This window comes from Elephas maximus, chromosome 9 (assembly GCF_024166365.1).
Source record: "Elephas maximus indicus isolate mEleMax1 chromosome 9, mEleMax1 primary haplotype, whole genome shotgun sequence".
Classification (NCBI taxonomy): Eukaryota; Metazoa; Chordata; class Mammalia; order Proboscidea; family Elephantidae; genus Elephas; species Elephas maximus.
The window spans coordinates 80,541,281-80,681,602 of NC_064827.1; the positions used below are offsets into that span (position 1 = coordinate 80,541,281).

Genomic DNA, 140,322 nt, shown 5'->3' on the forward strand with positions numbered 1-140,322 from the left:
TCCCCCTGCCTTGTCAACAGCCCTCCTGTGTCCCTTGCCTCCCACTGGCCCAGGCTTAGATACTGCTAGACCTGAGAGGCTGACCTCGTTGCAGGGACTGAGGCAGCTGCCTCCCTTCCTGCACTTCCCCTTCTCTGTCCAGTCCTGACCACACCTCTACTTCACTGACCTCAGGTGGCCCAGGTATCCACCCCACAGCCCTGCACAGCTGGTTGGGTGCCTTCTCTGTGCTCCTAAAGTCCTGGGGCTCCCCTCAGCCCCTATTATCATGTCCTGGAATTGCCCATTTGAGTCCACGCCCCCTCTGGGCTGTATAATCCCGAGGGCAGGGCTAGTCATTCTAGTGTCCGCTGTGTGCCCAGGGGGAACATGCATGAGCCCATGGGGGCAGTTCATGTCCCTCAAGCCCCACTTGGGCTGGCTTCACTTGGGCTCCACATCCTTCTGTGGCTTCCCATCGCTGTCCGGAGTCAGCATCGCCTTTACCATTCCCCACAGATCCAGCCTTCCCCACCCTGCCCCATCCAGGAAAGCCCTGAGGCTTCCTGCCCAGACCCTTGGCTTCTTCTGTTCCACTTGCCCCCCTCCCAAATTCCCCCTTCTCCAAATAAATTCTTTCTCCCTGATCTTGCCCTGATTCTCCCTGCCTCCAAGGTGCCCCATGTGTGGGAAAATGGACCCCTTAGGGCAGGAAGGGTCCCCCAGACCACCCCACTCACCCTGGGGCCAGGGAGCCTCACCCAGCACTGCTTTCCTGGAGACGGGGCTCCTCCTGCTCAGAGGCACAATTGTACCTTGATGTCTGGCTTTGATGAGTTTGAATCCTGAATCCATCACTTAATAACTGTGTGACCTTGAGAAAGAGTTTAACCTCTCTGGGCCTCAGTGTTCCCAGTAGTTGTTCTGAGAGTGGCTTATGAGAGTACACCTGTGTGCACAGCTGATGGCTGGGTGCTAGCACAGTCCCAGCTCCAGCTTTACCTGGTCAGCAAGGCCTGAACAAGACCCCCAATCTCCCTGGGCCTCAGTTTATCTGTAAATGGGTGGAGAGGCCCCAGTGAGGTCAGGAACCCTCAGGAAAAAAGGAACAGTGATTTTTCTGCCTCTCCCAACTCAGCCTTCTGCCCTGGGGCAGGGTTCATTCCTCTCTCTCTGCCATCCTCAGCCCAGCTCCCACTGCCCCTTCCCCTGGCTTGGCACAGGGTCTGGCCATGGCAGAGGGTGAAGTGGGGTTGGATTGGGGTAGGCAGTGAGTGCTCAGGGTACACTCCCAGAGCTGGGGATTGAGGGGCAGGAGAAGGGAAAATTACATCTGTCTTGCCCCCTCCAGGGGCTCTGGTAGGTCTGGGATTGAGGGGAGCAGGAACCAGGATGTGGGCCCCCAGCTGTGGCCACCTTCCCAGCCTTCCAGCCACGCTGCTCCATGGAGCTCAGAAGAGCTTGGCTGCCTGCCAGTCCCAGTGGGAATGTACCAGCGAAAAGGGCCCTTTCTGAAACCCTTGTGGGAGACCTGGGGTCCTGGCCAGGGCGGGGTGAGACTGAGGACCCAGAAACAGCTGGAAAAGCCTCCACCCCCTCACTGCAGTACATCCTCCCACTCCTGGCCTCTCCTTGGTCACCCCAAGTTCAGGCTCTGCCCACAGGAGGAGGCTCATGTTGGACTAATGGGGGGCAAACAGGCTGGGGGATTCTGTGTCCTCCAGGTCAGCAGGAGGACCCCAGAATACAGGGGCTGGAAACCCTAACCGTGGGTGAGTATGTGCGTGATGTCTGTGAGTGTGTGGTGTTTCCACATGTGTGTGCTGAGGTGGGGGTGTCTGTGTGTCCAAATGTGGTGTTTACCTATCTGTGTGGTGTGTTTCTCTGGTATCTCTGTGCCTGTCTTTCAAATACGTGCGTGTGTGTCTGTGTGTGTGGTGTCTCCGGGTGCATCTGTGGTGTGTACGTTTATGTGGTGTGTGTGTGTCCATGTGTGCTGTTTACCTATCTGTGTGGTGTGTTTCTCTGGTATCTCTATGCCTCTGTCTTTGAGATGCGCGCGCATGTGGGTGAGTTTGTGTGTGTGTGTAGTGTCTCTGGGTGCATTTGTGATGTGTGTTTATGTGGTGTGTGTGTGTCCATGTGTAGTCTTTATCTGTGAAGTCTGTGTTTCTCTGGGTTCTGCTTGTGCCTGCCTTTGAAGTGTCTTTGTGGTGTGTGTGTGTGTGTGTGGTGCGTGTCTGTGAGGTCTGTGTTTCTCTGGTGTCCGCCTGTGCTCGTGCTGTATGTGGCTGTGGGCAGTGTCTATGGGTGTCAGTGTGTGTCTGTGTGTGTGCTGTGAGCCAGTGGCAGGATCCAAGCTGACGCTCAAGGTCTTCATGACACAGAATCCGTGTTTGTCGAGGAGGGAAAGAGAAAAGAGAGAGGGAAAAATAACTGGGAAAGGAAAAGAATAGACGAATAAATAAATAAGGGAAGGGGGCGAGGAGGAGCCAGGGAGCAGGGACGGTGGGCGCAGGGGAGAAGAGGGCAGGGGGCTACAGAAGAAGCAGGGACGAGGAGAGCAAGGCGGCGGCTCCGCACGCCCGCGGGCTCAGGCCGCACTCTGGGGCGCTGGACGGCCAGGGCTGCCCGGACCGGGGCGCCAGGCCAGAGGCTCCGCGGGAGGGGCTGGGGTGGACATTCCTGCCCCTCCCCTCCCGCAGGTCCAGCCGCGACCCCCGCCCCCGCCGAGGCCGCCCCGCTGAGAAAGCGCTCTGAGATCGTGGGGGGCCGCTCCCACCCGGCCTGGCTCTGGGGGGCCCCCCCCGAAACGCCACCAAGGATTTTTCCAGACGTCTCCCCGCCTCACCCCCCGTGCTCCACGCGGGACTCAATTTCCAGTGCTCGTTGCTGACAGCGCTGTTGCAAGCTTAGCAGTTTTTGGTTGAACAGCAAAAAAGAAAAACAGAGAAGTTGGGGGGCTGGGGGCGGGGCCTCCAGCTCCGACTGCGAACTCCGGGCAAGTGGAGAGTCGGCAGCACCGCAGGAGGGGCTGGCCTGGCGGCCCTCAGCGCAGCGCGAAGGCAGGCGGCGGCGGGAGCACGGGGTCGGTGGCGGGAAGACGCGAGCTGCGCACGCGGGGGAAAAGTTTCCAACCTTCAGCAAGAGGCTGAGAAGTTTCGGCCGCATCGGGCAGTGCCAAAGACAGGCCAACACTGCCCCCGCGTGGACGCGGTGCGGCGTTGCAGCGGGCGGCGGTACGCGGGCAAGCAGCGGCCCTTCGTGGAAAACTGAGGCTCAGAGAGGGCGGGGCAGGCTGTGCAAGTCACGGGAAGGAGGTGGTAGACTCAGGTCTTCTCAGAGACCCACAGGCTCGCCAGGGAACAGAAATAATGGGGTGGGGTGGGGGACGTGAGAGTCCAGAAGGGGAGGGGTTGCCATCCCAGGGACTGAAATCTCCTTCCAGCCCCCACAGAAGGGGGCTTGTAGCACCGCTCCCCGCCCGGTTTCATCCCCCTACAGGGTTTGTCCATACTGTGCCTAAATCTGTCGTCTTTCTTCCGGAGCCCCTTTAAAAAGGCCTCCTCCCATCCACTACCAATGGGGTCCCAAGATCACCCACCACCATCCAGGCCAACCCCCACCACTAGCACCCGTTCCTTTCCTGTTAAGGTTGTGCCTTGGTGTGGGCTCCATGGCTGTTTCCTCACTGGCCAGAAGGTGGCGATAAAGACCTGGCTATTGTGGGGGGCGGGGGGCGTGCTGGGTCAAAGGGCTGCTCGGAGGTGAGAGGAGGAGGGAGCTGGAGCTATGTTCCAAACCAAACCCAAGCCCGTTGCCTTCAAGTGGATTCTGACTCAGTGACCCTACAGGACACAGTAGAACTGCCGCACAGGGTTTCCAAGGCTGTATAATCTTTATGGACAAAAACTGCCACATCTTTCTCTTTTGGGGAGGCTGGTGTTCAAGCCGCCGATCTTTCTGTTAGCAGCCGAACGCTTAACCACTGCGCCACCAGGGTTTCTTCAAACTATGTCCAGGGGGTTGGAACTCAGGTGTGGGAGGGCCAAACCTTGCAGAGGGTTATGGGGGTGGCACTGGGGATACTGGGTGAGGGCAGGGGTCAGAGGAAATTCTAGCAGTGCCTGCCACCTGGTCCTCCACCACCTCCTGATGTGGCTTTGAACACTACCCCTCCCACCCACACAGAACAAGGAGAGAAACATCTGGCACTGGCCCACCCAGATGCTTGCCCTCCGGGGACCAGATGGTGTGAACCCAGTTGGGGAACACAGAAGACAAACGTTAATCCACACCCAGGCCTCTGCCCTTATCTGGAGTCGGGGTGCCCTCACTCCACAGGGGTCAAAGATGGAGGCTGGGAGTCTCCATCCCCAGGCTCCTGGTCACGACTGGTGCCTGCCACACATATGGACAGACCTAGGCCTACAGAAATTTGGGTCCAGGTTCAAGGTACAAGGCAGGGTCTCTCACTTTCCAGAAGAGGGGGTCACTTGGGTCAAGCCCTGAGCCTTGAGGAGTGACTTGCCCCCTCCCCTCAGCCTTGTCCCAGCTGTGAGTCCCCCTGGCCCAGGGACCCTGGACTCCAGCAATTAGGCACTTGGAACGGCTCCTACCGTGAGACCTGGCAGCGGGTTCCAGCCGCCTAGGGTGTGCGTTTATTTGCGGGGCAGGGGAGGCCTCTCCTCATCCTCTGACATGGTGGGCGTGGGCTTGGGCTCCAGAGGGCATTCACCTCTGAGTGCGAGGCCGTGTTTTCAAGGGCAGGAGGAGCTGGTAACCCTTAGGGTGGCCTCGCTTCAGGACTGACTGCAGCACCAAGTTGGGCAGGAAGGATTCCTAGAGGGAGGAGAGGACCAGCTGGGCACCATGGGGGCCTTGACGCAGGAGATGGGGCTCTCTGGGATCAGGGGCATTTTACACCACAGGCCCATGGACATCACTGTTGTCATCCCCATTTCACAGCTGAGGATACCAGGATGCAGAGAGGGGAAGCCACTTACTCTACGCCTCCCAGCCTGTAAGAAGTGGGATCTGAACCCAGACAGCTGAGCTCCAGAGCCCACCCTGTTGACGGCTGAACTTTGAGAGGGATGCAGGGACCCAGGGCCAAGTCATTACAAGTGTTCGTGGTACCTGAGAACCCAGGGAGGCTTGAACCCATGCCCCGGCCACCCTGCCCAGACAGGGGTCTCTGGGTGCCTGGCCACCAGCAGGTGCTCACCAACTTCTGGCTCCACGAGCGGGGCAGTTTGCCCATTTGCTCCAGGATGTTGTGAGTGTCCAGGTGGGTTCTGAGGTGCCCCCGCTGCTTATGAGTAGTTGCCCTGCTGATGCGGGGCAGGCTGCTGCTCATGGAGGCATTGTCAAAGAGACTGCCCTGTGGCTCCTGGCTGGGTCTGAGGGAAACAGGAGGCTTTGAGCTGATGTACTCGGGCTGGCAGGGCCCAGCCCAGAGGTCTGTGGGGCGAGGAGGGGCGCCTCACAGGCTGGGGCAGTCCCAGCTCCACGAGGAGCTGGCCGTGGCCTTCTCCTGCCTGGCCCCAGGGCACAGGGCTCTGGGCAAACTCTCCAGCCATCTTGAGACACTCCTGAACACCTGCTCTGACACCACGGGCTGAGTGGCTGTCTCGCTCTCGAGGAGGTTCTGCTGGACTGTGGGAGAGAGGGCACTGGTCAGGCCCTAACTGGGTGCACCGTGTCCCTGCCTTCCTCTTCCTCCTCTGGCAGGGAAGGCCAGGCAGAGCCCTGTCTCCATGGCAACCCAAGGCTCCCCAGTCCCTTCTGGCTATCTCCAGAGCAGACTTGGGTTTTCAAACTATTTTGTGTGACTGTTTCTGCCATTATTACTAGGCTGTGCCACCTCCCCTAACAATCCTGTTCCAGCTCAAAATGGGTCCCTTTTCCCACAGTGGGAAGGTCCATCCCCCCACCATGGAACTCCAAGAGACAATGGATGGCTGGAGGGGGTATCTCGGGGCAGAGAGGCTTTCCTGCCAGCAGCTGCCCTTCTGGCTGGTCAAGGACCCCGAATTCCCCAAGGGCTGCCTCAGGATGGAAATGACTGGGCAGCAGTAGGCCAAGCCCTCCTTTTCTCCTGTGTACCCTGGTGCCCTGAAGTGTGGACCACAGCTCCTCCTGGCCAGGGGCAACAAGGAAGTGTTTCCCATGCCAGCACTGCCACTGGCATCAGATCACGTCTTCTGGGCTTCCTCCCTCCTTTCCTCGGATTCCGAAGAGTGGCCCTGGGGCACTCTGGCTTCTGTTCCTGGCTGCTGCGTGACCTTCAGAAGCCCATTCTGCTTTAAGGGCTTCAGTTCCCCATCCAACAGCCAGAGGATGGGCTAGCCGAAGCTCTAAAGAGGCTGGGTGGGGCTCCTTGGGAATCCAAGAAGGTCCTGGATTTCTAAAGCTGCACCCACAGCTAGGCTTTGGGGCTGCTGTTTCTTCAAACTGCACATAGTAGGTGCTCAACGAACAGATGCAGGATGTTGGCTGCTGGAGTCCCTGAGGGCTGCTGGTCATGCCACACTCAGGGCTGAGAAGAAAAAAGGTGGGCAGGTGGAGAAGAGTTTGTAAAGGTCATGGCAGAACAAGGACACTACCTTTTCACACCTGCCTGGTGCCACCCCTTCAAAACACTCACTGTAAGCGGTGTCATGGACACTATGACATCCGTTCCTAGAGAGCAGAGGGCAAACTTCTGCTGGGAGCCTGGACCTGGCGGCTCCAGCTCGGAGCTGGTGGAGTTTAGCTTCTTTGCCCAGCCAGGTGGTGCTACCTCCCTGGGAGATGGACGAGGTCTGTCTTCATGAAGATGGGAGATGATGCTTTGGGTGGTCTCTGGACCTTCTCCAGCTGCTTTAGGCTACACGGTCGGGAGGCTGTGGGTGCTGGCTCCAAGACAGGCAGATACGGTCTGTGAGGGCCCCTTGGCAGTGAAAGTCCTGCTGTGGTGGCCAGGCCTGGGTGGCCATTGCCTCCTGAGGTACCACTGCAGCTGCTCCCTGGCAGTACTTACCTTGGGACCTCTCTCCTGGACCGCAGACCCTCAATGAAGGTCATCCTGACATCTTCCAAAAAGGCCAGTTCAGGTGCCTATGGCCCTGGCAAATAGCCCTTCACTGCAGGGTCCAGTGTCACAGCCTCTGCCCTCCAGCTCCAAGCTGGACCTCTCCTAAAGTACCGCCCCCTGCCCTCATCTTGTCTACTTACATGCACAGCTGCGCTCCCAGTAGCGGAGTGCTGTGTCCCGGAGGGTCTCGTCAGCGAATCGCACCCGGAAAGGGCAACACCGCTTGCGGGGCCCCAGTCTTTCCCCCGAGGAGCTGTGAGTGAGCACAGCCTTGAGCTTGGAGGACTGTGCACTGTGGAGCCTGCTAAGAGAGGTGATGCAGCAGCTGAACCCGAAGCCCCCCCTCACCCCACCCCTGGCAAGACACATCCACCAACATTAGACTCTCCTCAACACATCTATCTGTAAGACCAAGCCGTGAGTTAATCACAGTCAGGGCAGCCGGCACCTACTGAGCACTTCCTACCTGCTAGGCCCAAGATGGAACAGGCCTCATCCTCCCAAGCCTACACAATCCTGTGAAACACCATTATCATTCCCATTTTACAGATGAGGAAACTGAGACACAGAGATTTTTCTTTTTTTTTTTTGATTTTTCCAAGGTCAGATAGCAGCTAAGGGGTGGAGTCAAGATCTGAATCCTGGTTTCAGACCCGGCACTCTTATGTTGTTGTTGTTAGGTGCCATCGAGTCAGCTTCGACTCATAGCGGACCCTATGTACAACAGAATAAAACACTGCCTGGTCCTGCACCATCCTCACAATTGTTGTCATGCTTGAGCCATTGCTGTAGCCACTGTGTCAATCCATCTTGTTGAGGGTCTTCCTATATTTCACTGGCCCTCCACTTTACCAAGCATGATGTCCTTCTCAGGCACTCTTAGGTATCAAGCATTTTAGCAAAGGGAATAAGTGTATGAACTCAGGAATGAGGTACCATTGAGTTCCATCCTGACTCTTTGAGCCTCAGTTTCCTTATCTGTAAAATGGAGATGATTAGTGTGTCGGCTCTACAGAGCTGTGAAGAGATGAAATGGGTTAATCCCTGCAAAGTGCCCAGCTCAGGGTCTGCAGGGCTCAGAGTAAACATCTCTAACTGGGAGCTGTTCTTACTATAATAATTGTTATTTGTTTGCATTTACTAATTATTATTGTCACCGGTCTCAGTTATGCCACTTCCTAGTCACGTAACCTAGGTCAGGGGACTCAATCTCCCTCAAGTCTCCAGTTTGTACTTTTCTCCTTTAAATGGTATATCTTATACCGAAACCCCAAACCCATGGCCATCGAGTCAATTCCGACCCAGCACAATCATATCATTCTCATGAAAAGTTTGGTGAATATCAAATAACTTATGTGATGCATCTAGTACAGGGCCTGGCTCAAGGCTTGTGCTCAACAAAGGGTACCTGTTATTGTTACATTTCTTGTTAATTAATTTTGGCCTAAAGGACAAAGCTACAGAAGGGCCTGCTCGATCCACGAGGCTCTGTATTCAGAAATGCCGTGTTCGACCTTAAATGTGTGTATATTTATACATCTGCATCCATTTAACTGACCACATCTGTATGTCTGGATAGCTCTTGAGGGGCTGATTTCCATCAGTCCACTCAAGAGCGAATCAGCCTAGAGGTGTCTAGGACAGTGCCTGGGATCTAGTTATCCCACAGTTGTCTGCTTATGAGCTCCTATTCTGGGCTGGGCTCAGTGCCAGACAAAGGTGTGAGAGGTGCCCCAAGTCTACCAGCAAGTCCAAAGTCTCAGCCTGTCCATGCAAGGGCTGCTGGGGCCTATTCTAATGCATGTCAATGTCACCTGCAGGCCTCCCAGGAAATCTCACACATGGTAAGGAGCTCAAGTATTGTCTCTTGACTATGAAATCTATAAATATGTTAGCACCTACTTTTACACACATTTGAGATAAGTTCCATTTTTCCATGTATTATATCTCACCAGATATAGTGTATTTATTTGGCTTGATTGGTTTAAAGTCCTAGGTTGGCAAATACATTTCTTTCTTGTGCCTACTCTGATCCATCAATAGTATCTGCCTGGAGCACTGTGCCAGGAAGGGTTCTGAGACTCAGTGGGGAAATGTGCTGTGATCAGTTAGGACTGTCTGCCATAGGTACAGGATGAGGAAGAGTGGTATGGGGGCTAGGTATTTGCCCTCTCTGGTCTTTAAATTCATGAGCAGTCTCTTCACCCTTCACCCGTAAAGCCTGTTTAAACTGGAGGAATTTTTCCTACTTTCTTTTCTGCCTCCACCAGGGCTATGACAGGTAGGTTCAGGTGAGCTGTAATACTCAGGCTCTTCTCCTACCTCCAGCCCTTATTTCATTTCCCCTGATATTTGACATATAGTAAACACCTAACAAAAGTTAGAGGAAGAAATGGATGAATGAATGGTGGGATGGGTAAAAGAATGGAAAAATGGCCGGGTGGGTTATGGATGGATGGATGGACTGATGAATGAATTAATTAAATGATCTGAATAGAAGGATTGAATCATGGCAGATGGGTGGATGGATGATTATGTAGATAAGTATGGATTATGGATGGCTTCATGGCTAGATTAGGGATGAATAGTGTCCTGGATTTACAAGTGGATGGAAGGATTGGCAGATAGTTGATCACTGGATTCATGGGTGGCTATGTAGAATCATGAGATTTTATGGATGGATGGATGGATGGATGGATGGGTGGGTGGGTGGGTGGGTGGGTGGGTGGGTGGGTGGATGGATGGATGGATGGATGGATGGATGGATGGATGGATGGATGGATGGATGGATGGATGGATGGATAAGTTCGTGAATAGGTTGGTAAAAGACCTGGTTCTCAGATAAGATGCATTCGAGGATGGATGAGTGAATGGGAGAATGAATACATAAATGAATTCATGAATGAACCATAAATATGTTATCAGAAGACCTGATTAATAAATGGTTGGATGGATAATTCAAGTAAAAGACCGATTCACAGATAGATCTACGTAACGATAGATGAGTGGATGGAAGGTTGGATTCATGGATGGATTATGAATGCTTTGGCAGAAGACCTGGTTCTTGGATGGACAGATGGACGGATGAATAGATAGTAGATGGATAGATTCATGGATGGGTGAGTAAAAGACAGAGGAAAGAATGGAAGGAAAGAAATATCTTTTCTTCCCACCCCCGTATCTCCTATAACTCACTGTTTGGTCTTCCTGACCGTGGTGAATTGTGAGCAATCACTCCTCAGGGACCCCAGGTCAGGTGTCTGATGGCGCAAAATCTTAAGACTGTCTGTGGACACAGGCAGCTCCTGGAAGAACGATGGCTGGCCCCTTGAAGACAAATAGGCCACATCTGGCATGAGTAATCAGGGTTCCCTATCTCTGGAGCAACTGTGGGAACCGTCTCCCCACCAAAGAGGTGGCCAACACTTACCGCAGGTCTGGGAGGAATGAGACCTTGGGACACTGAGAATCGCGGCAGCGCTTTGACACACCCACTTGATGTTGCGATGCTGAGGATGCTGGGAGCCAGAAGAAGGTGGAAATAGTTATGATTCGTCCAGCTGCCCGACAGCTCTTACTAGGCTCTTCCTAGTTACAAAGCGTTGGCCTCAGTTTCCTTATCCGTAAAATGGGGGCAATAGTAGTCCTCCCCTCAAGAAGTAGTTGTGAGGACTCTATGAGGTTATCAACTAACATTAGCATCATTCTCAGCTTGGGGTGGGGCAGCTGCGGGACCGTGGGACCAAGCCCCACCGGAAATAATTAAGCCCCGCCCTTACTCCGCCCCGCCCCTCCCCCTCCGGCCCAGGCCTGGCCTCACTCTGTCGCTTCGGCGGCTGCTTACCGCTCTTGGATTTGAGACGGCACAGGAACTCACGGAACCTGTTGGGGAGGAACTCTCGTAGCAAGGCCCCCAGGGGGTTCGGGGCCTCCCTGGCCAAGCCCCTCCGGTGGTCCTCCTCTCCAGGCGTTGGACACCGGGACACCGGTAGCCCCCGGGGCGCGCTGGCTGAGAGCAGGGGCGGCAGCAGCAGGGAACCCAGCACAGCCGGCTTCTGCGCCACCCGCTGGACCACTGTGGGCAGGGCGGGCAAGCGTGGCGCGGGGCTCCCAACGTTCACCCCAGGATCTGTAGCGTGGTGCACCAGTATGTCCGGGAGCCCACACCTAGGGACCTGCCACCACGGGGCGCCGACCTCGGGGTCCCCTGGGCCCACTGAGCCCCTCGCGCCAGCCTGCAGAGGGGCTGCTCGGAGCTCGGGCAGGGTCAGCCAGGGCAGCAGCGGGTCTCTCCTCGTTCGGAGATCTCCATCACTGGGAAACCCCTTAGGCCCCACCTCCTGGGCCCCAGTCTTGAGGTGATGCTGGAGCATGGCTGGCCCTGTACTCTGCTCAGGGCATCCTCACGCGAGCAAGGGGTGCGGAGTGCCGTGTGAGGTGTGGGGAGGGCATAGATAGAGCAGCCCCCAGGCCATAGTGCCTAGATGGGGGCAGCGCGGTTTGGGGGTTAACATCACTGGCTCTGCAGACAGTGGCCTCAGGCTAGAGCTCACAAGCTTCTGTTTCCTCATTTGAAAAGTGATGACGGTAGGAGCGCCCACCTTTCGGGTTGCTATGACGTTTAAATGAGGGAATACATGGGAATTGCTCAGAAAAGTACGAGGCACATTATAAGTGCTCAACAAAGACTAGCTGCTATTCTCAATATTTTAAAATTACTATTTCTGATTTAGTCTCAGCTCCACTACTTATTAGCCGTGTCACCTTGGGCAAGCTAGCTAATTGACTTCTCTCAGCCTTTTCTCTCAGTGTCCTCATCTGTAGAATGGGGACAAGAGAACTACCTGCCTCTTTGTGAGAGTGAAATAGCATCATGCTGGTGGGGAGTACTCAACACGTGTTGGAGTGTTCAAATGTGGAGGCTAGTACCGTTATTAGCACTCACTCTCCTGGGAGCTAGGAAACCTGGCACCAGGAGGCAAAGGAGGGGAATGTAATTTGACCAGCAGTTCACCAGTCCTGGTGGTGCCTCAGAGACCCTGGGGGTGGAGATTGTTGAAAATACAGACGACTGTCCCCACTTCCCACTCCAGATTTTGATTCAGAAGATCCGGGGTGGGGCCAAGACACGTATTTTTAACAAACTGCCTCCTTTGGGAGCCAGAGCCTCAGCCCTGACCCCAGCTCTCACACTGGGGATGTCCAAGCCTGCTTCCTCCTCACCACATCCCATCCCAAGATTGTTTCAGCTTGGAGCTGGCTCCTGGTGTCACACTCACCCTGGTGGGACTTCTGAGTGGGGCCCGAGAAGGTCCCGAGAGCTTAGAGCCCCCTAACAGGTGGGCTGGTCCCTGGGTGAGCCCATCTTCCCAGGCTGGTCCCACTGTGGGCCCCTCCCTGCTGCCTCCAGGACCTCTTCAGGCCATTGTGATCCACCCCTCACACACGGCCACCTGAAGAGCAGTGGGCACTGAGGCCTGGGGGCAGAGGGTGGGGCTGTCATTTCCAGGGGACTGAAGGGGTGGGGAGCAGGTGGGATTCCTGGCCAGGGAGGGTGGCAGGAGGCCCAGGTGGGTCATATTTGGGCAGAAGATTGGCTGGGTAGCTCTTGAAGCAGAACGTGCGCTGCAAGGCTAGGCAGTGAGGAATGCAGTGGGCCTGGAAACTAAGATCCAATTTCAAGTGCATGTCTGTGTGACACTGGACATGTTCCTCCCTTCTCCGAGCTCCATTGTAAAATGAACTGATGGACTCTCAGCTAGGGGGGAGGGGAAGGAGGCACATATTGTGACACTTGGGTGGGGGTCAAGGGTAGTCTGAGCAAGTAATTTCATTGTCATAGCATAGTTTTACAGTTTGAAAATGGAAACATGACTTTGTAATCCAAATTACAGGGCATCTGCCTGGAGGAGGCATCACAAAAGATGTTTTCCATTTTCTGCAAATGCTCCTTAACTAGGGATGTAGGGGCATACCTCCTTGGGGAGTTAGAATATTGAGTGGGGAGGTGAGAAATCTTTATATTTATCCAAAGGGTGTAGGAATTTTTAAAACTTAGATGAGGAACTACAGACTAATTAGACAATGTCTAAGAAGCCTCCCAGCCCTTGCACTCTGCAAATATTTATTGAGTAGCTATTATGTGCTAGGCTTGGGAATTCAAAGAGGTTTTGAGGTCAGGGAACTAGGCAGACCTGGAAAGACCTTGGAGGTCTGGGTGTGGGGAAGGAGCTTTCTCTTTCATTGGCAGGAAATAAAGGTGAGGGTAGATTTTTAGGAAGATGCCCTGGTGGTGAAAATGGTTAAGTGATCAGCTACTAATGTAAGAACCTAGCCGCTCTGCAAGAGAAAGACCTGGTGATCTGCTTCCATAAAAATTATAGTCAAGAAAACACTACGGGGCAGTTCTACTCTGTCACATAGGGTCGCTATGAGTTGAAATCGACTCCGTGACACCTAACAACAACAACAGATTTTTAGGCATGTGAAGAGCTGTGATCAGAGTTCTCCCACAAAAGAGAATTCTAGGCACTCCCAGAAGTAGGAATTTCCCAGGATCTATCTTTTTCCTGTCACCAAGACCAAACCCACTGCCGCTGAGTCCCACTCATAGTGACCCCACAGGGTTTTCAAGGCTGTAAATCTTTATGGAGGCTGCAGAGCAGCTGGTGAGTTTGAACCTCTGACCTTTCTATTAGCAGCCGAGTGCTTTCATCACTGCACTACCCAGGCTTCCTCTTCTCTTAAAAACATGGAAAATAAAGCTAGGAAGAGGGGCCCAGTTCAGGGCAACCAAGTAGGCTGGAGAAGATACCAAATAATTTGTACATAAACAGATATGGGGGGCTCAACTGCAGCCAGGACTTTTCAGTGCCCCCACCCCCAGAGCTTGCACTTCATTAGAGCAAACACACTTCGATCACGTCCTCTGTGCAACACCGAACTGAAGGCACTGTAAATTTAAGGCCCGGATGTCAACCTAGGGAAAACGAACTTACTAATGATGAATAAGGAGCCCTGATGGTGCAGTCGTTAAATGCTGGGCTGCTAAAAAGTTCAGTGAGTTGAACCCACCAGCAGCTTCTGTGGAGGAAGATGTATTAATTTGCTTCCTCCTCCTGGATTCTGACTCATAGTGACCCTATAGGACAGGGCAGAACTGCCTCCAAGGAGTGGCTGGTGGATTCAAACTGCTGACCTTTTGGTTGGCAGCAGAATGCTTAACGATGCCAGGGCTCCCCATCAAGATTACAGCCTTGGAAATCCTATGGGGCAGTTCTGCTCTGTCCTGTAGAGTTGCTCTGTGTCGGAATCAACTCATCGGCAGTGGGTCATGTTTGCTGTAATGGCGAATATTGTCATTATAACAGCTTCCATTTCCTGAGAACCCACACTGCAAGTGTGTGGCTGAAGGCCTGACATGCAATATTCCACTAATGTAACCCTCAGAGCATCAGGTGGTGAGCAATTACCTCTGACTGGCAGAAAAGGTGACTAGAGCTTGGAGAGGCTGTCAGAGCGTACCTACCTGCAAGCCCACATTCCCATCACGGCTCCTTCAGGGGCCCACTCCAGAATTTCTGTGCTGTATAGAAACGACCTAGGGGAGGGCAACCTATTTGGACCAGAAACTTCATGGGCTTGTTCTGCTTACTTGGGGTGGCAATTCCTTAGCCTTGCCAAGGGTATTTCTTTTTCTTTATTTTTGGGGCGGTATAATCTAAGATGCTAATGGAGATGGGTGGGAATTGAGGAGTAAAGGCTTTTTTACCCAGTGGAAAACACTAGTTTTTAAAAGCCCAGCCTCGCGGCCTCCAGATGAGCGGGTGCACGTGCCGGAGGCTAGGCGGGAGTCTGGTGCTGCGGGTCTCTCAAGCCGGGGAGGTCCTTCCGGGTACGGAAAACGCCAGCTAGGTCCGCAACCACGGGGCAGGGCCAACAGGCCCCGGGGCGGAGCCAATTGTGGCCCCGCCCCCGGGCGCCCGGAAGTGACGTGCCCTGAGCGGACAAAGGCATCGTGCGCCGGGAGCAGTTGCGGCCCGTCGTGGTTTGGTTTAGCAGGCTGTGGACCTGTGGGGTCTCTGCTACCCTCCTTTCCTCTCCGTCCTCTTCTCCCGGGTTCCGGGAGTCCCCGCCCGGGGTGAGTAGCGTGAGGCGGGGCGGAGGGCAACGGCCTCTGGGAGACGGGAGACGGGAGAGGGGAGGCCCCGACCCCCAACCGCCTCAGCGCCCTGAAGACCCGGCTGGCCTCGTGACCCCGGCGCTGCGTTGGTGCCAGCCGAGGCCCCTCATGCATACCCCCAGAGGTCCGCGGGCTGGACCTGGCTAGGAACTCCGGGAGTCCGCAAGGCGGGGGGACAGGAGGAAAGCCAAGGCACCCCAAGCCTGGGCCGGGCACTCCCGCGCGTCTCACTCAGCCTCAGTTTCCCCGCTGAGAAACAGAGATAAGGGTTGCACCCACCTCGGAGAGCAGGTGTGAGGATTTCTTAAAATGTTCAGTTCAGAGCCAGGCACAGTTAAGTTCCCGTTTCATAGGAGCTGGTATCACATTTAACCTTGGGCTCAGCCCCAGCTCTGGCCGGACACATGTGCGGCTCATAAGACAGCTCGCCGCCAAGAGTCCTTGGAGCCAAGGTCAGCCCTTTTGTAGGGAGACTGCCATATCGAAAAGGCTTTGCTGCCCACCAAACGTGTGATCTTTTTCCTCCCTGGACCTGGGTTTCTCGGTTTGAAACGGCTGATGTCAGAGGCCCTGAAGTTGGGGTGGGGCACTGTAGCAGATGGTTGTGATGTATAGAACCATTGTCTAGTGAGATGGGGTGGGTTCCTGGGAGGGACCAGGGCCTTGACTAGGGTAAGAAGCCTGGACTCCCTCCTTAATTCTGTTTCAGGTTTTCTCTGTTTTAAGGCACATTACTTTTCTTTAGTGTATTGTTTTTTCTGTCTGTAAACTGGGGACTTCTAGAGGGTTGGAGGTACACGTGGAATGCTTTCCTGGAGGTCAGAAGTCATAGAGCCAGAAGGGTAGTGTCAGAAAATCTCCTCTGCAGTGGCTCTGTGCTTATGCTGGAGGGAAGCTCCCTCCCTCCCTTGCAGATTTGCAGAGCTGCTGGGTCTACTAGATTGACTGACTGCCCAGCATAACAGTAATGGTCCCTGAGGTGTGTCTAACGCTCCATAGGCTATACATTTCAACCCATTTTTCACATTTCATCATCACAATTGGGAGAGTTGATGAGAATCTTATTTGACATAGATTAGCCAGGCACTGTGTGGAGCACTTTATGCTTTTCATATACACACTTAACCCTCACCGGCTTTCTGTAAAGTTGGTATTACTGTTCTCATTTTATAAAGAAAGAAACTGAGGATCAGGGAAGTGTCTTATCTGAGCTTACACAGCCAGAAAAGCAGAGCCAAGATTCAGACCTGGTTTACCTGACTGCACCAGAGCCTGTTTTTGTTTTTAATCTTTTTTTTTTTTCTAAATCTTTTTCTTTCTCTTGTCTTATTCATGGAGCAGGCTGCCATTCTCATATGTTGAACTGCTGTCCACACAGATCCAGGGAGGTACGGGCCCTGTCCATGAGGCTGCAAGAGGGAGGAGGTAACTTCAGCAGGCTTTGCTTCCTGTTGCCTTCAGGAGTTTTCTTGAAGGCAGTTAAATGAAGAGGTTGATTATGGTGACAGCTTCAGCACCATCTTCTCCCATGGGTGCTGGGAAAAGAATTAGACACTGGGGTGGCTGCCCAGGTGTCTCCTTAAGCACCTTGGAGGAGGAGGAGGAGGGGAAGGCCAGTTGACTATGAAGGATGCACAGATAACGCTCTGTGTGCTGAGGAGCAGAAGTTAACAGTGAGCAAATGGCTTCCCTTCACCTCCAACGTAACCTAGAGTGCACACAAAGCCAGTTGGTGCTGTGGCCCCCTCCCAGGGGCAGCAGAGTGTAGAGGACTTCCTTTGGTTTGACTGCCCAACCCTGCAGTCCTTGCTGACTCCTAGAGACTGCCTGCCCTGCTCCAGTCTGGACACTGGTGCCTAAGTGTAGACAGGACCCCAGGAATCACGTTTACTGGTGCCATTTCCCAGCCTAGATGTGCCTCCCCTGGCCTATTCGTAGAATCTGTGTGTAAGTGGAATTCTTGTAAATTAGATTCTTCAGGGGACCTTGACATTTAAAGGAATCACGTAAAGCTTTTGGTAAAGCAAAAAATTATATTGTCAGTAACAGCTCTCAATGTTATCAGTTTTGAATGGTTAGATTTTTGTCTGTAGGATTTCCTTATAAGTGGAAAGTGGCCGTAGCCGCAAAAAGCTCATTCATTGTTCATTCAACACTAGTAACACTCGCCTTGTATTAGGTGCTGTGCTAATGGTATACAAGATAATGTCCCTGCTCTCAAAGGGGCTTACAGTGTGGTGGGGGAGGCCAGCAAACAGGCAGCATGGAAGCTGCTGGCTCCAAATAGATTCTGTTCATTTGATCAGAAGTGAATGTTGAGTGCCTTTGTGCTGTATGGGATGCGCAAAGAATAGAGTGATAAATTTCAGGGTGCTGACTGCTCTCTAAGAGCTCCCCATCCAGTGGGGAAGATAAATTTGAATACAAAGCCTGAAGTTTACCAAGACAGTGGGCGGTAGGAGGGGGATAGGGCTGATCTCTGAGCTCCAGTCTGAATTGGAGCACTGCTGGTGTGAGGGTTGTTTTGAGTGCCGTCCTCACTGGGTGACTGAGGTTCTGGAGAGGCTGTGACATGATTGCTGTGGTACCTGTTGGCAGGGGGTGGACAGCCCACTTGGCCTGGACCTTACCCCCTTTAGACTCCAACCACACAAGCAGCCCCCAAACCCAGCTACATGGTGTCACTCAGGCTGGTGGCCCCTTTTCCTGTTAACTCGCAGGGAGCCACACTGATGTGTACCCTGCCATGGCCAGCATTCGTGGGTATTGGCAGATCTCTACATTCTTTTGCTTGCCATGTACCTCAAGATTGAAGCGAGAGTTCATTCATCCAAGCAGCGGGCCACTTTCTCTTTCTGGGAGGTGCGGCTTCAAGTGCTGGGGCAGTGGTGGGGGAGCATTGCAATGAGTCAAGGGGGGTGCAATATTTAGAACCAAGGTCTTCCTTAACCTGTTACCTCTGAAGCTACATGATTGGTGCAGTAACTGAAGCTTGTCATCATGGCCCCAAAACTTGAACAGCGAAGTGAGGGTATCAGTCTGAGTAGACTCAGGAATCTGAAGAGAAATTTGAGGAGAATTCTCTCTGGGCACAGCTAAAGGGTTCTATTACGGGTGGAAACAGTGCCCAAGTTACAGATCTAAGGAGGACTGTACCCTGGTGGAGCATATGGATGTTATCAGCTCTCGTCTGGCCCCTGAGAGCCCAGTGTATGACTGTGTTGATGAAGAGGACCCGGATCCGCTGAAGGAGCCAAGTCCAAGGATGGAGAGCAGGCCCTTTTCCGTTTGCTCTCAATAGCCGTGGTGGGCCCTTCCTTGTTGCTCCCACTGACTGGCTGGGTCCTCTAGAAAGAGCTGACTGACCAGTGACAGAAACAGAATTGCATCCCACCTTGGCTTGGTGTGGTTAAGAGCATTTTGAGCTTTTTGGCTGGGTGGGCCTGCTGCTTCTGGAGGGCATGTTTTCTTTCAGGACAAGCTCAGACAAGCTGTGCCTTGGGTGCTACTAACAAATGTGACCAATGGACATTCTTTAGCTTCTCTTGTGTTTTGTTCCCCTTTCTCTCCTAATTGTCTCTAAATTGTGTCTTGAAGGCCTTGTGTGTGTCCTCAGGCTACTTTTTATCTGATTATGTCTCTCGAAGCATTCCTTGATTTTATATTTTTTTTTCATTGAGGATTATACTTGGGTTCTACCTGTTGACTCTTCCTGTGTTGATCCTATAGTTCCAGGGGTCAGTGGTGTCCTCTTGGACTTAGGACAACCAGTGGAGTAGTGTAAAGGTGCACGGGGTACCAAAGCTGGAGCACAGAAGCCAGAAGCTTTCCTGAAGGAGTAGAGAGGTTTCCTCACTGCCCCCAGGGCTCCTCCCCTAGGCACCTGCACACAATCCTTCCCTCCGGGAGCTTCTCGGCCAGTGTTGGGGGGATCATTCTTCTGTCAGATACTGCAGTGAGGGATGCCTGGGGGCTAGGTGCTGGGATGCAGTGAAGAACTGGCAGGGGCCTGCCTTCTGGAGCTTACATTCTAGCGGGGGCTAAAAGACAGTAAGTGAATAATGTTATTTCTGATAGGAATACACAATGGAAGGCAGCAAAACATAGTGAATGGATAAGGGTGCTGGAGGAAGCCAGTTAGATTTGCTGGTCAGGGAGGGCCTCTTTGAGGAGGTAACACCTAAGCCAAGACCCAGATGATGAGAATAAACTGACCATGTGGGAAGAGCAATCAAGGCCTAGGGCTTGTGCACGGACCGCTTGACCCTTGGTAGTTTACCTCAATTCCATGTGCATCAGATCCCTTATCTACAAAGTGGGGGTGATTGTAGTACCCGACTCACAAGGTAATTTGTGGGAAAGATTCAGTGGTAAATGAAAAGTGCCTACCGAGCATATGTCCAGCAACAGGTAAGCGGCTGCTGCTGCTATTGCCACTACTTCCGATGCTGCTTGTTCGCTGTACTACTCTGCCTCAGATTAGGTCACAGTGTAGCCCTGACCCTTCAGAAACTCTCAGTTGATTGGTTTCTCCTATTGACAAGTAGACCCACAGCCCCTAGCATGTACCCGGTCTGCCTTTCGAGGCTCCTTTCCCACAGTATTCTCCTCTCTGCACGTGTCAGCCAGCCCGGCCCGTCACCAGTCCTCATGCACCATCATGCTGTGCTGCCTCTGGCTTATCCCGAGCACTCCTTGTCCTTCAACGCCCAGCTTAGCAGCTGTCTCCTCTGGGCTCCTGTCCCCACCTGCCATTCAGAAAGGATTCCTCCATCCTTTGCATTCCCACAGCACTTTATGGCTCAGAGTCCTCAGTTTTTCTGCCTAGTATTTAGTTGATTCCATGTTTTTCAGGTCGTGCTTGCTGTAAGCTCTCTGAGAAGATGGTATTTTATTTTGATAAGCCTCGTAGCAAGGAGCTTTGTTTAAGTGGTTAAGAGCCCAGCTGCTAACCGAAAGGCCGGCAGTTTGAACCCACCAGCCGCTAGCACAGAAGAAAGATGTGGCAGTCTGCTTCCGTAAAGATTACAGCCTCGGAAACCCTACGAGGCAGTGTCTTAGGCTGGGTTCTCTAGAGAATCACGACCAGTGAAGCATATATATAGAGAGAGATTGATCTCAAGGAAATGGCGCATGCAGTTGTGCAGGCTGGCAAGTCCCAAGTTTGTGGGTCAAGCATCGTGTGTCATGCTGGAGTCTTCTTCTGACTCACGTAGCTGCAGAAGCTAAGGAACGCAAGATCCCACAAGTTAGGTGGCAGGCTGCTGGCCCAAGTCCCAAGAACTGGGGGTCAGATGCTGACAAGCTGAATATAGGATCCAGAGCATAGCAAAACCCAGTGAGCTTTACCAAAAAATCCACATATGTTGGATGCTGGCCGCGCCCCTAAGGAAAATCCCTTTCAACTGATTGGCTGCTCACAGCAGATCCCATCATGGAGGTGATCACATTGTATCAGATTTCATCATGAACGTGATTACATCGTTATATGACTGCCAAACTATATGACTGACAGACTACATCATAACTGCCAAACCGCTGAGAATCATGGCCCAGCCAAGTTGACACACAGCCTGAATGATCACAGGCAGTTCTGCTCTGTCCTCTAGGGTAGCTATGAGTCGGAATTGACTCGAAGGCGATGAGTTTTTTTTTTTTTAAGCTTCACAGAAACTAGAACAGTGCTTTATGTGTGGTGAATGTTGACTAGTGCCAGTGCCTCAGGTAGAGGTGTGGTCCATTCACCCCTTCCAGGCATGATGTGGCCCTGCTGGCTGAGTGCGCAGCTGCCAGGTCACCTCACTCTCCTGGAGGTTGTGGCCCTTCGCTCTGCTGCAAGGGCATTGTCTGCTGTTTTGTGATTCCCTCCCCACCAACATAGTCTCCTAATCTGTGTCTGCGTGTACTCTTGCCCCCTGCAGTCCACATAGCTGCCAACACAGTCTTCCAGAAACAGATCTTCTCATGCCGGTTAACCTTAGAACGGTTCAAATTCATACTCTTTAGGGTAAAGTCCAGACTACTAAATGTGACCCATAGACTTGAGTTTCCAGTTGCAAAGGTTTTTTGCACTCTCCTTGCTTCCTGGAGCAGTATTCTTGCCCTCTGTTTTTTTGAGTAACTCTGCCTCATTCTTCAGCTGCAGTTTCTGTGTCCCTTCCTAGTGGATGCCCTCCCTCATCTCCCCCAACTGAGCTGGGTTCCTCTGGTGTATGCTCTTATAGTTCTTCTTTGCAGCCCTCACTACTGTTGTAATTGCAAGTATCGACGCCTAATTTTTACTGTCTGGCTATATCCCTGGTTCGCAGCACAGTACCTGGCACAGAGTGTCCTCGCTCATTGTTAGTAAAAGAATGGACCCCACGATGAGTTTGCTTCTGTGCTCATAGGTGAGAGGGGAAAGGGGGGCATAGGGACACCTCAGGCCCCTCCCGGCATCAGCTAGAATGGTTCCTCGTTTTGCTGTCCTTTCTCCTAAATGTAGATTGGGATTATCTGTCTGCTGGGGTCAGAAGCCACTAAGTCAGGTGTCACTAAAGAACTAGAGGCCAGGATTTTTTATTTTTTTGCTTTGATACGATGACAGTTTTGCAGAATGATTTGAATGCAAGAGCAGGAGCAGATTTGACATAGTCAAATGTTTCTCTACATCAGGCAGGATTGTGTGACTAGCAAAGCCTGGGGTGAGATTGGCCCTTTACCTGAGGGAGCCTTTCTTCTGGGTACCTGGACTGAGCTGATTTTCTCCTCTTTTTCTTGCATAGGAGAGGCACTGTTGCTGAGCACTTGAGCAGACACGTGGTTGGTGACAGTATGACAAGTGAGGTGATAGAAGACGAGAAACAATTCTACTCAAAGGCCAAGATGTACTGGAAAGAAGTCCCACCCACAGTGGACGGCATGCTCGGGGGGTATGGCCACATCTCCAGCATCGACATCAACAGCTCCCGGAAGTTCCTGCAGAGGTTTTTGAGGGTAGGCAGGTCTGGTGTGCTCTCCAGGAGGAGAGGCTGTGGCTCTGGTGGCACCGCCTGGTCTGCATGGGGTGCCACCTTTGACATGTAGTACCACAGGGACCTCAGTTAACTGTATTGGATAGCAAGGCCTGTGTGTAGGGGTGAGACCTCGGGCTCTGGCCTTTGCTTTAAGGTTACCAGACAGAAGCTGGCTGTTTTGCTGGGGAACATGGGTGCTGGAATATAGAAGTCTGTTCAGTTTTGCCAGGAATGAGCCATGTTTGTGGGCATCTGGCTATTCTGCCATACGCAGACTCCTACCAGCGCCTTGCTGTGGTTTTAGCCCAATGCCTTTTACCCCTCCCCTCCTCTGTACAGGCTGGGATCTCCGTAGTGGAGCCTCCCTGGGCCCTGCTCCTTTCTTGTCTCTCCCCTGGCAAGCCCTGGAGGCTGCTGCTTGCTCTCCTGCTCTGTCCGGTGTCCTCCACCACCCACGAATTTGTCGAACTCCCTTGTTGACTGATTGTCTTGCTTCCATGCTTTTTGCTGTTTAACTCTTTATTCCCTGTGCTGTCATTTTAATGGGGTTTCAGGAGGGAGAGGAGATTAATGCACACACTCAAGCTACCACCTTTAAGTGGGAGTCAGCTTTCGTTTTAAAAACATGTGGCCCAGATGAAAGAGAATGTCCTATGCATATATCCGTTGATGGTCCCCACCAGCACTAGCTAATAGCTTGTACTGAGTCCTGATTGGAATCTTTCCTGGGGGTAATAGGGACCTGCCCCTTTGCAGTGACAGGGCCTCTGTGTTTCCCACCCTTCCCTATGGATTATACCTTTCTCTGCTTTTTAGGAAGGCCCAAACAAGACAGGAACTTCCTATGCCCTGGACTGTGGAGCTGGCATTGGAAGGATCACTAAGCGGCTGCTCTTGCCATTGTTCAAAGTGGTGGATATGGTTGATGTGACGGAGGACTTTCTGGTTAAAGCTAAGACCTACCTGGGTGAGGAGGGCAAGAGAGTGAGGAACTATTTCTGTTGTGGTCTCCAGGACTTCAGCCCAGAGCCTAGCTCTTACGACGTTATCTGGATCCAGTGGGTGATAGGTGAGGATTCAGCTTCCCTTCTACACCTTCCTCTGTCTCCTGCCACTGAGGTTCCCCCAGGGCCTTCGGAGCCGTGCCCCGTGCTCCTGCAGCACGCGGGCCAGCGAGGAGTCCTCGTGTCCTCCACGCGTCTCAGGACCGTCCTAGAGACTCAGTGTAAAAGCGGGGCTCCTCAGGATCTCCCTTCAGTGTTTCATTGAAACTCAGTACCTGCTGCAGTCCATTTGGGGGCAGTTTTTGTTGAAAAGTTAAATGGCCAATTACTGCATTCAAAGAATGTGAAGATGAGTTTTTATAAATGAGGGTTTTTTAATAACAATATGAAAAGCTTAAGCGTCGGCTGTTCCTGCTGTTCGCAGTGAGCAAGCCCAGCTTCGATGTCTTGCACCTGCTTATCTTAGCAGCACACTTGGGGCTGACCTAGGGTCCTCCTCCCGTGGCTGCTGATTTGGTGGCAGGCCAGTGTGCTGGCAGTCAGCCACCACCTCCAAGGCCGGCCATGGGCAGCATGGCCCTGCTGTGAACGCTCTGGGCCTGTATCTTGTGGACCCAAGAAGCCTTTGGCTGGAACTTGAATGTAGGGAAGGGAGTCTGTTTGGGAGCCCCTGCAGTGTTGAAACTGAGACCAGGTACACTCAGGTAGGCTGCATTATGTGTGGATTAAGGCCAGGGCATGGAAGTCTGATGATCAGGGTTCAATCTCAGCCTCACACCCACTGCTTTTGCCCTTGGGTAGGTGTCTTCTGAGCCAGTTTCCTTAAATAAAATGGAATTTAGTAGAACCTCCCAGGACTGCTGAGAGCCAGTGAGGCATCCTGTGTTAAGCACCTAACAAAATGCTGGGCACAAATGAAGTGCTCAGTAAGCAGTGGCTGTAAAGCACCAGTGGCACGTCCGTGCTGGCACTGCTCCCGTGGTAACCAGGGCTTCTACCTTCCCCAGGCCACCTGACTGATCAGCACCTGGCCGAGTTCCTGCGGCGCTGCAAGCGGGGTCTGCGCCCCAATGGCATCATTGTCATCAAAGACAACATGGCACAGGAGGGCGTGATCCTGGACGACGTGGACAGCAGCGTGTGTCGGGACCTCGAGGTGGTGCGCAGGATCATCCGCAGTGCAGACCTCAGCCTTCTGGCAGAGGAGAGGCAGGAGAACCTCCCTGACGAGATTTACCACGTCTACAGCTTTGCCCTCAGATGAGCCCCAGCTGGGTGGCAGAGAAACTGAGGGACCAGTGTGGGGGTGGGAAGGGAGCTGGCAGCTATGAGAGAACCAGCGGCTCATGTTGACGGTTCAGGGGTATTGAGAGACCACTAAATATACCTGTTTGCCATCTACTCACTATACAGACTCTTTTTATAGAGGCAAAAGGGGACCCAGTGGGTCATGCAAGGAGCCTGGCTCTGGCTGCCTTGAAAGGCAGGGAGCAGAGCCTGTGTGGCTCTAGGTGCTCCCTATATGGGAAGACAGTGATCACATCAGACGCTGAAGTCCTCTGGGTCTTGGCTAACACCATCTGGCCTTTCAACCATAGATCTGGCTGCCTTAAGAGGAAGAAAATATCCCTGTTGCTGTGGACTTGAAGAACTGGGGTCTTTACCTAGGGGGGAGAGAGGCATGGCCTCCTGGAGAGAGATAAGCCAGGCCGTGGAGCCTGTGGGTGCCTGCACACTCCTGGCTGGGAGGCCTACCCTGGAGTCAGCCACGTTGTGCAGCTTGTGGGAATCTCCATGGTTCTGAGTCCTATTTGGTGATGGCGCCCTGGTGTCTATAATGAATGTGACAGTCACAGCATCCTGCAGCAAGGGGAGACACCTGTGGCTCCTCCTGGGCAGGCATTTTCAGTTGAAAATAAAAAGGGATGAATCCCTGGACTGTTAAAGCCCTAGCCAGGCTGGAGTGGTGCTTTCTGTATTTGGACAATAGTGTCGCTTTATTTGGAAGCTCTCCCTCAAGTGCGTATCTCCTTATGCCTACCACCTCTTCTTACTGGCTGCCATGGATCCTTTATCCTGAATCGAGAGGGGAGGGCGCACACAAGAATGTTATACAAGTAACTTTAAGATCAAAAGAAATCAGTTTCTAAATCAGTTTATAAATACATAGTTGCCTTAACTTATACCCAAAGGCATGTAGTTCTGCACAATTCATAATGACCAGTGTGACTTTGGAATGATTTTGTGGAGGGTTCAGCTTTCAGTCTGGTAGCTTTCTCCATCAGGTGAGCCCTTCACAATACGAGATGCTTGGGGAAGGGCTGTCCCTGGTCATGCACACAATTACTTTTTAGCAGAAGGCACGGCCCCCAACCCTGGGTTTGGCGTAAGCAGAGCTGCCACCAGAGCACACCCTTGGTGCTTTGGTGGACGAGGCTGCAGGTGATCTGGCCCCAGCCCTGCAGAAGCTGGCAGGGGTCAGCTCAGCTTATACCACCTGGAAGAAGAACCTCTCGTGGCCTCTTTGTGTCTTCTTCCCCAGCTCACCAAGAGCACTTGTATGAGTGGCAGAATCTGAAGTGAAGAGGCAGGGGGCAAGGGCCTTGGCTTGGCTTCACCCCATAGGGCCTTCCCCAGCTTCTTTCTAGCTTCAGCTATGGCTGTGCAGGAAGGAGCCATTTCCTGCAGCTCTAGGAGTGCCTAGACTTAGTGCTTCCCTACTTCTCTAAATGCCCTGGTTTCCCCTCCAATTAAGAGGGAATAAGGTTTTCCCAAACCTAAACCCTGTTCCCTTTTTCCAATGTGGGTTGAGACTTGGGGGTGCTGCTGGAAGGGAGGCAGTCTCCCTGGAAGACAACCACACCTTTTACCCCTGGAATGACCACAGATACTGGGCTCTACCTGGCTTGCTTTGTACTCATTAAAGACCAGATCTCATTTCCAACTTGTACCACTTGATAAACCTAAAAAAACAAAAAACCCATTGCCGTCAAGTTGATTCTGACTCATAGCGACCCTATAGGACAGAGTAGAACTGTCCCCCATAGAGTTTCCAAGGAGTGCCTGGTGGATTTGGACTGCTGACCTTTTGGTTAGCAGCCGTAGCACTTACCCGCTATGCCACCAGGGTCTCTTGATAGATGGGACCAGAGATTCCCAGGATCAAAGACCACTAAGGTTGTCGTGGACCCACTGACGTTGAGTTGATTCTGACTTAGTGACCCTATAGGACAGAGCAGAGCTGCTCCATAGGGTTTCCAAGGCGGGATCTTTATGGGAGCAGACTGCAACATCTCTCTCCCGTGGTGTGGCTGGTGGGTTCAAACCACAGACCCTTCAGTTAGCAGCTGAGCAATTTAACCACCATACCACCAGGGCTCTTTAAGGTTGTCATAGGTACTTAAATCCATCAACAAGCTGAATTTAGCTGCCTAGACCACTGTTTCCTTTAGTCTGGGGACTTGAAAGCTAGAGGGCTGTCTGGGACCTGTCAGATGTCATCCTGAAGGGTGCCACTGTGCTCGCTGAGGAGGTACCACTTGAGCCTGTCAGGCAGAGGTAGGGCCTTGACCTTGACATCCACGGGCCATGGCTGAAGGTAGAGCCGGATGTAAACGCGACACAGGTGCTTAAGGGGTGGGGGGTAGTTCTCCAGCTGCCTCAAGGAGAAGTGCAGGGCCTGGATCTTTCCTGCCAGGCTCCCCACAGGGTGGATGTCAAAGTTTTCAGGCAGTTGGAGTTTCTGGGAGTTAGTCACCATGAGATCCAGGACGGTCTCAGCTTTGCGCAGAAGGTCCATGTGGCTCTCATCTTCAGCGCAGCCTGGGTGGGAACAGAGCCTCTCAAAGATGATGTGAAAGCCAGACCAGCAGGACGCCCCATGAAGGGAACAGTTGTAGGCAGCTCCAGACTCCAGCAGGAAGCGCAGAAGAGGAAAATGCAGTTTAAAGCTCTTGAGGCAGATATGGGTGAGGGACTCATGGGCTGGGCACTCACTGGGGTCTGCCCCGTGAGCCAGCAGCAGCTGCGTCACTTGGAAACAGAAGCGGTTGATGAGCTGGGCCTCCTCTTTGTCCCCTCCCACTGTTTCACCGAGAAGAAAGATGATGCAGGTGAACACGGTGTCCCCGTCTTTGGTGGTAGCCTTGACGTCTGCCCCTAGAGGAGGCATTAGGAGACCAGAAGGTGGGAGAAGGCCTTAAACCCTTGCAAGTCAACACTTCACATTTAAAGGGGGTGGGAGTGCCATGTGAAAGGACAAGCCTCACCTCCTTCCAGCAAAAGCCGGATGTTCTCAGTATTGTGGATCTGCACCCCGTCACTGCTGGCCAAAGCATGTAGCAGAGCAGTCTTCCCTGGTGGGGGAAGGAGAGAATAAAGTGAGTGGGAGGCCAGGAAGCTGGGGTCAGGGCAGTCTCAAAGGTGGAGGTGGAAACACAAACACCTAGAGGACCAAAAATTGAACCTGAAAAAGGCCTGACCTCAGCTAGGCTGAGCATGACAGATTCTGGCCATTCTTTCTACCTGCACAAGATGGGAGCAGAAAGCCCAGGAGATGTAGGGTTTTTCTGGACACTGAGATGCTAACCTGAGACCTGTGCTAGGTCTCTCCCAAGAGGAAGCCTTCATTCCCTCAGAAGCCACATTTCCACCTACCCAGACAACCCTCGAGGGGCCTGGATGGGAACAACGAGGGCACGGCCTCTCTCAAGCTTCTGAACTCTGGAACTCAGGGAAGTCGGCAAAATCCACCTGTGTGCCCAGCCGTGCTGTGCAGTTCAGTGGGGGCCAGCATCCAGCCTACCAACCTAACCATCAGACCCTGGGTTACCCCAGGCTTTCTCTCTTCACAAAGTGCTGAGGCCCAGGGCTGTTCTGTTTCTCTGCAAGAGAACCCACCATGCTTGTCAGCCGCGTTGACATCTGCTCCAAGGTCCAAGAGGCGCTGCAGGCAGGGCAGGCGCTCTGGCTCCTCGCTGGCCAGGTCCAAGGGGCTGCTCTCGTGAATCTGAGCCAAGAGAACACAAGCCAGGTTGGCCTAGGGGCCTGTGACACTGCTCAGGGGTTCGTTCCCACCACAGGTGACCCCTCAGGGTAGGCTGGACCTGGCTGCTTACCCGGTCCCTCCGATTAATGTCGGCCCCGTGGCGTACCAGTAGCTCCACCATGTTGGGCTGGTTTCGCAGGACAGCGATGTGCAGGGCAGTGTAGTAGGTGACGGGGTCTGAAGGCACAGACACAGCTCATGGATGGTCTTGCCTATTGGGACATCTTGCAGGGTTCCAGGATCTGACCTCAGAGCCCAGCCCCAGCACTCCTACCTTAGATCCCCAGAAGCGGCAGGCCCAAGCTCCTATCACCAAGAGGGGTCAGGACACAGCTGTCCTCACCAGACACTAGCATCAGACTTCAGGTCCTGGGGCATTCTAGTGGGCACATTACTTAACCTGTTTGGACTTTAGCTTCTTCTTCTGTAAAATGGGGCCATAAAATGGGGCATCTCACAGGGCACTGGGAGGAACATGGAATGGCAGCACTGTGGCTGCTTTGTTCCTTAAGCCTGGTAATAATAGCTAAATTATCAAAGGTCAGATTTTGAACCAGTCCTCCCTCCTCAGTTCCTTGACCCTCCAGAAGCCCAGCAGCCTCTGAGCCTCTCCTCAGATGGGGAGGGAGGGCATGCTCAGGCACATCCTGTATCAGCACAGAGACCCGCTGTCTCCAGGCCAGCCCTGCCCTCCTGGGTGAAAGCCGGAGAGAGGCTCTGTCACCACTCCCACATTTACAGGCCAGAGACCAACACGGTCCCACCAGGATCTATGCCCAACGTTGTTTATCTGTTTTTTACTCTCCTTGTGGCAGGAACAAAAAACTCAAGATGGCTCAGAAAGTGGCAGAAAATTACCTTTCCTTAGCCCTGGGCACAGTGCCAGCAGCCATATTTTCACGTAAATGGAAGGAGGGATTTATCTGGGAGCTGGGGAAAGTTGGCTAAATCAATCACACGGTAGAAGGAGCAATAAACTTGCTCCTGGAACAGAGGTGGCAAGAGCCATTTGAAAGTCAGCAGCGGGTGGGAGGCCACCCAATGTGGGCCTCCTTAGTTGTCACACCATCAAAAACATAAGAGCTCCCAAGAGAATGGTAAAAGCAGGCCCTAAGGCCTGGCCGCTCATCTGGGGCAGGGCCACACTTAAGTCAACTGCCCACCCCTAGCCCCTCTAGGTGTCAGCTGACCTTCAAAGTTGAGGTTGGCCCCGTTCCGTAGGAGAACATCCGCGGCCCGTGTCAGCCCCAGCTCAGCCATCTTCAGCAGGGCGTTGCTCACGCCTTCCTGATAAAAAGGGGAGTGGGCCTTCCTCTCCAGCAGCTCAGTGAGAACAAGGATTCGGCTCTCTTCACTGGCGACATAACTAGGCCTGGGGCAGGAGAGGCAGACAAGTTGAGGGTGGGAACAGCTGTGGGACCAGCTGGCATAGGCTCCCTGTGGCAAAGAGCCCCACCACCCAGCTGGTGGCCATTACCCTCATGCTGTCATCACTCACAGAGGGTGGAGGCCCAGGCTCTGTGAAGCAGAAAGCCTCTCTCTGGAAGTTGATGGTCAAGAGAGCGCCAAGCTAGATCTTTAAATTGGAGCCAAGTCCTCGGGTTTGTTGACAAAGGACTGGGTCTGTCTCCAGTCTCCTCCCAACCTGGTCCCCAGCTTGCCCAGAGAATCTGGTCCCTGGCTTGGGTACAAATGCTCACATACTTGAGCTGTTAGGACTGAAGGGAATCCTCGAGGCCAGAAGCCAGAACCAGACCCTGAAGTTCCTTCCTCAGAAAGCCCTTCTCACTCAAACACAGACTGTCCCTGAGCTGCAGAGGATGTCAGACCAGCCAGGGCAGCTCTCGCGACCAAGACAGCAGCAGCCTTCCTGCCTTTCCCTCTCGCACGTAGACACTTAGCCTCCCAGTCTTCCGAAGGTTGTGTGTACACAAGGACCTCCACACCCCAGCCACTACTCGCCTACTTCCCCAGTCTCGCCTCGCCTAAGCCCTCTTCTCCCCTCCCTGGCCAGCATTACCAAGACCTGCCTGGGCTTTCCCCAAAAGCTCAGGCCCGTGGACAGCTCCATGCCTTTGCACCAGGGCTTCCAAACGGTTGCCATTTTAACAAGTTCCCAGACAATGCTAATACTGCTGGTTAGGGACTAATTCTGAAGACCATTAGTAGAGCAGTGGTTCTTAAAATTTGATACGGGTAAGAATCACCTGGGGATCTTGTTAAAGTGTAGATTCTGATTCAGTATATCTGGGGGTGGAAATGCAAATTCTTAGCAGCGGTTCAAACCAGAACAAACTGGTTGGAAGCCCTGCTTTGCACTAAGCTCTGACAACATCCCAGGCTCCTTCACAGACTGGGGCCTCCTCTTGGTGAGGCTTTCCTTCGCCACCAGTGCTCCTTTTGCCCCCTCTCAGCCTCACCCATCTGCATCCCTTCAATTGGCTGGTTCAAGGTTTGATCCTTACTACCTGGACAGGATTACCTCTCATCTCCCTGCACCCACCCCAACCCTGGAGAGGCCCAGACCACCAGGGATGCAAAGCAAACATTCTGGAACAGAGTTCCTGCATGATCTCTGGGGCTACCGAAAAGCCCATGCAGCCCCTTTAGCTGCCCTACTCCACCCAAAAGGACCGCAGAGTCAAGGAAGAACCTTGTGCTGCATTTTCACAGCAAAGCCTCAACATTGGCAGAGCTGATGCAGTGATGAAGAAAGCCTACATTTCCACCAAAGCCCCTTGAGACTCATCATAACCATGGTGGTTGAAATGCCAACTGATCCCCCTTCCCTCTGCTCTCTTGACTCCACTACACCTAATACACTATACAATTTATGCAGGGTTGTTGTCAGTCTTTCTCCTCTGGAACATAAGGACCAGAAAGGCTGTCGTTTTTTAGTTCACTGATGTACTCCAAGCACATAGTACAGTGGGCAGTGAATACTGACTGACGAAAAGATTCACTTTTTAATGTCTTTCCCATAAGTTCATGGATAGACTTGCTCTTGTGTACATAAGGGACTCTGGTGGCACAGTGATTAAGAGCTCAGGCTGCTAACTAAAAAGTCTGCAGTTCGAATCCACCAGGTGCTCCTTGGAAACCCCGTGGGGCAGTTCTTCTCCGTCCTGTAGAGTCGCCAGGAGTCGGAATCGACTCGATGGCAAAGGGCCTGGGTATATAAAATGCAAAGTCAGCTACAAAAATTTCATCCTCACACTGCTTTTGGGTCAAAATGAGGCCCTCGCGGATTCCATTCTGGTCCTCTGCAACTCCAGGTGCAGGGCACAGGGCACAGGGCAGGAGTGCAAAGGGTGTGGCCCTGAGGCAGAGGCCCTGCTGACACCCTACCCTCGGGTCCTCCCCCCCTCCTTTATTCACCAGCGCTGGCCGGGAGCACCCACCACCCTCAAGAGGCAGGATATGGGTCAGCGCGCAGGAGCTCCCGCTGGAAGCCACCCAATTCCAGCCTCCCGGCTCCACCAACCTTGCAGTGACAAAGAGGAAAGCAGGGCTGGGTCAGAGCGTCCCCTGCCCGCCTGCAGGAAGGAAGCACATTACCCGTCCAGGGGTTCCTGCGGCTCGGGGTCCTGGATCCCCAGGGAGCCCAGAATCGCGTCCACCAGCGGCTGGTACTCGAAGATGATCCTTCGGAAGCCATGCAGGAATGGCATTGCGGCGGCCCCTGAGCACTGCAGGAGCCTCGCTTTCCGCCGAGGCCGAGACGCCGACTGAACGTGTTCCGGTGGCTGCAGGTCTAGCCTGGCCTCTGCTGTGCCGGTCTCTGCTGGTCCAGCCCCCGAAACCTGCGCCTGATCCACCGCCCAACCCGCTACTCAGAGCCGGAAGTGACCTCGCACTTCCGGCTGCGCGGGCCCAGGAAAGAGAGATGGGTGCCGACAGCGCCCCTTGCAGATCGGAGGACCGCGGCGTGTCCTGGAGCTCAACCCCGGGGCAGCCTGGGGGGACCGCCCCTGGCGAGAGAAACCGCGCGAACTAGCCGCCGAATCCGAGCCCGAGGGAGGCCCGCCTCTTCCTGCTCCAGCCCGGCCCTGCGATCCCGCCCGCAGCCGCTGGGCGCCATCAGAGTCTCGCCCATTGCGCGCCCAGACCCGGGCACTGCCCAGCTCTCCGGGGGCGGGTGTGGTGACTCCCGCCCTGTGCAGCTTGAATCAGACCACGTCTAGTTCCGTCTTGGCCTTGCTCACTGCTCCCGGCGACCCCCAGGAGAGGCTATGACCACACCTCTGTCCCCGCGGGCACGCCGAATGTGGAATGAAGATCACACTCTCCACACTCCCAACCACCCTACGGGCAGTGGGGACGATTCCTTATTTACTATCCCCATTTTCTGCCTTGATGAACTTTCATTTCTTCATCTGTAAAATGGGGATAGTTGCACCCACCTAAGATCCTGGAACGAGAGAGCTCTGTAAATGCAGGTTGAAGTCGAGTCTGGAAGGAAGGAGCGAAAGCCAAGGACCATGTTGTAGGGTCTTGGTATCGTATTGGAGCCACTACATTCTCTGTCCTACAGCCTAGCCCTGATGCCTTATAATTCTGGAAAGTTGGTTATGAAGAGGTGTTTTGGTCCCAGCGGTTCACATTTCAGCCTTGGTCACCTGTCGTTCAGGGTGGGAAGTCTCTCTGGCATCTGCATCTGCCAGACGGCAAGAGTTGTTTAGCCAAAGAAAAAAATGTTTACAGGCACATTTAAAGACAACCCGATGTATCTTATGATTAGGCACTTAGAAATGGGCAGAACAAGGCCTCCGTCATGACCAAAACAGATTTTACAAGAAAAACGAATCCAAGTCCACCTATGGGGACCCAGCAGGGTCAAGTACGCAGTAGGGGCTGGGTAATTGCTGGCCATTATTAATAAGTCTCCAAGGTTTATTGTGCAGATCAAAAGCCATTGAAATGCCATGGCTTGCCTCTCCCTCCCTTACCTAAAGGAGCAGTGATGGGAGGTGGGGAGCAGGCAACTGGGTTTAAGCCCCTTTAGGCTTGGGCTTCCCAGAAGGAACTCCAGACTGCAGGGTCCACAGCTCCCAGCACACTTCTGTCTTGGCCCTTGCCACAGCAGAGAAGTATCTCCTTGAGTGAAATAGGGGAATTTTGCTCACATAGAAATGGGAATTTCCAGCTTGTCTTGTAAAATCAGATTGGGCATCTGGGTCTGAATTCCCACCTGGAAACAATGAGGTGCTTGTTCCCTGTGTGCCTTGGTCTACAGAGGCATTACCCTAGAGGGGGTTGGAAATGTCTGTCATGATTTAAGGGTTCATTTCCACCCCCTGAAAACTCTTGCCCCTACAAATTGATCCCAAGGCCCTGCGGCAGAAGCCCATGACCAATCCAGGGACTTCACAAGTCTTCTCTCATTTGATCCAGAGATGCTTGCTCCATCACACAGGTGAGGAGACTGAGGCTTCAGGAGGCGCTAACTGCCCAAGGACACACAGTGAGTGACCAGAAGAGGCTTGTCTAGAATGGTGTCCAGATCAGAACAGCATCCTAGGCAGAGCTGGGTGGGATGACTTGAGTCTGAGGCCAGCTTCTGCCCTGGCTCAATGGATGGCCCCAAGTATGGTCCTTGCCATATCTGGGCCTCAGCTTCCTCACCCGTGCCCTGAAGGCCCTTCCAGCCCTGACAGTCTTGGATCCCATGGAGAGCTCCCTGATGCTGTGATGGGCTGTGCCGTTGGAGAGGGAGTGAGGCTCAGTGATTATAATAAGAGTAAACTTATTCACTGAGCCCTTTCTACATGCTGGAAACCCTGGTGGCATAGTGGTTAAGAGTTTGCTAACCAAAAGGTCACAGTTGCAGTCTACTAGATGCTCCTTGGAAAACCTATGGGGCAGCTCTACTCCGTGCTATAGAGTTGCTATGAGTTGAAATTGACTGGACAGCAATAGGTTTTTTTTTTTTCCCAATGTGCTGATGCCTGGGTGGCTCAAATGGTTCTTGATCAGTTGCTAACCTAAAGGTTGGTGGTTTGAACTCACTCAACGGCTCTGCAGAAGGAAGGCCTGGTGAACAACTTTGTAACACATGGAGAAATCAGGAATCAGAATCGGCTTGATGGCAATAGGCTTGGTTTTGGTTTCCTATGTGCTAGATGCTTGACATACTGACCTTGTTAAATCCTACTAAGTAGGTGATATTAGTACAGGTTGTCCCTGACTCGCAAAGTATTCAAGTTACAATGAACGGCACTTAACGATCGTCCTTTTTTTAATACATTTTATCGTTAGTAATATGAATATGTACTACATCCAGCACTGCAGCACACAATTTACTGATTTCATCATTCTCATGCCCACCCCGAAGACAAAGATCAGATTTATAAAGATCCTGATAATAAAAGGCAATCGTGGAAAAAAAAAAAAAAAAAAGGGATTTGACTTACGTCAGAACCGACTTATGACGGAGTCATCTGAACAGAACCCTGTTGTAAGTCAGGAAATACCTATAGTCCGAGGAGCCCTGGTGGTGCGAATGGTTAAACACTCAGATGCTAACTGAGAGTTGGAGGGTCGACCCCACCCAGCATCTCTGTGGGAGAAAGACCTGGAGATCTGCTTCCATGACGATTACAGCCAAGGAAACTCGATAGGGCAGCTCTGCTCTTGTCACATGGTGTCACTATGAGTCGGGAGTTGGAATCGGTGGCACCCAACAACAACGGCATTAGTACTCCATTTAAAAAAACTAGGAAACTGAGGCTCAGAGAGGGTTGAGGGTTTATCCAAGGTTTCACAGCTAGGTTGAGACTCCAGCCCAGGTCTGTGGGGCTCTTCCGTGCTTCCAGCCTCTGGGAGTTGCGTGTCCTTGCACTCCATCAGCTCTGAGCCTGAGAGGGTCTTGGGCAGGCAGGAGGGAGGCGCTGACCCCTGCCCTCCCATAGTCCTTGAGCACCACACTATGGAGCCGCCTGCCCGTTGCCCAGGCTCCTATCTTTAGAGAGCTCTGTGCCCCCTGACCTCCCTTCTGTCAGCAAGGGCAACCTTGTTTCCTCCATCTGCCTCCCATTAAGGCTCTGCCACTAAGAGCCTTTTATTTCAGTTCTGGCCCTTCTCTCTTCTCTCCTGGCCACTGTTCCTCATTGCCCAGCTCACCTAGCCCCTTCCTGCTGCCCAACACTAGGGTTCCTCTGCAGAATGGGGGCCTTGGGGCCAAGCATCCAGTGCCCATTGAGTCTCTGGCAGAATTCGTTCCTGCCTCTTACTCTCTGGAGAGTTTGGGAGTTGCTCTGACTATCCAATGGGCAGAAGGGAATAACCTTAATATATAAACGACCGTTAAAGACCAATAAGAAGAAGGCAAAAATATTATTAGAGAAGTAGGCAAAGTCAAGTTACGAAAAAAAAAAAAAACCATAAACAAACCTAAGGAGAGATGGTGAGTTTCCCTAGCTGTCCAAGAAATGCAAAACTAAAACAAAAGGAAGTATTAAGTTCTCCCTCTCTGAATAATAAAAATTAAAAAAGAATAACGGGACTCAGTGTAGGTGAAGGGACACTATACATACCTGGTTAGACCTTTCTGGAGAGCAATTTGGCAATATGTACCAAAAGTCTCAAAAAACCACTTTGACCTAACAATTTACCTTCAAGGAACTGACCCAAAGGAATAATCATGGACATTTACAATGGCAAAAAAAGCTGAAAATGCCCCAAATGTCTATCACAAGGGAGGTGTAAATTGGGGGACATCCATACAGGGAACTACAGCCCAACAGTATTAGTTTTCTACCGCTGCCATAACAAAATACCAAAAATTGAGTGGCTTGAAACAACAAACATTTATTCTCACAGTTCTGTAGGTCAGAAGTCTGGGTGGGCTCAACCAGTTTCCCTGACCCAGGCTTCACAAGGCTGAAATCAAGGTGTTGGCCAACTGGGCTCTGATCAGGAGGCTCTGGGAAGAATTCACGTCCAAGCTCATTCATGTTGTTGGCAGAACCCAGTTCTAGGGCTGTAGGGCTGTGGTCCCTGTTTCCTTACTGGCTTTCAGCTAGGGGCCTGTCTCAGCTTCTGGAGCCTTCTGTCTTGCCTTTCATGTGAGCCCCTGCATCTCTGTTATGGATTGAATTATGTCCCCCAAAGATATGTTTTGAATTCCTGGCCCTTGTCTCAGTGGATGTGATCCTGTTCTGGACATAGAGTTTTTCTTTTGTTGTGTTAATGAGGTTGTCATGGATTGAATTGTGTCCCCTGAAAATATCTGTCAACTTGGCTAGATCATGATTCCTAGTATTGTGTGATTCTCTACCATTTTGTCATCCGATGTGATTTTCCTATGTGTTGTAAATCCTATCTCTATGATGTTAACGAGGTGGGAATAGCAGCAGTTGTGTAGATTCAATCTACAAGATTAACCTACAATTTAAACCAATCTCTTTTGAGCTATAAAAAGAGAGCGGCAAGCAGGGAGACCTCATATCACCAAGAAACAAGAGCCAGGAGAATAGCTCATCCTTTGGACCTGGGGTTCCTGCACTGAGAAGGAGAAGATTGATGACAATGACCTTCCTCCAGAGCCAACATGGAGCGAAAGCCTTCCCCTGGAGCTGAAGCCATGAGTTTGGACTTGTAACCTAACTAGACTGTGGAAGAATAAATTTCTGTTTGTTATAAGCCATCCACTTGTGGTATTTCTGTTATAGCAGCACTAGATGATTAAGACAGAGGTTACAGCAGTGTAGGTTGAATCCTAAACCTAATCATTTCTGAGTTATAGAAAGACCAGACTAGACACAGAGACACACACGAGGGAGGATAGATGCCAAGAAACATCAAGGATAACTAGTGGACACCAGAAACCGAGAGGCTCTGTGTTAGGCTGGGTTGTCTAGAAAAGCAAAACCAGTAAAGCATATAAATATATATGTAAAGAGATTTATATCAAGGAAATGGCTCACATGGTTATAGAGGCTGGACAGTGGGTCAGGCTGTAGGTTTCTCCTGATTCATGTAGGGGCTGGTGAACCCAAGATTGGCAGATCAGACAGGAGGGCTCTTGCTTACAGGCGCCAAAGACCAACAAATCCCAAGATCAGTAGGCAAGATAGCAGGTAAGCTGCTAGCTCAAGTCCCAAGAACCGGAGGTCAGATGAACAGGAGCCAGCTGCAGGATCCAGAGCCATGAGTCTTGCCAGAAAGTCCACTTATATTTGATGCTGGCCATACCCCCAAGGAAACTCCGTTTCAACTGATTAGCTACTCACAGCAGATCCTATCATGGAGGTGATCACATTATATCAAATCTCATCATGGCTGTGATCACATCATCATATGACTGCCAAACTATGTCATAACTGCCAAACCACTGAGAATCATGGCCCTGCCAAGTTGTTATACAACCTTAACTATCATAGGCTAACAGAAAGAACTAATTACAGCTGAGACCCTGATTTAGACTTTTAGCCTCCAGAATGGTGAGAAAATAAATTTCTGTTCTTTAAAGTCACTGGCTTGTGATACTTCTGTTATGGCAGCACTAGGAAACTAAGGCAGCCTCCGAGCCAGCCACAGCATGTCAAGTCCTCCGCGTGCTTGGAACTTCTCTGACTTCTCCTTCTGCTGCACCTCTCCTACTTCTAGCCAGAGAAAGTCCTCTGCTTTTAAGAGCTTGTGTGATTAGATGGGACCTTCCAGAATCATCTCCCTGTCTTAAGGTAGGTAGCCTCAATTCCATCTTCAAAGTCCCATTTGTCATGTAACGTAACATATTCACAGGTTCCAGGGATCAGAGTGTGGACATCTCTGGGTCATGACAGATATAAATAGATAATGATATAGGTCCATATCTAGGATGGCCAACCATCCTGGTTTGCCCAAGACTGTTCTGGTTTGCCACTGAAAGTCCTGAGTCCCAGAAAACCCTTCAATCTTTAACAAACTAGGATGATTGGTTCCTGATAATGGGAAGTTGTACTTAACAATAATAACAATAATAGCAAACACATAGGGGCTTACTGCATGCTGGGCTCTGTTCTATAGCAATTCAAAAAAGCAAATTACAGAACAGTAGGTATATGATCCCATTTTAGTAAAATACGTGTGTGTGCACTCATGCATGCACAGGAATGATCCTGGATGGCCCCACGCTGACTCCTAGGGCAGGGCCCAGGTCTGTCCACAAGGCCTTTTCTCCCTCTCCCAACCCCTTCTAGTGACATCCTTCCCAGTACACAGATCACTGCACCCCCACCCCCTCCACCCCACCAAGGCCATCCTTAATCCCCCTCCCTGGGCCCTCACAGTCCAGGTTAGTGCATTGCTCACGTCCTTCCGCAGCAGCAGTGAGTTCTTCTGGGTACCTGTCATGGATTGAATTAGGTCCCTGCAAAAATGTGTGTATCAATTTGGCTGGGCCGTGATTCCCCGTATTGTGTCACTTTCTCATATGTTGTAAATCCTACCTCTTTGATGTTACTGAGGGAGAATGGGGGCAGTTGTGTTAGTGAGGCAGGACTTAACCTACAGGATTAGATTGTGTCTTGAAACAATCTCTTGAGGTATAAAAGATAGAAGCAAGCAGAGAGACAGGGGAACCCCATACCACCAAGAAAGCAGCACCAGGAGCAGAGCACGTCCTTTGGACCCAGGGTCCCTATGCCTGAGAAGCTCCTTGACCATGGGAAGATTGTGGACAAGGACCTTCCTCCAGAGCTGACAAAGAGAAAAAGCCTTCCCCTGGAGTTGACACCTTGAATTTGGACTTTTAGCCTACTTTACTGTGAGGAAATAAACTCTTTGTTAAAGCCATCCACTTGTGGTATTTCTGTTATAGCAGCACTAGGTGATTAAGACAGTACCACAAGGCCAGCCTGAATGATGAAATTGATCATAACAGCAGCCATTTGTTGTGTGCATCCTGCATCCTATGAGTTAGCTTAGTTAGAAGCTCATTGACTTCATCTCACTGACTTATCATAAGACCCAGAACTCCCATATTACAGCTGGGAAGACTGCAGCTCAGAGAGGTAACTAACCAACTCAAGGTCAGGAAGCTAGTAAGGGACTGAGCTGGGATCCAAACTCAGTCTGGCTTTTAGTCTCTTCTTGTAGCCCCAGTCCAGGAGACACATCACTCCCCCAGGTACTGCTCTCTAACACTCTTTCTATCATGCTCACACATGCGTACATGCTCACACACATACACACACTCTCACCTGTGCTCACACACATTCTCACTCCCACACACATTTTCTCTCTCACACACACACATTCTCTCACACACAAGCACTCTCACATACTGTTTCACACACACTGTCAAACACACTCTTGCATACACACTCACACGCTCAAATACACTCTTTTCTGTCTCATAAACACACATTCTCTCCAACACATTCTCTTTCACACTCCCGCTCACATACACTCTCTCACACACATTTTCTCATACACACCCTCAAACATGCTCTCTCACACTCACACACACTCACACTCACATGCTCTCACACACACACACTCTCTCACAGATGGTCTCACACACACTCTCACATTCTTACACACATACTCTCTCTCACATACATACGCTCTTATATCCACTCTCTTTCTCTCTCTCTCTCACACACACACACGCACACGCACACACTCACACACACCCACCCAGGGTGGACGGCTCCAGGAGGGGCAGTGTCCCTGGCCCCATCCCAGCATCTTCATCCTCCCCATGCCCACACTCCCCAGGAGGGGCTGTCAGCAGCCAGGTCTGTCCCTTATAAGGCTCTTGAAGGGGAGAATAGGGGAGAGGCCCCCTTTCTTTTTTTTTTTTTTTTAATTTGGCGGAGTTTCCATAAAGTGAGATATTTGGAAAACTTAGCAATCCACTAAGAGGAATATTGCTTTCTCTTCTTCATGCAGAGCTTCCAGCTTCAGCCCATGGGCAGGTCCCAGGGGCACCGAGGCGAAGAGACAGAGGGGCGGGCATATTTGTGAAGTGCGGTCATGGAACCACTGCCCTCCGGCTTCCCTCCTGTCTGGCCCCAGCTCCTCCTTTCTTTCCTTTCCTCCTCCCCCAGCCATATCTGACCCCACCCTGACCCCTGACCCTCATGACCTGAGAGTGCCACTGACCAGGATGCCCAGACTTGGTCCTGACAGGGCCTCAGTTTTCAGGCTCTCAGAGGCCTAGCCCCTGGGGTGGGGGTTGGGGGGGTGGAGGTGGTGCTGAGATACCAGGAGGCCAGGAGCAGGAGCTGGGAGGCAGGACACAGGCTGGGCCAGGGGATGACTTTCCTGCAGCCTCTTTTATTCAATTTGCTCTCCTGAGAAACGCAAGCACCCTAATGCTGAGGGAAGACATCCCTCTGGGGCCTCTGTGCTCCCAGAGGCCTGCCACTCTAGGAAACCTGTCCCTGCTGACCAGAGCCCCTCCTGCCAAAGGGAGCCTCAGGATGCCAGGCCTCCTCCCCAATCCAGCTGCATCCCCCTGCTCCTCACCCAGAAATGGCGGTGGTCCGGATGCCCATTCAGGGTCTGGGGACAATGAAAGCCAGTTATGGGCTGGGCCAGGGCTTGGTGAAGCCCCTGCAGGTGGGCAGCCCAAAGCCTTGGAGGGAATGCTGAGGGCCCTTTCTCTGCCACCCCTGTGTGCCTACATCAAAGGCCTCACCTGGCCCCCAGACTTTCCTGTGTGAGGTGAAGCTTCAGAAGCCCAGGAGAACAGGTAAGAAGGTGCTTGGAGCTCCTCAGACCCCTTGCCCTAAAACAGAGGTAGCCTGGGCCCCAGGCTCTGGCCCTGCCCTCTTTGAGCCTTACCACCTCAACTCTCAAGAAACGGCTGGCCTCTGGGCTCATCTAGATTCCTTCCTGCTCCAGAAGTCAGGGACCCCACTGAGAATCCTAACAGGCAAGGATTCTGCCTGTGACCCTTGGTCTCACTCAGGGAAAGGTCCTGAGAAATATCGCCCCTGCTTTTCCCTGGCAGATCCTGGCCTCTGAAATGCTGGTCATCCTGCCTCTGCCTCTCCCTTCCCTGTCAGCACAGAGTTATGTGATCTTGGCTCTGGCTTTGCCCTCTCTGAGCCTCAGTCTTTCTGGCTGCCAAATGGGAGGGGGTGCCCAGGAGATCTGAGGCTGCTCTGTATCTGGCTGGTCTATGAGCTCAGGGTCCTGACCCCAGAGATTCCCCTCTCCAGCCCACACTGACGCCCACTTGGCACCAGTCCCTGGCAAGTCAGTCCCAGGGACAGAGCTCAGGGGAGGGGACGGCTGGGCCCCCTCCAACTGCCATGGCTAGGCCCAGCCAGGCTCTGCCAAGGGAGGGCTCAGGAGGACTGGGATCTCTGAGGGAAGGAGGGATAAAGAGGGATGTAGAGGTGGGGGAAGGCAGGGCCCTTTGTGTTCCCTGGAACCCCCGCTCCCCGCGCCACCCCCTACTGGCCCTGCTTGGTGAAGCTGACAGACAGCAGGAAGAATCCCATAGGCCATCAGTCAGGGAGACAGAGTGGGCCCGAAGGAGGGCCATTCGAGGAGGGAGCCGGGGAAATTTGATCATTAAGAAACCCTCCTGGCTGTCTGGGGGAATTTAATTAAATTGCTGGAGAGGGCTGTGAGAGAGGGCCACATCTGGAACCAATATGTGGGCTTTGATTTTTTTTTTCCCTCCTCTCTCTCTTTTCCCATCTCACTGCTGTAAAAGGGAATCTAGTGGGGCCTTGGAGGACTGGTTCCTCTGGGACAGAATTCCTGGTGGGTAGATGAGGAGACAGACCAGAAAGACAGAGAGAAAACCAGGGCAGAGTGAAACCATGAAGGACACACAGGCAGTCAGAGGCAGGAGAACAGAGATAGAGACTGAGAGGGGGCAGAGACACCCAGAGAGACAGAGATGAAAGGGAGGGGAAAAGCAGGACACAGCAAGAAGGGGGAGGGGTCTGACCAGGCTGGGCACTGGGATTTGGTTTCTGAGGCATCAGCAGTGACAAGAGGTAAAGGTCCCAGCCATTTTATAGATGGGAAGAGAAAGTTCCAGAAGATTCCAGAAATCAACATGCCTGGCCTAGAGGTCCTTTGGGTAGCCAGCATTTATCAAGCCCCTGCCCTGCTTGATACACACATTGTGGGGTGAATCCTCCCAACACCATATGGTATAGATACTGTTATCCCTGATTACAAATGAGAGGTGAAGGTCACAGGGCTAGTAAGTGGCAGTCTCAGGATTTGACCCCAAGCCTGTCTGGCTACCATCTAGACATACTGCCTGGGTCACATTGATCGCAATTATTTCGTTCATTGGCAACTCTTTGTTTCGTGCTTGCTGTCTGCCAGGCCCTGGGCTGGCCACTAGGAAGGCAGCAGTGTGGAAGGCAGGCGGGCAGCTCCCAGTAGGCCGGGGTGTGCTGAGTGCTGGCAGGAGCTGGAACTGCCTCCTCAGGTGGTGGTGGTTGAACTCAGTCCCAAGTCTGGGCATGAGCTGGCCAAGAGATGTGGTGGGGACAGAGGCATTTGGGGTCTCTCTCTCTGCCACTATGGAGCAGGGACCCCGTAGGCCCCAGTCCCTAGCCCTGGGCTGGGCCAGGCTGGGTGCTCACGGGCATGGTGATGGATTGGTAGTTCCCCAGCCTTGAGCCCCACAGCTGAGTGGCCCGATCCTGGCCTAATCCCCCCTTTCAGTCAGTTTCCTACACATTAACCACCCTGCTCCTAGTCTCCAAGCTTACCACTACCACCATCCTCAGGGCCCAGGCCCAAACGGGGCTTCCAAGCTCTTACCAGCCAGGGCCACAGCAGAAGAACGTGGTTTCTGCCCTGGGCTGGAACTTCTTGGGTAATTTCCTTCCTCTCCCTGAAGTCAATGCCTGCCCTCCACGGCTGCTCCCTGTCTTGAAGCTGGCAGAGCTGGTCTCTGCCACCTGTAGAGACCTCACTCAGGAGGGATCCTCATCCTCCCCAGCCCCTGAGCAGCCCGGATGCCCTTGCCTGACCCCCACCTTTCCCAGGATGGCCAAAGTCCAGCCCTGCATCAACCTCAGCACTCGCATTCTCCTTTCCTGCCCAAATACAACATCCGCTCCACTCTTCCTCTCTAGGCTGTGATCCTGAGGGCAGGGGCAGCCTGGTCCCCATTGCAGCCCAGGCCCAGCATAGGGCCAACACAGGTAGGAACTCCTACTTGCTTGTCGAATGGATATCACAAGACCTTGGTGTATTAAAAAAAAAAAAAAGCCATCTAGCGGACCTCGACTTAGGGCAGCCCCACGTGTACAGAGTAGAACAGCTTCACAGAGTTTTCGAGGCTGTGACGTTCAGAAGCAGATCACCAGGGCTTTCTTCCAAGGCACCTCTGGGTGGGTCTGAATTGCCAACTTTGCATACAGAGCAGTTTAAAAATGTAATTCAAGCTCTCTGGTATAGAGGGGAAAGTGAGTCACAGTGGGACCAAAAATGATGATGCTAAGACCCCGCCAGCCCTGGGAACAGGTAATGCTGGGTGCTCTGTGGATCCTTTGTGCATGCTGGGCCTTCTGTCTCGATCCCCTTCTCCAGATCCTGTCCATTTTTACCTGCTAAATCCAGCTGGGCTTAATGCCACTTCCTCTGGGAAGCCCTCCCGGATTCCTCCCCACTCCCCCACGGCCCCTGCTCTTGTTCTAGCACTTCACTTCACTATTTACTTATTTATCAGTATTGGTGGTTTATTGACTTCTCTGCAGGACTGAGCTGCCTGGGTCACTGCTCTATCCCCAGTGTCCCAGCCGTGCCTGGCTCTGTGAAGGTATTCCATAAACACACGTTGATGGAGTGGTTAACCACTGGACTTAGGCGTGGGGGAAGAAGAAGGAGGAACAGGACAGGCCCTGCCCTCAGGCTGCTCAAGGTCTACTGGAACAATCACGGCGATGATGGTGATCGTGGGCAGGGACCACCACAGCCCTAGGAACACACAGCCTTGTCACAGCCTCGCAGTCACCCCAGGAAAGGTACTGTACTTATTCTCATTTGGCAGTTGAAGAGCTGAAGGTTTGGGGAAGCTGGGTAGCTGGCTCATGGTCACAGGGCTAGTGTGTAACTGAGCTGGGATTTGAACTCGTATCTCTCTGGGACAGAGCCCATGGGTGTAATCACTGAGCCATATTTCCTCCACGGGCCAGGAAGGAATCATCCAGGAATGTAAGAAGCCAGAGCTGAAATCCCAGAGGCATGATGGGAGGGTGGAGGCCTGGGGCTGGAGGAGTTGAACCGACATATGGGGTGACCAGATGGGGCAGGGGATGGCAGGGGCACAAAATGCAATCGCCAAAGGCTGCACTAAGGTCACTGGGAGGGAGAGGGAAAACCAGTGGCAGGGAGAGCCAGCCAGACGGCAGGGCCGTCCACACATCCTGCTAATCCGAAACAAATGAAGAGGGAAACCTGGGGTCCGCAAGGAGGCCCTGACAGGTCGATGATATACAGATTTTTAAATAAATGTATCTCATTAGAGACGCGTTGTCTGGTGGGAGAAAAATGGTGCCCTTCCCCATCCTGCCTCCTGTTTCCAAAGAAAAAAAAAAGGAAGAAAAAAAAAAATCCAACGCTACAGCTAAAAAGGAAATTGCATTAATACAGATTGTTTTATTTAAAAAACCTTGACCTCAACTTCAAAAAAAGTCATTAGACATTCTCCTTCTCAAAGGCCGCCAGAGCGATTACGGAGAGGCCTGTTCATTTCTCAGTGACTTACTGTTCCTGCGCTGCTGCTCCAGGGAAACGTGTGAGAAATCAGGCAGTAATTTAGGGCTCCCTGCAGAAAGGTGTGTAAATCTTTGCATGTCTAAAGAAACTTTAGCAGACCACTAAGTCCAAGGAAAAGAAAGCTGGAAGAGCCTACCACCGCCCTCCCCTTTTTTTCCGTTCCTTTCCTTTGGAACTCTGATCTCTTTGATCGTAAAAATGGTCATATTTCACCCCCAAAATATCAGCAATCAGCGAACTAAGGAAGTGGAAGCCCAGGGGGAGTTTCGCCACCGATTAGGTCCTTGGTTTAATTATTTAACGCCTGCCTGGATCATGCAGGCTGTGAACACACCCTCCTGGCAAGGGTTCAAGAGTTAGTTATAAATAATAATAACGATTATATCCTCAATTAAGTCTGTGAGCTGAGAGCCTGGTCCCAGTCCTTGGGCCCCGCCTCAGCCTCTGCCACTGCACCCGCCATCATTGCACATGAAACCCTCCACCCCCACGCTGTGTGCAATGAAGAGCCTGGCATAGCTCCTCCACTTCACCGCAGAGTAATCACAGCAAGATGTTGCAGGGCCCAGGGAGTGAGCAAGCGCAGGGCCCAAAGGCTCCGGAAGCCTTTGTGAAGGCTCTGAGCTCCTCTAGGCCTCAGCCTGTGCCCTTTGCCTAGGGCCATCCTTCCCTCAACTCCTGGGGAAGGAAGGGCAGAAAGGGGGTGGGGCACACTGCCAAAAGAGAGCTGCGGTATAGGGTGGACCCAGGTTTTATGCACCTGTGTGCCCTTGGACTGGTACTTTGCTCTCTGAGTCTTCATTTCTCTACCTGTAATAGGAGGAGGTTCCCGAGTAAGGGTCGTCCCGGGAGTCATGTCTATTCCAGGAACCCAAATTGCAGCTTGGGAGACGTCTTTGTTTTAACGGGGTGGCCCAGCCCCATCAGAGTACAGACAATGGTGCTCAGGCTGGACTGCAGCTTCTCTGCTGAGTCCTGCCGGTGTTCACAGCCTTGTACTCACCCAGGATGCCTTAGTATACAGTAGGTGCCCAATAAATCCCTGTGGAATGAATCGTTCAGGACCGTTTCCCACTGGTCTGTCTTCCCATGAAGCCTGCGGGCCCCCGAGGGTCTAGAATGCAGGGTGGGCACCAATCTCTGCCATCCAGAGCCCTGCCCAGAGTGGGTATTCAACTCATCACCCCAAACCAGGACCCAGGCCTGTCCCAGCTCTGGCTAGCTCAGGACCTCAGGCCTGCCCTGATGCTGGCCCAGTGCCTGCCCAGGCACAGTCCCCTGCACTGACCAGGCGTTTCCTGCCAGTTTGGACAACAAGGATTTTGATCACCATTCACTCTAGGGTAACCACGTATGGAGCCCTACTATGTGTCAAGGTCAGAGGCCTATACTGACTTCTCCTGTCTTCTTCTATGCAAGGCTCTGGGACACAACCGTGAAAAAGACAAAGTCCCTGGCAAATGCAGTATCGAGAGGGCACAGCAGGCAGTTTACAGACAGGAAGCCGAGGCTTAGAGAGGCAAATGTGTAGCCCAAAGGCCCACAGCAAGTCCACAGCGGAGCTGGCCTCCAACCCAGCCAGTTCTTTGGACTTAAGGCCCGGGCTCTCTCTGCTACCCTAGGCTGTATCTAAGCCTTTTTACATATTGACAGGTGATGTTTACTGAGTATTTCCCACATGCCAGGGTTGTGATGGACTTTTTACATGGATCACTTCATTTGATTCTTGCAACAACCGTGTGCTGTTATTACCTCTAATTTACAGATTAAGAAACTGAAACTTAGGTTAAGTGATTCAATTAATGCCACAAAGCTGGAAAATGTGGAACTTGGGGTTCAAGGCCAGTGCAAAAACATTTAAAAAAGGAAAACAAAAAAGCCACATGGAAGGAGAAGGGAAGCTAATACACTGATCTGCCACCTAGCCCAATACAGTTACTGTGACTGTGTTTTGTCTTAGTTATCCAGTGCTGCTATAACAGACATACCATAAGTGGACGGCTTTGACAAACAGAAGTTTATTCTCTCACAGTTTAGGAGGCTAGAAGTCCGAATTCAGGGCGCCAGCTCCAGGAGAAGTCCTCTGTCTGTCGGTTCTGGGGGAAGGTCCTTGTCAGCAATCTTCCCCTGGTCTAGGAGCTTCTTAGTGGAGGGACCCTGAATCCAAAGGATGTGCCCTGCTCCTGGCTCTTCATTCTTGGTGCTGATGAAGTTCCTCTCCTCTCTGATCGATTCTCTCTTTTATATCTCAAAAGAGATTAACTCAAGATACAACCTAATCCTTTAGATTGAGTCCTGCCTCGTTAACATAACTGCCTGTAATCCTGCCTCATTAAAGTCATAAAAAACCCATTGATGTTAGGATTTACAACACATAGGTAATTACATCAGATCACAAAATGGTGGACAACCACACAATACTGGGAATCATGGCCTAGCCATGTTGACACACATTTTGGGACACAATTCAATCCGTAACATGTGTTATAATTAGCTCTGGGTTTCCTGGTAGCCAAGGCAAAAAGGTAAACACAATAGGTTGTCCAAGTCTCATTATTTAGTTGTTTTTCAAAGGAGAGGTCATAAATCTTCAAGAGAAACAGATAACTTCCCAGCCCTAAATTCTATGGAACGGCTTGGCACCTGTTTAGGAGCTGGGGTTTGGGAGTCCAACACAGAGCTTAAGCTCCCCGAGCCTCAGCTGCCCCTCCTTGCACGATAACCATGAGGATGCCTAGAGGCAATTTGGGTCAGTAATTGTCTGGCTTACAGTAAGGCTCATTCAATGTGATCTCCTGCTATTATGGAGTAAGTGTTTGGATTTGTAGGTGGATCAGAAACATTTTTCAAAGGGGTATAGTATTTCAGCCCTCACTGAGCTGAGAGCCAGACACTTCAGCAGGGTGCGTCGGCCCGGAGATCCTCAGGAAGGAAACCGAGGCCTGGAAAAGTCTGGGCAGCGAGCTGGGGGAGAGACCAGATGTCCTATCCCTTTGGGCTCAGCTCTACTTCCCACAGAGCAGACCAGGGTCTGGGATGAGCAGGGAGCCCTGCTGTGATTGCAGCCTGACACAATATTTACAGAACCCTGTGATCTCTCATGGTCACGCCTGATCACATTTGAGTCACATTGGCCTGCAGTGTTTACGATTCCCCTGACATGCAATACTGAACACAGATTTAACCTGTGTACCTCTGTGTGCTGCCCCTGCTAAACTGTCTTCTTCAGAACAAGTTTTTGGGTATGCGGCCACAGGGGCTGATCAGGTGAATCAGAAGAGTCATAGAATTCCATCTCATCTTGATCTTTGTTTTCCCATCTGTGAAATGGGTCTGGTCCTTGAGCAATTGACCATCAAGTGTCTCATACAGGTTGTGGTGTTTAAAGAACAATGCTGAATTAACTCAATAAGAAATAGAGAGAAAAACGAGTAGTGAATATGAATAGACATTTTACAAGTAAGAAATGCAAGTGGCCATTCAATAACAAAAATACTTACCTTCACCAGTAATTCAAGGTATGCAGATGGAAATAATGAAATGCCTTTTGAAATTTAAAATAATTATAATACCCCATTCGAGCAAGGATACAGAGAAACTGCTGGAAGTATAAATTGATACAGCCTTTCTGGGGGGCAATTTGGCACTCTTATCAAAAGCCTCACAGTTTTGAAGAACCTTTGAGCCCTTCCATCTTCAAAGCTTGTAATGGCCAGTGGAGTCTTTCTCACGTCATATCGCTCTGACACTGACTCTTTGGCCTCCTGTTTCCACATTTAAGGACCTTGTAATTATGTTAAAGAAAAGAAAGTTACCATCGAGTCGATTTCGACTCCTGGTGTCCTCACGTGTGTCAGAGTAGAACTGCAGTCCACAGGGTTTTCAGTGGCTGATTTTTTGGGGTAGTTGATTGCCAGCCCTTTCACCTGAGGTGCCTCTGGGTGGACTTGAACTTCTAACTTTCAGTTAGCTGAGGATATTAACTTTTTGCACCACCCTGGGACTCTGTGATTACATGAGGCTCACCCAAATAATCCAGGATAATCTCCCTTTTTAAGGACAGTTGATTAACAGCTTTCATTCCATCTGCAACCTTAATTCCCCTTTGCCATGTAACATGACATATTCACAGGTTCCATGGGTTATGATATGGATATCTTTGGGAGGCCATTATTCTACCTACCATACCTAAACCAAAAAAAAAAAAAAACAACCCAGTGCCGTTGAGTCGATTCCAACTCATAGCAACTCTATAGGACAGAGTAGAACTGCCCCATAGAGTTTCCAAGCAGCACCTGGTGGATTCGAACTGCCAACCCTTTGGTTAGCAGCCATAGCACCTAACCACTACACCACCAGGGTTTCCCCTACCATACGTAGATAGTCTATTTCTAGGTAGTCATTCTTAAGAAAATAATTATGGATGTACAGCAATAGGTAATAACGTATCACCAAGCTTTCATTAAAATAATGGTGGATAGGACTATTTAATGACATGGAAAGCAGGTTATAAAACAGTTGGTACGACATAGTTCCACTTTAAAAATCTATGAGTATCTCTATGTAGATATATAAACTAGAAAGATATACTCTAAAATTATTTTCAGCTCAATTCTTTTTCTTGTCTTACTGCTTTTTCTAGGTTTTCAATTAAAAATTGAATAAATAGAATGATTATCTTTGATCTTGAATGCCTACTGCACTTCAGGAATCCCTGGGGATGTGACTTAGGTGAGTCTCGTTTTCTTAATTTTACTTACGTTTTCTAAAATCTCAACAATATGCATATTACTTCTGTAATAAGAAAAGTAAAAAATTTTAAACATGCGAGCTTTCTGTGGCTAGGGCAAATATTCTCACTCAAGGTCAGACTCAGGACCCAGCCTCTGGAGCCTTCATTTAATGATCAGCTCATTCTCCAAGAAATCTCCCTTTGGAGAGTAGAGACCCTCTCTGCTTTCTCTTTCTGCCTCCCCATTTTTACCCCTGTCTAGAGCAGTGCCAGTCTCAATAACTATTTGTTGAACTGACAGGTTACAAATGGCAATCCTATTTTCTCTTAATTTCCTAGTCTGGGACCATTACAGATTTATCTAAACCACCACAGAAACTATTTTTCAGCCATGTCCCTTTGAGGTAACAAGTCCTTGAATCCTGTTCCCTCCTTCCTGGATTAACTGGAGTTTCCAGGTGTATTTCCAGGCTGGATCAGGGTTGGAGCTCTTGCCCAAGGGCTGGGCTTTCCCCCAGCTCTAGATTCCAGGTTTGCTACCACTGAGCTGCACTGCTTCTCAGAATAGATGTTTTAAAAATAAATAATAGTTAACATTTATTGAGCACTTGCTAGGTGCCAGATGCCCCACATATACCAATTTATTTAATCACTCGAAAAACCCATTTTGCAGAAGAGGCAACCGAAAGAAATAGGCTAACTAGTTCACAGTTAGGAAGTTCAAAGACTGAGGTTTGAATCCAGCAGGCTGGTGCCAGAGCCCAGGCTCCTAATCACTGTAGAGCATCATCTCTCAATGTGCATAGGATGAACGAACATGTGAGTGAATGAAGGAGGCCATTGTGACCACCGGTCCCACTGAGAGACCTTAACATGACATTTCTTGGCTTTGGGCCTCACTTTGTCCATCTGACCGAACAATCTCAGTGGTTCTCTTAGCTCTGCCTTTGCTACCTCATTTTCTTCATCTGTCATCCAAGGGGGTGGGACGTGGATGATCTCTCAGCCCTTTCCAGCCCTGTAGACCTATGCTGACAGAACCTTCCCTGTGTTCTAGGCCACAGACCCAGGATTTCACCAGCAACAGAATCCCTACAGTGCCCAAGGGATAGGTATTTGATTAGGCCCATTTTATTGGTGAGGACCTGGGGCTCAGAGAGGGAAGGGGACATGTTTGAGGTCATGCAACAGGACACGGCACAGCAAGACCAGGAACCTAAACTCTGACATAAAGCTTTTTCTGAACACTAGGCTATGCTCTTCCTGGGACCAAGACACCCACTCTGTGGGCTTGCTGGGTGCTCTGGCAGGGGCAAGACCCCAGACAGCATTCAGAACCAAGTAACAACCCCATCCTGCTCAGTCCTTCAGGAAGTTGTTCTGCGACACGCAATGCGGGTAGTGCCAGGGCTCCCTGATGCCCAGGCTGGTGCTCTTGAGTTCCCCTGGGAGAAGGAAAGCTGCTGCCTCCTTTGCCAACCCTTTCTCACTGGACAGTCCTTGGGGTGGTTTTCCAAGGAAGAAAACTCCATTATCTCCAAATCTTCAACCTAACCACGGGTGTGCTCTGATGGGCCACTGTGGCTGATACCACGTGGTGGGACACCTGGCCTCATTTGGGGGTGATTTCTTTCTGCAGGGGAGAAAATCACTGGAAGAGTCTAGGCTAGGGCTCTGCAGGTGTTTGGGAGTGAGCAGGGCTGCTTTTCTGGGTGAGAGCCCAGAGAGAACATTACAAAGGCCTTCTCCTGGTGAGGTTGTTTTTGCTGATATGACATCCAACCCTTTGCTGATGGCAGGGAGGACAGAGGGACAGGCCAGCAAGCAGCCGTCCTGGGGAAAGACCTGTGGCATCTGGAGGGTTTTGAGTCTCATCCCGGCTCACCTCTCACCAGGTACATCTTTTCTGTGCTTTCCTTGAAAAACAAAAACAAAAGTGGAGACATGAGCTTGCCTCTGCTGTTCCCTGTCACCCATCTGTCAGTCTGGCTGTCTATCTTCTGTGTGTATACTAGGCATTCTGGGGGGAAAACTCTTTCCTCCCAGGCTGGTTTTCCTTGGGGAGGGTCGGGAGCCTTCTGGGGAGGGAGCAGCGGGGGTGTTGGACACCAGGGTGAGGGATGCATACTTACCTCCTGGAAGCCTAAGAGTTCGGGAGACAGAACCTTGGGGCCAGGTGTGGTGGGCAAGGAGGCTTAAAGACAACTGGTTCTTCACTGGGGCAGGGGGCGGCTTTGGAACGTATAGTGGGGTAGGGAGGGTGGAAGCTGGAGACCTCAGAGCTCTCCCCGACCTGCGGAGGAATTTGTAAATGGAAGGGGGGCTGCCTATCCTTCCTTCAACACCTTCCCAGACACTTCTTGGGGGATTAAAAAAACACACTGAACTTTCTCACTTCTTAAAATGGGGTGGGGAGGGTGAAGGAAGGACACCTCTTCTTCTGCCCCTACTCCCCACCCCCAGCCTCCAGCCTGACTGGGCGAGGGAACCCCCTTCAGAGGGCGCCCCCAGCAGCCGAAGCCGGAGCGATGGGAGCAGGCGAGGCAAGGGTGAGGAGGAGGGGGAGGAGAGAAAGGGGGGCGAGGTTTGCTTCAAGAAGGGGCGTGTGGCCAGAGGAGCTGTGTTTTTAGCAACTTCAGAGGGAGCGAAGGAGGCTGAGAAGGGGAGGGAAGAAAGTTTGTTTCCCCCCCGACGTCAGCGCCGGGCGGGCCGGGGCGGCCGCGGAGCGAGGAGGCGGCGGCTAGCGGGGCAAAGCGTGGGGCGGCCGGGGCGCGCTCGCTCCGACCCGCGCCGGCGACCCCCGCCTCGGACCGCGCCGGCGACCCGCGCCTGCTGCCCCGGGCCGCTCGCGGGCATGGACAGCGCCGCCACCGCTGCCTTCACCCTGGACAAGCCAGCGCTGGGCCCGGGGCCGCCGCCGCCGCCGCCGGCGCTGGGGCCCGGCGACTGCGCCCAGGCGCGCAAGAACTTCACCGTGAGCCACCTCCTGGACCTGGAGGAGGTGGCGGCGGCCGGGCGGCTTGCGGCGCGTCCCGCCGCCAGGGCCGAGGCGCGGGAGGGCGCGGCGCGGGACCCGTCCGGGGGCAGCAGCGGCAGCGAGGCGACGCCGCAGGACGGTAAGTGCACCCGGGCGCAGGCTGCCAGGCCGGGACACGGGACCCGAGAGAGAGGTCGTGGGAACGGAAATGCGGGGCCGAAGGTGTGCGGGGCGGAGTGGGCAGAAGAGGAGCGGGCTGCCAGGGCCAGAGAGGCGCGGGGCCGCAGGGGCGCCAGTGGAGCAGGCAGGAGACGCTGGCGCTCAGTCTGCCGGACCCCAGAGTAGGGGCGGAGTGGGTGGCGCGGAGGCTGCCTGCCCGAGGACGCGTCGGAGCAGACACAGCGGCGGGACCTCCCCGGGATGCGGACCCGGCCATGGAAGGGCTCTGGGCGCTGCCGCTGGAGTTAATGGTTGGCCCCATAGCCACAGAATGGCTGTCTATCAGTGACAGGATAGGCTGCGGTTGACTAGGACTCTCAGCTGGGCGAGGGACCCTTCTTTTGGCCAGACAGAGTCCTTGGATGTGTAACTGGCAATCACTGAGGGCTGAGCTACCTGTGTGCCCAGCCCTCACCTAACTCCCAAACAGCCTGGGCAGTGGGTGTGATTATTGACATGTTACAGATGGGGAAACTGAGGCTTTAGAGTGGCAAAGCTCCTTGACACGTGTCACACTTCTGGCGTTCAAAGTCTGTGCACCCCCTAGATCCTACTAGGTCTTCTTTAGATACAGTCTTTGGCTAGGCTGGGGACGCCTGCCTCCCTCCCCCAAGCTTGCCCCCACAGAGCAGCTTCCTAAGCTCGGTGACCCTGCCCAGAAGGCTCTGGCCTAGCCAACCAGGCCTCTCCTCACCCTCCGAGGTTAAAGGTCATTAGGAGGGGGCTTTGAAAACAAACAACCCACCCAAGTGGCTTTTTTAAAAAGTCAAACAGAATCCTGAGTTGTAGGTAAGAAGTGGGGGTGGTGGGGAGGGGAGGCAGGAGAAGATGGAGACACAGCAAAGGTCCCAGGCAGCCCTGGACAGCTGTGTGTGAGAAGGTGGGTTAGGGGAGGGGTGTACAGAGTCTTGCAGTTCACCTACACCCTGAAGAGGGGGTGGCACCCCACCCCAGCCAAAGAATCCATCTAAAGAGACTACAGCCCCTATTCCCCAGTTCCGAGGAGTAGGCTGGGCTGCTGGAGGCTCTAGGACCTTTAAGAGTCACCCTCCTGACTCCAGCAGCCTTACCACTACCCCTGGGTACCCCCACCCCCTGCACCAGCCTCTAGGGCTCAGGGGTGCCCAGCTAGCTGCATGCCTCTGGTTTCTCAGATGAGAGGAGGTGCAGGGAAAGACAGGGTGACTGCAGCCTAGTCTGAAACCGTGTCCAGGAGCATGTGCGTTTGCTGGGGGCTCGCCTGACACATGCCTGCATTTTGCTGTGTGCCTTCAGGAGGGCCTCCAGCCTGTGGTGCATTTGGTGGGGCTGTGCGCGGCTGCCTGCCATGGAGGTGAAGGCCCTGGCTCCCTCACAGGGAACTACTGTGGCCAGCTAAGTGGCATCCACTGCCTGCCAGCTCTGTGGACTCCCAGCTGTCTTCACCCTCTGGAGTGAGCAGGAAGTGGGCAGATCCACCTCAGGGAGTTGGGGTTTAGATCTCTGATAGGAAGGTGAAGGATGTGACCAGGGGTAAAAACTAGCCACATGTCAGTTGAGGAGCTCAGGTCTTTTGGGAGGAGCAGCTCTGAGTCAGCCTTTCCCTCACCCTCCGGCATAGACAGAGGTCTCTTATTTTTCCTGGACACATGGGGGACCCTTTAGGTGCGGGGGAAAGAAGGAGGAACAAATTGAAGGTGAAGGGAAAGAAGGGAGACAAAAAAGAGAAAAAAGGGAGCAAGGGTGGGGTGGAGGAAAAGGAAAGAAGAGCACACAGAAGCGATGAGGAAAAAGAAAGGAGACCGAGGCATTTTGTACCCTCATCCTGGCCAGGGGGTGGGATGCCCATTTCTGCCCTGGCCCCCAGCCAGTGGAAGACCTCGCTTCTCCCTGAGACAGTGCAGAAGGTCTCTGAATGGCAGTTTTCCCCTGGAATCCCAGGACAGCTAGTGTGAACTGGGATGTGAGCCTGGGCTCTGCCACCCTCCATGAGGGCCCATGAGGCCCATGGGCCTTTTCCTGAAGAGGGGCTTCAGCACATTGGGAATACCCAAGCACAGGTGCGTTTGGGGACAAGGGACTTGCTGTGTGTGGGGTGAGGTGGGACAGGGCCCGAAGACAGCAGTCAGTCAGTGTGTACCCAGGACAGGCGTCTCCTCCCCCTCATCTGTGAGAGGCATGGGGCCGGGGTCACCGAGGCACTCATAGGCTGGCTCCCACCTTGGAAACTCTGCCCAGACCTTGGCCCAGAGGAGGACTGACAACCACAGGTCCAGCTCAGTGCTCTTGGCCCCCAGGGAGATTTTTCTCCAAGCCTCAGTAAACGAGAAAAATGTGGACAATTTAGAGAGTTTATCAAGAAGCTAAAAAGTCCAGTTCAAAGGATTCACTGTCTTTGACATTGTATCTTTCCTACTTTTTAAAATGTTAAACATCTTTCTTTTACAAAATAACAGTGATACTCACTGGAGACCATCTTATTTTAATGTCCTTACTTGGCGAAATTAATAAATGGTAATCCTATGCCTGTTCCTCAAATTGGAAAAAAAAAAAAAAAAAAGAATCACTAGCCCATGAAATCCAAAAGCTATATGTAGAATCAAGCAGCCCCCTAAAGCCAAATGGGGAGCCTGCTGCCAAGCGGTATTTCCTGGAGAGGGAGCTGGATGCTGTGGCTGCCCACTCCCCACCCCTGCCCTGTGAGAATCCCTCTCTCTGGGTCTGGCCTGAAAGGCAGGGGCGGAGGGAGGAGGATGCAGGGCAGACATCCCATCCCTCTGCAGCTAACTGTGGGTCTCCAGGTCTTGAAGTCTCCAAAGCTGGGGGAGAAGGGTGAGCCCAGCCCACATCACCTTTCCAAAGAGGACAAACCAACCTCAGGGCTCAGGACTCCAGGCAGCGTGGGCCTCGGGCTGGCAAGTTCTCCAGTCCTGGACCTGCAGGAGTCTGGCTCCTTGCAACGATTCAGGCACACTTGGAAGTGGGTCATCCTGTGGCTTCTGGGGCTGTTTTCTGAATCCGAAGAAAGAGACAGACACCAAAGAGAGATGGGATACACCTTATTAGAGCTCTAACGTTCACGGGGAACAAACGTGTTAGAAAATTGGTGCATTTTCAACCAGCAAGGTTAGCAGGCGAAAATTTAAGAAAACAAACAAACAAAAAAAATTTTTTTTTAAATCTTTTGTTTTCACAAAGCCACTCAGTAGACATAGCCTACTCCTGCCAATGACTTTCCCAGACCAGGCTCCCCCTGGAACGGGCCGGGAAGGCTGTGGCTTCATCGGTGACTCAGAACAAACTGGGGTCTCGGGTTCCTCCCAAATCAAATGCTGAGGTCTGAGCCGGGGCGCTGAGCTATGCCAAGCACGTTAGGAAAATAAAGCCTCGTTTGCTGCCTTTGTGATGACTTACAACAAAAGAAACCACATTAATAACAGAGATTTTCTTTAAAGCATTCCCTCCTGTGGGCAGGGTGGAAACAGGGACTGTGGACACACTGAGAAAATAAACAAAGCCCCCAGAGCCAGTCAGGGTGACGCCCCCGGTCATTGTTCAGGGCTGGTACCTGTTGCTGCAGGCAGAATGGAGAGGATCCACCTTCCAGAGATTTGGCACAGTGGGTCTTTGGAGTCTAAGGCACAGGCCACGTTGTGGCAGCTGGAGCCCAGGGCTGGGAGCTTGGGCTCAGGCCTTCACGGCAGCTGCTGTGTAAATGGAGGCGAGGGGAAGGGAAGAGTGAGTTTGGCTTGGGGAGTGGGACCTGCCCCTCCTCCGAGCTAGGCATGGGCAGACAGGGCCCAAGGGTCTGGAGTGGAGGGCCTAAGGGACCATTGATTTTTTAAGAGAGGGTCAGATCTGCTTTCAGTTTTTAACCCGCCTCCAATGCACTGATTCTGAAAAAGGGAAGCTGCAGCCTCTGGGGCTATGGAGGAGGCCAGGTGGGAGGAAGCCAACAGTAGCAGGGCTGGTGGGGAAAGAGACAAAATGATTTCTTCAGGTCCAGGCCTTTTCAAGAGGAGCGTGTTCTCCCTCCCTCCCTTCTTTCTCATTTGTCCCTTTCCTGGTGGGGACAGAGTCATCTGCACTGAAGGAACACTGGACTTGGAGTCAAGACACCCAGGTTCAGGTCCTGGCTTTTGCTGCTGTCTCCATGTGTGACCTTGGGTATGTCACATCCCCTCTCAAGGTCACACTGTTCCCTGCTTGCATGATGGAAGACAGTGCATAGGAGTTTGTGAGCCCCTCCTGATTCTGCTTTATGATTTGACCTGGGATTAGAAAATGCCCGTGGTGGGCCCTGCCTCCCAGGGAAGTGGTGTGACTGAGCCTGGATCTTGGCTGCCTGGACCCTCTGACAGGTGGGGGCGATTCTTGGCAGAGGCCAGATGCCAGGGGGAGGGGGTGGTGGGAGGGGAGGTGGAGTGAGAGGCTGAGGAACCAGCCAGGAGGCTGGGGGGCTTCAGTCTGAGAACCGCTGGGTCTCCCAGGGTGGGTGATGATGGTCTCCATCTCTGGCTTTTTGTCAGCAGGGAGGGTACTTGCTATCTATGTAGCTCGTCATTCATGGCTCTAGGGTGACCTTGCTTCTGTATCTGATGTAATATCTGGGTAGAGCTTGAGGGCCTGGCACAGAGGCCTTAGACTGGCCAGAGCCCCCACAAGGACCCTTTCCATGGGCAGAAGCTCAGCAGGGCTGGAGCTGTCATTGTCCCTTCTCAGAAGACCCTGGAAAAGTAACTTTGGAGCAGTAATGATAGCATCTGCACACACACTACCCTTGAGCCTAGAAAGCACCCTGAGACTCAGTGTTGTCATCTGTGAAATAGGAATGATGGATAGTAGTGCCCTCGCAGAAGTGTGGTGAGTCCTGAGTGGATGTGAGGTGCCAAGCACTGTGCCTCGCACATGGTAGGTGTTCAACAAAGAGTCTCCATTATAGTTCATTGTGATGCTCACAGCAACCCTGTAAATCAGGCAGAGCCAGTGATCGTCCAGAGAGGGAAAGCGACCTGCCAGGGTCTCACCAATAGGGAGGCAGGGGTGGGATTTGTTTCAGGATCCCAAGTCCAGAATTCTCTCCTGCACAGCTCAGTATATGTGTTTGGGCTGAAGGAACGGGCAGGGGAAACCCTGCCTGGTTGTTGGGGAGACTCAGCCCGAAGTTTGCTCAGGTGACTGAGGGGGCAGGGGGAGATGAGCCTTGAGGGCTGGCACACAGTAGGACTGTTGGGATGGAGACTGTATGCATGTTAAGATTTCTAAGTAGGTAGAGACAGGAAGGAAGGGTTTTCCATGGCTTGTCCCTGGCAGGGATGTGAACTCAGACTGGACAAGGCAGAACTGGGGACACTTCTGTGTTGTCACAGCCCAGAAGGGACAGCGCGGACCCATGGCAGAAGTGTACCCTAGGGTAGTCTAAGGGGAAAACAGTGCTTCCCCCGAACAGCCTATAAAAAAGGGGCACTGGTGTTAGAACCTGGCTGGGTTGCTGCCCTGGGGCTGGAGGCTGTGGGAGTGGAATAGAAGGGACATGGGATGTGGCAAGAATGACCAGGAACACTTGCAGGGAGGTTAACCGAGTTCTTACTGTGTGTCTGGCTGGGGCTTCACATGCATCATCCTGGGTAATCTTCCCACCAACTGTGTGAAGTGGGTCCTTTTATTATCCCCATTTTATGGAAAGAGAAACTGAGGCTTAGAAAAGTTCCCACAGGAGCCAGTATTCTCACCCAGGCCTATCCTGTTCTAAAGCCTCTACCCTTAATAACTGTCTAAAGCCAGTCAGTGACAATACTGGGCACTGTCTGATCAGGGATGTCTGCCCCTGAGCAGATTTGGGCTGCATTCAGGGGACTATGGGGCAGCCAGGAGCGGGGCATCCTCAATACTCTCAGCAGCCTGGCCTGGGTCACAGGTCAGGCCTGGCAGGCTCAGAACTAACCAGATTTGCGTGGGGGCATTGAAGCTGTGTGAGTGAGTGGTGGGTCCCCACACCTGCTTCCCAGAAACAACTGAAAGGGCCTTACTCACCCTCCATGGGGCTGTATCTAGCTGCCTGGGACATGGGGGTAGCTATCGAGGGTCTCTGAGGAACAGTGGTAGACAGCTCCCTTCCCTACTCTACCTTCACCTCCTGTAGGTACTCATTCATTCATTCATTCATTCATACCACAATCATTTTCTGAGTATCGACTATGTGTTAGGTCAGGAGCTCCCACTGCCTGTCTCAAAGGCTCAGAATCTAGCTTTGAGGTTTCCAGACTTTCTGATTTCAAGCCACAGTGACATTTCCAGGAACTTGAAAGAACTGGCATAGAGTGGCTAGTTTTAAAATTTTGCCAAGAAAAGCCGTTACTCACAACAACTACCATCTCGTTGCCCCCATCCTTACATTCAAGAAAGACTTTTATTTTCTTCATCTCAGGGTAAAGACAGCCCTCAAAACTGACTCACTGTAGCTTGACAAAAAACTCACTAATTACCCCTATTTTTCTTATTCACAGTAGGTCAGTGAAAACTTGGTTGTGGGCTGGCATTTGGGGACCACATGGTGGTCTGGACTTCCCAGTCTTACAGACCACAGACATACACACCCATGTCACACACTCACACCCTGTCAGAAACAACACGCAGCCCAAATTTCCAAGCCCAGGCTCCCAGTGGGCAGGTGGCTGCGGGCAGCTTGTGAGTGGACATTATCTGTTTGGGTGTGGGCCAAGGATTAAGTGCCTTCTGTAAGGTGGTGAATAGGAGAGAGCCATGGGAGCTTCCTATTCAGACAGGTGGAGGTTGAAGGACGTTATCTCGCCTGGCTCCCATGAAGACTGGGCAGAGGAAGGGAGGCTGTGGTGGGATTTGAGGCCCTGAGAGGAGGAAGAGGGAGAAGGTGCTCATTTGGCAGTGGCTAGTAAAAAAAAAAAAAAAAATTTTTTTTTTTTTTTTTTTTTTTAGTGGGTTGCAGCATGCTCCGCAGTGCAGGAGGGGCCGAGCCAGACACAGCTGCCCAGGAAGAGGCCGTGGCCTCCATGGACACATGGGTTTGCCGAGCACAGCAGAGGCAGGGCAGACTCTGGCCAGAACCCAGGAGCCACAAACTCTTAGGATGTCCTGGGAAAAAAGGTTGTTAAAAGACGGAAAAAGCATTGATTCCCCAGTGACTCTCGCTGCCCCGTGCCCTAGTTCACCGCCCTGCTTGGTGGCCCTTCTACATCTGGGAAGTCTGGTTCTGAGGGGCTCTGGGATGACAGGACGTGGGCCACATGGAGCTCTTGATGGGTGGGTAATGGTATTTTTTATTGTGTCCTAAAAATGGAGCAGGCTGTGGAAGGTATTATTTTTGGTCCCTTTTTGTGTTTGATTCTGTTTTTCTGTGTGTGGGATGGGCGGCTGGCACCTTCCGGTTTTGGGGACCAGTGGAAGGGATTAGAAAGGAGCAGGGGTGACTCAAAGGAGACGCCAAGAAGCTGGGACCTGGAGACCCAAGAGGCTGGGTGGTGGGCAGAGAGCTGCCGGGGAGATTGCAGGCTTTGGAGAAGATTCTGAATGTAGGACAGTGAAAGGGTAGGAGGAGGCACAGAGGTTTTGAGAAGTAGAAACTTCCACCGTGGGACCCTCCATCCTAGAGCTGAGCGAGTGCCTCAATTGGTTGAGGTCTGGCATCTGAGGACGTGTCACCTCCAGTAGCATTGCTGCCTACAAGGCCTTAGACTGGGAGTCAGGACCAGGGTTCCCACCTTGCCTTACCCAACCCGACAATTCAGGACACACCCTCTCTGAGCCTGGTCTGAGCCACAATATCCCCAACTGTAAAACAAGGGGCTTGGACCATCTGTGTTGTCAAAGTGTGGTCCCAGGAATCACTGCATTAGGGGCACCCGAGGAGCTGGTTAAAAATGCATGGCATTAGACTCCACCTCAAACTATGGAATCAGGTTTTCTAGGATCCTGGCCTAGGCATTTGCATTTAACAGTGTCTGCCCAGTGTTTTTTTTTTTTTTTTGAAACTCTGGTGGCATAATGTTTAAGCGCTATGGCTGCTAACCAAAAGGTCAGGAGTTCGAATCCACCAGGTACTCCTTGGAAACTCTATGGGGCAGTTCTACTGTGTCCTGTAGGGTTGCTAGGAATCGCAATCAACTTGACAGCAACGGGTTTTTTGGTTTGCCCAGTGATTTTATGTGCGTTAAAGGGTGAGTGCCACCAGAGTACATGCTCTCAAAGGCTCCTTCCGGAGCGGACTCTGTACTCTATCACCCTCCTCAGTTTGTTCTCTTTAAATGGTCCTCTTTGGGGCATAGAGAGGGGAGGGCCGGTGTACAGGAGGGAGAAGGAGCTGCTCTGAGCTCTCACATCCCCAGAGACCTGTGTGCAGGAGTCCTCCCAACCTCACTATTGACCATCCAGCAGCATTCAAAGAGTACCTACTGTGTACCGCCCCAAGGCAGCCCAGGGGTTGGAATGAAGGGGGCGCTGCCATAGGGGAAGATTTCTGTCTCTCACTTATTACGCATCCCGACCCCCTCTAGCAGGGGCTTGGCAGGGGCAGGAGGGAAGGGGTGGAAGCCTCACTTCTGAGCCAGGGGTCTCTGTCACTCCTGTCACTGGAAAAGCCCCCTCCCAGCATCCTGCCAGCCTGTTCCTCTCTGCTACCCCTCTGTGTTTGTCCAGGTGTGGTCCCAGGGCTCCCTGCATTAGTCACCTGGGGAGCTGACTAAAATGCCCCACCCCAACCCACTCACCCTGCAGTGCCCATAAGACTCACCCCAAGGGCCCCCCTCACAGTCTCGTCTGGAGTTGGGGATCCACTGCCCCTGGGGGCAGCCTCCTTGCCCCAAGTTTTGGCCACTCGCTCCCCCATCCTCTCTTCCTGTTCTCCCTGACCCACCACCCTCCCCCACCTGGCCTCTCCTCTTACCATGGGTGCAGACATTTACACACCAGAGACGGTGTTATTAAAAATGACATTTAACCAGAGCTGGAATTACCACACGAATGGCTGCAAACCTCGGAATCAAAGCAGGAGCCGCCGGGCGCGCCTTGCAGGGGCCTCGCGGCCTCCTCCTCGCCGTGCCAGAGCTCCACGCTGGCCTCCCATATAAAACCCCTGCAGAATGCTGAGATCTTGCAATCGAGGCAAGTGCACCTCCTTTCATTAGACTAACAAATAACACATAACAGAAAACATCTGTTAACAACAGCCCCTAATGTTCTCAAGATGGTGCCACGGGCGGCCGGTCCAGCCAGCAGGCAGCTAGGGTGAGGTGGGTTCAGGTTTTGGCTGCCCTCACCCCAGGGGTGTACAGGGCCCTTTGGAGTGGCTGGCATCTCACCCCTGCTCTCCTAGGCCCCTTCCTGCACCCTGCAGGACCTGGGAGCCTCCTTCCCTGCCACTCCTCCAACTCAGCTAGTCAGTCCTTTCTTCTTGCTGGTGATAACCAGTAACATGAAGGTCTGTTTGCACGGGGACAGTGAGTGCCCTGGGCGTTGTTGTTAGGTGCTGTCGAGTCGGTTTTGACTCATAGTGACCCTATGCACAACAGAACGAAACACTGTCCAGTCCTACACCATCCTCACAACTGTTGCTAAGCTCGAGCCCATTATTGCAGCCACTGTGTCAATCCATCTCGTTGAGGGTCTTCCTCTTTTTCGCTGACCCTCTACTTTACCAAGCATAATGTCCTTCTCCAGGGGCTGATCCCTCCTAACAACACGTCCAAAGTATGTGAGACGTAGTCTCGTCATCCTTGCTTCTAAGGAGCGTTCTGGTTGTATTTCTTCCACAACAGATTTGTTCGTTCTTTCCCAGTCCATGGTATATTCAGTATTCTTCACCAGCACCACAATTCAAAGGCGTCAATTCGTCTTTGATCTTAGTTATTCATTGTCCAGCTTTTCCATGCATATGGGGTGATTGAAAACACCATGGCTTAGGTCACGCGCACCTTAGTCCTCAAAGTAACATCTCTGATTTTTAACATTTTAAAGAGATCTCTTGCAGTCGATTTGCCCAATGCAGTGCATCTTTTGATTTCTTGGCTGCTGCTTCCATGGGTGTTGATTGTAGATCCGAGTAAAATGAAATCCTCGACAACCTCAGTCTTCTTTCCGTTTATCATGATGTTGCTTATTGGTCCAGTTGTTAGGACTTTTGTTTTCTTTATGTTGAGGTGTTATCCATGCTGAAGGCTGTGGTCTTTAGTCTTCATCAGCAAGTGCCTCAAGTCCTCTTGACTTTCAGCAAGCAAGGTTGTGTCATCTGCATAATACAGGTTGTTAATGAGTCTTCCTCCAACACTGATGCCCTGTTCTTCATATAGTCCAGCCCTGGGCATAGAGCATTACAATCCTTCACTTTAGGGGCAGTATGGACAAGAGCATGGGAAACGAGAAGCCAGGATTTGAGCCCTGGTCAAGCCCCTGACCACCTGTGTGACCTTGGCAAGTTTCTTCTTCTCTCCAAGCTCCTCATGTGTCATGTGAAGATAAGAATCGTACCCACCGTGCAGGGTGGTCTTAAAGATTTGGTGAGATGATGGAAGCAGAATGCTCAGCCTGAGTACATGACAAGTGCTCAGAAAGGACATCTACTATTACGACTATAGCTGAGAAAACAGAGGTTCAGAGAGGTTAAGAGACTTGCCCAAGGTCACATAGCAGGTGGAGAAGCGCAGTTTGGAGCCTCAGGGCTGACACCCTTTTCACAATGCTGTGAAGCACAGAGGCACAAGTCCTGTGCTAAGGATGGTAGGCTTTCGGAAGTGGATCTGACACAGCCCCTGCCCTCAGAGGGCTTCCAGTCTATAGCTGATGGCAGGATGGGATGGGTTCAACTCAGAGAGAGAAGGCTCACCCTACCCTCACTGGGGCCAGGTGGCCCCTCAAAGTCCCCACTGCTAACCCTGTGAGTATGGAAGCCAGAGGGCCTTTGAATGCAGATGTCTTTCAGGGTAGGGGGCTGGGACCTCTGAATCCTTCTCCAGGACCTAAAGCATGATCCCCAAGGCTCAGAGGGGAAAGGGCATCCATTCAAGTATTGCAATCTGGCCTCAGACCTAAAGAAGGAAGGGCTGTATGTATCCCAGATGAAGGAGTAAAATCCAGAAAAAATATCCCAACGTTGAAAGAAAAGACAGATTGGCATTTTGTTCCCTGTTCCCCTCATGATGAAGCCGGAGAAAAGAGGCTCTCCTGCCATCCCCTAAGAGCCTGGATGTTAAACTCCATGCACAGCACCCCCAAGATCTGCCCTGCTCTTTGGTTCCAAAAAAACTGGATGGAATTCATTCATTCATTCATTGGCTCATTCATCGAATGCACATGTGTGTTGTCTTGAGATATCCTGCCGCGAGAACCCCAGAGAGGAGGCCAGACCTGGTTTCTAATCTCAGGAGCTGAACGCAAAGGCAAGTAGCTCCCTGTTATCCAGCTCTTACCATCAGCTTTATGAGGGAAGTTAAGCATTATCCCCATTGTACAGATGAGAAAATGGAGACTCGGGAAGGCAAAGTGACTTGCCCAAGGTTACCCAGGAAATATGCAGTGATCCCCAGAGCCCAAGTACGACACCCCATACTGGGTCTCCAGATGGCCATGGAGCGTCAGTGTCCTGATAAAGTCCCAGGCCCTGCCAGGGAGGGATTCCCCCTCCCCGTCTCCCTGGCTCTTGTCCTGTCCTGAACCATCCCCAGTGCCCTGAGGAAGGCCCTCCCTGTGGCTCTGCTTTCCCAGGACACACCTGTGCAGACCCTGGCCCATGTCTCAGCCAGGCAAGGGGGTTCTGGACTGTGCTGTGATAGAAGGGCCTGGGTGGGGGTGTGAGCCAGGGAGGGGCCCCCACCTTTGGGCATCTCGTATTTCTGAGAGACATCGTGTTTTAATTGGAAGGCCAGCCGCCCTGCCACCACATCCTCCCGGTGAGGAGAGTGTCAGGGCTAGAAGAGGGAAATTGCTGGAGACAAGAAGTAAAAACGGACTACTCTGGTTTCACCGGGAAGGAAAAAAAAAAGGGCAAAGTTCTAATGCCAACTGAAAGCAGGGCCGTTGTTTAAAGAAAACTGTGGCTGTTGCAGGGAATTCAAAGCTGGGTGGAGCCGCACTCAAAGGGGGGCTGCTTTTTTAAGGGGCTGGCTTCTCTCTCTAGGGAGGAGAAGTGGGGAGGCATGCTGTGATGCCTTCCTCCCTTCCTACCGCAAACATTTGTTGAGCACATAGTTTGTGCCAGGCCCTGTGCAGGTGTGGTCCCTGCTACAAAGGAGACATCTGGGCTGCTATGACAACAGGTCATGGGGCCCGACCTGGTCTGGAGGGTCAGAGAAGACTTTTGGAGGGAGGACCTGGAGGACGAGTTGGAGTCAACCAGAAGAGGTGGGAGAGGGGGCTCAGAGGGAGGGAAGACCAGATGCAAAGGCTCAGGGGTGGGAAAGAGCTTAGCTTGTTCCAGGAGCAGAGGTGTGGGAAGCAGCAAAGTCTTGTTCCAGATTTGTGCTTTTTGCATTAAGAGGGTGGGGATGTTTTCTGTGGGTCATGGAGGTTGTGGAGGATCAGAGAGCACCCAGGCCTTGCCCAGTGGCTCTCTCGGTGAGCACATGTTCCCCGACACCCAGGAAGTGAGTGGCTGACTCTGGGCAGCACTTGTGTCCTGGTTGTCCCAAGCCCCTAGGCTGCTCCGACTGCCACAGCCCCTGAATGGCTGCCCCGCCCCATCTGACCCAGGCCTAGCAGCTCTGAGAGCTGGACCATCTCAGGAGCCCGGGGCCTGAGGTGGGCAGGGGAGGGTCTAGGAGCTGTTCGGAGCCAGAGCCAGCATTGGGCTCACCAACCCACTGTCGGCAGGATGGCTGCCGAGCAGGGGTCGGGGAGGTACGGGAGGAGAGGCAACTGAATAGCCACCAAGGTGGTGAATTCACAATGTCACGCACCCAATACCAGGGCTGTGTGCCACAGCTCCATGAAGACCCTGAGAGGGAAGTTTCGTTAACAGATCCATTAACAAGATGAGGAAGGCTGTCCCAGATTGGTGGGGTGCAAATCCTGCATCCCGTGAGGAATGGAGGGAGTTTGGGGTGCGTGGGAGAGTCGGGATAGTTTAGCTGGATGATGGGTGGGAGTGGCTGTGAGCACGCACAGCTTCATCATCATCATCACTGTGGATCCCAACAGTTAGGACCAATTATTGTGCACCTACTGTGTGCTAAGCCTTCTGCATGGATCATCTCATTACGTCTTCCCAGACACCCAAAGGGGTGGGCAGCCTTATTGCTCCAACTTCCAGATGAGGAAGCTGAGGCCCAGAATGATGGGTTACGCAGTGAGGACATGGTGGTACTGGGCCTGTGTCTCCCACTCGTCCTGGCCCTGAGCACACAGGCTGGGCTCACTCTGACTTTACCCAGGCTTGTTCAGGAAGGGAAGGGCAAGGAGACCCAACACCTCTCGAGAAGGGGTTGCTGAATAGAAACCCAAGCTTCTCCCTGACCCACACAGGCTGAGGGGATCTTAGGGCAAGCACAACCCTCATTTTCCCAGCACACCACACTGGTGATGCAGGCACAGAAATGGGGAATCGGCCCCAGAGAGCTCCAGGGGGTCCCCACTGTCAGAAGGCCACCACCTTCTCAGAGGCAGGATATACTGCCTTCGGGATACCTGCCCGGGCCTCCCCGTCACTTTCTGGGTGATTTGGGGGAAATGCTTTCATCTCTCTGGGCCTCAAATTCCTCATCTGCAAAATGGGCATCATAATAGTCCCTGGGGCTTGGGGTTGTTCAGAGGAGTTGATGAGATCAAGTGGGTGGCCCCTAGTAGGTGCTCAATAAACACCAGTTCATTTTTTCTCTCACTCTCCCTGATACTTGGGAGGAAGGCAAGGAGACCCAACACCTCTCGAGAAGGGGTTGCTGAACAGAAACCTAAGCTTCTCCCTGACCCACGCAGGCGGAGGGGATCCTAGGGCAGATGCATGGCTCAGGACTGTCGAGCCCCTTTCACAGATGGAAAAACCAAGGGAAATGTTTCCTAAGACCCCACAGGAAGAGGAGCTGAGATTAGGAACAGAGTTCTGAGTCCCAGGAGTTTGCCCCAGTGGCCGTTGCTGGTACCCAACTATGCTGTCCGGAATTGAGACAGGCTATCCAGCCCCCTAAGTCCCCCTACAGGTCCCAAACCCCTCTGCCCTGACCACACAGCCCAGCCCTGCCCGGTGACCTAGGGTCTCCCCTCTGGAAGGACAGCGTTGGTTTGCTGCAGCCCTGGCCTGCTTGCCAGCTGGGCCTGCTTGCTGCTCCTGTTCAGACTGCAGCATCTTGCTTTATTTTACATGGCACAAATTGCAACCATGTATAATCTCTTGACAAATATCATCTATAAAACACAACACAACTATTTTTATAATGTGGCACTTGAGGTTAAGAAATTCAAATTAGAGATTAATTGCAACTTCTAGAACGTCTGTAGATAAAAGGGCTTGAGAATGAAGACCGAGATACTCAGATATGCTCCCACAGAGATTATAGATGGGTTCTCACTGCATGTCTAGGATACACACACACACACTCACACACACACACACACACACACACACGTGCACACTCAACGAGTAGTCCCTGGATTCCGGCAAAGCTGATTTAGACATGGTGTTTGCACTCGTGGGAATGCTGATCTTGATGCTGGCTCCCTTCTCTGCCTAGGACCTGATGTCCAAGCAGCCATCAGAGGCAGGTTCTGCAATGATAAAGTAGCCCTGGGGTTTGTGGAGGCAGATGGCAGAGGCGAATGCACGGAACTTGGGGCTTCAAGAACAGAAGTGAATATATCGGGTTTACCTCCATCGGGTGCCAGCTCCCAAGGCTCCACCCTAAACCCTCCCCTCCTTCTACCCCCCAAAACCAGAACCAGATAGAAGTCTAGGTGAATAATAGGTCTGAAGACAGAGCAGGTGGCACAGGGCGGGAGCGCCAGTAAGGGAGGGAGGAAAGAAGGAGAACTAGGTAAGCCCCATCCAGAGGCCAAAGGTGGAATGTGTCCCCTCTGGCCCCCAGAGGCCAGCTCAGAGCCACTACAGAGGATCCTTAGGGCTCCATAGGCCCTGCTGGCTGCTTCCTGGCCTTTCTGGGGATTGGGGGCAGATGTTTGCTGCCTTCTTTGAAATATGGAACAATAGCAGTGATTGGAGAGGGGGCTGTCCTCAGTGCCACAAATTTTCCTCTTTCTGCCTTCCCATGGGTGCAGACTGGTCCCTGAGGAGAAGGCAAGGGTCCTGGTCGGGAGGGTGGCAGCTCCAGGGAGTTGTTAGCCAAGAAGAACTGGTGCCAGTGATCTCCTGGGGTGCCCAAAGGGCTCCTGGGAGGGGGGCTCCAGGTTAGGGCCAAGGAGTCAGATTGACCCCTGTTGGCGCCCTGGCTCTGTCCGGACTGATGGTGTCACGTCAGCTCAGGCAAAGGGCCTTCCCCTCTTTGAGCCTGTTAATTCATCTGTAAAGTGGGGATAATGACAACACCTACTTCACAGATGTGAGTTGTGAGGATGCCGTGAGACAGGTAGCACTTCCCATAGCACATTGAACCAGCTCTTGCTGGGATAAGTATTGTTATTATTACTGCCGTTGCTATTATTAGTAATTCATGTATGGGTCCCCAGAGAGAGGCAGAGCTACTGGCCTCCAGGGACCCTCTTCTCCCCAGAATGGCAGTGGGGAACTGTCACAACCCAAACTAGCTCCATATTAAGGCAAAAACTCGTCCCTCCACCCCCGAGCCCCACCCCGGGGTGGGGCAGCGCGAATAGGAGCCGTTCTTTTCCACTGTCTGTCGGTGCTGCTCAGAGAGGGGTGGGGGCGCATGCAGTGTCTCCACCCCTCTCTCAGCAGTGGCTGTGCCCCACCCTGGGGATCTGCTCCTGGGTATCATCTGCCCCTCCCAGCCTTTGGCAGAGCAGACAAAAGCTTGGGCCCCCAGAGCAGGGGCAGGAACAGCCCCAAGGGAAGAGCTCTGTCTTCAAGGCTTCCAGCTCTGCCAGGGAGACTTGAGACCATAGCCCCCATCTCTCTTTCCTCCACTGGCTGTGCTTGTGCCTGCCCTCCCCCCATTAAAGTGACATCTTTGGGTGGAGTGACTGTCCACAGGGACTCCCCTCATAACAGTAAAAAAATCTCCCACTTCGGAGGCCCCCACTATAGACTAACCACATGTTACACATGGTCTTCTCCCAACTTCACAGAAAGGTACTGGAATTGCCTTTACAGACGATAAATTGCGGCCCCTCCATTCATTCAACATACCTTAAAATCCTACTCTGTGCTGGCACTGGGCAGACATCCACCCCTCAGCCCTTAGGGAGCTTGCAGGTAATAAGGGATACAGGCAATTAACCGATAATGACACAGACAAGTAATTAATTACAGTGTTGGTAAGTGCCACCAAGGAGAAGCCCAGGGGCCTCCAGGGCTCAGAGGAAGGAGTCACCAGCCCAGGTATACAGCCAGCACCTGACTGAGTGGGATTCAGACCTAGGCTGAACTCTGCAGCAGTCCTACCCCTACTCCCCTCATTGTGCAAGGCTGTGGTTAACAGGATCCAACATTACTTGGGAGAGGGACCTATGACCCACCCACATGGCAGGGGTGTGGCTGGGAGCAGAGGAGGGAGGATTCCGAAGGTGGGCCCACAGTTCTGTGTTGCACTGTGCTCATGGCAGACTGGGGTGAGGGAGGGAGTCCAGAGTGGGGAGACACATCTCTCTACTTCTGCCAGGGCAAGGGCCAGGGTCCAGGTATAGCTGGTGCTGAGTGATGCACCAGTCAGGATTGTCACCTGCAAAGGATAGAAAAGTGGCCCCAACAAGCTTAAGCAAAACCAAGATATGTTGATGCATAACTGAAACATCCAGAGGGGGACTTCAGGTATGACTTGGTCCAGGGCTTAAAACAATGGCATCTGGGTTCTCTCTCTGTCTTCCTCTCTCTCTAACTTTTGTCTATTGGCTCGACCCTCCTTCCCCTAGGCTCCTTTTCCAAAAGGCTCACCCCTCACACTCCTGTACAACCCTTAGTGGCCTGGGGCTTTGCACATCCCCTTGCCCCCCTTACACACACCCTGCAGAAAAGAAGCCAGAGTCTCTTTCCCAGAAGTCCCAGGAAAAGTCTCACTGTGCCATGATTGGTCCCTGTCCACCACTGAACCAATCACAGTAGCCGAAGGGAAGGTACATGATGATTGGCTGAGGGCCATGGGGGGTGGGGCTTCACTCAGACCCTTTGGACCAGGAATGGAGGGAGCTGTTCTCCCAAGGATTGCTCCTGGACATAATACAGCTCAGTTATAAAGAGTTCCATAAATAGCCCAGGCCCTGCTTCAAGCACTTCATGTGTATTATCTCACCTAATCCTCTTGGGGGACCTTTCTAGATGAGGTAACCAAGGCTCAGAGAGGTCAAGTAACTTTCCCAAGGTCATCCAGCTAGTGGGTGGGGAGTGGGGACTCACCCCAGGGCCTTCTGTGTCAATTGTGACCCTCAAAGCAACCAGGAGGCCTGGGCAGCTGGGCCTGAGAACATCCTTCTTGGCCCTCATCCACCAGGTCCAGCAACTGAGTCACTGAGGCCCCCCCTTTCTTCCTGAGTTGAGGACTCCCGTCTGCCCAGGGATGGGCCTGTGGGTCTGTCCAGCTCCTCTGGAATCTGAGCAGTCCCTGCCTTAGGATGAGGGATGCCCAGAAGGGTGGCAGCCAGAAGCTGTAAAGGTAGCTTTAGAAGGGGGCCATCATCACCCCGTCTGACTGTGAACACAGGCCCAGGAAAAGCTCCCCAGGCTGGGAGAGCTGAGCCATGTGGGGTTTTACTGAGCCCAGGGCCCCTTCCAGTGGTAGTATCCCTGTCACATTACATCAGACACTCAGTGGCAAATATACTTTACCCACAGTTAAGAGCAGTCTGTGGTTGTCCACTTGACATGCCACCACTTGTGGTCAACAATTCATTAACTGTTTATTAAATTTACTCTTCTGCAGCCTTTGCATTTTGGAACCAATAAAAAAAACTGTGTTTCATGAAAAGCTCCTGGGCCTTAGGCATTGTATATCTAAAGGCTAAATGGCCCTTGCTGTGAGTCATCCACCCATCCACCCATCCTCCCATCCACCCATCCACTCATCCACCCATCCATCCACCCACCCATCCACCCGTCCATCCATCCATCCAATGTTTACTGAGCACCTACAATGTGCCAGTCACTACTATTGAGGCAAGCATGCCCTGAAGGGGGACAGAGGGAAGTAGATGGTACAGTACAATCAAGTTCAATCAGTGATAGTGAAGTGACCAGAAGAGGTGGACAGCCCCCAGTCCTTTCTGGGACATTGAGGAGAGGGTTCCTATAGGAAGTGGTGTCTAGGGTGAGAGGTAAAGACCTAGTGAAGTGGTTGGGCTTAGTGAAGGAGTAGGAAAAGTATTCCAGCCAGAGGGAACAGCATGTGCAAAGACAGGAAGTGATAAGAGAGTACATAGTATCTAAGGAGCAAAAGGAAGGCCAGTGTGGCTGGTGGGAGCCTTGTGGGGTGCAGGGAGCATGAGATGAGGCTGGAGGGGAGTAGGTCCTGATGCTGGGAACTGGACTCTGGTCTAGTATGTCGTGCTCTTCTCTGGATTTTGTTCAGAACCAGGGTCTGGACTAGGGTGAGGGGCATGAGGCACTAGATTTTCCTAGGATGCCAAATTTAAGAAGGCATGCACTGTCCTGGTCAGGGCTTGAGATGAGTGCCTCCTTAACTCTGCATCCTAGGCACCTCACTCACCTGACTCTAGGTCAGGGCCGGCTCAGAACTGATGTCCCTGCCCCTTAGGAACCTCAGAATTTACCCTCACAGTCAACTGCCCCTCCTCCTAGTGCCCCCTCCCCACCACTCTGGAAAGACTCTAACATCATGATTTTTGAGTGAGGGGACTTGGTAGGTCCAGTGGGTGGGGGCAGCTTGGCAGAATGCTAAAGAAATCAGGAGTGGCCAGGTGGGTGCCAGGCCCAGGTTACGGGTGAATTAAGCAAACAGGCCTGACCTGTTGCAGGTGGTTTTCCATATTAGATTGGCACTTGCTAAGGGATGGCCACCCACAGTGAAGGTCCCTTGCAGAGAGGGGTGGGGGGACACCATAGGAGTGGTCAGGGCTGCTTTTTCAGCTGACCTCTTCAAAGCCTGCGTGGTGCGGGCTGCCTTTGGCATTCAGGGATCTGTGGAAGGAAAGGGGCAAAAGTGGACCCCAAGTCCTGGCAGGGAGGTTAGCTCATATAGTCTACTCTCTCCAGGCAGGTGAGCTGTGTGGATGGTGTGCCTGTCAGCCACAGTGATGTCATGTCTTCTGGTCACCTTTCCAGCATCATTTCACAGAATCCTCACAGCAATCGGCTGAGGGACTTTCTATCCAAATGAGGGAACTAAGGCACAGGCGGATGAAGCAACTTGCCCAAGGTCACAGAGCCAGCAAGAGGCAGAGCCAGCAGCCTGCCTTGGGAAGCCCTTTTGGGTCAGTGTGCTTGACCCATTATAACAATGTGGTAGGGTGGGGTGTTCGTATTATAGCCACCTAAGGTTTGGGGAACAGGGAGGTAGCATGGCCCAGGGGATAAAGGCAGATAGATTCTGGCTCAAATCCCAGCTGGGTGACCTTGGTCAGGCCACATCAACTCCCTGAGCCTCAGTTTCTTCACTTGTAAAGCCAGTTAATGTCAGTACCCGCCTTGCACGTTTATTAAGGGTGAATGGGAAAGGGCTTTGGCGACTGGGAAGAGCCCCACGACATGGAAGGGTTTGTTTGAAGAGCCACCCTGAGCCCTGGCTCCAGGTGTGGGCACTGACCATAAGCTGCTTCCTCAGTCCCTTCAGCCACCCTCCCTCTCTGCCAGCACACACGATATCATGCCAATCTCATGTTTTTCCCAAGCAGCACCATCAATGTCAAGACAAGGAGAAAGGCCAGGAAGGCTTACTGTCTCTGTGTTTCTGTTGCTCTGTCAAGGTACAGGGCCTAAAGAGGCACCTGAAACCTGGGAACTCACAGTCTAGTGGTTCCTGAACAGGGGACCAAACCTAGGAGTCATTGTGAGGAGGCTGGAGCAGACATGTGCACAGGAGTCCTAGATACCAGGGAAGGTCTTTTCCAGTGGGGTCTTGTAGGATGAGTAGGAGCCAGTTTTTTGCCTTCTTCACCAATTTGTGTCATGCCATCCTCTGGCTGTGTGGCTTTGGGCCTGGCATCCCCCCTCTGTGGCTGTAAATTCCTCCTTTGTAGAATGGAAATGGAAAGTGCCTGCTTTGCTTGGAGAATCTCTGAAAGTTATGAGGGTCTCACAGGAAGGAGATGAAGTGTGCATGATGCAGAGAACTTTCCACGCTGTTGCTTTAAGACAGAACTGTGACTTAGTGGTGCCAGTCCCATGGGACAGGGAGATACTCCTGTTCCTCTTAGCAGGCACCAATCCCCTCTCGAAACCTTTCCTCTATCAAACTTTCCGGCCTCCTCTACTCCCAGCTCTTCTCTGAGCTCCCAAAGCTCTTGTGGATTCAGTAGTAAGCCAGCCTGTTTGGGTTTGCATCCCGACCCTGCCACTGGCTAGCTGGGTGGATGGCCTTGAGCAAGTCCCTTATCCTCTTTAAGCCTTGGCTTTCTCATTTGTAAAAGGGGAATAAGTGATAGTGCGCATCTCCCAAGGTGGTGGGAGACTTCAGAGATGGTGCGTTTAGCAGGGTGCCTGAACACAGTAATTACTCCCCATGTGTTGTTGGAACTCAGCATCATTTCCTGTTCTTCCTCCTTGTACTGCACTGTGTTTAGTTATTTAAGTTATCACCTATAACAATCCTGTAGTAGTTTCCAATTTGTAGATGAAGAAACTGAGGCTCATTTTGGATAAATGGTCTGTGACCAGAGAGCTGGGACTTGACCATAGAGGTCGGTCTGATGCCCAAAGATCATGCATTTGGCATTGTTGGTGAGTGGTCCTCAACCCTGGCTGCACATTAGTGTTACCTGGAGGGTTTTTACCCCAGCTTGTAAAATAGACTCTCAGGGGAGTAAGTCTGGGTGTCCTGATTTTAAAAGCTTTACCCCTATACCCCCATCAGCGATTGCACTGTGTAGCCAGGGCTGAAGACCCCAGCTCTGCTCTGCTGCCCCCATCCCTCCCACCTTGCTTCGCCCATCCGCCTACCCAGGTCCTCTGTTTTGGGGGTCCATCACTCTCTTTGACAATTGACATAAAAGCTGCTGATGTTGCACTTTCTCTGGCAGGACTTTAAAAGGGTCCTGGTGGTACAATGTTTAAGTGCTGGTCTGTTAACCAAAAAGTTGGTGGTTCAAGCCCACCCAGAAGCTCTGTGGGATAAGACCTGGCAATCTGTTCTTGTAAAGCTTACAGCCTAGAAAACCCTATGGGGGCAGATCTACTCTGTCACATGGGATCACTATGAGGTAAAAATCGACTCAACAGCACACAACAACTACAATGGACACAGCTTTGAAGGTAATAACTCCCTTTAAAAAGGCTCCAGGTGGTCTTAAATGCTAGCAAGCAGCCATCTAAGATGCATCAATGAATCTCAACCCACCTGGAACAAAGGAGAATGAAGAACACTAAGGACAGAAGGTAATTATGAGCCCGAGAGACAGAAAGGGCCACATAAACCAGAGACTACATTAGCCTGAGACCAGAAGAACTAGATGGTGCCTGGCTACAACCAATGACTGCCCTGACGGGGAACACAACAGAGGACCCCTGTGGGAGCAGGAGAGCAGTGGGATGCAGATCCCAAATTCTCATTAAAAGGCCAGACTTAATGGTCTGACTGAGACTAGAAGGACCCCAGAGGTCATGGTCCCCAGACCTTCTGTTAGCCCAAGACAGGAACCATTCCCAAAGCCAACTCTTCAGACAGGGATTGGACTGGACTATAAGATAGAAAATGTTACTGGTGAGGAGTAAGCTTCTTGGATCAAGTAGACACATGAGACTATGTGGGCAGCTCCTGTCTGGAGGGGAGACGAGAGGGCAGAGGGGGTGAGAAGCTGGATGAATGGACACGAAAATAGACAGTGGAGGGAAGGAGTGGGCTGTCTCGTTAGGGGGAGAGCAACTAGGAGTATATGGCAAGGTATATATAAATTTTTGTATGAGAGACTGACTTGATTTGTAAACTTTCACTTAAAGCACAATAAAAATTAAAAAAAGAGATTACAGCCTTGGGGAAAAAAAGGCCCCAGATGCCCAGAGCAGATGATATATTTAGACCTACACGTGGCATCAGGGTGCAAACCCTGATCAAGGTCAGCAGCCTCTGGGGGCTTGACAGGGCTCCCAAGAGCAGCAGTTCTGTGGAGTGGGCTATTAGCCCCCCCCAACAGACTTGACGATCACCATAGCTACAATACCCGGCTCTCAAATCCAAAATGGATTCTTGATGCTGGCTCCAACAAAATACATACACCTGCATGTGAATAATGACGGGTGGAAATAGGCAAAAATAAGACTCCTTCCTTTAGATGGGCTGTGAATTGTAATGGCATGCTGGAGCTAGCTCGTACCAGCTCATAAGAGCCAATTGTTAAATTTTCAGGAATTTTGGAAGCCGGTTGTGAAACACAGGTGTTATTAAAAATTATATAAATTTATAATTAGATTATATTTAAACAAAGGCAATATATACTCAAAACTCATCTTTCCCTAATAATTTTTTGCTATTAGTAAAAAATTTTTACTAATTAGCTATGCTCTTAGATTTGACTAATATCTATGCTCTTGAGGTTACTTGTCTACTGTGACTGGATGGTAGAAATATTATATAACAGCGTGCCTCTGCACACCCCGGCTCTACCTTCACTGACGTCGGCACGTTGTAGCTTAAAATTGACCATGGTGGAAACATCTACACGTCCAGAAATTGGCAAATGCTATAAATTAGGGCTTCTTCCACCCCTCCAAGAACTGGTTGTTAATATTTACTAGCATGCCACTGGCTATAATTTAATTTTGTAAAAAAAAAAAAAATTTCTCATGGTAGATAGTCTTCTTGAAAATAAGTAAGTTGTTCTCTCGGGGCTAAATTTGCCTCGCCAACATTACCTAGCAATATGTACAGTTAAGCCTCATTAAAGGAGCCCTGGTGGTGTAGTGATTAAGCGCTGCTAACCAAAAGGACAGCAGTTAGAACCCACCAGCCCTCTGTGGGAGAAAGATGTAGTAGTCGGCTTCCATAAAGATTGCAGCCTTGGAAACCCTATAGAGCAGTTCTACTCTGACTTACAGAATTGCTATGAGTCAGGCTCGATGGCAACCAGTTTTTAATCCTCATTATTGGGGGATTCCATGTGCAAATTCATCTACTCGTTAAAATGTATTTGTTAATGCCCAAATCAATACTCGCTGTGCTGTCACGGTCATTCAGGGACATGTGCAGAGCAGCAAAAAATTGGAGTCGCCCAATACCCGTGTTCCCAGCTGAGGGTCTCATATTGTAAACAAGTGTCTTTCTCTTGGTCTGTTTAGTGCCAGTTTTTTTCTTGTATTTTTGTGATTTCGCTACTTAAAATGGCCTAAGCATAGCGCTAGAGTACTGCATGAAGGCTGTGATGTGCCTTATGAAGAAAACACACGTGTTAGATAAGCTTCCTTCAGGCATGAGTTATAGTGCTGTTGGCCATGAGTTCAGTGATAATGAATTAACAATATATATTAAATAAGATGTCATTAAACAGAAAAGCACACGTAAGACAAAGTTGCATATTGATAGGTTGACGCAAGTATTGTAACCAGAGGGTTGCAGACACCTAACCTGTATTTCCCCTTGGAGCCATGATTCAGTATCTGCTAATTCAGTGTTCATGGTGACTTTGTAGAGCATAACTACTGCTCCCTTGAATAACAAGAATCAACTGTTTTTATGTAGAGGAGATAGATATTGTCCCTATTTTGAATACACCAAGGAGGTTGAATAATTTTTCCTGCCACCACTTAGGCCTCAAACAAGTATTTGCCTCCTGGCAACACTAGATTGCTATTCATTTATTTCCTTTAAGAGGCAGAACTGAACACACTTCTCTTCAAATATACTCCTGTAACCTAAGCGGAACTTCCCAAAATCAACGTATCGGGGGATGGAGGCGTGATGAGATGGTGGCATATGCCACGTTATTTGCTGTGTCCCTTGAGGTAGAAGAGCCCTGAGTAGGGAGTGAAGGCCATGTTCCCACTCTGGCTCTGTCCTGAATTCTCCCTGTGCCTTTAGATAAGTCACACCCCTCTCTGGGCTCCATTTTCCTTGTCTTTAGAATAAGGACGTTGAGACCAGGTTCAGCATTGGTACCTATCTGCCTCTTTTATCAGAATGCAGTTCGGATCCAATGGAGGACAAAGCTAATCAACTAGAGATCCTCAGAATCCTCCTGAATACAATGTCCTAAGCAGCCACTACCAGGTGATCAGAAGTGGCAGGAGTATGATGCTGTGAGCCAGCCCTGGTCTTAGTGCTCACTAAACCACTCCTGACTCTCTCTGTACAGGCTGCTTCCTGGGAAGCAGGTGAGCGCAGAATACCCATGCTCAGCAAAAACATTCACCCTGGCACACTGGGAGGCCGTGTAGCTCAGTGGTTAGGGGTGTAGGTGTTGGAGTCAGGTGGACCAGAATGTAGGTGTGTCAGAGTTCTTCTACTAATTGGCCCTGTGACCTTAGAAAAGTTACTTGACCTTTCAGATCCTGCTTCTTTGTCCATATGTTGTTCATGATGGTACCTGTTTTCAGGGATTACGGGTGTGAAGATTCTGGGAAGTCATGTGGGTAGTGTGCCTAGAACATAGAAGGGCTACACGGAGGGGAGCTGGGGGAGCCCCTTTCAGAATCATTATAACCACTGAGGTATCTGCACATGTCCCAGACAGTCAAGCAAAGGCCTCATGGCTTGGCAGGCCTCCCCCTCACCAGGCCCCCAGCCCACCTTATGCCGACCTGAAGCTTCCAGATGAAAGGGACTTATTATGGAGGAGGAATGGTCATGCTACAGGCCAGCTGAGGAAGGTCTAGGGGTCATAGGCAAGGCATGGCACCCAAGGGTTGATCTTTTGGGGTCACTCAGCAGTCCAGGGAGAAGCTCAATATCCAACAGTCAGGTGACTGGGCCTGGCTGAGGCCAAGGCCTCATGATGATCCAGGTCCATTCTGGAAGGGACCCTGACCCTGACCCCAAGCCCTCCAGTATCGACAGGATGCCTGCATTCAGCAACCCCTCCAGAGGTTTCAGGCTGAGTGAGGAAGAAAAGAGAGGCCATGGGATAGAAGGAGAGGCAAGGGGACAGAGTTCTGTGACCGGAAATCACCACCAGCTCTCTCCAGTACCAAAGAAATTGCCTTTGGGAGGAGACGAGAGACAGAAGTGGCAAACGCTGTCCGGCGGCTTTCTCCAGATCCCCTGTCACTTGCTCCAAGCTCCACTTGACTAGGTGGGTCAGGGGGACAGGCGACGGTTCTTTCTGTTTGCTTGTTTGGTTTGGTTTTTACACGCTCCAGAGCCTCAGTTTTGTTTAGTTGTGGCCAGAGGCCTGGCCTTTGCCCCTTCCTGGGCCTGCTGGGGAAGGGGCTGAGTCTTATGGTGACACAGGGCTGAGAGCTGGATCAAAAGCCCCTAGTTTGCTTGAGCACCCCCTTCCTGCACCACGCTGCCCCCCAGACCCTCACATCTTTGGGGAGGGAGCAAGGGCCCCACCATCCCAGAACCTTTAACGTGGGACTCGGCAGGAAAGTAAAAATGACTCTTTCCCCACCGGTTTCGGAATGCTTGGGCATGCTCACCACGGTCATTACGGAGCTTATTACCTTCAGGTTGGGAATTTTTTTTTTGAAGTGTGGTTTTGTTCTAAAATCCAGAATTTCTGACAGCCGGAGTTAACAAGCCCCCCCAGTGAATTCAGAGGGTATTAATGTGAAAGTTCTAAACAGAACTCCAGCTCTGCCACCACGTAAGCAGCTCAGAAAAAATTATCTTCTCCCAATTTAAGGGCGAGTGTAGCACTTTGATGTGGGCCTCAGAGGGCCCCCATTGCCTCATAAAGTCTCCTTTAAGGAGGGGAAAGCTAAAATTTAACCTGGAGCCTCCAAATTACTTGCAATTTGCAAGCACACATGCTTAGCCCATAGGGGCTAAAAGCCACAGTAAAGAGAGAGAAAGAGGAAGAGAGATGGAGAGAGAGAGGAAAAAGAAGAAAGCGAAAGAGGGAGAGAGAGAGAGAGGAAAAGGACATGGGCTAAAAAAAAGTACACAAAAAATTAAACAGATCAGCTGGCATAGTGGGATTGAGGGGTGCTGGTCTTTCTTGTTGCCCCTCCCTCCCTTAAAAGACAGAGAAAGGGGAAGGAAAAGAAGAAGAAGAAAATTTGGGACTATCTAGAGCAGTTCTATCCAATAGAGCATTCTACAATGATGGACGAGTTCCATATCTGCACTGTCCAATATGGCAACCACTAGTCACAGGTGACAACTGAGTCCTTGAAATGTGGCTAGTGTGACTGAAAAACAGAATTTGTATTTTTACCTCATTTTAACGAATGTAAATTGAGAGAGAGATCCCACCCCTTATCACCAGCCCACTTTAGTTGTCTCGATTTCTTTAGCAGACTAAGCTTTATTGTCACTTTTTTTTTTTTAATCTGGTATAAGGGGGCAGTTCCTAAAGATCATAGCCCCTTTTCAAAACAAAACAAGCCATATACCCTTGAATAATAAAAACAAGCTTCTAAAGAAGACCATTTCTTTCAGGAACAAGAGTGGACATGGAGGGTAACCTTTCGGTTCTGGGGTTTGATATGGGGTAGAATTTCTAATAAACAGCTATCTTGGAACCTTTCCAAGAGAAACGAGTCACCCAAATTCCTGGAGAATCAGAGTGAGGTCTAACTTACCCCAGGTGCCTCGACCAGAAGGATGTCCAGAGGATCTCAGCTCAGGGGTCTGGGCTGCAGCAGAGGGGAGGGGTGGTGAAGCAGGGCAGTGACAGGAGGGGTGGCCCAAGCCTGGAAGCAGGTGAAGGTGTGCATTGCTTCCAACCCTGGATGCCCTTGGGTTCTAGGTGTGTGCGATTTGGAGGTGAGGAGGGGGCACAGCTGTGCAAGGATCTGCCTGAGAGCTGGAGTCCAAATTCCAGCTCTTGGGCAAGTGACTTCCCTCTCCACCCTCAGTTTACCCAACTGCAGAGTGAGAATGATAGCAGTGGTAACACTATCTGCCTCACAGGGTTCTTGTGTGCCATGAAGCCCCCGGGCAGCTCCCAGTTCAGCCTGTGGCACACACTAAGCGCTGGGCATGTGGGCACAGACCCTGTTACTAATTGGGGGTTGGACCTGCGCCGGGTTTAGCAACCCTGGCTCTACCGAAATGGGGATTGGGGTGTCTCAGCTGTAAGGAAGACCAGAAAAGTGAGGGCCCTGGCGGGTGGGCACTGCGCTCCGCCACCCCTCCCCGCGCCCGCCCTCCCGCCCGGGCAGCCGCCTCGCAGTCACAATGAGCGGCTTGGCGGCAGCGGGCGCGGGCCGCGCGGGGCTGGGCGCGCCGATCTATTAACGTCTGTGTGTCTGGGCCGCGGGTCTGCGGCGAGGCAGGCGCCAGGGGCTCGCCTGGAACCAGATGTGCCGCGGCGCCGCTCTGGCCGCCACCGGCGCGGCGCGCTCGCACGCACGGGCTGGCTCGCATATGGCCGGGCGGGGCCCGGCGGCTGCTGGCGCACCCGGGCTGGGCACCCCCTGGACTTCGGGTTGAACCCCAGACGGGCCTGTAAGTAAAAGAGACACCGCCCCCACTCCGGCCAGCTGGGTGCCAACAGCGCCCCGCCCAGATGACAAAGCAGTCCGTATCCCACACCCTGGACGCTGATCTCCCTCTCCCCCGGGACTCTGATCTCCACCGCGCCCCCCCCCCCCCGCCCCAGCCCGTGCCCCTCAGGAAGTCCAGACCCCTTGCCGACGCACCCACGTCCCGAAAGAGCTAGGGACTCTTCCCCACCCCCCAAAGTTTGTTTTCTTAAGTTTGTGAGATTTTTAAAAGTTCTGAGTCAGAGCTTCCCCGAAGATGAGGAGTTTGGGCTACACTGAGACTTACCAAAATGGGGGGAGAGGGGAGCGGGAAATGTGGGGGCTGGCAGTTTTTAAACTCATGGCTTGGGGCAGGGGCTTTCCGCCCACCGGGGGAAGTACAAGGATTTCACTGAGGCCAGTCCCTGCTTCACACAGGTCTGTGCCACCCTCAGGACCGCCCCCTGCTCTGGCCCCAGGTGAGCACCTTGGGGTCACTGTCCTCCACCGCCCTCTCTCCCCCAGGCCGGGTGCAGCCTCCAGGTGCACTGTGCTTCAGGACAAGCTGCTTCCCTCTCTGGGCGGCCTCTCTGAGTTTGTAAAGTGAGCAGGGGAGTGCCGGGGCTCCCAGGTCTGACCATTGTTGGCTCTCATATCCTGGCAGCAACTTCCCCAGCAGGCGAGGCTAAGAAGATGGCTTGGGCCCCTGGGGTTGGATAGGGAGGGGACACCTTGGTCTAATTCGAAATGAGGCAACGTTGAAAGCAGAGAGGAGGTTGACAGTCTGGCTGCAGAGGAGATGGCCCCACCCAGGCCTGGGCCTTTGGGCTTAGGGAGGACCCCTTGGTTTGCAGCCCTTTCTGGTGCTTGAGAGAAGAGTCTTTCATAGAAAATCTGGGAAAACAGATGTGGAAACAACAGGTCCTCCCAGCCTGCCAGCCTTCCCTGTTCTGGATATGCATTTGGGAAGCTGGATGCTGGGTTGGGAATGGGGTGTCAGCCCCATAAACACCAACAGAGAAAGACCAATCCTCCCTTAGGTCAGTGTGGGATGGGGAAGCCTGAACCCTTCTCCAGGGGCTCAAGACGGAGGTGGAGAGGACAGAGGCCTGGGCAGCTAATGCACTGGCCATTCCTCAGTGTTGTGGTGGACATGACACTCCCTCTCACGTCACTGTCATCCTATCCAAACCTATCTCACTTCACAAGGAAACTGAGGCCCAGAAAGAAGTCATGTGTTCAAGGTCACAGAGCTGGAAAGTGTCTGAGGTGAGATTCTAACCAGACTGTAGGACTCCAGAAACCAAACTTTGGGCTTGGGATCAGATCCCCTTGGGGTTTGCAGACTCAAGGAACAAGATGATTTGCTCCTAAATTTTAAGTGGAGGGAGGGTGCTGGACCAAGTTGGGGATGGATTAGGCTGGCCAGCTGCCTGCCCCTCCAGTCCAGTCCACTGTCCCTTCCCTTTCAGGACAAGCTCAGCACCTTCCCACCCCCCCATCCCCATGCAACAGCTGATGCTCCCATATGTCTGGGATACCAACAAAAACAGGCAGGACGGCTTTCTCTTTGGAAGGGTTTTCTCTGGCTCATGCTCTTGCCCCTAAAAAAAAAAGCCTAGTTTCTGCAGGGAAGGAGGATCAGGAAAATGGGAAGGCCTGTAACAGTTACCTCAATCTATAGCGCAGAAAGTCCTAACATGCTTGGGAGGGCAGAGAATTGGGATTACCTCCCCACTGGGACCCCAATTTCATTCATTCAGTATTTACCAAGTGCCTACTTACTATGTGCCAGGCACCGTGCCAGGTGCTGAGAATATAGAGGCGGAGCCAGTCTATGACTGTGGCATGGCTTCCCGCTTGGTCCAGTTCAGCTTCTCTGGAAGCTTCTCAGGCTTGCTCAGTGCAGCCTCTGCTGTCTGTGTGTCAGCGCCAGCTCTGGGGAGGAGGTGTGCTGAGAAGTAAAGAACCTGACGTTCATCTGTGAAGCACTAACAACTCTCGTTTACCAGTGAAACTTTAGTGTTCCAGGTGCACGGTTGCCCTGCATCCTCTCCACAGCCAAAATCTCCACTCAACAGATACAAACACTGAGGTCTAGAGGGGTTAAGTAACCTGCCAAAAGGTTACATAGCCAATTTTACAGCAAGCCTGGGATTTGAATGCAAACCCATCTGACTCCTATTACATATTCTTATGACTAGCATGATTTAGAGCTTACAATGTCTCAGGAGCCATTCTAAGTACTTAAAAAAAAAAAAAAGTACTTAACATATATTAATTCATGTAATCCTCACAACCACCATATGAGAGAAATACTGTGATTTCTAGATGGGAAAACAGGCACAGAGAGGTTGTGACTTATGCAGGGTCACACAGGTCATAAGCAATGAAGCTGGGATTTGAACCCAGGCAGGCTAACTCCACAGTCCAGCTGTTTACCATTTTGCTGAATGAATCACCTCTTATGCTTTTGTGGGGGAGCCTGTCCTGACTAACTTGGTGGCAAGAAAGAACCAGAAGGTCCTGGCACAGAGAAGGATGCTGTTGTCAGATCTCCTGCTGAAGCAGGTGGGTTTTGAAATCCAGCTGGAGGACAAAGAAGTGAGACATTTTTCATAGTGTTTACAGTAGAGAAAACTTGGAACGAACCTGAAAGTCCAACAAAAGGGAAATGACTGGTTGAGCAATTTTGGCATCCCACTAGGCAAAATGATGCAGCCACTCATGATAATCATGACGAAGAAGATGGGAAACATGGAGAAGAGGTTAGGCTAGAGATTAAGTAAATATTAACCACTGTTTGCTCAGCCATGCCCTGTGTCACTGGCAGTGAGAAGCATTTCACCTGCACTGTCACATTGAATCAGCTCCATAAAATGGTGAGGTAATAACAAACATCACCAACATAATAGCTAATGTTACTTGAGTGAGTGCTTACTGGGTGCCAAGTGTCATCAAAGCACTGTACATACTGCCATGCCCATTTACAGTGTAGAAACCGAGGCTCAGAGGGGTGAAGCTGCTTGTCCATAAAGCTTATATAGTTGGTACATGGTGAAGCCAGGACTTGAATGCAGCTATTTCCAGCATAGCTGGTATGGTTGCGCAAGTTGTCCACTGTGTAACACTGGAGATACCAGTCAGCTGTAGCCTATGGGAATAGCACCCTGGAGTTGTACAGTGCACAACCTGTGCAGCCTTACATGGTGCCCCTGGGTATATCTGATCTTAATCATTGGACTCTTCATCAGTACCCCTTCCAGAAAAAGAAAGTGATATTCATGCACACCATAAGTGGAGACATGTGAGAGCTGGATACATGTGGACACAGGTCTAAAATGTATGCATAAAATTAAACAGATGACTGGATGTGATGGAGTTTAGGGTGATTTTTCTCATTTCAAAATGTCCTTCAATGCTGGTCTTTGTTGTTGTTCTCTCTCCTTAAAAAAGAAGGAGGAGGAAGGGGAAGAAATAAAATCGGGACTGCCTAGAGCAGCTCTGTCCAACAGAACATTCTGCAATGATGGATGTGCTCCATATCTGCACTGTCCAGTGTGGCAACCACTAGCAACATGTGGCTCTTGAGCCCTTGAAATGTGGCTAGTGTGACTGAGGAACTGACTTTGTATTTTTACTTTAATCAAATGTAAATTTAAATTTAGATAGCTGCATATAGGTAGTGACTACTGTATTGGACAGTGCAGATCGAGACGGGACCAGTTTCTTTCATTTTGTACCATCTCAATCCCAGTTTGCTGACTGAAGCCCATGGCTCCCAGACTTACAGTGAGGAAGACTATCCTGCAAGTTCCCAGCTGGTCTCGGTGCACTGGATCATATCCTGTGGGACCAGAAGGAAATATCCCTTTTTAACAAGCTGTCCAGGAAGTTTTGAAGCAAATTGTTAGTGGATGCCCCTTGGAGAAACCCGGAAGAGCTGGTACCAGCTCCTCCACCGGGGTAGCAAGAGAGGCAGGGGCAGCTTCCCAGAGTCACAGCTGACGGCATCGGGGAAGCTGTGTTCAAATGTTAGCAAGGTGGCCTATGGAAGAGAGTCCCTGTGGCCTGCCCCTCAAAGCACAAACTCAGGACCGTTTGGTTTGGGGGGGGTGGGCGGCACAAGAAGGTAGATTTTGGCTCACTGTTCTAGAATGTTCTAGAGTCAAAGTTGGCTGTCACATGAGGATATAACTGAGAACACATTAGAGGTACTATAGAAGGCTAATTGCCCAGGCTCTGAGCCTACAGCCCAGGCTTGGTAAAGCCGCCCTGGGCAAGCAGCCAGGATGGGTACCCTGGGAAGTCAGGGCCACAGAACAGGTGCCCACTTGCTGACACGTAGCAGAGGGTCCGTCATCAGCTTTAAGGGCACCAGGACCCATGAGACAGGTGGGTAGGCATGGGCAGTGTTCGGATTTGTTCACGTAGAAAGGGGTGGCCAACTATGCTGCAGCAGTTGGGGTAGTTGTCTTCACACCTGGCCACCAATAGGTGCTGACTACAGAGTTCAAGAGGCCCAAGAGGTCTTAAATGGGAGAGAAAAAACCACAGTGGGTGGGCCCTTCACAACAAACTTCACCCTGGTCGGGAAATGGTTAACAAGGACAGCTTTCCTCCAGATACCAGCCCCTTTGAGGATAGACAGACTGGACTTAGGTTCCCGCTTAATCATTGTCTGGCTGTGTGACCTGGGCCAGTTACTTTACCTCTCTGAACTTCACTGTCCCCAACTGTGAACAAACCTTAATAACAGTGCCTTCCACATTTTTAGAAGGCAGAGCTTTTAACCTGGTGCCAGGGACATAATAAAAGTTTACTAAGTGAGAGCCAAAAAAAAAAAAAGGGGGTGGAGAGAAGAAGTCCTTCTCTCCCCACCACAGGCCCAAGCTGTGGTAAGGAGAGCGGCAGAAACACTCAAGGCAGCACTTGGAGTTTCTCCGAGTTGAGCCTCAAACTCACATTTTCCAGCCTGCCTAGAACTCACAGATGGGTCATAAAAACCTCCAGCGATGCTCTAAAGGTCAGCCTCTCTGGGAGAGCAGCGTTGCCCCATAGCCGGGGTCATGGGAGGCCCCGCCAGCCATGGAAGAGGGGCTGTGGGCACTGCCTTTATCTGGGCTGCTGTCCGTGGAGGGCTGGCCAGTGGACCCAGGTGGGGAGGGGTGGAGGGGGCAGCTTCTTCTGAGGCAAAAAAAAACCAACCCTGACTTTCTGTTGAAAGAATTCTTCAGTATGGAATTTAGACAGCCTATGACCCACGCCCCTTCCAAAGTCACATGCAAACCTTTGTGTGCACCAGTGTTTTTCTGGGTTAGGTTCAGATTTCTCAAACGGGTCATAATCAAAATAGGGGAAGAACCAATAGGCAAGGGCCTGTATCTTATTCGGGGAAAATAATAGTGGGGAGAGTGGTCATCCATTCAGCACCACCATCTTTAGCACGTCTTAGGAAAGCATCTTCTGAGCCATCCTGTGACGGGGTAAGATACTGTCTCGTTCTCAGTGGCAGATAGTGAAACCAAGGACCCAAGAAGTGAAATCTCTTGACTAAGGACACACAGGGGAAGTTTTTCTCACCCTCAGATGCCCACGAGAGGCAGCCATTTGCTCTCTGGGAGGCTGCTGGTTGGCCTGACCCCGTGCTGTATTGCTGGGCCAGGCATACGGTCCTGTATCCTCCCAGGAAGCTCAGGAACAGAGATGGGAGCAGGAAGGAGGAAAATGCATGTCCTCAGGCACCAGACCTCAGTCCAACTTGGGGTCCCACTGCCTTGCGGGAGCCCTTAGCCAAGTCTCTGGCCCTCTCCAAGTCTCGGTTTCCCCATCTGCAAAGCAAGGGGCTTTGACAAACCTCTGTTGGGTCTCTTCTTGAGAGCCCTGGAGAAGACAAGAATAATAGGCTTAAGACCTCAGGGCTGTCTGCAGATTTATTTCAAAACCAAGCTGCACGACTTGCAAAATTCATGAAAATTGAACCATGGACTCTCTCAAGCTGGTATGAAGCATCTCCAACACACCACTGGGTGTATCCTTTTTCTTTTTTTCTGGAATTCAAAATGTTTTTTATTTTCTATATTTACTTTCACACAAACAGACAGTTGGTACCTTACTTTATATAAGTTATATCTCAATTAAAAATTCTAAAAATGGGGGGGAAAAAAGTCACACAAAATTGAAACCGTGTCTCTGCCAACCACGAGTGCTCACCCTGACTTCTAAGCAGGTGCTGGCTGCAGGGTTTGAGAGGCCCAGAAGCTCTTAAATGGAAGAGAAAAAACCACACTGGGTCCTTTGTAGCAAACTTCTCCCTGGTCTGAAAATGGTTAACAAGGACAGCTTTCTTCCAGATACCAGCCACTTATTAAAATGTAGGTTTTACAATAAATTTGGCATATGGCCATCAACCCTAGATTAAAACCAGACAGGACAGATGCCAGCCCTCTTCTTGGACCAGATTTTGAGCAGAGGACTGCCCCTTTCTTCCTCCAAATGACTCTCCATCTCCCACCCACCCTGGTGCCCCCACTCCCGCCAAGTGCCACCACTCTCTACAGCTTAGTTTTGGGGTCTCAGGAGCTGAGGGGAGTGGGCTGACCACAACTGTGACCAGAACAGGCCAGAACTTTGAAGCCTGGCTCCTAGAGGCCTGAGCCCTGGGATGGCCAGGCCCCAGAACCCAGAGGCCTGGGGGCAAGAGGGAGGGTCCCACTACTTCCAGCTAGGGAGCCCAGAAGCTTTGAAGCAGTCACCTGCATCTGGCCTTTGACCTCCTGGCCCTTTCTGTGCCTGAGAATAGGCCACAAATGTTCTCTGCCCAGTAACTTCGTTTCTGTTCCTCCTTGGGTCTGCTGACCCCATTTGTCAAGGGTCTTTGTCTGAGCCTTGATGGAGTTTTGGCCTCAACTATCTTCACCCCTTGGATGGCACAAACGGTTAAGCACTGAGCTACTAACCAAAGAATTGGCAGTTCAGACTTACCCAGAGGTAGCTCAGAAGAAAGTCCTCGTGATCTGCTCCTGAAAGGTCACAGCCTTGAAAACCCCGTGGAGCACAGTTCTACTCTGACCCACATGGGGTCACCACGAGTCATGATCAACTCGACAGCAACTAGTTTGGGTCTTTTTTGGTATCCTTCCCCCTGGCTTCACTGAGTAAGCCCCTTGAGACAGCACCCACATGGAGACGTTTATCCTGAGAACCACACCTTGGTGCTGCTCTCTTACTGAGGGTTTTCCCAGAGATCCCAGGCAGAAGTGGGGCACCGGGCCTTAGTGCTCCCTGCCACTCCCCTCCTAGTGCCACCTCAAGCACTGGTGGGTCAGAGGTTCTCTGCTAATTCCATTGTTTCTGCTACCTCCCCCTCTTCCCTTTTTTTCTGTGTTCTTTTTTATAACAACTTTATTACAGTGTAATTCACATACCATTCAATTCACCCATTTAAAGTGTACAGTTTGGTGTTTTTTAGTATATTCAGAGCTGTGCAAACCATCGCCACAATCTATTTTAGAGCCTTTTATCACCCCAAAAAGGAACCCTGCACCCCTCCCATATGGCCCCCCTCCCCAGTCCAGGGCAACCACTAATCTACTTTCTGTCTCTGGATTTGCCTATTCTGGACATTTCATAGAAATGGAATCATCCAATATGTGACCTTTTGTGACTGGCTTCTTTTACATAGCACAATGTTTTCAAGGTTCATCCAGGTATCAGTACTTCATGCCTTTTTACGGCCAAATAGTACCCCCTTGTACGGATATACCACATTTTGCTTATCCATTCACCAGTTGATGGACGTTTGGGTTGTTTCCACCTTTTGGTTATTGTGAATAATGCTTCTATGAACATTCACGTGCAAGCTTCTGTGTGGATACATGTTTTAATTTTTCTTGGGTATATACCTAGGAGTGGAATTGCTGGGCCCTGGTGGCCCAGTGGTTAAGAGCTTGGCTGCTAACCAAAAGGTCAGCAGTTTGAATCCACCAGCCGCTCTTTGGAAACCTAATGGGGCAGTTCTACTCTGTCCTATAGGGTAGCTATGAGTCGAAATAGACTCGACGGCATAGGGTTTGGTTGGTTTTTAAGGTGCCCTGGTGGGGTAATGGTTAAACACTTGGCTGCCAACTGAAAGGTTGGTGGTTTGAAACCCCCGCCCCCCGCTCCCAGTGGTTCCAAGGGAGAAAGCTCTGGTGATCCGTTTCCATAAAGATTACAGCCAAGAAAACTCTACCGGACAGTTCTACTTTGTCACTTGGGGTTGCTATGAGTTGAGAATCGACTTGAGTGCATCCAACAAAAACAACATCATAACTCTGTATTTGACATTTTGAGGAACTTCTAGACTATTTTTCAAAGCAGTTGCCCCATTTCGCATTTACACCAACAATGTGCGAGGGTTCTAATTTCTCTACATCCTCACCAACACAAGTATGAAAACAATACCTGTCATTTTGATAATGGCCATCCTGATGGGCGAGAAATGGTATCTCACTGTGGCTTTGCTCTACATTTCCCTGATGACTAATGATATTGAGTATCTTTTCATGTGCTTGTTGGTCATTCATATAATTTCTCTGGAGAAATATCTATTCAGATCAATTGTAAGGGTTCTTTATATAGTCTAGATACAAGCCCCCTATCAGGTACATGCTCTATAAATATTTTTTCCCTATCCTGTGGGTTGTCTTTTCACTTTCTTAGTGGTGTTCACAAGAGTCTTCAGTTTTGATGAAGTGTAATTTATCTTTTTTCTGTTTGGTGCTTGTGTTTTGGGAGTCACATCTAAGAAGCCATTGCCCAGTCATTTTGAGGATAGAAATCCAGATAAAGGGTCCTGTCTTTAGAAGCTCTGTGCCCTACTTCCCACCGTTTTCTGGAATGAGGCATTCCTTCATGTCTACAGCATTCATTCATAAATATTTTTGAAATCAAACTTCTTACCACTCCCCTTCTGGAGCATAGAGTCTAAAGGGAGAGACAGGCATGAGGCAGATAACCAAAATGGCTTAACTACAGATGTGAAAGAGAGGGTCTAGGAGTTTACACCAGGGAGACCTGTCCTCCTCTGGGAGGTGGGGAAGCTTCTTCAGAACTGAGACTGAAGGCCAGGTAAGCATTAGTCAGGCAAAAGGGACACAGTGGAGTAGGGAAAGAGTGTTCCAGGCAGAGGGAGCAGCATGTGCAAAGGCCCTGAGGTGGGAAGAAGCTAGTGCTCCCTAATAAGGGTAGCTCCCCTTGGAGTGCTGGCCCCCCCACTGAGTTATCTTACGGGTCCAGTGGCTCCAGGGAAGTGTGTACAGCACTTCATGCCCTCTGTGCATTTTAGGGGAGAGTTCCAGACCCCAGAGAGAACCCAGATACATTGCAGCTGCTTCTGGGACTCTGCCGAGGTTTCCAGATATTATAGAGGAGCCTCCCCCAGCCTCCTTCAAGCTCTGGGCAGCCAAAGCCTGCTGAGGCCTCCTCCTAGCCACAGTGCTCACTGGCTGGGGCTGGGAGGGGCGGAGGCAAGGCAGGCCCGGGCTGCGGTGGGCCATGCCCTCAGGTTCTTACATGATGTGCTGAGGCCTGTGAGTCCACTGAGGCATGGATGGGGGCCCCGGGAGAACTCTCCAGCTCCTCGGCTCCACCATGTCTCCCCTCCTTGCCTTCCTTCCTGAGATGTTTTTCGCCCTCTCCAGACTGGTAGCTAAAAAATGTGTCAGCATCTTGGGTTTTTATCCAAAATTAATGAGGTGAAACATCCTTGGAAGGTGACGGGGCAGTGGATAGTGGTAGCTGGGCCCAGTACCCCCTACACTCCCTAACCCTTCACTAGCCCTCACATGACTCGGCAGTGATTCAGGCCTCTGTGGCTCCATAAGGAGCCATCTAGACCCCTCAGCCCTGGAGACAGCCCAGGATAGGGTGGGCAGCCTCTGAAGTCTTCCTAGGCCATTGCAACACCTCCTTGTCCATTTGTTTAATCATTCATTCATTCAATATTCAGAAAGTATTTATGGGAGTCTACTTTGTACCAGACCCTGTGATGGGTCCCCTCCCGCCCACCCCCGGCCAAAAAAAATCGGTTACTGTCAGATTGATTCTGACTCATGGTGACTCCACGTGTATCAGAGTAGGACTGTGCTCCATGTGTCCCAGGGAGTCAGGAAACAGGAAGTTCTAGTCCCTGCCCTCAGGAACCTCACGTCCAGTGTGACAGTCAGACAAATGACCTCACACTTAGCCTACCATGTAGCAGAGATACAATGGGGAAGCCCAGAGTTCTGTGGGAGCTTAAATCTGGGGAACCTAGGATGTCTTCCTGGAGGAGGTGGCACTTGTGCTGAGACCTGAAGGTGAACCCAAGAGGGGAGAGAAGAGGTTGTAAACCCAGGGACGGCACAGTCAGGGTCCACAAGTGAGAGAATGTGGCATGTCCGGATGTGAGCACTGACCCCGAGGATGCCTTCACAGGACCTGTGAAGCAACTGAGCAGCCCCAAGACCATCCGAGACCACCAGCCTTGGCTCCACTGGCTGTGGCAGCCTGGGTGGTCTCATCCCACAGACAGAGCCAGAAAGGCCCATCCTTCCCTCCTCCCTCCAGCATTCCCAGCAAGAGGCCACCAGGGGTATGGTGGGAAAAGCATGGGCTATAGAGTCTGCAGAGTGTGGGAGGAGGAGGCGGTTCTCACTAGCTGTGTGACCTTGAGCAGGTCTTATTCCCTCTCTGGGCTTCCTCTTTCTCCTCTGTAAGGCAGAGCTGCCCTACCCTCCCCCTCTTGAGGTTTTTGGAGGGCTCTGGGGAGGTGATGCTGAGAAATCTGTCTCTAAATCTCATTAGAGGAATCAAGACCCTCCCGTGCCTTGTCCCTGGTCCTCAAGTGTCTGAGGCCGAGGCCAGCTTGGCCTGAGATGGAAACCAGCTCTTGGGACTCTTGCTTGGGTTGTTGGCTGAGGTAGAGGCAGACTGCTGGGGAAGCCCCATGTCTTAGTTATCTGGTGCTTCTTTAACAGAAATACGGCAAGTGGGTGGCTTTAACAAACAGAAATTTATTTTCTCACAGTTTAGAGGCCAGGAGTCCAAATTCAGGGTGCTGGCTTTAGGGGAAGGCTTTCTTTCTCTGTCGGCTCTGGGGGAGGGTCCTTATTCCTTGGCTCTTTGGTGATCTTCATGTGGCTTGGCACGTGTCTTCTCCATCTCTCCTCTGCTTTGCTTCTTTAATCTCTTATTTATATCCCAAAAGAATTTGATTCAAGGTACACCCTACACTAATCCTGCCTCGTTAACATAACAAAGACAGCCCATTCCCAGATGGGATTATAACCACAGGCATACCCACCCAACCCACTGCCATCAAGTCGATTCCTACTCATAGAGACTCTATAGCGACCCTCTAGGACAGAGTAGAACTGCCCCATAAAGTTTCCAAAGAGCGCCTGGCAGATTCGAACTGCCAACCTCTTGGTTAACAGCTATAGCACTTAACCACTACACCACCGGGCTTTCCAAACCACAAGCATAGAGGCTAGGATTTACAGCACATATTTTGGGGGGCGGGGGGGGGACACAATTCAATCCATAACACCCTGGAAACCCAGTTTCTTCTCCTTTCTCCTCCCTTCTTTCCTTCCTCCCTTTCTTCTTCCAAATGTTATTGACCCAACACTGTGCCAGGCCTGACCTGGCCAGACCCTGGCCCTGGTACTCACAGCTTCTTCCACTGGGCCCCCACCATCCATGGCCTTCGTGGCTGTGAACTCCATTACATATCCCAGCTCTAAAATATTTCTCTAGTCTCCAGCATTCCTTCTTCTTGGCTGTTCCATACACCCATAACCCTTGGAGAGATTCTCAGAATCCCTCCATGCAAGGACCTGGAGGGCTACTCTTGGGCCCAGCCCCTGTGTCAAAGTGGGTTCATGTAGCATCATGCGGAGGTGGTCAAGAGCCTAGACCCTGGTGCTGAACTGCAGGTTCAAATCCCAGCTCCAGCTTTTACTAGCCATGTGGCTTTGGGTATGTTGCTTAAACTGTGTGCCTCAGTGCCCTCATCTGTGAAATCAGGCTAAGAGCTACCCGCATAGGGTTGTTATGAGGGTTAAATGAGTTAGCTTCCTGCTACTCCCATATCTCAGGTGAGATTCCTGAGGCTGAGAGCAGTTAAAAGGTTTGTCCCCAGTCACCCTGCTGATGAGCCTGGCCTACCTGAAATCTAATCTGGGTCCTTGTATTTCCATAACCGTGAGGCTGTACTGCCTCATACCTCTTCTGCCTTTTTGTGTGTGTGTGTGGTAAAATATACATAACATGAAATTTATCATTTTTAAGAGTACAGTTCAATGGTGTTAATTACATTCACAATGTTGTGCAAGTCATCACTATTTCCAGAACTTTTGCATCACCCCAAACACAAACTCTGCACCCATTAAGCAGTAACTCCCCATTCTCCCCTCCCCCAGCCTTTGTAACTTCGAATCTACTTTCTGTCTCTGTAAATTTACCTGTTCTAAAACCAAACCCATTGCCATCAAGTTGATTCCGACTCATCATGACCCTATAGGACAGATTAGAACTGCCCATAGGGTTTCCAAGGAGCGCCTGGTAGATTCCAACTGCCGACCTTTTGGTTAGCAGCTGTAGCTCTTAACCACTACGCTACCAGGGTTACCTGTTCTACATACTTCATATAAGGAGATCATGCAATATTTGCCCTTTTGTGTGTGGCTTACTTCACTCAGCATAGTGTTTTCAAGGTCTATCAGAGCTTCATTTTTTATGGCTGCATAATATTCCATGAATGAATACACCACATTTTATCTGTTTGTTTTGTTCATCTGTTGATGGAAACTTGGGTTGTACCCACCTCTTGGCTGTTGTGAATAACAGCTGCTATCTCTCACCCCTTCTTACCTGAGGAGGTAAGAAATTCTCTCTCAAGTATCCCCTATGTGGTTCAAACAGTTTTCGCTCAGGTACCAACCAAAACGTTGGTGGTTTGAACCCACCCAGCAGAACCATTAAAGAAAAGCCTGGTGACAGCCAAAAAACCACATAGGGTCACCGTGTACTACTCACTGGCAACAGGTTTGGTTTTGCTTTTAGTGACATCAGGGAGAGAAATATAGGGTACTCATGTCTCATAGATGCTATCCAGGCTAAAGATTTGGTTTCCAGAATTCCTGTCTGAGCCCTTCTCCCAGGGGTCCTTCAAAGGAATCCAAATCTCTACCAAGAAATCTTTGGGGGAAGCTGAAGCCTTTCCTGGCCTCCCCACCCCCACCCCACCTCCACTTCCTTGCTAAGATTTTCCTGGCTGTAAATATTTCTGCAGCGCCCTCGAGGCTCCTCTGATGAGGGCCCAGTGTTAATTTGTTAAATCCACATCAAGGTCCTGGGGATCCATTGTTTATTTTTGTGAACGTGTTGGCAGAGATCGCACTGGGGAGGAGGACCTGCTTATTTGGTCAGAATAAATGCTAATTAATAAAAGTTATTTATTTGGGTTGGAACTCGCTGCAGCCCCGGGGTCAGGCGCAAACTGACTATTTCAAGCAAAAACAAACAGAGAGTGTCTCTCAACAGCTTGAGAAAGGCAGAAACGAAGAGGCTGGGTTTATTTGTCTTAGGAAGAATTTGCAGTTAATTCCCTCCAGACTATTTAGACCCTTAAATTACATGGAATAAGAAAAACCCTGGGCGCAGGGGAGGGGAGCTGGGAACACTTGATCACTTGGCTGAGAGCAGTTTTAAAATGTCTTTGGCCCGCAGTCAGGCAAATCAATGGTATGTGTGAAATAATTTAATGGCAGAAAACTGTGCACCAGTCATTTTTTCATTGTAATGTAATCGAGGGCGATGTGATTTTGGTTTTGAGAGAGAGAAAGCGAGAGACAGACAGATGTGTGGGCAGGCCTCCCCCATCTGAATATGCTTATCTCTGGCCTGATCCAGTCCCTCACAATAGCCAGTTCAAATGGAGGCAGTTTAATACTTTGTTTTTAATCTTAAAAGAAAGCAGAATGTTTTTGTTGTGGTTTCAAAAAAAAATTTTTTTTAACCGTGGTGAAAGCATACACAACAAAACATACCCCAATTCAACAATTTCTATGTGTATAATTCAGTGACACTGATTATATTCTTCAAGTTGTACAACCATTCTCACTATCCTTTTCCAAATTAGTCTACCACCATTAACATAAACTCACCGCCCCCTAAGCAAAAACTGCCCCTTTCCGCCTCCCTCCTACCCTGGTAACACTAACAATCTTTGGTTTCTATGTATTTGCTTATTTCACATAAGTGAGATAACACAGTATCTATCCTTTTGCAGCTAACTAATTTCACTCAGCATAATATTTTCAAGGCTCATCCACATCGTGGCATGCATCGGGACTTGGTTTCTCTTTATGGCTGAGAAGTATCCCATTGTGTGTATATACCATGTTGTGTTTATCTGTTCTTCTGTTGATGGCCATTTCGGTTGTTTCCACCTTTCGGCTATTGTAAACAGTGCTGCAGTGAACACTGGTGTACATGTGTCTATTCGTGTCGCTGCTTTCAAGAAAAGCAGAATTTTTATTGTACAAAAGGAAAACTTTGGGCATACCGTCCTTGGCCAGAGGAAGCTCCAGCGCTCCCTGAGCTGATGAGAAGGGTGCTGTGAAAAGGGAGAGAATGAACATCAAGGGCCTGGAGCTTAGAGAGTATTTATTTATTTTCTAAACGCTTTAAGCCCAAGAGTGGAGGAATCCATACCCACCACAATCCATTTCTCAGGAGGTGATCTGGCAACTCCAGTAATAAATATTATGCAAATGCGCTCTGAAGCAGCGACCAGTGCAAGGGCCCCGTCTGAGTCCAAAGCTGTGGGTTCAAGTGCTGGGCTGGCTTGAAGATGTTGCCTGAATCCTTTTTACCCTCAGCTGGGACTGCTGACCTATCTTTCCACTGTGGGCTGAGGGGAGGGGACCAAAGGTCTGGGAAAAGATGCTTGTGTTCAGGCTCGAGGCTGGTTGCAAAAAAGCAATAATTCTAAGGAGTTGTCATTATTAGTTGTTGTTGTTAGTTGCAGCTGAATCAACTCTGAGCAGAGTGAACATTTATAGAGCAGTGACTGTGCTCTTGGCACTGAGCTGAACTCAGCTCCACACAACAGCCTAATGTGGTGGGCATTGTCGTTAACCTCATTTACAGATGAGGAAGCTGATTCTCAGGGTGGTTGAGGCCCTTGTTACGGCTACACAGGGAGTAAATGGCAAAACCAGTGGGGACCCCAATCTGAAAGACTCCAAATCCTCTGGTCAGTATACAGCTTTAGTCTACAATGGAAGTCAACTGGGGAAGGGGGAGGGGAAAGAAGAGGGGGAAGATACTTGTGGTGGGTGGGAGACACAGCAGGAGGGACCGAAGTTTGGGTGGCCTGGTGTGGAAAGGCCTGTTTGTAAGGATTGTAAACCCCACCCGGGAGCTAAAGCGTGGGCAGATGCTTGCCTCCCACCCCCAACAGTAGCAGCAAAAGTGGGCCAGCCAAATCCAAGAATGAGGAGGAAACATCGACCAAGACCAGCTACACTGCCGCCCAGAGCCGTGATGGCCTGGGAGGCAGGAGACCGGGGCTTCTCTCAGCTCTTTACTGACTGGGGCTTCTCTCCGCTCTTTCCTTTACTGACCAGCTGTGACCTGGGGTAAGCCACTGTCACTCACAGCTTCCAGCGGTGAGGTCTTCCTTTAGAACAAAGAGGTGCCAGGGGTGTACTTCCAACAGCCTGGCATGGAGACTCAGTGGCATTTCTGCACCGGTGAAATGACTTCGGGCTGGCGCTCCCTCCCCGTAGCATCTCAGAGCTGGTGCTGAGAGTGTGGCCAACCCCCCGTGTCACTGCCCCTAGGAACAAGGTGGATGAGAGAGGATGAGGGTCTCCTCGTCTTGGCTGGCTGAGCCTTCCAGCCTACATGGATTCAGATTCCCACTGCATGACTGCTAACCAAAAGGCCAGCAGTTCAAATCCACCAGCTGCTCCTGGAAACACTATGGGACAGTTCTATTCTGTCCTATAGGGACGCTATGAGTCAGAATCAACTCGAAGGCAACGGGTTTGGTTTTGGTTTGGATTCTTGGAGACTCAGTTTCCCTGTGTGTAAAATGGGGTAACACCTCATAGGGTGGGCACAGGAATTCAGTTAATGGAAATGTGTGGCGCACTTGGAACCATGCCTGGCACAAACCAGCATTTGTGGACTGTTTCCCTTCCTAGCTGCCTCATGGTTATCCCAGGAGAGGGCTGACTCAAGACCCGCTGTGGAGCCTGTCTGGTGTCAGTTGGGGGTAGGGGGGCTGGCGCTGATGGGGTGACGTGGTAAACGCCTTTGCATGAGGACCTCGGAGCCAAGTCACCACGCAGCTTAACTGGTGCAAGAGTGGAATTGTTTCTTCCGACGCTTGCTCACCAGCACGCAGGCTTCAAAATGGTTTTCATTTAGACACCCCGCAGTTTCGAATTGCTCAGAAAATTCCCGAAAAATTCTCCTTTTTTGGCTAAAATGCCTCCTGCCTTGGGTGTGTGCCCAAGCAGTGCTGCCTGCAGGGAGGAGGTTGGCTCTGTGATGGCTGGCCTTCCAGAGGCCTCCGTCCCCGCTTTCTGGGATATTGATCACCACCCGGCTTTCAGCACGCGGGCCCTTGTTGTTTCGGTTTAAGGTTTCTTCTCACTCATGGGGCTTGGGGGTGGGTGGAGAGACATTCCTAGGCACAGAGACATTCTCATCCATCTTCGCCTTTTCTTGGAGGAACAGGGTGAAGAGTGAAGGGTGAAGCTGGTCCAGGTACCAAGACCAGCTCACATGGGGCCACACCGTGTCCCTTCCCCACTGCCCTCCCCTCCCCGGCATATGCCTCAAGCGTTTGCAAGTATTTCCCAAAAGGGAGAAATACTGGACATAAACTCCTAGTCATCCCTTTAAACTAGGGTTTCTCAACCTTGGCACTATTAACATTTTGGACAAAAAATTCTTAGATGGGGGGGCTGTCCTGGGCATTGTGGGATGTTGAGCGGCATCCGTAGCCTCTACGCACTAGATGCCGGCATCAAAATGTTTCCAGAGAGCCAATGTCCCCTAGGGGCAAAACTGCCCTCCACTGAGAAACACTGGTCTAAACCCAGCTTCAAGGTCATCTTTTCTGGGGAACCTTCCTGATTCCTGCCTGACCCCCTCCCCCTTAACACACATGCAATCATTTTCAGTCTCATGGACCGATATAGCCTTAAAGTTGGTTGCTTAAGGATCAGTAAATCCGATTAACCTGGGAGCTGCTTAAAAGCAGGGTTTGAGTGTTACGTATCGCTGGGCCTGGAATGTTCTAGATGCTCGGTAAGTAGCTGAACCAATGCCCAGTGCTGTGCAAAGAATATGTAGGGTATATATAGGAAACATGTAAGGGGGAAATAAAAATACATGGAATGGACAAAAGTCTGACAATATGCTCAGTCTGCCCTGTCGGCCAAACTGTGGGCAAAACAGGCCCTCCCATCTGCTACTGGTAGGGATACAACATGGGACAAGCCCGTGGGGGAATTTGGCCACTCGCTTCTAGGAATCTGTCCCAAAGATGCAATGGCAAAAATAGCAAATCACGTCTGCAGGAGGTCATTCACTGCAGCATTCTTAATTGCAAAAGATTGGAAAAATGCCACAGGCCCATCAATATGGCTCTGGATGAATAAACCATGGGTCAATCACACAACGAAGTACTATGCAGTTGTGAAAAGGATGTGAACAATTTCTATGCACTGTTACGAAGGAATCCCTGGGATGTATTGTTAAGTGGGGAAAAATGAGGTGCAGAATACTTTCTCCCCCACCTTTTGACAGAGGTGGGGAAAAAAGTATTATTTATATTTTATATTTGCAAAAGGAAATACTGGAAGGATAAAGCAAATATTGATTTTAAAAATTGGGTCCTACAGACAAAGGGAGGGGCAAGAGGGAAAGTATATTATGGGAAAAAAAATCCAAATATCTGTCAATTGGATAGATTTTTTTTTAATTGTTCATCTAGACAGCCAATAAAAAGGGTTAAGTTTCTCAGTACTGAAATAGAAAGCTGTTCAAAATATTATTAAATAAAAATAGGCAAGTCGAAGCCCCAGTGTGCATAGCATACTTGTAAATTTTTTTAAATGTGTGTTTGTAATCTTGTAAAGGCTGTAGAGGGCCACGCTGCAGGCTATGAACTGCCTGTCTCCTCTGGGGCTGGGGTGGGAGGCACTTTGCTTACACTCTTCTGTGTTGTTTGAATCAGTTAGTGTGACCAGCAGTGATATTACGTTACTATTTTTTAAAGAAAAAAAATCAGAGGTACAAGGAAGTACTGAATTGGAGGGTGTTGGTCCTAAGTGCCTTGGAGAGAAGGGGGTTCCATGTGGACTCAGGCAGTCGGAGGGGGGCTTCCTGGAGGAGTAGACAATGAACTGGGCCCTGGGGGATGAAGGGTCAGTGGTCATGCATAAGATTTAAATGTGGGAAACAGCAGCTGAACACCCCTTACCTGTACCGCCGAGGGACAGGGCAGGGCCTGGACGGTGACGGTTTCCAACAAGTCACTGACTCCCATGCCTTCTCCAGCATCACACTGGGTCACTGTTACCCAGGCTGCCGGATCTGCATCACAGGCGACATGGACCCTTGATCAGCTCCACTGTGGGATTCACCCCCGGTAGTTCCCACCTCACCCTCTTGGGCTTTACGTACATCCTTCCGCCTACCTGGATGCCTTCCCTCCCTCCCTCTGGTCTGATTGGAGAACCCTTGTACATCCTTCAAAACCCGGCTCAAGCTCTGCTTCTCCTAAGGGGCCTCCTCTGACCATTTCCCTGTTGCTTACGGGAGGTGAGCCCCTTATGCGCCCTGGCCCACGCCCTGACATAGCCCTACCCCATGGCACTGTGACGTCTTATTCTGGGGCCTGTGGTACCTGCTAGGCGAGAACGCTGTAGGATTCATCCCTCCCCAGCACCCGGCACAGCCCCTGGCACGTAGTAGATGTTCAGAATGCTGAAAGAAGCCTGTTTGCAGGGTAGGGGCCCTCTGGAAAGCTGCTCTCAGTTTGGTATGATGAATAGAACCAGGCCTCTGCTGCCAGGCTGGTGGGTTCAAGTCCCACCTCCACCCATTGCATATTAGGTGCTTTAACTTGGACCGGAGACATTGGCCTCTCTGTAAATTGGGAGTGGTGAGGATAATAGCACCTGTCTTTAGGGTTCCTGTGACCATCCAGTGGTCTGTGGGTATTAAAGAACCTGTGCACAGTGGGCCCTCAGAACCGTGGTTCTTACTGCTCTTTATTTATATATTATTATAACCCAACAACATTGCCCTGGGCCAGGTGCTGGGGACACTCAGTTGTCTCCTGGGCCCTCCCTGGGCACTTGTCCCCCGTGACAGCAGATGTCTGTCCCCTGGGCTCTTGTGTAGACACCATCTTACTTTGGTCAGACTGTGGGCTCCCTAGGGCGGAGGTCTAACTACTTTTGTTCACCGTCGTATCCCCAAAGGTGCCCTGGTGGCACAGTGGTTAAAGCGCTTGGCTGCTAACCAGAAAGTTGGCAGTTCGACCCCACCAGAGGCTCAGTGTGAGAAAGATGCGACAGTCTGCTTCGGTTAAGACTTACAGCCTTGGAAACCCTAAGGGGCAGTTCTAATCTGTCGTTTAGGGTTGCTACGAGTCGGAATCGATTCCAGGGCAGTAGGTGGGTGTATCCCCCCTCCTCGGGCCTAGCACTGTCCCTACCACATAGTAGGTGATCAGTAAATACGTGTTGAAGAATGAGTGAACGAAGGGATGAATGACGGAGTGAATTAAAGGGACATGATCCTGCCCTTGGGCCCAGACCGTCTTCAGAGGGAGATAGAAGTGAATTGCGTCGGCAATTCAGGACGCAGGGGCGGCCTGGCCGCTGGGGGCGCTGCAGGCACGGTGTCCTGCCCACCGCCCGGCTAACCGCCCCCCCGCCCCTCTGCAGGTGAGTGCCCCAGCCCGGGACGCGGCGGCGCCGCCAAGCGGAAGAAGAAGCAGCGGCGAAATCGCACCACGTTCAACAGCAGCCAGCTGCAGGCGCTGGAGCGCGTGTTCGAGCGCACGCACTACCCCGACGCCTTCGTGCGGGAGGAGCTGGCCCGGCGAGTCAACCTCAGTGAGGCGCGCGTCCAGGTGAGCGCGGCCTGGGTGCCGCACAGTGGGCTCTACCTATCCGTGGGCCACCCGAGGGAGTTAAGGAGTTGCTGTGATGGAGTGTTTAAGAGCTTCTGAGGCCAGGACGGGCTGGGTTCAAATCCCGGCCCTGCCGCTGTGTGATCTTGAGCAAGTTACTTAACCTCTCTGTGCCTTAGCCCACCCCACTCCATAAAATAAGGATCATGTGGGTCTATTTTATAGGGATCTTACGAAAATTAAAGGAGTTAACGTTTTTGTAAAGTGCTTAGAATAGTGCCTAGCACAAAGACTTTTGATAAATAAACGTTGTTTTAAAGTGCTGAGTGCTTTCTCTGTGCCAGCCCTGAGCTAGTGTCCAGCATCCAGACTCTCCTTACAGCCTCACAAGGGCAGAATGTTCATTCATTCACTCATTTGTTCCTTCTTTAGCCTATATTTACCCAGCAGCCAGTCCCATATATTATGTCCATTTTACAGATGAGAAAACAGGTTCAGAGACCTAGAGATGGTGGCAGGGCAGCCACACACCCGGGTGCAGAAGGACTCTAGAGCCCTGAGACCCCTGGTGAGGTGGTCCCCTCCTCAGCCCACTTTGCCCAGCTCACCACACCCTCCCATCCCAGGTCTGGTTCCAGAACCGTCGTGCCAAATTCCGCCGGAATGAGCGAGCCATGCTGGCCAGCCGCTCCGCCTCACTCCTCAAGTCCTACAGCCAGGAGGCTGCCATCGAGCAGCCCGTGGCTCCCCGGCCCACCGCCCTGAGTCCAGATTATCTCTCCTGGACAGCCTCATCTCCTTACAGGTGAGAGTGGGAGCCCCATCAGGTCAGGAGGGGGCAGCCAGGGGACCCCATGGGGCATTTGGGGTCTAGACCCCTTTGAGAATCCTAGAGGAGCTGTATCCATGTGCCCCTTGGACCTGGGGTCCACTGGGTGGTGTGTGTGTAAGTGCACGAGCGTGTGCCTGTGAGTGTGTGTGTTTTGCGTGTGCATGTATGTGTGTGAATGGATGTACACAAATGTGTGTGCATGCTCAGGCAAGTGTGTGTGTGTGAGTGTTGTGAGAGTGTGAATGCGTATACAGGAGCGGATTAGCCAGTAAGCAAGGTAAGCACGGGTTACTTGTGCTTACTAATCTGTAGTGAACAATTTCACATTTTTTCACCACATCAAAGATGGCTGGCATCTGTCTCTCTCCCAACCCCACAGCACCTTCCTACAGAATCAAAGCCTCTTTTCAAATTTACAGTCCCTGACAGGGGCTATAGGGTTGCTATGAATCGAAATCAACTCGACAGCAGTGGGTTTTGGACAGAAGCGGATGACTCAGTAAGCAAGGTAAGCATGGACTTATTTGTGCTTACTTACTAATCTGTAATGAACAGTTTCACATGGGTTTCACTCTGATGTAGCGTGGTGAAACCCATGTGAAATTCTTCACTGCAGATTAGTAGGTAGACACAGGTAAGCCCGTGCTTACCTTGCTTATTGGACAACCCACCCCTGCGTGTTCACATAAGTGTGCATGCATGTGTGAGTGTGTGCATAAATGTGTGAAGGGGAGAGAAGATAAGACCTGTCTTCCCCTGTGGAGGGAAAGTGAAGCACAGGTGTCACCCTGAGGAAGTTGAAAACCTTTAGGAAGATTTCCAGGCTGGCACAGGAGCCCTAGCAACTTGTGTAGCCCTTTCAGGTGAGAAACTGTGACTGGAAAGTCTGAGGGAATAGCCTCTCCTTCCCGTCAGCCTGGCTAGGGTGCGGGGCCCAGAGCCAAATTTTGGGGCTGTTCCTGACCAGGTCAAGGCTGGAAATAGGCTTCAAAGTGGCAGGGCAGGAAAAGGAAGGAAGTACTTGGGAAGTCAAGTCTCCACCACCACACCCCATTATTCCAGGGGGCGCCATTCACCCTTAGTTTGTAAGAATGGCACCGCTGGAGCTGTGGTCTTGTGGGAGGCAGGGAATCAGTGGGTTGTCTCATGGATTCTGAACCCTAGGCAATGCCCACATTAGCCTTGCAGCTCTCCTGACTTCCTTCCCTGCCCAGTCCTCATCTGGGGGCAGAAGAATGACCAAGAGACATGAAATGCAGGTGTGTGATCAGGTCACGTCCATCCCACGGTGTGTAAGCCCAATGCAGGTGGAGGGTAAACAGGGCCAGCAGGGCCTAGTCCCCTCTCTGGAAGTTCATGGTCCAGTGAGGAATGACACCAAATAAACAGAGAAGGCAGTGTTGTCCCAGTACCTACCCTGGGTGCTTCTGATCCTGTCCAAACGCTGCAGCCCCAGCCCCCTCCCTCCCCCCAGGCCAAGGCTTTCCAGGAGAGCAAACTGAGGAGGGGAGGCAGGAGAACCAGAGGCCAGGGTCAGCTCTGGTTGGCACATGAGCCACACCAACATATCCTTGTGTCCCCTGTCACCCCCAGCACGGTGCCACCCTACAGCCCTGGAGGCTCTGGCCCCGCAACCCCAGGGGTCAACATGGCCAACAGCATCGCCAGCCTCCGTCTCAAGGCCAAGGAGTTCAGCCTGCATCACAGCCAGGTGCCCACGGTGAACTGACGGCCGGCCTGCAGGGACCCAGCTGCTTCTTTTGTCCAACAACAGAAGGGAGGGCAGACACACAGGAATGTGACCTTCTCCTGTCCCCTGTCCCTGGGACAGGCTGGTTGGGCTGTCTTGGCCTCTCTCTCCAGCCTGGACTCCTGACCCCGAGAGGCTGCTGAGGCGCCTGGAGCCCGGCTCAGCTCCTTTATCCACGACCAGCCCCAACTGCGGCCCCATGACCGTTGGAGGGTTTGGGCCGAAGGCGGAGCAGGAGCTCGCCAAGGACCTCATTTACTTTGTGTATTAAAACCAAAAAGCTTTTGTCTTTAAAAAATAAAATGATTTTTTAAATCCTAAAAGGTTGTGGGAGGGCAGGCAAGGGCCACGAGGGGGCAGGTTTGCAAACCAGACCGCTGCTGAGATGGAGCCAGGGAGCTGGGGGCGGTAAGGGGAGGGGGGAAGAGGGGGTGCATGGCCTTCCAGGAGCCTCTCTCTGGCCCGCAGTGGGGCTTCACTAGGCCTGGCTCAGACCTACTTCTCTCCCTGCAGTTCTGAATGAAAACTCTGTAGAGCCCCAGGGGATGGGGAGTGAGGTAGGAGGAGAGCAATCTGCCTCGGTCCTGAGAGCTAGACTCTGGCTCTGCCCTGCTTCTGCCCTGCTGGATGACTCTCTGGGAAGGGGGTGTCCTCTCTTCCCCGTGAGGAGGCAGGATGGGTGGCCAGGGATTCTCAAACTGTGTGTGGGGAGATGCTGGAATGAAATCCCTTGCTTCTGGGCACACAGAAGGTGTAGGACTCCTCTGGGCATTTGACCATGGAGGGGCCTGGGCAAATGGCCCAGAAAATGGAGATTTGGAGTGGAGGGCCCAGCTGGGCTCATAGGAAAGAGGAGTAGTCCCTGATAGCTGAGGCCACCAGGAAGGTCTTCTCGCAAGTTCCCCAACCCACCCGTTTGCACCCAGTCACTGAGAGTGACAGAGGACACATGGGCTGCAAGAGGGTGGTGCCATCAGCAAATGACATGACTGATATCACTACCAGTGGTCTGCAGAAAGCTGGGGGGGGCGGAGGTAGATGGGGAGTGGTCTGAAGCCAGTGCCCTCCACCTGGCCCCATGCCACCCCTTCTGATAGGCACACCCACCAGGAAAGTTAGCAGCGATCCCCCAAACCAGAGGTCACAAAGATGATCAGCCCCCTCGGAGTAGGGTTTAAAACCTGGGCCCTGGTGCTGAGGGGAGGCAGGACAGGTGGCATAACAGTCATACCTCGATGGAGTCAATGGGATGGACCCGTTTTCCCATATTCTGCCCTGCCCAAACCACATGAAAAACCCCAGGAATGCTAGAATTTCCAACCACAGCATCTAGGTGGCATCAAATAGGTCAGAGCCAACACATGAAAATTCTTACGTGAGAAATACTCCCAGTTTTTGTTTTAGAAGGTGTATTAGTTTCCTGTGGCTGCAGTAACAAAACACAGAAACTGGGTGCCTTAAAACAACAGAAGTTTATTGTCACAGTTCTGAAGGCTAGAGGTCTGAATTAAGGGTATCAGCAGGGCCATGGTCTCTCCAAAGGCTCTAGGGGACAGTCCTTTCTTGCCTTCCCCAGCTTCTGGTAGCCCCAGGCATTCCTTGGTTTGTGGCATCGTAACTCCAATTTCTGCCTCCCTCTTCACGTGACTATCTTCCCTGTGTGTCCCTGTGTCTCCTTCCCTCTTTTTATAAGGGCACTGGTCATAGTGGATTAGGGCCCACTCTATTCCAGTGTGATCTCACGTTAACTAATAACGTCTTTAAGGACCATATTTCCAAACGAGGTCACATTCACAAGTAGCGAGGGTTAGGACTTCAACATATATTTTGGGGGACACAATTTATCCAAAAGAGAAGGATGGTAACAATACCTATGTGAAAGGAGCACCTCTTTCCATTCCCCAATACATCCCTAAATATTCTTCCAGAGTAAAAAAAAAAATTTTTTTTTTTTTTAGTACTCCACCTGAAATCCCACCATTAAAGCAACTTCCTTGTGGGTCGAGCATTGCCCTCTTCAGAAATGTGCACATACCTGGGAAAGGGTGACCAATGAGTTGTGAGTGACTTTCTGAGGTGCCTGGAGCCTCAGGTTTCCTCCTGGCAACAGGGACACTGGTCAGCAGGGGGGCAGGGAGCAACAGTGGTAGGACCAGGAGGCACAGACTTAGTCAGCAGGCAGGAGGGGAGGACAGTGTGCTGATGTCTTGGGCTCCCTCACGCTGACCTGATGATGCGGACCAGGCCAGAGCTAGGCAGAGCCTTGCAGTCTGGACTGGATGGGCAGCCAGAGCTGTGTTTGGCCTCTGCCTTGGGTAAACGCCTTCTGGGCCTCCGTTTGCCACTCGTTCATTGAACAAATATTGTGAAACACTTGCCATGGGCCTGGGCCCTTGGGGAGACAGCAGAGAAGAGACACAGAGTCCATGGCTGACAATCTTACAGGTAAGCAAAACTAAATGAGTAATTAAAGATACCACATGACTAAGGCCACCAGGGGTAGTGGCCTTAGTCTAAGGCATCTGGGTAGGCTTCCTGGAGGAGGTGTGCACCTGGAAAAATGGTGAGTTAGCCAAACAAGGGGCAGGGGAGGAAGAACAGTGTTTCTAGCTAAGGGAACAGCATATGTGAAGGCAAGACAGAGCCTGTGTCATTGGGGTGATGGGAGCATTACTGGGCTGGATCTCCTGGTGCAGGACGAAGGTGAAAAGAAGCAGGGCCTGGCTCAAGCAGAGCTGTCGGCCAGGTCTAGAAGTTTGGACATCATCCCAAGGGCTGTGGGGAGCCATGAAAGAGAGGTGCTTAGTGGAGCCACGCGACTCCTGGCCTCTGTGTGGAGAAGGCACTGTGGGGCTAAGAGAGGAAGCAGAGAGACCCATGGGGAGGCCAGGCCAGGACAGATGGCCAGGCGGAAGGGTGCAACACCTAGACTAGATGGGACAGAAGTGGGTGGACCTGAAGGATGTCTGGGAGGCAGTAAGAGTTAGTGACTGACTGGATGATGGGCTGGGGGAAATGGGGAGAGCCCGCAGGGCTGGGTTTTGGTTTAGGCATGAAGGTGTGGCCAGGAGGAAAAGCTCCCTGGATGCAGGACCTGCCCGGTGGGAGTCTCTGGAAGATGGTGGCCTGTCCCTGTACCAGGCAAGCACTGGGTCCATCCTGGTTTAAGTAGGGTCCTCCCTGGCATGGAGCTTGCGCCCTCCATCCCCAGGGGATTTGCTCCTGCAAAGGACCAGTCCATGGGGGCCCAGAGCAGTGTTCACATGGGCAGCTGAGAAGGGCAACTTGCTTCCTCTCCAGAAGCCCTAAACTCAGAGCAAGTGAGTAGACTAAGCCTGCCTGGGTGCCCGCCAGTCCTCCAGAGCTCGGATGAAGGTACAGGCGACATACTCTTTGTTTTTCAATCCAAAGGGAGAATGCATGAAGAGTCGCCAGGTTGGGGCCGCCTGCTGTCGAGCTGGGGTCACACTGGGAAGCAGTTCCCCAGAACGCCAGCCTCAGAAAAAGCCCGGGGCCCCATTCCCACGGAGGCGCTGGCCCTGCCGTTGGACCACAAGGATGTCAATGTCACGTCCTCTGAGCACACTAGAGAAAACAAACTGGCTTAATGGTTTACACATGCTGCTCCGGGAAGCTGAAAGGGAGGAGGCACGCCGGCCCTCCCTGTAAAAGAAAAAATATCCAAACGTTGCTGTCGCGACTGTAGCACGAATTGCAGGGCTGTGAGGGCAGCTGAGTGGGCAGCCATTCCAGGATATAACCCTTCCGTCCCAGCCTCAGGGCGGGGGACTTGGAATCCTCCTCTCTGCCTGCTTTTGCCCATTTGGCCAGTTGGGCTTGGGAAAGGGTACTGTGCGTGTCTGCTTTTATTTGAAATAAAATAAATTTGAGCTGAGAAAGAAAGAGAAAAGTAGACTGGCTCTTGCAAAAATAAAAAACAAAAAAAGACTTGAGAAATAAAGATCAGAGTTCTGGCTTTGTGGCTTTGGGCAAGGCACTTCTCTGGGCTCTAGTTTCCTCCTCTGTAAAATGGAGGGCAATGATAAAGCCCACCTCACAGGGTTGGTGGCACAGATTAAACTCTCCATAAATGGACACTTCAGTGTTTATTGTGGAGGAACACAGAGTTTGAGGGGCGGAGTTTGAGGAAACCAAAATACTCTCCATCTGGGGTGTCCCCAGGTGCTGTAAATGGTTAACGCGTTTGGCTGCTAAGAAAGGTCGGAGGTTTAGGTCTATCCAGAAGCCCCTCGGGAAGAAAGACCTGGCAATGGACTTGATGGCAAGTTTTGTTTTGTTTTTGGTGGGGGCGAGATGACATTTTCCCTGCCCAGGAGAACCCGGCACTGGTGGTTCAGGGATTCTTCCCCCACCCTCTCCCTCAGTGCCTAACTCCTTGTGAAGGCCAATTGGGGCCAAACTCAAAATGGCCTTCCTGACTCCCGCACCTTTGCTGCCCTCCCCTGGAGGGCTCTGTGGAGTTGGTGTCAGGCACAGGGCTGGATTCCCACAACCACCAACCAGCTCATCACCCGGGCTGGCTGTGGGCTCCCGACCCAGCCTCCTCTTCAAAAACAAAGAAAGAAGCAAAGCCCAAACCACCCCCAGGGGTCACAGCCTAAAAATCACCACAAGTGTTCCATGAAAACGTTTGTTTGCTTTTCCTACTTTGAAAAATAATCCAAAATGGGGGGAAAAGCAGTGCTCGCAAAGATGTTTAGCACATATTTTATACGTGCAATGTAAAAAACCGGGGAAGACACAAACCAAAATGTAAATAACGTAAATTTTATGGTGGCTCACAACACACTAGCTTCTGTGTTTTTTATAATGTGGTTAATAACTACAGAAAAACAAAACAATATTTTAAAAATCCAAGCAGGATAGTATAATAGTCTCAAACACAAAATGAGCTCTTTGAAGGCAAAAAGACATTTTCTTCTCTGTCTTTTACATCCCCTTTGGGAATGGTGGTGGTGCAGTGGTTAAGAGCTCAGCTGCTAACCAAAATGTCGGCTGTTCGAATCCACCAGCTGCTCCTTGAAAACCCTATGGGGCGGTTCTACTCTGTCCTACAGGGCCCCTATGAGTTGGAATCCACTCGACGGCAACAGGTTTTTGGTGCCTAGGACAGGGCTGAACATGTATTTTGATGCCTATTGGTCAGTAGCCTACCTATATATGCCTACCAAATCCTTATCCAAAGCTCTCTACCCCACTACCTATTATTCCGCCATCAGCCTTTCAGGTCTTGAAGCTTTGTGGTCATTAATAGTTACCTTTTATAATAAATTGTGAATGCTGGAAAGAGTGTTGGAGAACTTCATACCTTAGGAGAAATGGGACATGGATTGAGCTTGGGATATGAGGGGGTCAACACCAGGCACCTTGAAATTAAAAGGGGAACTCAACAGAGCATTGGTATAGTAGGTGGAATTCTAAGACCAGCCCTGTGACTTCCAACCTTGAGTGCAAGCAGAATCTGTGACTTGCTTCTCACCAATAGAATACAGCAAAGATGAAAGAATTTTACAGATGTGGTTAAGGTCCCTACTCAAATCCCAGATCAAAGTTGGCTTTGACTTAATCAAAATGGAGGTTTTCTAGGTGGCCCGATCTAATCAGGTGATCCCTTTAAAACAGAGTCCAGATCTTCCCTGAAAAAAGTGATTCGCTGGCCTTGGAGGAGCAGAGGGCCATTTTAGGAACTGCTTGTGGAGAGGAGCTCAGGGCCTCAGTTTTACAGCCACAAGGAGCAGAATTCTGTCAACAATCTGAATGAGCTCAGAAGAGAACATTGAGCTCCAGATGAGGGTACAGCCTCAACAGCCTGACAGCAGCCTCATGAGACTGTGAGCAGAGGACCGTGCTTGGATTCCTGACCCGTGGAAACTGTGATATAATAAGTGGGTGTTGTTTTTAGCCATTAACTTTGTGGCAACTTGTTACCCAGCAACAGAAAACTAATACAGGTAGGGACAGAGCTTGGAAGTTCACCCTGAGCCTGGCCTCCCTCTCTGTCCGTGGCACACTCAAGGAGCCCCCATGTCCACCACAGAGCAGAAATGAGGCTCCTGCTCAAATTTTCTGCTAGGCCACAGTCACACCCCCCTTCTTATCTCCTTCAGTGCTATTCTCCACAATCCAACAGGTTAATTGTCCTAAAACTCAGCCTTGATCATGCCCCTCTCCTGCTTAAAGCTTCCTTTGGCTCCCCAGGACCCTCCTAATCTCCCAGGCCTGGTGTTTGAGGCTTCACCATCTAGTCCTGATCTCCCTATTCAACCTTAACTCTCCCTTGTCTCCTGCCCCAAATTCTCCAGCCAATCCCAACAACTCAATCCTCTCTCCCCACAGCCCTCCCTCATCCTGCTCTTCTTCGGTGGCAACGTCTTTCCAAGCAACCCCTCTCTGCCAGTTAAAAATCACTCCAATGAGGGTTAAAATACAGTGCCAATTTTTAAAAAACTTAAATTCAAGACAGTCAGCAGGTATATCAGCATCTTCAGGGAGATGTGTATACTTTGAAAAAGAATAACTCAACCGTATAATTTTAGATTTGGAAAATGGAAAAAAGCTATTATTTTCATAGCTCAAATTTTACAAAGCGAAGCTAATCGAAGTCTTCTTGGTTAGCACAGATACTGAGAGGAGAACCATTATCACATGGGCAGCCACACAGCAGAATCTCTGGACAGTTTCAAAAGGGAGCATGGCTGAGAGGTCTAGAAACACTGCCTACCTCTCAGTCTCTCTTTTGCGTGTGTGCATGCATCTATACACACGTATATGTAGATAGATAAGATAGCTGCTGTTGAGCCCACTCCAATTCATGGTGACCTTGCGTACAACAGAACAACATGTTGCCCAGCCCTGCATCAGCCTCACCATCACGGGCGTGTTCCAGTCCATTGTTGCAATCATTGTGCCAACGCATCTAACTGAGGGTCCCCTCACTGACCCTCTACTTCACCAAACATGATGTCCTCCTCCAGTGATGGATCTCTCCTGGTGATGTGTCCAAAGCTGGTGAGCTGGACTGTGTTCTATTGTGATCCATCAGGTTTTCATTAGCTACAGGAGTGGATCAGTGGGGCTTTCTTCCTAGTCTGTTTTAGTCTGGAAGCTCTGCTGAAACCTGTTCACCGTGGGTGACCCTGCTGGTATTTGAAATACCATTGGTATATCTTCCAGCATCGGGGTAACAGGCAGGCCACCACCATATGATAAACTGACAGACGGGTGGTGGATATATATATGTGTGTGTGTGTTTAATATGCATGGTAAAAATATCTGGAAAGTCACAAACCAAAATGTTAACAGTCATTTTCTCAGGGAGGTAGAATTGTGGGTGGTCTCAATTCTTTAAATACACACTTGTAAATTCCTCTACTTGGATACTAAAAAACTGACATAACTCTTTTTAAAATCCCATTCAAATTGGAACCATCTTTTTGGAGGACAACTGGGCAATATATACCACCAGCCTGAAAAACAGACCTGCCTTATGATCCAACAGTTTTACTTCTAGAAATGTACCTTAAAGAAACGGACAAGCACAGAGATTTATGTACACAGATACCCACAAAAACATTGCCTATGTAAATGTGATCTAGGAAATTAATTATCCAACAATAAGGGCCTATTAAATAAATAACGAGGGTATTCAATATGACGGAATGCCAGGGAGCTGTTAAAATTCATGGTATTGACCATCGAAAGCCCTGGGAGGAAGTGCAGATACATTACTAAGGGAAAATCTCAATCTATGACAAAAGAGCAAGTCCAAGGTGTTGCTGCAAACCCTGAGCCCGTGAGCAGAGATGACACACTGACATCTCCTGGTGCTAAACCACAGCCTGGCGCTGAGAGGCCCTCAAGAAATACATTTTGTTGTGGAACTCCGTCCTGGATAAAAACAACCCCTCTCTCTTTACTATATGTATACAGACACACACTTGACACAGCCATTCATTCATTAACTTAAAACGGACCCATATCCCTGCCCTCCCAGGGTAAACATTCTAGAAGGGGAAACTGAAAATAAAGATTAAGTTCAGCACCTAGAAGATTTTGAAGGACACCCCCCGCCCCCGCCACCACCACCAGAGGGAGGGAGACCACCAGAGGGCTTTGCATATAGGAGTGACAGGAGCCTCTGGCTCTGGGTGGGAAAGGGAATGTGGAGGACAAGAGTGGATGCAAGGATCTGCCGTGGAACCTACTGCAGCCACCTAGGCCCTCAAGCAATGTGCAGGAACATGTTGAGCCTGACCCGTTGAGTCTGACCCGTGATGCCCTCTGTGTGATAAGACACACAAGAGGAAGAGGTTTTTATTTCCTTCTTTCAGCCTTCGAGATTGACTTTTACTTGTGAGCATATGTAATTAACTTTTTTTTTTAAATCCCATCTGCCTTTCAGGTTTGAATTCAAAGTTCTTCTGGATTCATTCCTACCAGCCCCAACTTCGAATTAGATGGGGTCAGGTCTTTCTGCCCTGGTCAGCCTGGAAGCCCATCTCCGAGGGCAGCAGTCTCCTGGGGATTTGACCTCTGCCTCTCCAGGGGTCCCCAAGTTCTGCCCCTGCCTCGTCACCAGCATCCAGGACTGTGAAAACCAGGGCTCACTCTCACCCTTGATGTTCCCCCAAGTCCCTCATACACTGAGGAAACTCTTGGAGGTCTTGAACAAAGAAATCTATTAGAATAGAGAGTCTCGGGGATTCCTCAGAGGGGCCACCTTGGGAGACTGGTTGCCCAGGTGGGCAGGGCACATCAGCCATCATCTATCTTGGGCTTTATCCTAAGAAGGTGTGTAAATTACGGTTGGGGATGAAGGGCTCTATAGCATCACACCAATTAGCAACATTTTGAAGAAAGACCCCCCAAATTCTAGCCCAGTTCCCTGATCCTTGTTTCTGCATGACCCAGCTTAGCTCTGGCCGCCCCTGGTCACTAAGAGCCCAGGCGAAAATGCACCAGACACAGGCCCCAACCAGGGTCGACTCTAGCTTCCCAGGCCTGGGCCTCAGCCCCATTTGCTGCTCTTGAGAGAGAGGTCAGTCCTTGCCTGCCTCCCTGAACTGTGGCTTTGGGGCCCCCAGGCTGCCACTCAGTCCTCCCACTCCCTAGCCTGCAGGCAGCCAAGGCCCGCAGTTCCTACCACCCCCAACCCCAAGGTCAGGGACCCTGTGCTGCCGGGGGGAGGCAGCCCTGGAGGGATGGCCCAAATAGGGTGGCATTTGGGGGCAATGTGTGCTGCAGATGAAGGGATGACGCAGGAAGGAAAACCCCATTTGTGCCCAGAAAGTCAACATGCACTGGTGTTCAAGTGGCTCTGGGGACGGTAGAGTCCATCTCTCCCGGGGACTCTGGCCAGGTCAGTGGATGTGATAGATCACAGCATCCCCTATCTATGGGATCTGGCCTGCTGTGCTCAGTCTGCTGCTACCTGGCAGATGGGCGCTGGCTCCCTTGGAGTCCTGAGTCAGGTTCCAGGTTTGCAAGGTTGCCATGGGCCTCAGATGCCCCTTTTCACGCGGGTCTGGCATGTGCCAGAGTAGTGCACTCTGCCCTCACCACCTCTCCCCAGGAGGGGAAAATATAAAAACACAAAATTCTGTTCACCCCGTGTGCCCCAATAACTGGGACAGTCCCTGCTCTGGGGACTTTTCCTCCTTCTGGCTCTACCACATTCTTGCTCAAGGATGTCAGCCAAGTCATCTCTCCTATCTGAGCCCTACTCTCATTTCAAAAGTGAAAGTGCCTCCCTCCTAAGATTGTTTTAAGGATTAAGATAAAAATGTATGTGCCACACCCAGCGCAAAAAAAAGCTCAATGCTTAGCAAACAAACCAAACCCATTGCTGTCAAGTGGATTCCAACTCATAGCAACCCTATAGGACAGAGTCGAACTGCCCCATAGGACTTCCAAGGAGCAGCTGGTGGTTTCAAACTGTGAACGTTTAATCTCTGCACTACCAGGACTCCACTGAGCCCACAGTAGTGCAAATACATGATGACAGCCTCCTGTTTCTCTCCAAATGGACAGCTTCAGGCCCAAGAACCAAGGTTTCATCTCACCACAAGGGGGCAGTGTTACCTACACCCAGTACAGAGGACATGGAGAGCAGGGACTAACTCAAATTTCTAGAGAGGCTTTTTTTTTCAGGGATACCCTGAGCTTCCAGGGAGGCCCCTGCCCTGCAGGTCCCATCAGTCAGAGGGGGCAGAAGTCCCAGGGCTGCAGGGTGGAGAGAGGTAGACATGCCCAGGCACTAGGGGAGGCTTCCCTCATAGGAATGAGGAATAGAAAGTGCTGGGAGGAGGGGTGGAGGAAGCCTGAGGCAGTATAACAAGGTGGTTAAGAACAGGTTTGTAAGCTGACCCTCCACGTCATGGCATTCATATCTTGGAGCCTCAGTGTCCTCATCTGTAGAAATGAAGCTGGTAAAAGCCCCCTGAGGTGGGGGCACCACAGGGAGGGGTGACTGGCCAGGGCAGGAATTGGGCATTCCTGGCTCCCCTAGCCAAATACCATCTTACTCCATCTAGCAGGACAAAGAAGGGTGACTTGGAACAGCCTGCTTGTTGCGTGACTAAACGCCCCAGTCAGGGTGTGTTTGTGTGTTTGCTAGAGACCATAGCCTGCCAATTTGGCCCCAGGCATGTACCAGCAGAAATGTCCTGCATCATGGGGCATAGACCAGCTTCGGCAGGTGGACACCAGGAACAGCAGTCAGAGGCTGCAAGACAGTGGCCGAGCTGCCCAGACACTTCCATTTAATGATTAAAACCACCCCGTCTTAGAACGAGTCTAGGAGAGATACACACGTACGTTCCCCAAAGTGGTGGACATTGGCGGTTTTCAAACCTTGCAGATACTGAAGGAGCCAGGAAGTTCCTTACAGTGGTTGGTCATTCAAAGCTCATTGATCTCGACTGACAGCCTATAGGAGCAACTAAAGGCTCCAGAAGGGAAGGCTGACCCTACTGTGAATCCTCCCATCCACACCTGAGCCTGTAGTTCCCTCCATTCACACTTGAGCCAGTGAGAGAAGGATCTAGCAAAGGAATTCAGAGCAATGGGCAAGGACAGTGTCAAAAGGGAATAAAGGCATACAATTCTATCTCCTGTCTCACTAAACTCCTCCCATAAAAGAAATCACAAAATAACACCCTCCCCATTCCTGGGCCTCCATCTAGACAGGACTGTGCCAGTGGCTTCCAGGCCTGGCAATTGTTGGGGTTCAGATGGCGAGTCTTTTTTTTGTTTTTAAATAATTTTTATTGTGCTTTAGGTGAAAGTTTACAAATCAAGTCAGTCTCTCACACAAAAACTTATATACACCTTGCTACAAACTCCCAATTACTCTCCCCCAGTGATACAGCCCACTCCCTCCCTCCACTCTCTCTTTTTGTATCCATTTCACCAGCTTCTAACCCCCTCCAACCTCTCACCTCTCCTCCAGGCAGGAGATGCCAACATAGTCTCAAGTGTCCACCTGATCCAAGAAGCTCACTCCTCACCAGCATCCTTCTCCAACCCATTGTCCAGTTCAATCCATGTCTGAGGAGTTGGCTTCGGGAATGGTTCCTGTCCTGGGCCAACAGAAGGTCTGGGGGCCATGACCACCGGGGTCCTTCTAGTCTCAGTTAGACCCTTAAGTCTGGTCTTTTTATGAGAATTTGGGGTCTGCATCCCACTGCTTCCTCAGGGGTTCTGTGTTGTGTTCCCTGTCAGGGCAGTCATTGGTTATAGCCGGGCACCATCTAGTTCTTCTGGTTTCAGGATGATGTAGTCTTTGGTTCATGTGGCCCTTTCTGTCTCTTGGGCTCGTAATCGCCTTGAGTCCTTGGTGTTCTTCATTCTCCTTTGATCCAGGTGGGCTGAGACTCATCGATGCATCTTAGATGGCCGAGATGGGGAGCCTTTTAAGTATACAGATGCCCAGTCCCTCTTTCTCCCTCTCTCCAAGACCATCTGAGCCAAAATTTCAGGGGATTGGGTCTGAGAGGCCTCCCTTTTTAGCCCTAGATTCTGATGATGATTAGGTTTGGAAATCTTGAACTTGAGTCTCCCCTTACTTTTCTACTCCTCAGGGAGGGAGGGGGAGTGATGTTTTTAATAGTCTATTATTTGAGTTGAAGGATTTTCTCTCAATCTTGATGAGCCCTCTCAAAATGGTTCTAATTGGCCACTTCATCCAGGAATTCGAGGAGCTAAGAAACCACACACACACACACACGTGTGCACACATGCACTGACACACATGCACACATGCTGGTCTGCTGAGCCCAGGGGTCTACACACTCAGCAGGTTGCCAGGAAACCACGATCTTGAAGGGACGCCAAGTCCCCCAGGTAAAGCCATGGGACAGCTCTTGACCCGTGGTCTGGGGGCTGAGGAGGCATGCGCTGCTCCTCACAGGTGGCGGGCTGCTTCCCAGAGGATCTGCAGGGCCATGGAGACGCAAGGGAGCTGGGCCAGGGTGTAGGCCAAGGAGCGGGTGGGTGCCCGCAGCTTCCCCAGGTAGGCCGCAGTGTGCACCATGCGGCCCACGAACACAAGGAGGAAGTGCATCTGGGCCACGAAGGGGTCGGGCCCCAGAAAGGAGTAGACGAAGCCCAGGAACAGGAAGGGGTAGATGGTCTCCATGTCATTCCGGTGGGCCCTGGGAAGGCAAGTGGGTACGGTCAGCCAAGCTTCAGCGTTGGGGCCACAAGCCCTTCTGAGACTGCCACGAAAGCTAGGACCTCTGCCCTGAGAGGGGCCCACACCACTGGGGATCATTTCAGGGTCACCAGACCCTCAAGTCCACACATAGCCATGACAAGGAGATCCTTGAGAGAAGTAGGGGCAGCAGCTCCAAGCTTTATGCCTACAAGCAGCTGAGAACACAAAGTCCCTGATTAATGGGCTAGGAATCAAGATAGCTGCTGGTTTGGGATTTTCTTACCACAGTCTAGGACCCTCCAGGTGCTGGGCCCTGCCACGCTGTCCCCCATCTTGCCCTCTGGCCTTTGGACACCAGGCATGAAAAGTGGGGCTCAGAGGGGTTAAACACCTTGCAGAGCTGGTGAGTGGTAGAGCTGGGATTTGAACCCAGGTCTGACTAAAGTGTCTGCTCTTTGCCACCAGAGCAGGGCCTCTTTGAGTCAAGCCTGAGTCTGTCTTTCTTCCAAATGCAGCAACCTGGGCCCTTCCTTGGAGTCCTTGGGTGGTCCAAATGGCTGAGCACTCAACTACTAACTGAAAGTTGGTGGTTTAAACCCATTCGGAGGTGGCCTATCTGCTTCCAAAAGGTCATAGCCTTGAAACCCTATGGAGCACAGTTATACCCTGCAACACATGGGGTCACTATGAGTCAGAATGGACTCAACAACTGCCTTTTTTTTTTTTTTCTGAGGGGAGGGTCCTTTCCCAGGTGGAATAGGATGGAATCTAAGAGCATGCATTTGAAATGAGAACCTGGCTCTGTCTTGTTCTGTCCCTAAACATCAGCCCCCACTCCCCACGCTGCTCCAGAGATAATAATACAAATAGCTTCCACTTACTGGAGCTGACCAATTGCCAGGCCCGGGAGAGGCTCTTCATTTCATTCATGCTATCCTACTTCTTTTTTTGTTTAAAATAATCAAGTGTGTGTGGTGGGGGGTGGGGGCCTGTGTATAACCCTGCTATAAATAAATGACCAAGAAATAAAATGCACCCGCTTCTACTCAGAGTTGGCTCACATTTTCCATGACCCCTATTAACAGTCAGCTCCCCTTACGGAGGGTGGAGAGGTCAAGTCCCATAAATTAGAGACTGAGCAAGTGACTGAAGCCATAGATGGCCACGTTGGGAGCTCAAATAAACAGGAACCCAGTGCCTGGGCTATGACCTCCCCCAAGGACAGGACACATGTGTAAGGCAAGAGGACTCTGCTGGACACAGAAGCCCCTTCTCCAGGCCTTCCAGCTGGAATGCATTTTGTCAATGCTGAGCCAACTGGCCAGGCCCAGTCTAGCAGTCCCTGCATAGCAACCTGCTACAGAGATCCCCTCTTTCCTCCCATTCGCAAGGAGAGTCTTAGCCAAGGGCTGTAGTGTTCCAGTCTTACTGAAAGAAAGTAGGCAGGCCGGGGAGGGCACCTGGAGCACTTGGCAACCCTACTCTGTGGGAGACTTTGCAGTGTGACTGGGGTGAGAGTGGTCAGGGAAAAACACAGTTTAGCTTTTGAGGAGCGACCATGAGGGGAAAAAGAAATTTACAGGGAGAGAGACCAGCATGTGCAAAGGCCCTGAGGTGGGAATGAACGTAGTATGTTCAAAGCACAGAAAAGATACCTATGTGGCTGAAATGTGATACATGACAGGGAGTGAGGCAGGATAAGAGGAGGAGAAGGGCCTTGTTGTAAAGCAGGATAAGGAGTCTAGAATTCAATCTGCATGTACAAAAGCTCCTGTAAACCTAGCAGGGCCTGGGTCTTTCTAAAGCCAAACTTAGAACAGGCAGCTGGTGCTTTTATCTTCACATCCTGAGGCCAACATGAGTCTTCCTTCCCCGTTACCCCTGAATCTAGACCTTGGGACCCAGCCATGGGTAAGTGAGTATGCAGTGGATTGGAGCCCACCCTGCTGTGGGGAAGACTGTTGCCTGCCACGCCAGAGAAAGGCAGCCTTGGCTGAACCCAGGGACTCTGACCACAGGGAGCAGAGGGGGAGACCGATTACTGGGGCCATTCCAATTCCCCAATCAAATAAATCCCTCACCTTCCTGTGTGGAGGACAACATGGGAGGTGGAGAGGGGGAGAGGCCACAAGTGTTACTTCAAAATCACTCTGTTCTGTGGCAATGGAGCTGTGAATATATTCTCCCCAGACGGATTGGAGGGGCTGTCACAGAAAAACTATTTTAAATTAAGTTGGTGTGTCCCAAACATAGACTGCCTACCACAGGTGATGCACGGGATAGTTTTAGGTGCTACCTGAATGAGTATTTTTAAAAATACTTATATATTTATTTAAAGTTTCTGAAAAAGCATCACTACCATATGAAATAAATTCATTCAGATATTTTTCCCTAAAGTGTGTATGTATGTCCTCAGGGTCAGTCCATTTTTAAAGAAAACTATAAGAGAATCACAATACAGGTGAAGCACAAACATGGCCAAATCCCAGACATTGGAGAAAAACACAGAGTGGAGAGGAGGGATGAGGACGACAGACGCTCATGGCAGACGTGCAGGGCAGAACCGCGAGTTGGGGAGAGGCCGCCCTTGAGAAAACCATGACACAGGTGCTGAGCCCTGCTCCCTAACCTAGCAGCCAGCAGTGACTCAGAGGTCAGCCATGCCAGAGGAGAGGTGGCTGGGAGCTGGGGCTGAGAAAGACCTGAGGCTCTGATCCTCAGCCCCTGGCGCTGGCCCTGTCTTCCCCGCCCCCTCTGGTCTGTCCCAAACCACAGTGGGGCTCCCACAAAGCCACAAGTGGTGCCAGGGACCAGGAGGAATGGGGAAACCAGGGATGATGAAAGAAAAGTCATCTCTCCCTCCCCCCAGGACCTGAAGCGAGCCACAGGAGAGAGTCACGTACCAGGAAGACATTTGGATGAAATGTGTCATTCCAATAACAACCATTTTTTAAAGGGAAAAGTCACCCAAACCAAATTCCCACTTGACTGGACTTGTATGGCCTTCTGCAACATCAGACCTGCCACTCACCCACAACAGACATTGCAACACCAGCTGCATTTTCCTGCACCCCGTGACAGCGGTGGGGAGATGGGGAGTTCAAGGTACTCCCAGGCATTCTGATCCATACAGTGGCTGGCAGTGACCCCCTCCCCGGGTCTCCCCACCTCGCAGCTCAGGAGTGTTCACTCAGCCCTGCGCACTATCCACCTTGGAGATTTTTTTGAATTCAGGTTTGATACAATGTAATGACTGCTTAGTTTTAAAGACAGGTGTAAAATATGGTAAAATTGCATTCCTGCAGAGGCAGAGTGGGTAGGACCTAACTGGAGTCTCAAATCGCCTGGGCTTAATCGCAACCTAATGGTGATGAGCTGTGTGGCCTTGGCAAACTCGCTTCTTCATCAGAGGCACACTCTTCAAAGGGTGGTTGCTGTGTACTAATCTGCTCTGTGGCCTTCCGCAAGTCTCTCTCCCTCTCTGGGCCTGATTTACCATCAACAAAACAAATACCTTGGGTGATATCCAGGGGACTTCTAGTGCTGCTATCTTGGGACTCAGTCTTCTAGCAAACCAGTTAACTCAGATTAAGTCTACCCACTCCAAATGATCAGGAATATTCTGCTAGGGTGGAGTGTTTGCCACCTCACTGTGGTTCACACTCATGACCCCAGAATTTGACCAGAACATTCATTGCCAGGAGACGTGACCAGGTGTCATGAAAGGAGGGCGTCTGGGTTTCATCATTCTCCTTTAGACCTGGTGCCCAGCTTCTCCCAAAGCTGGACTCACATTTGGGGTTCAGCCTGTGCTAATCTGCAGGGCAGGCTTACAGCTCCAGGAACCAGACTTAAATGTTTTCTACCTGGACAGAAAAGTGGCTCTGTGATCGGACTATAAACACTGGTCCAATATTTAACTAACTTTTGATTCCAAGGATCTCCCTCTCAGGTTCCAGCCAGTTCTCCGGTAGTAGATGGAAGGACATGTGATTCCTAGTTCAGCTCCTCAATTCCATGAGGTTCTGGGAAACTAGGCAGCAGAGGAGGAGCCCCCAGGGGCCCCCAGGTCTGGCATGGCCTGTACACGGTAGGTCTCTAATAATGCTGGGCAAATGCATATGAAGCATTATCAGATAAGAGGTGCTCAGAAAGTGATAAATTGAATTTCCACAGTTTAAGCACCAGTACTTGGAAGAATAGGTCCCTGAGTGGCACAAATGGTTTGCGCTCATTACTAACCTAAAGGTTGGAGGTTTGAACCAACCCAGCCACACCATGGAAGGAAGGTCTAGTGACCTGCTTCTGTAAAGATTACAGCCAAGAAAACTCTATGGAACAGTTCTACTCTGTAACACACAGGGTCACCATGAGTCGGAATCAACTGGACGGCAATGGGTTTGTTTTTTTTGCTTGTTTGTTTGTTTTACTTAGGAAGAAAGGCTTGGCAATCTACTTATGAAAATCAGCCAACGAAAACACACAACAGTTCCATCTCGTGTATGAGGTCTCCATGAGTCGGGGGCCGACTCGACAATAGCTAACAACAACATCTGTAGATGATAGGTCATTTCATTCAAAAGAAAAATTGTATTGGGTACATGGACACATCTCAACACCGCCCCAGTCTGTTGTCTCTCACAGACATGGTTGCAGCCAGGAAACCAAGTATTTGTAAGCCCGTGTGGCCTCTTCTGCACAAGCAATATGGCTACATAGAAACCCCACAGCCTGGAAGAAGGCAAAACACATCCTTTCGGTGGCTGGTGTGAGCTGCCTTGGGCTAGCCACAGCCAGGCAGCACTCGTCCTCATGTCTTTCTCTGCTGCCAAGGAGAGTCAAGCAGGCCAGGATGAGGGGTAGGATAAAGGGTCACCAATATGGGTTAGCAGAGCCCTGGTAGCACAGTGATTAAGCACTCAGCTGCTAACAAAAAGGTCAGCAGTTTGAATCTACCAGTCACTCCTAGGAAACCCTATGGGGCAGTTCTACTCTGTCCTATAGGGTCACTATGAGTCGGAATCAACTGGACAGCAACGGGTTTGGGTTTCTTTTCGGTAATATGGGTTAGGGTATGAGGGACTTTTTCTATTTCGGTCACTAATGTACAACTAGTGCTTAGGACAGTGCCTTGCACATAGTAGGTGCTCATGAATTAATGAACGAATGAACATCATATGCTACGTATTATTCTAACAGTGGCTCTCTTAGAAAGGCGGCATAGCAAGGAATTACAGATTTCCATAGTTTTCTAAACCACAAGTATGTACATTATTTTCAATGGCCAAGAAAACCATAAGAAAAAAGAAACAGACTTTCTTTTCAGAAAAGAATTTCTATTATTTAAATAATGGAGTACCACCCATTCTGCCTGTGACACATGGGAACGTGTTGAGAACTATGTGAGAGTCTGTCCCCTGTCCTACCCCTCCCCAGCTAACAGCAGCCCTGTGCAGTCACTGGTGGAACTTCATGCAGCCACCTTTTAAGAATCATTTCTGAGTGATATTTACTGACATGGAAAGTGCTCATGAAATAATGTTAACCGGAAAAAATCAGAACTCCAAATTGGGTATACAACGTCCACCTAATTGTATGAAAACTATCTGGACACAGAAGAAAAAAAAAAAGGAGATGAAAATGTTGACAGTGATCAGGATTGTGAATGCTTCTCCTTTTTTTCCTCTATGTAGTTTCAATGTTATCCAAATTGTCTGCAGTGAGCTCTCTGATTTTTATAGTAAGAAAAATTGCTTCTCACTTTCTAGAGGATATTAAGTATATGAAAAGATGTTCAACCTCTCTTGGAATAAAAGAAATGCAAAGTAATGCTAAAATGTGACATAAATTTTCACCTATCATGTTAGCAGGGATCCATCGAAAAGTGTGACGATACATGGAGTTGGCAGGGACGTGGGGAGCAGATCTCACACACCAGTTGGGAGAATGTAGATTTGTACACCATCTGGTAATATGTCATACCGTTTGCTTGCAGCCTGCAGCTTTGTCACACAAACACACAAGGGCCAATGCGAGAGGTTTGGGTGCAGCAGTGTTCCTAACAGAGAAAGACTAGCCAGTTGCCGTAGAGCTGATTCCGACTCATGGCCACCCCGTGTGTATCATGGTAGAACTGTGCTCCACTGGATTTTCAGTGGCTGATTTTTCAGAAGTAGGTTGCCAGGTCTTTCTTCCGAGGCACCACTGGGTAGACTCAGACGTACAACCTTTCAGGGAGCAGCTGAGCATTATTAACTGTTTGTTCCGCTCAGGGGCTCCAGAGAAAGACTAGAAAGACCCTAAATGTCCTTCAAAGGGGAATTGGTCAGCTAAATTATGGTTCATTTATTCAGTGGAGTAATTCATAAATACTATGGGTTTTATAACCAAAAACCAAACCCGTTGTTGCTGAGTCGATTCTGACTCTTAGCGACCCTATAGGACAGAGTAGAACTGCCCCCTAGAGTTCCCAAGGAGCGGCTGGTAGATTTGAAGTGCCAACCTTATGGTTACCAGCCAAGCTCTTAACCACTGTGCCACCAGGGCTCCATAAATACCATAAAAAAACCCAGTGCCGTTGAGTAAATACCATAAAAACTAGACTAGTAGCACTGATAAAATAAAAGAGGCTCCTTTGTGAGCCTCACTATGTCGTGGAAAAAGCACAGTACAAGGTGATGGTTTGGGGTCAAAAGAAAAAAGCATAGCACATGTGTCTGTAAATGCAGACAGTCTCTCTGAGAAGATGCTGGTAGCAGTGTCTGCCGCAGGAGAGCAGAACTGGATAGTGGCTGGAGGCTGGGGAGGGAGGGAAGCAGGTTTTATGATAGATATGCATGAGCACGTATTACTTTTTCAAACTTAATGAGAAATTTAATCTATTAACATAGTCTGAGGGCATCAGGAATGCAGAAAACCCCAGCCCCCTGGGTATCCAGACGAGGGTCTAAAGGGACAGGCAGTGGCTAGGCCTGTGGCCCAGTGGTACTTGCCTGAGGCAGCGCTCCACATCTGGGTCGCTCCGGCAATATTGGAGGCCTCCATGTCTCAGGGCATCCTCGGGATTAGCAAAAGCCTGAAACACATCAGCTGAGAGTTACTGTTCACGAGATGGCCAGCCTGGTCACCTGGGTCAGTGTTTTGTCTTCGGACAGCACTTACAATGGCAAGGCAGTTGGTAAGTCACACACACAAACCTGTTCAACAAGCGTCCACAAACTCCTACTATTTGCCAAGTGCTAGGGGCTCACCATGAGCAAGGCACTCCTGTCCCTACTCTTGTGAAGCTCCCAGTCTGAAGGGGAATCACCCACGGACCAGGCCAGCCCACAGGTGGTGAATACTATGAAGGAGAAGACAGGGTTGGCCTTGAGAATGTTCACAAGAAATCTGATTGAGTCTGGGGGTCAGAGAACAATTCTCTGAGGGGGTGACGTTTAAGCTGAGGCTTGAAGGATATATTGACATTAACCAGACAAAAGGAGGGTTTGAGCAGCACAATTCTAGGCAGAAGGAATAGTGCATGCAAAGGCTTTGGGGTCAGAAGAAGCTAGACATGTTTGAAGACTGGAAGAGCCAGTGTGGCTAGAGGATAGATAGACAGCGAGGGACAGAGGACCGAGATGAAGTTGTAGAGGCCAACAGGAATCTCGGAAGCACTTTAAGAATTTGAACTTTGCCGTAAGAACACTGAGAAGGCCTTAACAGACCTAGGTTTGAACCCCAGCTCTGAGCTAAGTAACTGAAGTTTCTGAACTTCCTTCTGCCTCAGCTTTCTCATCTGTAAACTTGGGATAAAATGAAACTATTCTACCCTGTGAAAAATGAAGGAGACAACTAGAGAAGCCCTTCACAGAACGCCTGGTACAAGGCGGGCACTCAGTGGATTATCAGTTTCTCCCTTTGGAAACCAGTGAATAAGGTCACACTCAGGTCATCGAAAGCCCACACCCACCTCTCGTGCTCCGCCACACCTTGCCGGCATCCAGGCAAAGCCAACCTACCCTCCCCACCACCGAACCTGAATCCCAGCAGCAGGTTTTTCTTTAAAGTATTCATCAGATGGCCAAACCCTGCTGCTTCTGACCATGAGTGTGTGTGTTAGCTGCCCCTCAAGCACTGGTTTGTCCTGCCTGGTGGCCCAGCCCCTGCCCTGCCCCAGAGGTGACCGCAGCCTGGGGCCAGCTGTTGTGCACAGTCAGGATCAAAACCCACACACCCAAAACCCCTCTGCTGCCCCTGACTCAGGAAAGCACCAACTCTGATGGCCCCGCACACAGTCCATGGACCCATGACACACTTCAAAGGGCCTCAGCATTTGGGAGCACCTACCTGCGGAGTCCACAGTTCAGTAGGATTGCTCACCCCTGCAGACAGAACTCAAATACCAGTCAGCCCAGCCGGGGGCCAGCCACAACGCTGGCTGAAGGGCCCTGGTAGCCTCTAGGTGGGGCAGAGGATGCACTCCCAGGAAGGGATCTGGGGCTGCTGCTGGTTTTTTAAATTATTAATAAGTAGTAAGAAAAAAATTTTTTTTTTTTTAGTAAGGACTATGGAGCCCTGGTGGCACAGTGGTTAAGTGCTCGACTGCTAGCCAAAAGGTTCGCAGTTTGAATCCACCAGCTGCTCCTTGGAAACCCCATGGGACAGTTCTACTCTCTCCTGTGAGGTTGCTATGAGTCAGAATTGACTGGATGGCAACGAGTTTGGTTTTTTTTTTTTTTTTTTTTTTTAGTAAGGGGTAACAAAGGAGCCCTGGCGGTGCAACAGTTAAACCCTGTGCTGCTAACTGAAAGGTTGGTGGTTCAAACCCACTCAGCAACTCTTCAGGAAAAGACCTGGCAGTCTGCTTCTGTAAAGATTACAGCCAAGAAAACCCTACGGGGCAGTTCTACTCCATCACATGGAGCTGCTCTGAGTTGGAATGGACTCGATGGCACACCGCAATAGCAAGGACTAACACCTGTGGACTCTCTGCTATGTGCCAGGCACTGAATTCTCCCAGCAGTCCAGCAAGGAAGGTGGTGTGATCCCCCTTTTACAGATGAGGAAACTACACTTGTCCAAGGTCACAGCGTGGTAGGTGGAGGAGCCAGAGCCCGCATCTGTCACCTCCCATTGTGCTGCTTGCCCAGCTCCTTCCTGCTTGCCTCTGAACACCAAGAGCAGAACAAGAAGGAGCCACACTGAGGGTAAGGTGTCCCCGACAGGAGCTTTCCTCCTGCCACTTCCCCACGGATCCAGCAGAAGGGCACTCAAATTCACATTAAAAGGAAAGCCATTGACCCCTGCACAGCGCTGCTCAGAACCGCATCCCTCCCGCAGTAGGAAGTGAGCTCTGGAACCCAGACACTTGGGTTCAAGTCCAGCCATGTGACCTTCCCAAGTCATGGCTCCTCTCTGACCCCAGATTCCTCACCTGGAAAACGAGGTGCATGTGCCCCCTGAAGGCCTGTGAGAATTAAACGCTCAACTCTGTGCCCAGCACACAGGAAGGACTCAATGAATAAATGCAGCCGTCTCTGCTGGATGCATGTATGCTGGTCCCCATATGGGCCGAGGCAGGGAGAAGTCAGAACCAATCAATGTGCCATGACCACTGGGTGGGCATCATTTCCCTCGGGCAGCCTTTAACCCTGCTGGGACCTGGGCCGGGGGTGAGTCCAAGGCGTCCCCTCCCCAGTGTCCACCCCACACCGGACGGCAGAGCCAGCCTTTGAAATGGACAAAGGTGGAGAAACAGCACAGTGTGCGGAAAGGATTGCTCTGTTAAAATACCAGGGAGGGTCATCAAGCGCAGACGGGGGCCTCGCGGCTCTCTAACAGGACTGGCCAGGCATTCGCCTGCAACCTCACGGATGTGAATTCAACAGCCCATCCTCCGATCGCCTCTCCCCCAAAAAACAAACCCGTTGCGGTCAAGTCGATTCCGACCCATAGCGACCCTATAGCCCCCCGTCTATCGTTATCCAGTTCCCGCTGGCCAGCCCTGCTCTTCTCTCCCCTTTGTTGTTGTTGTTGTCCAGGGATTGAGATTGGTGAGGAAATTCGTCCCGAAAACTCCGAGGGAGCCTGGCTGCGCCCTGGGCGCTGCAGTGGGTTTGTGAGAAGCACTCACCGCGGAGGTGGGAATTTCCACTTGAAGGTTTCCCAGGCTCCTGTTTCACCAGTTCCCTCTCCACCCAAAAAATCCAGGCTTTATGCTGTCACGCTCCCCACGCTCCACCCTCCCGGACCTGCTTTTCCCTGAGACAGCAGGCAGCGCTCCGCAGCCAGCCTGTCGAGTCTCGTGCCAAGAGCTCACCTGGAAGTTCCCCAACAGAGTAAAATGCTCTTAAACCAGAAAAGACAAAAAGGTGTGGGCTGGGTAAACACGGAGGACCAGAGCGGAAGGACCCAGGAGGAACGAGGAGCGGAGCCCAGATCACACTCTGATCCTGAAAAAGTCTCGGCCAAGTTTTCCCTGCCTGGTCCCGACAGCGTCCCTACCTTCTTCCGCAGCCTCACTTGGCCGGTGATGACGGCGACCACGTACATCTTGATGACCAGCAGCGTGCTGCAGAGCAGGAAGGCCGGGAGCGCCTGGCCGCTGAGCATGGCGAGGCCGGAGGGAGGCATCTCTGGCGGCCGGGAGGTCCGGGGAGCGGGCGTGCAGCTGTGGGCTTGAGTGTCTCAGAGCACGCCTGCCTGCAGGAGTGCACGGAGGAGGCGGGGAGAGCGGCTGAAGGAACCTTCTTGGTAATCAGCACCGCCCACTCTCAGAGGGAGGGCGGGACCCGTCTGCCAGCCCCCTCCTGTTCAGACCAACCTCGTCTCATCGCCTGTGATGAAGCAACTTCTGCCCCCAGGTTCTGGGAGAAACACAGGGCTTGGATGTGTCCCAGACATAGCCCCTGGCTCTGGACCATCCCTCTTTGGCAAATCCTTAGCCTGTTTCCTCATCTGTAAAATGGGGATAATGGAAGTGTCCGCCTTCTTGTGGTGCAATAAGGCCAGACACCTGTTCGGTCCTTCCCACGTGACAGATGCTGTTGTGCCCACCTCCCCAAGTGTCAGACCAGGTGGTGGACATGACAGCTGAATTTCCTGCCCCCACACTCAGCCTGGACACCTGAACCACAGCCATACCTACATGATTTTGACTTTGAGATCTGTGGTTGGCTGAATAATGCCCCCCACCCCCACCCCAAAGATGTCCACTTCCTAATCCCTGGGATCTATGGAGATGTTACCTTACGTGGCAAAAAGGGCTTTGCATATGGGTTTAAGTTATGATCTTGAGATGAGGGAGACTATCCCAGTGGGCCCAAGGTAATCATGAGGGTCCTTAAGAGAGGTGCAGTGGAGGTAGAGAGAGAAAAGATGTAAGGATGGAAGCAGAGGTCAGAGAGAGAGAAGATGCTACACTGCTGGCTTTGAAGATGGAGGAAGGGGCCACAAGCCAAGGAATGCAGGCTGCCTCTAAACCCGTTCCAAACCCCTTGCCATCGAGTCAGTTCTGACTCATAGCAACCCTATAGGACAGAGTAGAACCACCCCATAGGGTTTCCAAGGAGCACCTGGTGGATTTTGAGCCACCAACCTTTTGGTTAGCAGCCGTAGCTCTTAACCACTATACCACCAGGGTCTGCCTCTAGAAGCAGGAAAAATCAAGGGAAGGGATTCTCCTCTCTGAGCCTCCAGAAGGAACCAGCTCTGCTGATACCTCAACTTTAGCCCAGGGAAACTGATTCTGGACTTCTGACTTGCAGAACTGTAAGAGAATAAATGTGTGTTGTTTTAAGTCACTTATACTTGTGGTGACTTGTTACAGCAGCCACAGGAAACTCATACACGATTCCACTGTCTTCTTTAACATCACTTTACTTTTCTGGGAGACTCCTGCCCAGACAAATGGTTTGATTGTTCATTATAAGATCTTTCCAAAAGAACCATTGATTTTCAATGAAAAGCATCAACGAAAAGTTTGTGCTCTAAGATTCTTTGAATCTCTCACCTCAAAACCTTCCCCTGCTCTCCCCTAGTCCTAGCTCTAGGTGGGAGGAAAGCAGGGACCTTGGCAAAGGCAGAGATCTTGTGCAAGGTTCTTGTTCCCTTAGTTCTTAGGGATCGGGCCTGCCCAAAGGGACAACAGTGTCGGTCTGGTCTGTGTCCCAAAGCAGCAGAGATCAAGGGGAGGACTGACCAGAAGGCAGACACTGGCCGTGTGCTCCAGACTCGGCTGGCCTAGAGTCCCAGAGCCATCTCTCAGCAGCTGTGTGGCTTTGGGCAAGCCATTTCCCTTTCTGAACCTGTGTCCTTGGCTGTGAAATGCAGCTGACCATCATCAGGTATTCCCCACAGCAGTTGGGAGAACTAAAAGGAGCCATGTCTATGAGCCATAATGATAAAGTCCTGGCACACAGTAGGCCCACCATCAGCATGAGCCTCTGAGCCTCAGTTTCCTCCACCCCAGAATGGGAATAATAACCCCTATACAGCACAGTTGCCAGGATGGAGAGTCTTGGAAAACCCTGCCGTTGCCGCTAGGGGTGAGGCAGTGGGCAGTAGAGGAGGGGGATGCTTCTTGTCCATTTGTCATGTGCCAAGCCTCCTTTATTTGGACAAAGTATGTGCTTGGTAAACCAACACCCATATCCCTGGAGCACGGGACTGCCAGGCCAGGCTGTCCCAGCCCTAAAAGATAAATGAGACATCCTGATAAGGGAGCGGAGATACAGAGCATGAGATGCCCTGAAGCATGTTTCATCTCTGCTTTTGTGTCAGGAAGAACTGTGCAAACTTGCTCCCTGCTGATACTTGTATCTGAGAATGGCGGATGCCTGCCTTCCTGTGCCCCCAGCACAAGGGAACCACAGAGCACAGCTGTCTTCCCTGTCGGAAAACTCAGTTATGGGGTTGGGGTCTGCAGGCCACACCGCCCCCAGCCGTGGACCAGACACAGCTGGGAGAAGACTGTATACATGTGTGTATGTGTGTGAGTATGGGGTGAGCATGTGTGACTGAGAGCGTGTGTATGTGCGAGTCCTTGGGCGGGCAGAGTGTGGGGCCCTGCTTCACCTTCTGGAACAACGAGATAGAAACCTTACCAGCGGAGGCCAGGAAACCAGCATAAGCAAATAGCCAATGATTACCTACTGTTACCTTGAGCCTTAAATAGCAGGGAGTTTGTAGGGAAACTGATGTCTGCACTCCTGGTGAGGAATCTTTTCCTCACGGCCTGCTGGAAAGAACCAGTTAAGTCAGGACCCGACAAGGATAAGTAAACCTGTGATCTTTGGCCAAACTTACTCTAAAACCGCCCTCAGTCCATGGTAGCTGCTGTGGTTTTTGGTGGTGGTGGTAACGGTGGCGGCTTCTCTCTAGGCTTCAGTTTCTTCACCTGTAAAATGGGATTAGTGACTCCTGCTTTGCAGGGGGGAGGGCGGGGAGGAGAGGCGAGGGGAGACCTGGAGAAGGTAATACAGAGGAGAAGGTGTGTGCAAAGTACTGGGAGGGAGCCGTGGGAAATACAGCAATCATGCACAGAACTGAGGGCAAGAGAAACCTCTGGCTGCACCCCACAAGGAAGGCTTCTGGGTCTTGGAAAAGTTTTGTATCTTGACCTGGGTAGTGGTTACACAGGTGGATATATATGTAAAAACTCACTGAGATATATCTTTAAAATATGTTACTTTACTGTATAAAACACACACACACACACACACACACACACATACACACAAGTTCTCTCCATCACAGTTCTACAACCCTGAGCCAAGGGCAGCTGCTGTCTAAAGCCACAGTGTGGCTTATTCCAGCTCACCCTTCTTGGCATTTCCTGAGGATCAGAAACCCCAGCTCTTCACGTTGTTTAATTGTCTGTGACATCAGAGGAGGCTTAGAAGGAGGAGGAAGTGGCCCCACCTCGGCCACTGGTTCCTGACCTCTGTGAGTACTGCTGGGATTTCTGTACCCAGTGATGATGCAAATGTGCAATGATAGAAAGAAAATGACTCTCCATATTTTCACTAAAGAAAATGACTGTAGCCAAAGTGACCTTCTCAACTGAGTTTGCATTTTAGTCATCATGATGGCATCAGTCCCCATTTCAGAAACAGTGGTTCTTGATTGTGAAATATGGTATGCGGTCTACAGAAATGGTACAGTGCAAAGGGCAGACTTGTGAGTGCCTTCCAATAGATCTGTCGCCCCTCCTGAACTCCCCTCATGAAGAGCAATTCAGCGAGAATTGTTTTTATCTGCCCTGCTTACCCCTCCCTTCTACTTTCTTCTGAGACATCGCACCTTTCCTCTCAGGAACTGTATCCCCATTGCCTGTAATTCTGATAGGGCTGCCAATCGGAGTACCCTATCCTCTTGGATAGGGCATCAAATCTCCTGGTCTAAATTCACAAAAGGGAGGAGAGAGAATTAACATCAGTTCAAGGCTGATCCTATGAGGTAGAAGTCAAAAATACCTCTGCACTCCCACCTTTTCACCAATTCATACCCCAGCCATCCCTCCCATTGCACTCTCTACTTCTCTGTTGGGGTCAGTAAATTGTTGCAGTGGCCACACAGAACTCACAGACAATGGTCACGATTATAGGGTTTATTAGGGAAGTAACAGGTTACAATTCAGGATCAGGATCAACAGGCTACAACTTCAGATTGGGATCAGGATCAGGAAGCATGTAGGCAAAGTCTCCCTTCTTCAGTGCAGGACAGCTGCCAGCTCCTCTAGGCCATGCAGGCTCCTCTTGTCCCCCTCAGGACAGGCTTCTCTTGGCCCTTGGACCTACTCAGGCCTGGCCTCTGCCTTGCTTGGGCAAGTGTTACAAAGCACTTTTAGCTCTACCAGTAAGTGCCCAGAGGCACCCCACTCCAGGAAGCCTCCTGCCCAAAGGCACGCAGCTCTCTCACTCTGTGGGTCAGGGAGCCCACATTAGCTGCCTTGCTCTGTGGGCCGGAAAGCCCACTGTGCTATTTAGTGTTGGTCTCCTGGTTCTGCTACCACCATTTTTCTGCCACTGCTTCTCACCATCTTGTGTTACAGCTCTCTGACTCCTGGGTCTAGGATCTTTTCAGTGCAGGGGCCCTGGGTCTGAAGGATGCACTCCACTCCCAGCTCTTCTTTCTTGATAGCAGTGAGGTCCCCTCTTTCTGCCTCTGGGATGGTTCATTTTAACCCTAGCAGAATTGCAAAACTGGCCAATCCCTTCATTAGGGTTCCATACACCTTATTTTCATGGCCCCACCCTGACAAGGATGCCATTCACTTTATTTGCATTATTAGCAAGCTGTCCAATCCCCTTGGTGGGCCATAAGCACCTTATTTGCATAGTCCCATCCCATCATTTTGTGGGAATTATAAGACCATGCATGGCTAAAAGGGCCATATTAAGTAATTCACTGCACTGCAGGCAGCCACATGATCCAGGCTGATCAATCACAGTTTTTCATGGGTCAGCCATGGTAATTGATCCAGGGGGTGGACCTGTAATCTAAGCAGAGACAATCAGAGATCTTCCCTGGGAGTTTATATTCTGACACTGGTAAGGAGATCATTCTTGGCTGTAGAACTGCGCCCTGGGATGATGTTGGCCTGAAGATGCGTGCAGCCATGTCCCCTCCTCCTGTAGAGGGAGCCTGTATTCATGAGGAGAGAATGAGCCCTCCACCTCTGACTTGCCTGGTCTGGGAGCCTAAACATCTGTTTCAGCAAGTCCCTCCTCTGCTCCAAACCCTGCAGTGGCTCCCATCTCCCTCAGGACAATGACCCACAGGCCTTCCCCCATCTGGTCTCCATTTCCTCTCTGAGCCCCTCTTTTACTCCCCTACCTCTCACTCACTCAGCCCCAGCCACACTGGCCTCTTTGCTGGTCCTCAATCTTGCCAGGCACAGTCCTGCCCGTGGACATTTGCTTAGGCTATGAAGTTCTGGGTTCATGCCCATAGGGCTTGCCCCCTGTTAAACACTCAAAAGACTATAGTTTAAGGTCCCTTCCATTCTCTAACTTCATGATTCCCCAAGTCAAGAAACCCTAAGTAACATCTTTCCCTCTCGGGAGTGAGGAAAAGCAGGGCTAATCAGCTGTGAAGTCCAGTGATAAGACCAGATAGCCATACAATGGAATATTAATCAGTTGCCATTGAGTTGATTCCCACTCATGGCGACCCTATGTGTATCACAGTAGAACTGTGCTCCATAAACTTTTCAGTGGTTGGTTTTTTGGAATTAGATCACTGGGTCTTTCTTCCAAGGACTCTGGGTGGACTTCAACCTTCAACCTCTTGGTTAGCAGCCGTGCACATTAACAGTTTGCACTACCCAGGGACTCCAATGGAATATTACTCAGCCATAAAAAAGAAGAAAGTACTGATACACGCTACAATGTGGATGAAACTCCATAACATGAAGCTAAGTGAAAGAAGCTAGTTGCAAAAGGACAAATATTGTACGATTCTGTTTATATGAAAATGTCCAGAATTGGGTAAATCCATAGAGAGAGAGTGGAACGGTGGTTACCCGGGAATGGTGGGGAGAAGGAAATGGAGAGTGACTAATAACAGGCCTGGGTTTCTGTTTGTGGTGATGAAAAAGTTCTGGAACTAGGTAGTGGCGACGGTTGCACAACACTGTGAATGAACTCAATGCCTTTGAAATGATGAGTTTTGTGTTAAAAAATGAAAAGAAAAAATGGGGCCTCTGTCTTGCTCCTGGCTGTACCCACAGCTCCTAGCATGGGGCCCACACAGAACTGTGCTTCATAAATATTTGTTGAAGCCGAGTGCCTAACTATGGGGATGAGATGCTGGCTAACCCCTGTGGCCGGCCGCGGTGCCATCCTCTTCTCCTGTCCAAGGAACAGAAACACCTTGGGGCTCCTCGGTGCCTCCAACTACAGTACAACCGCTGACAGACACCATTCGCTGCTCCTGGACCCGGGACCCCAGATCCCATTACCGATGCCTAGTGCTGCGCGTTTTGGGGATCCAACTCGGAACAGGACACAGTTGACACGAGGGGTGGATGGGGAGGAGGGAGAGGAGAAATTGTTTGTGTCAGCACAAACCTCTGCCAAGACATTTCCAGAGGAGCTGCTGTCATCCTGAGCTTTGGCTCTGGACAGTGGGGCCTGGGGCCAGGGAGAGGCAAGACCCCCGCCCCCGTCCCCAGGCTACGCACACATCCAGGCGGGCACTCACAGTCTCCTGCTCACACGCACACCTCCCATGGGCACTGCTTTCATGGGGCTGCAGCTCAGATGGACAGCTCTGATGTCCAACTCTTGGCCACATCGGGAAGCCATTTCCTAGGAGGCCCTGGGGGTGGGGGGAGCTCTGCATTCCTGGGATGGCGTTCAGCCAGCAATGGCTCCCGGGACAGCTGGCCTGGGTTTCAAACACAGGGGGGATGGGAGCCTCTCCCACTTCTTCTGCAGCCTCCAGGCCCCACCCCCTTCCCTCCGGGCCTGTGTTACAGAGACATTTCAGAGTATTTTATGACTATGCTTTTCACTAAACATCCAAATATATCAGATGCCGAAATCATGCAGGGGGTGAAGTGTATGCTTTCCCTTTCACTTCTGGTGTGAAGATTTTCTCTGCAGCTCCCTGGTGGTCCATCTTAGCTTGAACTCTATGAGTCATGAGGAACTCACTACTTTACAACAGCCAACACAACAGCAGTGGTTATTAGGTACCTTCTATAGATTTTTTTTTTTTATAGATTAGGCATCATTTAGATGCTTTATGTATAGCTTCAGCTTGTTTTATCTTCAGCAAAGTGGCCCTGCTCTATAATTAGAACAGTAGCAGGCCCATTTTACAGTTGGACAAATAGGCTCAGGGTTGCAAATGACCTTATCCAAAGTCATAGATCTGGACTGAAGCGGAGTGTCTGAAACCAGAGTCCCTGCTCTGAACCCCCAGGCAGAGCTCAGGTTGGAATTCAAGCCAGCCCCTTCCAGTCTTGAACAGCTCTTGGTCACAATTCCTTCCTTATTCGGAGGGCGCCCAGTCTCTCAGGATGTGTAACCCAAGTAAATTCCTTTATGGCCACTTTCTTTTGGCAGTCCCCGACCCTCCCATCATCAGAAATACTGGCCATCCAGATTTGTAAAGGGCATCTGTCTTAGTCATCTAGTGCTGTTATAACAGAAATACCACAGTTGGATGGCTTTAACAAAGAGAATTTATTTCCTCACAGTAAAGTAGGCTAAAAGTCCAAATTCAGGGCCTTGGCTCCAGGAGAAGGCTTTCTCTCTGTCAGCTCTGGAGAAAGGTTCTTGTCCTCAATCTTCTCCTGGTTGAGGAGCTTCTCAGGCACAGGGACCTGTGTCCAAAGGACATGCTCTGCTCCTGGTGCTGCTTTCTTGGTAGTATGAGGTCCCCAACTCTCTGCTTGCTTCCCTGTCCTTTTACCTCTTGAGAGATAAAAGGTGGTACAGGCCACACCCAAGGGAAACTCCCTTACCTTGGATCAGGGAGGTGACCTGAGTAAGGGTGGTGTTACAATCCCACCCTAATCCTCTCAACATAAAATTACAGTCACCAAATGGAGGACAACCACACAATACTGGGAATCATGGCCCAACCAAGTTGACACATATTTTTGGGTGGACACAATTCAATACATGACAGCACCATTAATGAAATATCTCTGTGAAAGTAAAAATATTCTTGTAGATCACTAACTGACCAGGCCTTGTGATTTGTTTGTGTTTTCTGATAACTGGGTGGCAGCATAATTTATTCGTCAGATTTGAGTTAGGGTCCTGCGTTCCCACCTAAATCTGTGATATTCATTGTGAAGAATGTAACCAATGTCACTGAACAACTTGTGTAGAAATTGTCAAATGAGAACCTAAACTGCTGTATAAACCTTCATCGAAAACACAATAAAATGTTATTAAAAAAAAAAAAAAGGCAGGAAAAAAAACTCCTTCCTTATGATGAGCTGAATCTGCCGTTTGGGACCACACAGAATATGCATGCTGCTTTCTCTTCCCAACTGCCCTTCGGAAATGGGGGAATGCCAAGGGGTCCACCCTAAGTGTCCTCTTCCAAGCAAAACAGCTGCCGCCCCATCAGCTCAGCCTCGGATCCCACGTTTTCCAGCCCCTGGATCAGCTGAATCGTCCTGGTTTATGAAGTCTCACTTTGAGGGGCCGTAACCCACGTGCCACTGACCCAGCTCAGACCAGGAGGGAGACACTATCCCCTTGCTGGAGACCCCTCACTGCTATTAGAAGAACTGTGACTCCAAGCAGGCCTGGCTATATACAATCTGCAGGGCACAGTGCAAAATAAAGTGTGAGTGTTCTTGTTGAAAAATGATTATGAATTTCAAGACGGAGACAACTGAGCATTAAACGAAGCACGGGGCCCCGCTGAGTAGGGGCCCTGTTCGCATACTCTGGTCACACCCACATGAAGCTGGTCCTGACTCCGAGCTCAGGGTCACCCAACCTGGGCGAGTAAGGAAAGCATGTCCTAATCAAAGCTAGAGAAAGGATAACATCGGAGGCTGAGAAACACAATCAGAGCTTCTTAGTCTAAGGGAGGCCAACATTTTATTATACATAATCATATGAACAATTATAGCAGCTAGCATGTTTGAGTGCTTCACCTGAGCCAGACTTCATCCAATATGTTTTTAAAACAACTATAAAATGCTTACCGTGTGCCCAGCAAATACTAACTCCTTCAGTCTTCCTAACAACCAGATGAGGTAAATACTATTATTGTTACCACTTTAAAGCTGAGACCACTGATGTCATTATAAAAGAAAGGAGAGGGAGATTTGAGACACAGACACAGAGGAAAAGACCATATAAAGATGGAGGCAGAGACTGGAAGGCAGCCACAAACCAAGGAACACCAAGGATCGCCAGCAGCCACCAGAAGCTAGGAGAGGGGTGAGGAACCCCTTTTTCCTCAGACCTCCAGAAGGGAACAATGCTGCCAACACCTTAATTTTGGACTTCCGGTCTCCAGAACTGTGACAGAATAAGTTTCCGGTCTTTTAAGCCACCCAGTTTATGGTCATTTGTTAAGGCAGCCCTAGGAAACCAGCACAATGCCTTATTGTGTTTTTGGAAGTGTGTGTCCACTCGTGTAACTGCTGAATGGATCTCCAGAGAGTTCTCAGTTCTTATAATTCAGCCCAGGATGAAAGAGTTATTTTCAAGTTAACTGCTAGTTTGAAAATTAATCTGCAGACCTCTTCCTGGACTCCACAGACCCAAGGAAGCCCTGGTTTGGGAAATGTTGTCCTGGTTCAACACCATGTTTACAAACAAAAAGCGAGGGACCCAGTGACGGGAAGTGGCTTCCCTGGAACCAGTCACAGTTGGAGAAGAGCAGCAAAGGTCCCAGGCTTACCTGAACTCTTATTTCTATACAGCAGGACTGTCCAGTAGCCACCTAATGCAAGCCACACATGCAAGCCTCATACACTATTTTAAATTAACGGGTTTGGTTTTTGGTTTTGGTAGTCACATTAAAAAAAAAAAAAGGAAACAAGTGAAAATCATTAATAATTGTATTCGTTTCCTGTGGCTGCTGTTAACAAATTACCAGAAAACTTGGTGACTTAAAGCAGCAGAAATTTATTCTCTCACTGTTGTAGAGGCCAGATGTCTAAAATCACTACCCCTGGGCCACAGTTAAGGTCTTAGCAGACAGAGGCAACGCTAGGATTGGTGTCACCCAGTGCAGTATGTCATGGCGTCACACCCTCCCCACAGGCCTCCTCCCATACCAGACCAGACAGAATCCTTAGTAATGTTTTTTTGTGTAATGTTACACATAGATCGTAATTCCCATATATCACTCCTTTTCTTTTAATTACTACTTCATTCTCAAAAAAGTTATCAATATAGATTCACAAATACTAATTATCACAATATTGTAGCTAAAACAGCAGAAAATTTGACAAAACCAATGACTATAAAAACACCGACAGCAACAAAAACAGCAGCGTGTGCTTGCAGCTCGTGCAGACAGAACCGCGTGACCCGAAGCACCGCTGTGATTGGGCAATAAGGACAGCTCCGCAGACAGAACCGCGTGATCCGAAGCACCGCTGTGATTGGGCAATAACCACAGCTCCGCAGACAGAACCGCGTGATTCGAAGCACCGCTGTGATTGGGCAATAACGACAGCGCCGACTGGAGCGCATTAGTACGGTCAAAAGGTAAATTAGCATAGAGGTTTAGCTCTGTAGGCAAAGTGTTACACGTAAGCTGGGCTCACGAAAAATATTTTTGTTATAACTAACTTAAGGAATATTTTCATAAAAAATAATAAATGTTGAAACACTGCACAAAAATTTTATAGACAGTCATTTTAGTGTCACACCCTCTGACAGTGTCACCTGGTGAGGTCCACACCCCTCGCACCCCCCTATTAACACCACAGGATCTGACATCTACTCTTCTCTACTGGACAATCTGGTCGACCAAGAGCAAAGGCCCCCACCAAAGGCCATTTCCACTCCTGCTTGTTCTCTGGGTAGCATAGAGTAACAGGACATTTTCTCTGTGAGTTCTCACTGTTCCCCTGTTCCTCTGCCACCACGAACGTTTCCTTGCTCTCTCCCTGGCCCAAGAGCCAGGCTCTCTCTCAGCCCAGAGGAGCACGGTATGGAGACCAGGTGAGTCCCTTGTGGCCAATAACCCTTTCCTTACTGAAAGTTTCCTGCCAGGCCATTCTCTGGCATGATGCTGGGCATTCTGCCAACTGCTGCTGGGGCCATGGGTGTGTCCCTGTTGACCTTGTGGGGGGGGCAGCAGCAAAGAGAAGAGACCATTACATACTTGGGGAGCAGGCCAGGCCCCAGGGGGTGAACAGGCCCAGTTTGGCTTCAAACCAAGGGTAAGACCTGTCAAAACAGAACAGGCTCTTCCTTCTGGGTTGGGGAAGCTGAGAGACAAGAGCTGGAACACAAGCTGAGCAATAAAAACAATTATAATTATCATTATGATGTAGCAATATTAATGATAATAATAATGACCTTTACCTGCCAAACACTCTGCCGAGTGTTTTATATACATTAGCTCATTGTCTCTTTGTAATATTCTAGGAGGTGAGCCTATTATTATCACCATCTTTTTTTCATCTTAGAGGTGAGAAAATTGAGGTGCAGAGAAGTAAAGCGACTTGACCCATTTCTGTGCTAAACCACAGCGCCATATACAAATGTATATTGAGTCCTCAGTGGCACAAACAGTTAAGCCCTCGACTACTAACTGGAAGGTTGGAGGTTTGATCCCAAACAGAAATACTTCAGAAGAAAGCCCTGGCAATCTCCTTCTAAAAGGTCACAGCCTGAAAACTCTATGGAGCGCAGTTCTACTCTGAGACACATGGGGTTGCCATGAGTTGAAACGGACTCAATGGCAACACTTGTTTTTTCTTTGCTGGTATATGTGAAAAATGGGTCTTCAGAGAGCCCAGCAGAGGAGAACACAGCTGAGAATGGGCGTGTGCCCAGAGCAGGGTATAGGAGACCCATCAGGCTGACCTCTACATCTAGCTGTGCCACCATCATACAGGATCTCCAGTTTCCAGTCTGGGCTGTCTGTCTCAGGGCTTCTGTAAAGCAGCACACAGCACTTTAAATAACTGCTCAGTCCTGAGCACAGGCTGGTGTCCTGGAAGGGTCCTGAGGTTGGAGCCTGGAAAGGACCAGGTACATCCCCTGCCACCTCCCTCCCCCCTCCCAGGCACAAGCCTACTCCAGGGGCCCAGATGGTCCAGCTCTGACAGCCCCAGGAGGCTCTCACCCTCTCTCATCATCAGCAACACCCCCCAGCTCCCAGGGACAGCACGACTTTTGACCTCTGAATTGTACATTATCCTAAAGGAATAAATACTTCCTCCTGGCTGAAGACTCATTTGTACCCAGTCAGTTCCCAGTTCTGTGCAGATTGAGCCACACACCTTGAGCAGATGAAATGGCAGGTGTGTGTCCAGAAAGTCCTCAAGGGAGTGTGGGAAGTCATGAGGCCCAAGAAGAAGGGTCATTTCTGAAGGTTGTAGAATTAAAGCAGGCAGTCAGAGGGCCTAGCAGAAGGTGCCTCACTCATTCATTCATTTATTCATTCATCACCTGAATCCTGAGCCCTTGGAGTGCCCCAGGCCGGGGACACCAGGGCCAACAAGTCAGAGGAGCCCCTGACACAATGGGGGTAGTCATCATCCTGTGACCCTTCTCCAACCCAGGCCTGGAGTTCCTCTGTGCCAACCTCTGCCCTCCCGCCTCTTACCCTGTCCCCAGGTGCTTTCCGATGCCACTGCCTGATCTCGGACCTCATCGGGGTCAAGTGATGACTTCAGCAACCTTGTACTGGAGACCTCAGCTGATTTGAAATTGGGAGGCTTTGGGGGTTTTTGCTTTTTCCTCCCTGTCTCTCCAGCATGACTCAGACAGGGACACGGCCTGGGCTGTATGAGGCCCTCCATTTTTACGCAATCACTTTCCACACTCAAACCACAAGCCAGCCCTGCAGGGGGGGAGGCTCCTCCCCTGTCTCTCAACCCAGTGATAGCCAAGGTTCAGATTCTGGCCAGAGAAAGCCCCTGGGAAAATTGCCCACAACTGGAAAAGCTTCTTCCAGAGACCACACTCTGCCCTGCATTGTTTGGGTCCTTTAGGGCCTCCTCCCTCCCTTCCTCCTCCTGCCCCCTTTTTCTCTCTCCTCTTCCTCCCTCCTCCCTCCCCCTTCTCTCCACAAAGAGCTCCCTGGTCTCCTCTCACTCAGGAAGGGAAAGACCCACAACTGTATTCAACTGGCTAACGATGGGACACTTGATTTTTCCGAAGGATAGCTATATTTCTGGAAAAGAACACCTGATAGATCATTCATTTATTCATGGAGAGGCCGTAGAACAGTTAAAAGTGAGGGTTCAGGAGTCCGCTAACCAGCGGGTGTGTCCCAGCACCCCCACCTACCACCTTTGTAACTGTGGGTAGGAGTCTTACCCATGGTGCCTCCATTCCCTCATGTGGTGAGAGTGCAGTGAGATGAAACACAGAGTGCTCAGCGCAGTTAGGACCCAGCCCATAGCAAGGTGGTGATTAGATGTCGGGCGGTGCACTTAGGAGCTGGCGTGTGGTCCTGAGCCAATAGGAGAATCTCCGGCCAGGCAGTGACATGATCAGCTCTCTGGCTGCTCCCA

General features: G+C 51.0%; 5 protein-coding genes across 7 annotated transcripts; 2 read left to right on the plus strand and 3 right to left on the minus strand.

The window, feature by feature from the left end:
* Nucleotides 1-1,607: 1,607 nt before the first annotated feature.
* On the plus strand, nt 1,608-25,165 carry NTMT1 (N-terminal Xaa-Pro-Lys N-methyltransferase 1). Of its 3 annotated transcripts, none has more exons than XM_049895938.1 (4): nt 1,608-1,751; nt 22,004-22,214; nt 23,051-23,303; nt 24,246-25,164. In XM_049895938.1, the coding sequence occupies exons 2-4, from the start codon at nt 22,053-22,055 to the stop codon at nt 24,500-24,502; spliced, it is 672 nt and encodes a 223-aa protein (XP_049751895.1). In that variant the 5' UTR covers nt 1,608-1,751; nt 22,004-22,052; the 3' UTR covers nt 24,503-25,164. The 3 variants fall into 3 exon arrangements, with proteins under 3 accessions (XP_049751895.1, XP_049751894.1, XP_049751896.1); XM_049895937.1 differs by lacking the exon at nt 1,608-1,751 and adding an exon at nt 14,784-15,197; XM_049895939.1 differs by lacking the exon at nt 1,608-1,751 and having other exon boundaries at nt 22,072-22,150; nt 24,246-25,165.
* On the minus strand, nt 5,442-11,430 carry C9H9orf50 (chromosome 9 C9orf50 homolog). The gene is made up of 5 exons (XM_049894997.1): nt 10,902-11,430; nt 10,488-10,575; nt 10,253-10,384; nt 7,198-7,361; nt 5,442-5,637 (listed from the first exon to the last, which is right to left on the minus strand). The coding sequence occupies exons 1-5, from the start codon at nt 11,428-11,430 to the stop codon at nt 5,465-5,467; spliced, it is 1,086 nt and encodes a 361-aa protein (XP_049750954.1). The 3' UTR covers nt 5,442-5,464.
* A 225-nt stretch (nt 25,166-25,390) lies between the features above and the next one.
* On the minus strand, nt 25,391-32,125 carry ASB6 (ankyrin repeat and SOCS box containing 6). Its single transcript, XM_049895936.1, has 6 exons — nt 31,844-32,125; nt 29,476-29,657; nt 28,356-28,462; nt 28,138-28,246; nt 27,507-27,593; nt 25,391-27,396 (listed from the first exon to the last, which is right to left on the minus strand). Exons 1-6 carry the CDS (start codon nt 31,954-31,956, stop codon nt 26,729-26,731), a joined length of 1,266 nt encoding a protein of 421 aa, XP_049751893.1. The 5' UTR covers nt 31,957-32,125; the 3' UTR covers nt 25,391-26,728.
* A 20,298-nt stretch (nt 32,126-52,423) lies between these two features.
* On the plus strand, nt 52,424-103,750 carry PRRX2 (paired related homeobox 2). Its single transcript, XM_049896528.1, has 4 exons — nt 52,424-52,825; nt 100,705-100,892; nt 101,519-101,697; nt 103,318-103,750. The coding sequence occupies exons 1-4, from the start codon at nt 52,564-52,566 to the stop codon at nt 103,451-103,453; spliced, it is 765 nt and encodes a 254-aa protein (XP_049752485.1). The 5' UTR covers nt 52,424-52,563; the 3' UTR covers nt 103,454-103,750.
* An 11,071-nt stretch (nt 103,751-114,821) lies between these two features.
* On the minus strand, nt 114,822-126,846 carry PTGES (prostaglandin E synthase). The gene is made up of 3 exons (XM_049896547.1): nt 126,639-126,846; nt 123,143-123,225; nt 114,822-116,148 (listed from the first exon to the last, which is right to left on the minus strand). Exons 1-3 carry the CDS (start codon nt 126,765-126,767, stop codon nt 115,899-115,901), a joined length of 462 nt encoding a protein of 153 aa, XP_049752504.1. The 5' UTR covers nt 126,768-126,846; the 3' UTR covers nt 114,822-115,898.
* Nucleotides 126,847-140,322: the final 13,476 nt, after the last annotated feature.

Bases quoted from the DNA above. Each gene is read 5' to 3' on its own strand.
- NTMT1 (XM_049895938.1), top strand. From the start codon at position 22,053: ATGACAAGTGAGGTGATAGAAGACGAGAAACAATTCTACTCAAAGGCC. The intron at 22,215-23,050 runs GTAGGCAGGTCT...TCTGCTTTTTAG, and splicing joins TCCTGCAGAGGTTTTTGAGG to GAAGGCCCAAACAAGACAGG. The intron at 23,304-24,245 runs GTGAGGATTCAG...TACCTTCCCCAG, and splicing joins CTGGATCCAGTGGGTGATAG to GCCACCTGACTGATCAGCAC.
- PTGES (XM_049896547.1), bottom strand. From the start codon at position 126,767: ATGCCTCCCTCCGGCCTCGCCATGCTCAGCGGCCAGGCGCTCCCGGCC. The intron at 123,226-126,638 runs GTAGGGACGCTG...GATGTGTTTCAG, and splicing joins AAGTGAGGCTGCGGAAGAAG to GCTTTTGCTAATCCCGAGGA. The intron at 116,149-123,142 runs GCAAGTACCACT...TTGCCTTCCCAG, and splicing joins GATGTGGAGCGCTGCCTCAG to GGCCCACCGGAATGACATGG.
- PRRX2 (XM_049896528.1), top strand. From the start codon at position 52,564: ATGGACAGCGCCGCCACCGCTGCCTTCACCCTGGACAAGCCAGCGCTG. The intron at 52,826-100,704 runs GTAAGTGCACCC...GCCCCTCTGCAG, and splicing joins CGAGGCGACGCCGCAGGACG to GTGAGTGCCCCAGCCCGGGA. The intron at 101,698-103,317 runs GTGAGAGTGGGA...TGTCACCCCCAG, and splicing joins ACAGCCTCATCTCCTTACAG to CACGGTGCCACCCTACAGCC.
- ASB6 (XM_049895936.1), bottom strand. From the start codon at position 31,956: ATGCCATTCCTGCATGGCTTCCGAAGGATCATCTTCGAGTACCAGCCG. The intron at 28,463-29,475 runs GTCAGCTGACAC...CTGTGCCTTCAG, and splicing joins GGCCAACCTCAACTTTGAAG to ACCCCGTCACCTACTACACT. The intron at 27,397-27,506 runs GTGAGGCTTGTC...TGCCTCCTCTAG, and splicing joins CCGGCTTTTGCTGGAAGGAG to GGGCAGACGTCAAGGCTACC.
- C9H9orf50 (XM_049894997.1), bottom strand. From the start codon at position 11,430: ATGCTCCAGCATCACCTCAAGACTGGGGCCCAGGAGGTGGGGCCTAAG. The intron at 7,362-10,252 runs GTGAGTTATAGG...CACCTCTCTTAG, and splicing joins ACGGTCAGGAAGACCAAACA to CAGGCTCCACAGTGCACAGT. The intron at 5,638-7,197 runs GTAAGTAGACAA...TCTCTCCCACAG, and splicing joins CTGGGAGCGCAGCTGTGCAT to TCCAGCAGAACCTCCTCGAG.